The sequence below is a fragment of the Pelophylax lessonae genome (assembly GCF_965119305.1).
Source record: "Pelophylax lessonae genome assembly, chromosome: 12".
Lineage (NCBI taxonomy): Eukaryota > Metazoa > Chordata > Amphibia > Anura > Ranidae > Pelophylax > Pelophylax lessonae.
In genome coordinates this window covers 181,229,499-181,373,677 of record NC_138779.1, presented here as the reverse complement: position 1 = coordinate 181,373,677, position 144,179 = coordinate 181,229,499, and the positions used below count along the sequence as shown (strand labels likewise).

At 43.1% G+C, this 144,179-nt stretch overlaps 1 protein-coding gene across 1 annotated transcript; it reads right to left on the bottom strand.

Annotated features, from left to right (window-relative positions):
* Positions 1-32,507: 32,507 nt before the first annotated feature.
* LOC309567763 (paired box protein Pax-6-like) lies at positions 32,508-121,232 on the bottom strand (the record flags this gene model as incomplete). The annotated part of the gene is made up of 7 exons (XM_082273210.1): positions 32,508-32,593; positions 34,657-34,804; positions 36,575-36,672; positions 62,848-62,998; positions 79,262-79,344; positions 99,183-99,341; positions 121,118-121,232. The coding sequence occupies 7 exons, from the start codon at positions 121,230-121,232 to the stop codon at positions 32,508-32,510; spliced, it is 840 nt and encodes a 279-aa protein (XP_082129336.1).
* Between the last annotated feature and the right edge of the window lie 22,947 nt (positions 121,233-144,179).

Genomic DNA, 144,179 nt, shown 5'->3' with positions numbered 1-144,179 from the left:
AGTTCTCTTTCTTTATTACTAGAAATAATTTTGTTGCTTAGAACAGCCCTGGTTGTCCAATACGCTAAAAACACCTTGTCTTATTGTTTTATTTATTCTTATATCTCAGCTTACTGTTTAGGCTAATGTGCTGTGAGCTGTATTTTTATCAGCAAGCGCTCTCTGAGACCTGAAAGTTACAGTATATCAAGGGTTCCTCCATGTTAAAATGGTTGAAGGCTGCTTTAAACCAATGGAGGGTCATAATAGAACATAATGTTTTATACCCAATGCAGGGATCATAGTTGTTCAATTGAAACAGATATTGTGTTTTTTTTTTTATAATGCAAGAAAGCACTTTTGTAGGAAGAATGAAAGTATCCCTCTTTCAGTGTTGGGGTAGTTACTCAAAAAATGTAATTAGTTACTAGTTACTTCTGTAAATTGTAATGAGATTACTTTACTAGTTACTACATTTGAAAAGTAACTTCACTACTTATTACTTTACCCTCCTCTTTCTTAATTGGCCGTGTAGAAGAAGATACATGACACTCTTTCTGCATAGAGTTTATTGTATAAACCCAGGCTTTGGGAAACATGAGAATAAAACCTGAAAAAACAGAATAAAACATAAAGTGCAACAAAAAGTCATAAACTTCATCCCTCTGTATTCTTCGAAATAACGATTGTATCGCACGGCTTGGGTAACGCAGGAAAGCGCGTTCCTATAGCCTAGTAAAGTAGTGTAGTTACTTCCTATAGCCTAGTAAAGTAGTGTAGTTACCAATATTAGTATTGTAACTAGTTATATTACTTAGTTACCAAAAAAAGTAATGTAGTTACTGTAATCAGTTACTTTGTAACTAGTTACCCCCAACACTGCCCTCTTTCTAGATAACTGGGGCAGCCATCCTTTACATCTGTGTCCCCAGAGTGCCACCTTACATTAGAACCCCCAGAGTCCAACCTTACATCAGAGCCCCCTTACATACTCCAGAAAATCCCCTTACATCATGCCCCTAGAGTGCCCCCTTACATCAGTGCCTCCAAAGTGCCCCCTTGCATTCTCCAAAATGCCCTCTTAGTGTCTCCTGAGTGCCCCCTTACATCCTCCAAAGTGCCCCCTTATTACTACACTTTCACATTGGGCACTTATACCCCCCCCCACCTCTTAACCAGACCGATTTTGAGCTTTCAGTGCTCTCACACTTTGAATGACAACTACTCAGTCATGCAACACTGTACCCATATGAAATTGTTTTTAACACCTGACCTGTATGCTTTGGTCAATCAAAGCACAATGTAGTGTGAGATGCATGATTGGCCAAAGGCAGAAAGCTTTTGGCCAATCATGGCTCAGGGGCTAAGTCCACGCCCCACACTATATAAGGCTGCTGCTTACATGGCAGTCATATATAATGTGTGACAATGGAGATTAGGCAGGTAGTTAGTGGATAATGTGTTCAGTCAGTTTAGTGCAGTCAGTGTAGTGTAGTGTACAGGCATACCCCACTTTTAACCACTTTAAGACCGGAAGGATTTATCCCCTTAATGACCAGGCCCTATTTTGCAATTCGGCACTGCATTACTTTAACGGACATTTGTGTGGTCGTGCGACGCTGTACCCAAACAAAATTGATGTCCCTTTTTCCCCCACAAATAGAGCTTTCTTTTGGTGCTATTTGATCACCTGTGCGAACAAAAAAATAGCGACAATTTTGAAAAAAAAACAATATTTTTTACATTCTGCTATATGACATTCTCAAAAAAAAATTCAAAATCAATATTTTTTAAGATTTTAGGCTAATTTTTTCCTGCTACATATTTTTGGTAAAAATAATCGCAATAAACATATTTTGATTGGTTTGCGCAAACTTTATCGTGTCTACTAACAATGGGAAAGATTTATGTCATTTTTATTTATTTAGTTATTTTTTTTTTACTAGTAATGGCCGCAATCTTCGCTTTTTTGCGGGACTGCGACATTTCGGCAGACAGATCAGCCCCTAACTGACATTTTTGACACTTTTGGGGGGACCAGTGACATTAAATATAGTAATCAGTGCTACAAATATGCATTGTTACTGTAATAATGATACTGGCAGGGAAGGGATTAACACTATGGGTGATCAAGGGGTTAAATGTGAGCCTAGGGGAGTGATTCTAACTGTGGGGGGGCATGGCTTCTAAAATGACCATAGAGACATGTGATCCTATATAGAAGGATCACATGATCTCTTTGATCATTTCAGGGAGGAGGACGGTCAGCTGTGTTTACAACAGCCGACTGTCCTTCTCTCTCTCAGCGGGGAACGATCGCGGGTGTCAGGCGGCAATCGGATCCGCCTGACACATGCATTGGCTTCCCCGCTGATGAGCGGGGGCAGGAGTGCGCCGCCACCGGCACGCTCACCCCCTAGCCTCCTGAGAGCAAGCGACTTAGACCTACGTCGCTTTGCCCAGGAGCGGCTGCCTGCCACAGTAAATTTGCGGTAGGTGGTCATTAAGTGGTTAAAAGCATATATGTATAGCTATGTTGTAGTCTCCAGGGTCCCCTCTCAGTGCTCCCCAAGTTTGATGTCCCTGTCACTTAAGCTTCGGGAGCAGTGGCATGTCAAGCTGACCAAGATTACGCATATATGCCAATGTTAAAGACCCGGAGCAGTGCGTCTAGCTCAGTGCTCCCCAACCTTTTTATCGCGCGGACCGGTCAATGTTTGATCATTTTTCCGTGGCCCACTGAGGGGGGGGACGTCACTGCAGAGTGACCACAGCGTGCCCCAAATGAATGCAGAGTGCCACAGCGTGCCCCCAATCAATGCAGAGTGCCACAGCGTGCCCCCTATCAATGCAGAGTGCCACAGCATGCCCCCAATCAATGCAGAGTGCCACAGCATGCCCCCAATCAATGCACAGTGACCACAGCATGCCCCCAATCAATGCAGAGTGCCACAGCATGCCCGCAATCAATGCAGAGTGCCACAGCATGCCCCCAATCAATGCAGAGTGCCACAGCATGCCCCCAATCAATGCACAGTGACCAGTGCACTTACCTGATTTGCAGCGGTGGCTTCTCCTCAGTCTCCCCGCGTCTCCTCGAGAATTTCCTCCTCCTCCTTGGCCAATAGCATGGGTTCGCCTTTCGGCCAATCAGGAAACGTGTCTCGGACCCGCTTCCTGATTGGCCAGGAGGATCATCCGATGTGACAATAGCGAATATTCATTCGCTATTGTCACACAAATGGGTGGGCTCAGGGCGCACTACTCTGCGCCCCGGGTCCACCCTTTTCTAAAATGGAAATAATGTAATGTTCTCTGGGCGGACCGGTACCATTTGATCCACGGACCGGTAACGGTCCGCGGCCCGGAGATTGGGGAACACTGGTCTAGCTGACCAAGATTTCCCATAGACACCCATGAGTACTGAAAGCTGAAGATTGGTCTTGGCAGGAAGGGGGTGAAAGTGCCTTGTATTTAAGTGGTTAATGGGAACCCTTTGACAGAATAAAAAAAAAAACGTTGTGGGGTCCCCCCCAAAATCTATACCAGGCCCTTTGGGACTGGTATAGATTTTAAGGGGAACTCCACACCAGAATAAAAAAAAATGGTGGTTTGGTCCCCCCAAAATTTATACCAGGCCCTTAGGGTCTGGTATAGATTTTAAGGAGAACTCCACGCCAAAATTTAAAAATAAACGGCATGGGGTCCCCCTTAAAATCCATACCAGACCTTTATCCAAGCATGTAGCCTGGTAGGCCAGGAAAGAGGGGGGAGGAGCGAGCACCCCCCCTCCTTAACCATGCCAGGCTGATTGCCCCCTCAACATGGGGAGGGCGCTTTGGGGTGCCCCCCAAAGCACCTTGTCCCTATGTTGATGGGTGGCCTCTTCCCGACAACCCTGGGCTGTGGTTGTGGGGGTCTGCAGGTGGGGGACTTATCAGAATTTGGAAGCCCCTTTTAACAAGGGGGCCCCCAGGTCCCAGTCCCCCCTATCTAAATGGGTATCAGGTACATAGCACCCCTACCCATTCACCAAAAAAGTGTCAAAAAGTAAGAACCACAGGAAACAGTTTTTGGCAAGTCCTTTATTTAAAAAATAAAAATAAATTTTCCCTCTATGTAAATTGCCCTCCGGACCCCAAAAAAATAAAAAACACTTCCCCCTCTTGGGAGGTATCCCACCTTCTGCCCGATCTGCTCTTTGACAGTTCTTATATAGGCAAGGGGTGCAGTGGCACCGCCCCTTTTGACGTTGTGTGATGTCACATGGTGTAAGAAGGGGGTGTTGCCACTGGGTGATGTGGCCGTGTGGCCCCGCCCCTCGCCTATATAAGAGCTGTCAAAGCGGAGAGAAGGCAGATGGTGGGAAGCCTCCCAGTAGGCGGAAGTGTTTTTTATTTTTTCTATTTTCCAGTTCGGCGGGCATCATGATTGATGATGGAAGTACATAGAGGGACACTTTTTTAAATTTTTATATTTTAATAAAGGACTTGTCAAAAACTTTCCTGTGTTTCTCACTTTTTGATACTTTTTTTGGTGAATGGGTAGGGGTACGATGCCCATTCACATGGGGGGGGATCTGGGGACCCCCTTTGGCTTCCAGATTCCGATAAGCCCCCCCCCCCACCTGCAGACCCCGACAACCACGGCCCAGGGTTGTCGGGAAGAGGCTCTTGTCCCCATCAACATGGGGACAAGGTGCTTTGGGGCGGGGGGGGCAGAGCCCCCCATCCAAATCACCCACCCCCCCCATGTTGAGAGCATGTGGCCTGGTATGGTTCAGGAAGGGGGTGCTTGCTCGTCCCCCCCCCCTTTCCTGACCTGCCAGGCTGCATGCTCGGATAAAGGTCTGGTATGGATATTGGGAGGACCCTAAAATCTGTTTTTTTTTTTACATTTTGGCATTGACTAGCATTGACTGGGTGAGGGGGACCCTACGCCATTTTTTTTTTTTTCATTTTTTTATCTGTATTGCCGGTAGCAATACATTACAGCCACAAACAAGTTTAAAGGACATTTGTTTCTTTAGAAATGTCAGTATTGTTGCAGCAGGCTCCATACATCGTACAGATGTGCTACTTTACAGGCAGACTAAGGGGACCCGCCCAGGCATTATATTTAAAGGAACTTTTAATTGGGTCACTTTTAGCATCATTAAAATCACTGCTCCTTTAAGAACAAATGTTTTAAAACATTTTTTGCATTGATACATGTCCCCCAGGTCAGTACCCAGGCCCCCATACACTTTTTATGGAATTAACCTGCATATAAGCCTTTAAAATGAGAACATTTGATTTTTTATGTTCGTGTCCCATAGACTTTAATAGGGTTCGCATGTTCACTAAAACTTTTTCCCTGTTTGAGATGTTCTAGTGCGAACCAAACAGGCCCATCCCTAGTGCCAATCACTGAAAATCAATTACACCTGATGTACTGATGGCCTATCTCATTTCTTGAGACACTAACAAGCCAGGACAGGATGGAGTGATCACGTGGTAAAGGGCCGCTGTCATTGGCGCTTTACCCAGATCTGTAAAGAGGACCCGGCCATCATGGATACTTCCGTGTGCGCGCCCCAGCGGGCACACGGGAAGCGCTAGTTCGGGAGGATGTCATAGTATGCTGTAGCCATCTTTCGGCTATGGTCCGGTCGGCAAGTGGTTAAGCAAGGTAACTTGTAAGGTGACAGGTCCTCTGGTAGCGAGGGGGATCAATGTTCTGGTTCCCTCCCTAGCAGTCCGTATCCAACAGACCAGATCTAAGCACCACGTTATGGAGATCTATGGCCTTGTCATGATGTACGGTAAAGAAGGAGTTAAGTGACAATACCCATTTTGTTACTGGGAGTGAGGTAACAGAGGTAGGCTGGACTGGTGGAGTGGGAGCAGGCTCAGCACGTCCCTCGTAATTAAAATGTACAAGTACAGTGTGTAGTGAGATGGGATAAGTCATTTTTCAGAGAACTCTGCACTTTATTACTGCACACAGTGAGGCTTATTTCTCAGGTAATGTTAGATTTGTCACCGCAGTCTCTGCCTGGTCCCAGGCATTTGTGAGCATGCACAAAGGTAGGTACCCCCACGTGCACGGGCGAAGATGACCCTTCCCACAACATAGAGTGGTTGGAAAAGGACCTCCCCCCCTCAACAATCAGGAAGTATAACCCTTACATTTACGAGCAATGAGAAGAATACTCTTTACACTGGGAAGATTGCCCCCCCCCCCCCTTTACACACAACTAAAAAGCTCATAGGTGTCAGTAGTTAGTTATCTAAAAGTCGGAAATAGCTCATTGCTCAAAGAAACCCTAGGAACAAGGGGAAGAACCTTAAGCCTAGTACACACTATTAGATTTTTGGGGTTGAACCCAGAGGGCTGAAGGAAAACAACCGAAGAGTTCGGAAGTAGCCGCTCTACTAACTGCGCAATGTTAGTACAGTGATCTCCATAGTTACATAGTAGGTGAGGTTGAATAAAGACAATAGTCCATCCAGTTCAACCTGTGTAGGTGTGTGTGGCTGTAATCATCTCACATACCCCTGAATGTTCTGATCCTTGAGATGTACGTCTAATAGTCTTTTGAAAGCCACCATACTACCCGCAGAAACCACTTCTTGTAGTAGAGAATTCCACAGTCTTGTAGCCCTAACAGTAAAGAACCCCCCACGTTGCCTGAGGTTAAAACGCTTCTCCTCTAATCGCATTGTGTGCCCCCGAGTCCTCATGCAATCCCTTCGACTGAACAGCTTTTTTTCTAAGCTGAGATCCCCATTGAGATATTTAAAAATTGCTATCATGTCCCCCCCTCAGGCGTCTCTTCTCCAGGGAGAATAAATCAAGCGATTGGAGACGCTCTTCATAATCAAGGTCCTCCAATCCCCTAATTTGTTTAGTTGCCCTTCTCTGTACTCTGTCCAGCTCCAACACATCTCTTCTGAGGACTGGCGACCAGAACTGGACAGAATACTCCAGATGAGGTCGGACCAGAGTTTTATAAAGTGGAAGGATTATAGTCTTATCTCTGGAATACATCCCTTTCTTTATGCATGCTAATATTCTGCTAGCCTTGGTAGCCGCCGCTTGACATTGCATGCTGTTGCCTAGTCTATCATCAACCAAGACTCCCAGATCCTTCTCCATTTTTGATTCCCCCAAGGGTTCCCCCCCTAACGTGTATTGTGCTTTTATGTTTCTAGTCCCCAAGTGCAAAACCTTACACTTCTCCACGTTAAACCTCATTTACCAAGTCGTTGCCCACTCCGTTATTTTGTCCAGGTCATTCTGTAGGATATCTGCTTCTTGCTGTGCAGTTATTGCCCTGCCTAATTTTGTGTCATCAGCAAAAACTGATATCGAACTACTGATCCCGTCCTCAATGCTGTTTATGAATAAATTGAACAAGGTTGGTCCTAGGACTGAGCCTTGGGGGACCCCGCTTACTACCTCAGACCAGTCTGAGTAAGCGCTGTTTATTACCACCCTTTGGACACTCCCTTTTAGCCAATTCCGTATCCAAGAGCAAACCCTGCTGTCGATACCTGCAGACCTTATTTTATAAATTAAGCGCTTGTGGGGAACTGTATCAAACGCCTTAGCGAAATCTAGGTACACCACATCCACTGGTTTGCCCCTATCTAGCTCACAGCTCACCTCCTCATAGAATGTTAAGAGATTGGTTTGACAAGAACGCCCATTTGTAAACCCGTGCTGGTTACTACTGATGATGCTGTTGTCCTTAGCAAACTCTACAATATAGTCCCTTATCATCCCCTCCAGAAGTTTACATACTACTTCCATTGCTGAGCTATTGTGTTCTGACAGGGGGAACCCCCCAGGCGGAACACACCGATAAGCGCTCTCAGCTGTTGTCTGAGAGCGCTGATTGGATGCCAATCGATGGACCTTTTTGGTCAAAACCCTTAGTCAGAAGCCGGGCGAATGCCGTACACACGGGCCGAATGTCAGCCGGTTTGTATTGCACCGGTCAGAGCCGCCCGATATTCAGCCCGTGTGTATTGCCCTTAAGGCTGGTTTAGAAGACATTATATTTCTGTGACCTGAGGGCCACATGTAGACCTTTGTTACACATTGTGCAGCCCTCGGGCCATCTGCAATCAGAACGGAGAGTGGGAGTATTGTTTGGTACAGGAGATGTAATGACAGTGATCTCTTGCAGTCTCTTCTAATATGTCCCATTCTCTCCTACTGCCTCCCCTGCGGTAAGTCTTCAATCTCTATCTACACCTGTGTTATATCCGCAGTCTCTGAGCTTCTCCTGTAGTATGTACTCAGTCTTTGTTTTCTATAGTATGTCCTCAGTCTCTTAAAATTTCATTACATACAGTACACTAAATATTACGTGTGCCCCCCTGGATGTGTGAAGCACTGTGAGGCCACCTATAAGTTGTCCACCACTGGCCTAGTGAAGAAATTGGCAGCCAAAATGATATAAAACAGAATTTGTACTTGCAATAGTTTTTTTTTTACAATGTTCCTAGCCGCGAACATGCTATTTAAAGCAATATAACGGAAACCACTGTCCACCCTCCCATAACACATGAAGAATCCTATATCTCCAGCAAGGGCACTGGAGTTTGTGTCTTTAAAACCAGCGTGAGGGCAGGCTGGGATGGTGAGCCTGGGATGTCGAGGTGATGGTTATTGTCTGTGACATCCTTCCTCTCTGTGCCTCGCTCCAGCCTCCCCCCACTGTACGCCCTAGGGCCAGGATTCTGCTCCTGTCGCCTAACACCCATTCCGCTGCGCCAGCTCCCTCCGCTGCGGTGTCAGAGGCAGAGAACAGGATGGGTGAAGGGAAGGAAGAGAAACAGAGAGAGGTTATTTTTATAAAGAGAACATGACCTTTCAGCAAGGCCCTGGAAGGGAGCTTGAAAGAGCAGTGAGGAATGTAAATACATGGATACTCTTTAACCCATGTTTACTGGAGGGGGAGATACAGCTTCTTTTACAATGTGTGTGCTAACTAGCTTTATATATCAAACCATTACTGTAATACGGAATATAATCATGTGTCCGAATGAGCTGATGACTGCAGTCTGGTATGACTACCATAAAGTGACATTAAAGCAGTTGTAAACCGCTTAAAAATATAAAAATAAAATAAAAAAAGAAATCGGGCCCTGAGCAGTTTAAGTTATACAGAAATGTGCTAGTATACATTGCATACTTGCACATTATGGCAGACTTACCTGAAAACGGAGCCCTACAGAGGCGCACTGTCACCACTGAAGGCCCTCCCATCTTCACCCATCTTTCTTTCGGGTTCCCAGGCTTCGGCGATATGAATGGCTGAGCCGGCAATGGCGTTACTCATTGGCACGGCTCTGAAGAAATTACACGGGTATGCCGTTCCTTCAGAGCGCATGCACCGGTGACATCACCGACTTCATCTAAAGTAAATATCTCCTTAAGAGTCGGTTCACACTGACCCGACTCGAAGTCGCCCCGACTTCGGGCGACTAATGAAGTCGCCCGTGCAGTGCGACTTCGGCACGGCTTGCAACGACTTCCCATAATGGAAGTCAATGCAAGTCGCTCCGACTTCGCCAAAAAATAGTGCAGTTACCTTTTTCTAAGTCGGAGCGACTTAAATCGCTCTGATTAGAACGGTTCCATTGCACAGCATTGGAAGCTACTTGTCAGGCGACCAAGTCGCCTGACAAGTCGGATCAGTGTGAACGGGCAGTAAAGGTGCATATTTAGGAGATATTTACTGTACCTGAGGGAGGGAGTTTACTCAAATTCCACGGAGTTTCGCCCACCCCCCCCCCCAAAAAAAAAAAAAAATTAAAAGTCAGCAGCTACACATACTGTAGCTGCTGACTTTTAATATTAGGACACTTACCTGTCCTGGAGCCAGCGATGTTGGCACCGCAGCCCATGTTTCCATTGGCTGTCGGGTGCTGCCGCCACCATTGCGGGTCAGGGAACCCGGCAGTAAAGCCTTGCGGCTTCACAGGCGGGTCTCTACTACGCATGCGCGAGGTGTGCATTTGGATTGACTCGGCGGCGGGGAAGGAGGAGGGGGCCAAACTTCCAAGGGATGGCACCGTCTCCCAGAAGTGGGAAAGGGTACTTGTCAAAAACAGGTACCCGTTCCCCCCTGAAAGGTGCCAAATGTGGCACCGGAGGGGGGGAGGAAGCAAATGCTTTAAGTTTATATTCTTAAAACAGTCCCTTCTTTTGCCCTCAGCCTCTTTCAAATCTACAAATTCCTTTCTTTGTTGCTGCTGTGATGTGACTTCCTGTTAAAGGGGGCACAGTGAAAACTGTACCCTGGACCGCTCCATTGCCCTGTAAAAAGGCCACCCTGCTGCCCTCAACATGCTTATTAGCCGGTCGCGAGGTTGCTTGCCAGGGCCACTGATGAGGCAGTACAAACCAGTCCTGTAGTACTTAGCCCAGGCCCCATCAGCTAAACAGGGGGGCCTAGAGCAGCTTTATTGTGCATTTTTGCCTAAATAAATAAATTGATTTTACTTAACCACACCCTCACTCCTAATTGCCTACCAGGGCTTAATGGACATTTCCCTGGGCCCCATCAGGTTGACAGAGGGGTCCAGGAGGTAGGAGCAGAGGAGGGACTTTTTTCCATTTGCGAAGTGTAGGCAGATAAAGTCAGTGCTTTTTTTTTCCACTGCACCCAGAAGGGTGTAGGGGGGGTTGGGGGGGGGGGGGCCGTCAAGAGGGCTATATGGGGCCCCATGATTTCTAACAGCGGCCCTGGTGCTCGCACATAGTCCAACACCGGCTGTTAAACCTGAGCACACATAAAGAGTTTAGGTGTGTGTGCTGCCGGGGGCAGGGTACCCACAGGAGATAGAGCAATAAAAGATCCTTTCCCCACCAGCTCCGCAGGGCTTGCATTTCTATTGAGTGGAACTGGAGGAGGAGGTGTAGCCGGCCTCGTACCTGGCCCACCTTCTTCTATTCTGGTACATGCTAGGTACTGAAGACTGTGAGGGCACTGGGAGAAAGCAACAGAGAGGTAATCTAACCTGTCATGCTCAAAAATCACTATACAGCCCTAACTTGCCATTATATTACCCTAGCTTGCCCCTATACTACCGTAGCCTGCCCCTATACTGCCCTACAAAAAATGCTAGGTACTGAAGACTGTGAGGGCACTGGGAGAGAGCAACAGAGAGGTAATCTAACCTGTCATGCTCAAAAATCACTATACAGCCCTAACTTGCCATTATATTACCCTAGCTTGCCCCTATACTACCGTAGCCTGCCCCTATACTGCCCTAGCCTGCCCCTATACTGCCCTACAAAAAAAGGCTCCTTTCATTCACCTGTCCCCCACCTATAACTGGTCTTTATCAGATATCTGATATCAGGGTGCCTTGCCGGGGCCTGCAGCTTACACATGTATTTGCAAATGTGTGCAACTAGACCCCTTTTATTAATGCATACTGTTAGTTGTGACTGGAAACTCCTTGGGTTTTTTGACATGCGTTTGCCCTTCCAGTGCTCCTTGCTGTTAAGACCAGTTATAGGTGGGGGAAGTGACCATTTTTTGTATTGTTATATTGGTCAGGCAACGCACTGACACCTTTGCTGCCATTGTGCAATGTGCTGGACGTTAATTGTGACCCTGCGCGTTTAAGGAGGGGTGGGCTCCCTCCATTCACCTATCCATCAGAATCCATGTGCTCTCACTATGGAGACTCTTTAAAGGTAGAGTTAGAGTCTGCAGATATCAGGGTGCCTTGCTGGGGCCTGCAGCTTACGCATGTATTTGAAAATGTGTGCAACTAAACCCCTGTTTTTATGCATACTTGTCAGACAAGTTTATGCGGTTGGTCGCAGGCTGGTTGGTAAGTTGTGATTGGAAACTCCTTGGCTTTTTTGACCCTATACTGCCCTAGCCTGCCCCTATACTGCCCCCATACTGCCTGTATACTACCCTAGCCTGTCCATATACTACCCCAGCCTGTCCATATACTACCCTAGCCTGTCCTTATCCTACCCTAACCTGTCCATATACTACCCTAGTCTGTCCATTTACTACCCTAGCCTGTCTCTATCCTACCCTAGCCTGTCAATATGCTAGCCTGTCTAAATACTACCCTAGCCTGTCCTTATCCCACCCCAGCCTGTCTATATACAAGCCTAGCCTGTCCTTATGCTCCCCTAGCCTGTCCATATACTACCCTAGCCTATCTATATACTACCCTAGCCTGTCCATATACTACCCCAGCCTGTCCATATACTACCCTAGCCTGTCCTTATCCTACCCTAACCTGTCCATATACTACCCTAGTCTGTCCATTTACTACCCTAGCCTGTCTCTATCCTACCCTAGCCTGTCAATATGCTAGCCTGTCTAAATACTACCCTAGCCTGTCCTTATCCCACCCCAGCCTGTCTATATACAAGCCTAGCCTGTCCTTATGCTCCCCTAGCCTGTCCATATACTACCCTAGCCTATCTATATACTACCCTAGCCTGTCCATATACTACCCTAGCTTATCCATATACTACCCTAGCCTGTCCATATACTATCCTAGCCGGTCCATATACTACCCTAGCCTATCCATATACTATCCTAGCCTGTCCATATACTACCCTAGCCTGTCCATATACTACCCTAGCCTGTCCTTATACTACCCTAGCCTGCCCATATACTACCCTAGCCTGTCCATATACTACCCTAGCCTGTCCATATACTACCCTAGCCTATCCATATACTACCCTACCCTAGCCTGTAAGCTAGCCATGTAAATAAGTATGGGGTACATTGTACGAGGAAGAGAAAAGCAAAGTGCCTTCTAAGTGCAGCAGTATACAAATTTAATTTAGGTGTAATAAAAACTTACTCACAAGGGTAAGCTTGGTAAAAGCATTTAAAATAAATGAGGACATATGAGCATCACAGTCCTGGGGGTTCTGGGTGGGGGTATCCTCGCTGGCTCGCACGGTAGAGGAATTCCTGGGTGGTGTCTGAAGTTTCTCTGGTCCGTGGAACGCAGGACCAATTATCAGGTCCTATTTAGTTACATTTGCACCCCCCTTACAGCTTCTCGATTCATCCCTGTTTTTGTTCCAGCTAGTCCATCTGTTTTCTATGTACACCTCACTCATTACTGCGGCCGCTATGCTTTTTATGACTATTTGGGCCCACTGAGTTCCTGTAGTGCACACTCCTGTCTGTGGGCATAAAAGCCCTACACCAATATGGCGCCCATACGGTCTGAAGAAGGAGCGCATGCTCCACAACGTGTCGCCAATTAGGTCTGTGCCTCGTGACCAGGAAGTGACGTCACAGCCTGTTGGAGCTGTTCCCCTGCATTCCACTGACCAGGGAAACCTTGAACAACACCCAGGAATCCCTCTACCGTGCAAGCCAGCGAGGATACCACCACCCAGGACCCCCAGGACTGCGATGCTCAGATGTCCTCATTCATTTTAAATGCTTTTACCAAGCTTACCCTTGTGAGCTAGTTTTTTATACACCTATATTGACTTTGTCTACTACTGCACTTAGAAGGCACTGTGCTTTTCTCTTCCTTGTTTCTCCAGAGTTACTTCTATTTTATTTTTTATTTTAAACCTTTATTAAAAATAAAAAAACAATGTCCCCTGATGTAGATCCATCGTCAATCACGACGCCAACTGCAAAGTCCCCACTGAACCCAAAGCACCCTCCCCATGTGGAGGGCATGTAGCTTGGTAAAGTTCAGAAGGGGGGGGGGGTCGCTCACTCGCTCGCCCGCCCCTTTCCTGACCTGCATGCTCGGATAAGGGTCTGGAATTTTGGGGGGGGGGGGGGACACGTCGTTTTTCTTTTTAATTTGGTCATGGGATTCCCCTTAAAATCCATACAAGATCCAAAGGGCGTTTTTTTGTTAACATTTTTGTATTGCTGGCAATTTAAGTGTCTTTTTTTTTTTCTTTATAAATCTCAGTTTTGCTGCAGCAGGTTCTTTACACAGTACAGATGTGTGACTCTACAGGGGACCCACCAGGCACTATATTTAAAGGAATTTTTCATTTTTATTGTTTCACTTTAAGCATCATTAAAATCACTGCTGCTGTAAAAACGATCTTTTTAAAAAAAATGTTTTGCATTGATACATGTCCCCCAGGGCAGTACCTGAGCCCCCATACCCTTTTTATGGCCAATAACTTATATATAAACCTTCAAAATGGTCACTTTTGATTTTTTGGGCTCGGGTGCCATAAACTTTAATAGGGTTCGCGGTTTGGGTCCAAACTTTTGCGATGATCGAGAGTTTTGGCACGAACTGAACAGGGGGGTGTTTTGTGCAACTCCTGCAGACGCAGTACCGGCAGCATACTATTAATGAAAACCTGTATAGTTATGGTACAGAGACAGGCTCTGCGGAGATGGGCCCATTTACTGCTTTAAATTGTAACCATTTAGGATGCGTACAACATTTTGCCATCAAATATAACTGTGCTAGCAAATAAAAATGCTTACAAACAACGTAAATAAATATCAATATTGAAAAAATACATACATTAACAAATATACTGTATATGATCAATTGTGCTAAAAACATCAAAAATGGTCCTAAATTCATCAAATCAAAAATTGCATTATGCAAGATCAACTGTGTAGTATACAAATATTCACAAAACTCTAATTGAAAATTTGAAAGTCTGCACTGTGATCCTTTAGTTAGTTTTGTGATGCTGAATCCTGAAGATTCCATTGTAACCACCAACACTCTCCAGTGGACACATTCTCATTTAAATACATTTCTAAAAGGTCTAATCATAAGCTGGGGACAGCTCCCGTTGGATGTTAATCACCTCCAATACTCCCTTTTTTAGTAGTGCAGGGCACAGAGTAGGTCCACAGATTCAAAAACAAGATCCTAAAGACCAAAGCCAGGCAAGTATTGAATGAGTCACCTTTCACACGTATGATTATATGAACATGAAACAAATTTCTAGATTGATATACTCCGTACTAGTTGCGGAGATAACACACATTCCGAAACTGGTATGGAGTATACCAATCTAGCAATTTTTTAATGTTCATGTAATCATACGTGTGAAAGGTGACTCATTTAATATTTGCCTAGCTGGGATCTCCCTCAAAGTTTGTTTACACCAAAGTGTGCGCGCTAACTGAGACCTGATCGAAATAGAAAGCATTAACCCGGATCCTAGCATTTAGAGTAATAGATGTGTCAACTGGCAGCACAAAATACGCTTATGGTAATTGATTCATAAACGGAGGTCCTATCACTTTTCTACAGAAAATATTATAAAACCCTTCACAAACTGGAAACTAGGGATGCACCGATCCGACTTTTTTGGACCCGATACCGATATCTGGCATTGTGAAATCACCGATACCGGAACCGATCTGGAGCTACACACAAAGCAAGCAGCTGCAGTACAGAGCAAAGCCGATGCTTCATGTGTACGGCTTCTCCATTCACAGGCGGAGTGCATCTGATATCACTCCGCCTGTGAGCTGGACCTATACAGGAAGTAGCGGCTCCCATCCCATACTACTACTGCACCTAGTAAGGGATGGCTGAGCCGTTACCAAGCAAAAACCGGATCGGCCAGTGGATCGGTCAATGTTACCGATCCCCCGATCCATCTAAAATGGCCATATCGGCGCCGATATCCGATCCGAATATCGGATCGGTGCATCCCTACTGGAAAACCAGCACAAGTTGTGGACTGAATGAAAGGACTTCATGACTCTTTGCAGAGAGAGTAATATTTAATGGTGATCAGCTCCTATAAATGACAAACTGGGATCTGGTGGAGCTTGGAGTTATAAGAATTGTCATCATGATCTTGTTCTTGAAGCTGTGGCTCTTCTCAGTGCCTTGAACTGCACACAATCATATTCTCAAGTGGATAGCAGCACTGTTTTTTTTTTTTTTTTTTTAATTTTACAATTTTATTCTGTCCTTCAGCAGAGCATACAGAACAATACACAATAGGTCATTAATCCTGACAAAGAATCATACAGCATTAAAAACATTGAGGTTATTATATGTACTTAGAAAAAGCTCAGCAAAGGTTCATTGTGGCTTCAGTTACTTAGTGAACTGACACAACAGAGAGAAGGATCCCTAGGCCATAAAAACCCAGGAAGTTGACTGGGGTCCAAGGACGTATGGCTAAACTAAAGGGCTAATTATCAGGGTTTATAATAAAACTCCAGACTCCAGACCAGAAGAGAAAAAGGAAAGAGGAGAGAAAGCAAAAAAAAAATGAGGATGGGGAAGGGGAAATAGGAAGGGGCTGAAGTAGAAAGGACAGGGTAGCTATGCTCAGCTGTATCCCAACAAGTGACAAGTTGAGCAAGAAAAGGTTTCGATGGAAGCAAAGTCTAAGATACAAAGGTTGATATGTGTGAACTATCTTCCTGCGTAAATTGGAAATTGTGTCAATAATACCAAATTTTTCAAAAAACTGTTCACCTTTTCTCTTTAGAGCAACATTCAAGCATTGCATGTCATTTATGTCATTTACCACTGATATCCATTGTTCAGTTGTCAGTAGTTCTACACTTTTGTGTAATGCACACCTTGGCGGCATTGAGTTGGTGGACCAGGCGGCATTTTTTATAACTGCATTTTAAGAATGGAGTAAGATGTAATAGAAATGCTTCCGGGCAGTGATCCGAAGAAACGTTGGTAGCAGCATTGCTTTTTCTCAATGCAAGTCTGCTTGTTGGATCCATGCGATTGAAAACTTTTAAGTTCAAATGATATCTCACTGTTTTTGGTCAAGAAAGTTAAGAAATAGTATTGAAAAATTAATAGAACTAAAGAGAGAATCTATGGGGTGGATTTACTAAAGTGTAAAAATCCTCACCCAGTAAAGATAAAGACCAGACGACGTCAGTTGTAACAAAACGCATCGAGTGGAGCCTGTGTTCGTGAGGTCATTGAGGTCATGAGGTGCGTTTTTAGAACTAGGAAGTGATCCATGGGACTCCTGGGATCTATATCATTGATAAGCGCGGTCATTTTTTTTACTCTGTAAGTATTTAGTGCTCTTTTTAATAAACTACATTTGGCGGTTTTACACTATGTGGGCATTCTTATTGTTTCCGTATATATGACATCTGAATGAATTGCAGAATGGGGACCTGTATGTGTACTTGCTTGGAAACTGACATGGAGTATCTGTCTATATGAACGGAGATTTTATACATTGGATGGTGGTTTGCAACCAAACAAGCCTGCTTTGGCTCAGAACCTTGTATATGTGAGTCCATATGCTCTGATAAGCGTGCATGGTTTACATACGGTGGTGGATCACAGAGTGACTTCATTGATCAGCAATTTTGTATACATAAGCTTATTCCATAGTGACCTTTTGGGATGGACTATTTGGACCCTTTTTATGACATTTATGCGCTTTGGATTTAATTTGTTTATTTTCACCATTATTTTATTTCACCAATATTTGGTGATTTATAGTATTTTATTTTATTTTTTTTTTATTTTCGCTTCACTCTTCATTACAAGTGATTTTATTTATCATTATATAGCACCCTGGTCCTAAACTGGGGCTACTATGAAAATTTAGTTTTGGCTGGGATGTAGGCAGCTCAGATTGATTGCACAGTTTATCTAGTCTTTCCCTAATCTCAATTAGGTTGTGCTTTTTTCACGGTTGCCAGTAGGTGTCACTGGTACCACAGGTCAGTATGAGATAGTACAACTAGACTGAGTTATGAATATTCATTTTTCTTCCAGCCAGTCCAGTAGGAGGTTCTTGGTCACTGGTGCATTCTGGGAGAGGATATATATATATGACCTGGGCCCTGTGCTCACTCTCTTGCCTCAGGCTCTTCTGGCCTGAGAAGCTTCTGCTAAGGCGAGCTTTGTGTGTAGGCCCAGAAGCCTGTCTGGGGCCTATTAATCCTGAGGTGGTCCTTAGGCTGTCTTGCCTCGTGTGGAAGAAGCCAAGCCAAATACAGAAGACCCAGGGGAGGACCCTTGCTGGAGAGAGCCAGGATGAAGGCTGGTCTCTCAGGAGGGCCTGCTGACTCGTTTGGAGGACACACCTACATCTAGGTCCGTCGGTCCGTTGGACGGATGGAAAATAGGGTTTTCATCCGTCCAGATTTGACGGATCGGATCGGGTCGGATGTCAGCGGACATGTCTCCGCTGACATCCGATGCCCCATAGGAATGCATGGGGGGACCGTTCAGATCTGCCAAAAAACGAACAGGCGTATCTGAACGGTCCGCCTGTGTGAAAGGGGCCTAAAGGTTCTGACACTGTGAAGATGGACCTTTTTCTACAATCTAAAAACCTGTTTGCAGTATTTCCGGGTCAGCTTAAAGGTTCTGGTACTGTGAAGCTGTACTTTTTCTGGATCCAAGGAATCTGTAAGTGATCTGCTACTGGTATCTGAGACCTCTAACCCTCCCTCCTACTACCTTCTTCCAAGTTCTGCATTAAAGCTTTGCAAAGATCAAAAGTGACTGGTGCCCAATTCCTTTTCAAAACTCCCCAATATAGCCATTGACTCAGCCCTGGGGTAAATACTAGCTAGCTCCCTGCCCCCTGGAGATGACACCCTGCCTTCAGAATACCCAGTGGGACACTACAATTATTTAAAGGATATTGGCTATATTATACCACTTACTGTTGTTGATTTGTCACATTTTGTAGTGCTGCACTGTGGTTTGTAAGTAAAGATACTGGGAGTAGTAATCCTGCAAGTGCCAGACCCAATTATGGGGAGGTACATCCAAAAAGATACATTCCTAACAAAAAAACACTGCAAGGATAAAGCACCTCTAAGGCTACAAAAAGCAGTTTATTAAAGTATATTTATGTAAAAAATCAATTCACAATGGTGTATACCAGCAACTGACTAAGGGGAGTCCCCCCTACCACCATCCCACAACTCACTCCTACACATCAACAACCCCCAGCCAAAACCCCACCCCACTGTAAGGACACTGAACCCCACTCCACCCTATCTATCCCTCCTGGAGCCCTATTTCCCCTCAAAAGGAAGATAAAGACCCATATGACCCCACTAAATGAGAGAGCAACGCTGACGTCTGTGTTGATATTATGAAGACGTCAAAGAACACTCTTGCTGGTATTCAGGTATTATAGGCCGGCCTGGGGTTCCCCTTTAGTAGGAATATTCCTCATAGCAATCGATAGCTTTCCTGAGAGATTTATTTATCCGCTGTCTGTTGATGTGTACATTGGGGTTATGTGCTTATCACTACTAATGGTCATTTAACTGTTTTTTTTTTTTTTAACTGAGTTTTGGCTGTTTATCCGGGGCTTAGTTGACCAATATCCTTTTCTACATCTTTCTTTTGAGCAAGTAAACCTGAAAGAGTTAAAGCAAGTCGCATTGTGTAAGTGTGTCATTTAAAGATATACACAATATGTCTGAACCTAGAGTGTCAGAAGAGTTGACATTTCACAGGGTCAAGTTGGCACAGAAAAAGGAGCAACTACAAGCAGTCCTCAAAGTGGGCAGTGCTACAAATTATTTTACGTGACTTTATTGCTATCACATAGGGGACCAATATCCCACTATGTAATAGCATATAGGTGACAGGTTCTCTTTATGAGACATCCTGGGTCTGTTAGACCCTGGATGTCTGCTCTGTACACTACTTCAGCTGATTGAACACTAATCCTGGTCATTGACAGCTCTGGATCAGGAAGTGTCATCTTTCACATCACTTCCTGGTCTGTGCACAAAAAGGATGCTCAGTGGATGGAGGATCGTTGAGCTCCTACCTCCCTTCCAAGTGACACTCGCCATGACCGCACCAGACCCGCAGGTGGGACAGCGAAGCCCAATGAACATGGCGGGGGGAGGGGATGGCACGGCACATTGCAGCAGTTGTGGAAGTAATTAGCTGCTCCATAGCTGCTTGTATCACTTACGCAATGAAAGCTGACAGTCAGTTATAGAAGAGTGCACACACTACCAGCTGCTATAGTGGCCAGACGTGTGTTAAAAGCACATGTCTGCAACAGTTAAAAATCTGAATCCCCAGCAAGGGGCTGGGGATTCAGATTTTACCACCCCCATTATCATCATGCCATTTTATGGTGCGCCGGGCCTGCGCCTGATCGTTGAGGAGAACATGAGAGTTGCTGGCTGATGCTGCCATCTGAACATTGGGGAAAACGTTTCTGTCGCTGACCAGTGGTGCCACCTGATTGTTGGGGAGAACCCTGCTGCCATCACTGAGTTGCCAGAACAGAGGGAGCTCAGCTGTCACTCCAGGAGTTGGCGAGAGGCCGCTGACCAAACACTACTGCATCCCATTAACCACTTAAGGACTGAAGGTTTTACCCCCTTAATGACCAGGCAATATTTGCAATACGGAACTGCGTTACTCTAAATGACAATTGCAACACTGTACCCAAATAAAATTGATGTCCTTTTTTTCCCCACAAATAGAGCTTTCTTTTGGTGGTATTTTATCACCTCTGCAGTTTTTATTTTTTGCGCTATAAACAAAAACGAGAAAAAATTCTGAAAAAAAATATATATATTTCTGCTATAAAACGTTATGAATAAAAAAAAATAAAAAATAAAATTTTTTCATCAATTTAGGCCGATATGTATTCTGCTACATATTTTTGGTAAAAAAAATCCCAATAAGTGTATATTAATTGGTTTTTACTAGTAATGGCAGCGATCAGTGATTTTTAGAGGGATTGCGACATCGCAGTGGACAGATCAGACACCTAACTGACATTTTTGACTGTTTTAAAGGGACCAGTGACATTACTACAGTAATCAGTGCTAAAAATATGCACTGTTGCTGTACTAATGATACTGGCAGGGAAGGGGTTAACACTAGGGGCAATGAAAGGGTTAAATGTGTGCCTATGGGGTGCTTTCTAACTGTGTGGGGGATTTACTCACTGGATGAATACAGAGACCTGTGTTCCTAAATAGGAGGAACACAGGATCCCTGTGTTCATCACTGACAGAACAGCGGCTGCCGTGTTTACATCAGCAGACCGCCGTTCTGTCTCCATTGGGAGCGTCCACCGGACCCGCTGATTAGCTCCCCCTCTAGCCAATCGGCAGATTCACATCCCCACTATCTGCTACATGAAACGACGTACAGGTATGCCGTTTCATGTAACAGAGCCGACCTGCCTACAAACGCTAATAGGTTTGTGCAGAACTGAGACATTGACAAAAATGTCAGCTCCCTCTATTGGCTGATCTACAATTCTCAATATATAATATTGGAAAAATATGGAGGAGAAGGCATATAAAAATGTGAAATATCAAAGATTACTTAAAGGCTTATTGTGACGGTGCTCACCGTCACTGGGAGTGAAGGCCAGATACTTGATGATTTGGGTTCCTTCAAGTGGGTTAGTAATATTTGTCAGCAATATCTCTCAAGGAGTATGAAGATTTAATCCCACTTTACACTGTGAGACCTATAGCTTGTTGCCATGAAGTCTGACTCTTAAATTATCATAGCCATACGTCGATGTGTATTCCATGTACTTCAATGAAGGAGACGGACAGACTGTCATTGGCAGTCTTGTCCTATTGTCTATCTATTGAGATGGAATGTGGTTTGTGTTAAGTCTGCCTGTCCCATTGTTAAATGTTAATGACCTCACATTGTTCTGTCCAGATGTAATCAGGCAACCCCTGACCTGTGTGTAGTAATTTGATCAAGAGGGGGATGTGCTCATGTGTGTATAAATTGAGTGTGAAACTGTTCAATAAAGGAGAGAAGGTTCCAAAACTTGTACGAGCTAAGTTGTTGGCTAGCTTTGTATGAGGATGGCTGGGAAAATCTGGGATATATGTTCATGACTGCGAGGAAGCCGTATATTGATGGAAGACCACTGTGGGTCGACATTCTGTTACACTTATAAGTACTGAAAATTTGCTATTCTTCTTTGAAGGGCAAAAAGAACAGAACACATTTTAATGCAAAATGTTTGGGTCTGCATATTAAATCATGTTCAACACCCTATAAAATGTGGTTAAGCTACAGAAAATAAACAATACAGATAGAGAGAAAAAAGTTTAATAAGAATCTCAGCACAGTACAGAGCGGGCAGGTCATGCTATACAGTAATGCACAGCAAAGAGGAACATGCCAACCAGGACAAAGAACAGGGAGTGTGCAGCAACAAGTAAAACATCATATAAAACAAAGCAGCAAGTTCTGAATATATCAGATGAATCCACAGAAACATATTCATAAGATTTTGGTTTCCACACAGGTCTTTAATTGCCAAGCTTGGTCCCCAATACATAACTGAGCACAAAACTTCCTATAACACAATAATATACAAATGTATATACAATTATACGAGCAGATACAATGGAATGCAATACTGCAATGGAACAATAGCTAGCAATGCTGCCAATTTCAAGGGTGTCCTATAACAATCGGGGAAGTGATGAAGGTAGAATTGTAGCCTATAGCAACAACTGTTATCTGATTGGTTGCTATCCACTTTTTGTTTTATTTTTAGTTACTTTTTTATAATTTTATATATACATCTCCTGGGTGCTGGACTAAATTATCACAATGGAAAAATACAAATTTGGCCTTTAAGGGTTTTAAGTTGAGATCGTTTGTCATTGTTGTTTACTCTTGTATCTGTTTTCTGATGTTACATGATATTTTTGAAAAATTAAGCTTAAAGTGGAGCTTCACGCAAACGGGGAAGCTCTGCTTGTCTGCCTCCCCCTCCGCTGCCACATTTGGCACCTTTTGGGGGGGGGAGGGGGAGCGGGTACCTGGATTTGACAGTTTGGCCCTCCTTCCCCTGCCGCTGGCCCATTCACAGAGCACAGCATGCTTCGCGCATGTGCAGTAGGGAGCCAGCTGGGAAGCCACAAGGCTTCACTGCCAGTTTACCTTAGTGTGAATGGTGATGGCAGCACCCGATAGGCAATTTAAAAATCGGTTCGATGAGGACACCGCTGGATTCCTGGACAGGTAAGTGTAATAATATTAAAATTCAGAAGCTGCAGTATTAAAATGCACATGGAGCCATTGTTTCTCATTTTAGCATATAATGCATTAGGATAATCCCCTGCTAAAAATTGTCTTGCTGCTGGTAATCCACTGTTCTAGGGCCACCAATTGCCCTGCTGTGAGAGTAAGTGGGTCAGGCCATCAATCACACTGGGGGAGATTTACTAAAGCAGGTACACACAGAACCTGGTGCAGTTGTGCATTGCAACCAATCAGCTTCTAGGTTTTATTGTCAAAGCCTAATTGAACATTAACAACACAATTAAGCTGAAGTTAGAAGCCGATTGGTTACTATGCACAGCTCCACCAGATTCTGTGTAGACCAGTTTTAGTAAATCCCCCCCACAGAGATATAGAGGACATTACGCAGTGTAGAATCATGTCATCTGAAGCTGCAGATCTGCCCAGAAGCTCATGTAACAGCTTCCTAAAATCTGTCTACAATACATCAAAAAACATTAAGAATGTTTCCACTACTAAAGACAGAACCTCTAAATTGGTCCCACTTCAAGCTCCTAGAAAATATTAGCAGTCCATTGACTGGCTTCTCTTATTTGCGCTTTATGGGCCCATTTACACTTTTGCATTTAAAACATGCATTATATTGCACTAAAGTTCCCTATAATAAAAATAGTAACTGCCCCATCTCTGTGATGCTGCTCAGCATGCTTTGAAAAATTTGATGTTAATTTTTTCAGCATTTTAATGTGCATACAGCTTATACCGCATGCATTTTGATGCATTGACAACAGGTATTCGCAAGCCTTGGTCAATGGTTGTTAATTCTATCCACTCCAAATCCTAAATATCCAACTCCCGTCAATATCACATGTGAACACACAAATGTAACGTGCTTTGACGCATGATAATATACCTGCATTCTGGTCCATAAAATGCACCTCTACAGACACACACAGATCTAAATAGTCTCAAAAGGTTTCTCTACAGCGTACCTTATTTATTGGTGCATTTGGGAGAAGCATTTCCGTCTACATTGACTCTTAGTAACCAATCAGATCTTTGCCTTTACTCACCCAGTGCAATGAGAAGGTGAAAGATTAATTTTCTTTTGTTATAAGCAATAGAGAAAGGAGACAAATCTTAAAAGGTAGTCTAAGGCCCCTTGTACATGGGAGTAAAAAAATGCTGTTTTTTTTTTTTAACCTCCCTGGCGGTATGATTATGTCAGGAATTACATACCAAAAGCGGAAAAATTGTTTTCATGGAAATTTGGCGTTATGTATTATAGACCTACAATTCTGAGTAATTACTGACTTAAACCTGACCAAAACAAGACTCTAGTAGACATCCCAGATGTGATAAATTTGAAACACAAACACGTGAATTATAATCGAATCAATAATATTATTTTATTATTTAATATATAATATATATAATAAAATTATATTATTGATTAGATTATAATTCATGCATTATATATAGATATATGTGTGTGTGCATATATATATATATATATATATATATATATATGCATACATATATATATGCATATATATATATATACCGGTGTATATATATATATATATATATATGCGTATATACATATATATATATATATATATATATATATATATATATATATATATATATATATGCATATATATATATATATATATATATATATATATATATATATATATATGCATATGCATATATATATATATATATATATATATATGCATATATATATATATATAATATATAATATAAAATGTGTTTTGTGCAACGTTTTTTTTTTTTTTTTTTGAATTTTCCTCCCTAGTTCCGCTCCCATGCAGCATTGCTGCTGCAGGGAACGGAACTAGGAAGTGATCAGACCGACGGAGGGACGGAGGAGCGGCGGGACTCTCGGCTGGCAGTCACAGCAATGAGAGCTCATCGCTGGATCGCCAGGAGAAGGTAAGAGAACACCGCTGCGCTCTCTGCAATCCACCCCGAGCGTGACTCGGGGTTACCGCTCCTGATATGAAAAATCAACCCCGAGTCACGCTCGGGATTACCGCTAAGGGGGTTAAATCTCTAACAAGATGCCATGTTGTCTATGGCCTCTTGCACACTGCTGAGCAAAGTTCAGCACAGCAGCACTGAGTACAGAGGTGTAAAAAAAATGTTTTCATGTTTTAATTACAACAATTTACGTCCTTATGACTATGTACTCATGAACATTCACATGAGGGTACGGGTATATGGACATAAATAAGCTCATAGCCTAAACATGAAGCTGATTAATTTCTATGCAAAACTGCACCAGATTTTGCAGTCTCCAGTTTTAATAAATCAATCCCGGTGTCTCAAACTCTAAAGAATCAAAAAGTGCTTCATGCAGCCAAATGTGCTAAAGCCATGTGCTCTTTAGAGTGGTTGATACGATTTTTCTGTGTCTTTCAACCTCTAGTGAAGCCTTGCTCAGCAAGGCTTACTTCTGAGGTTTCCAGGGTATCCTTGAGCAATAAGCAGAATAATATCAGATAAGTAACATCTAAAAAGAGACATTATTCCCAGTGACCATTACGCTAATGTACCATGAGCTGTAGACATGTGACTTATTAGATTTCAATGGCTCCCTTGTGTTAAAAAGTTGAGAATGGCTGCTCTAGTGGATTCTCCATAGAGTATATGGAGAACATTCTTCTGTTGGTGATAGTGGAGTAGTAACTCAGCTGAAAAACCAAATTATTATGCAACATCCAACTAGACTTGGGTGAGATCCCCCTCAATGTCCCAGACCAACATACAAACATGACATTGATGATAATTTGCCCCTAGTGAACTCAAAATTGAGATATACAGTATGTTGTGTGTAGCTTTTCTGTTCACATTTTCATTAATATATGGATGAAAAATGTTGCTCAGTTATTGTTCCATTATATGCCCCTTTGCCAACATTTTTTTACAGCATGCAGATCAGTGTACAATAAACTGGTTGAAAAAAGAAAATTATTTACATATTTGTGATGTTAACCCAGGATATAAATTATATGACGTGAAAATATCCATAAAGTGCAGATGTTTGAGATGTCCTTAGAAAATCATGCCATCCATTGACAAGTTCAGTGTTTGATTTTGGACAGTGATGCTTGTAAGTGTCAAGAAGCAGTCTTCACATGGTTTTGTAGAGTTGAGTTGGTGCCTGTACAGTAGTCCTTATCTACAGTTGGACCAAGACTGGATTGCGATAACCTAATTTTTGTAACACTTGTATCCTTAGTATTTCCATAATTGTTTAGTTATTTAAATATTTTTAGTCCCAATCCCAAAGGGGTATTTGCTGACAACTTAAAGAATGAAACCAAGATTTTCAGCAGTGCAATGTTTGAAGACATGAACGAAGGAACTATAATGCTGGGACATACTGCTGGAGATGGCAACTTGACAGGTTGCTTTTTTTGGCGCATGTTCCAAGCATAGGTTTCTATAAAACCAGTATGACTGAGTAATGAAATCTGTATACAAAGCAGCATTAAAAAATTGTACGTTCATATACCTCCACACAGATGGTGGGCATTTAGCAAAAGTGTCGTAGTTTAAGCCAGTAATACCCAAAGTGCAAAACATGCACCATTGGATGCATACAAGCTCTCTTCAGGTAGTACCTGGCAAAGCATAACTACATTTGTCCATTTCATTTACAGATTCTGCTACCTGCTTGGTAGTGCTGACCAGTAGTGTTGCTTTACTGCTCTTTCTCAAAATTCAAGACTCTATGGGTCAAGATTGACCATTCCAATAAAACAACTCTCTGTAGGATTAACTAAGCTGCACGTTGCAGTCATTAAAGCTAAATTCCAGGTAAACTGCAAAAGTCACAGCTGTAAGCACCACCCAGGGGGGCAGGTAAATATGAATGAATGGGGATACACAGCCCTGTGGGGAGTCCTTTCCTCTAGGAAATATATTGTGTATTCCCAGGCATCAGGCACTGGCAGCAATTTAAGTGGCAGCACTAGAACCTGGAACATTTAGCCGCCACACTTTGAGTTAGAGGTAAAGGAAGCATGTGGAAATTCTGCTCCAAATCATAAATGGCATGATTATTGAAAGAAAATGACACACCAAAGCTCAACTGCTTAATCAAACTTCAAAGGCTGGGACCAGTGCTCAGGCTGGGAAGTTCCATCACCCAATATAGCAGATTCACAGTCAAAAAGACGGCAACTAGGTGGAATAATCATTGCAAAATCTTGCATCAATGCTATGAGGAAGGCCACTGTGGCCAAAACACGTTATCAAGACACTGTACATGTAGACCAGTAGGCAATAAAGGTTTTGCAACGAGAAGTTCACTGAGTCTCCTGCTTTTTGACTGTGAATCTGCTATAAATGGCATGATTACCCCTAGTAAATAGTGTGGCAAAGGTTGGCAAGGAATAACATAGTTTGTTTTAACACAACTATAACTAGGTAAAGAATATTGCTATTGCCAATGTATTTTGAATTTTTAGACTGTTAGTAGCAGGAAGGTCTACATAATAAACACTTATAACTGTCAATTCTTCAAGATAGTAACTTCAGGAACAACTGGTGGCTCTGTATTTTTGTCTAAGTGTTCTTTAACACTATTATCTACCTGGAAAATATCTGCTATGCAATTATCATCATTTCTACTTAAAGTAAACCAGTACAAGACCTGGTCTATTGAAAATTGGCCTATGATAAAAAATGCATAAGAAGAACTTACCTATTGTGACAAATTTTCTGACAAAAAGATAATTTTTTTTCTTTTTTTGTAAAAGCTGTTATTTTTGGAGTCTTAATTTTGGATATTTACTGTGATGGGTGGCTTCACTGACCAAAACATTTGCAGGAAAAGTTGGGTTCTCAAGATCCAGGAGACCTCAAGCCCGGGGTGCTTGCAAATGTTGACTTATATGAGAGTGCTGTGGACTATTAAAAGGAAGGTGCCGCTTAGTAGGTCACTGAGGTCCCTGCACTGCATGCGGGGGGAGATGCCCTGACTTTCATAAGGGCAAAATTAGCATACTGCAGACTTCCCTAAGCTATTAGGGTCCAGATGTTCTCTACATTGAAATTTGAGGAATGTGTAAGTCCCAAATGCCAACAAGTGTTGTCTACCCTTGTCTTGAAATTTGCCTAACAAGGACACAGACAGCAATAGATTTTGATAAAGTAAACAAAAGTTAGAACCTCTTTCCGTTTTTTATTGCTTAACACCAGCTGCTGAAGCATTTCCACTAACAGATACATTACTGAAGAAAGTTTATTTCCAACTGAGTCTTTTTTTCCCTCCACCTCATATGGCCTTGTAAGCCCCGATGAAGGGGTATGGTTTTAGGCTCCAAAATGCATTGGCTTGTCATTGTGAATTTATGATTAAATATATGCTTCCATATACTTGAATTGTGGGTATAACACTCTTATACACTCATTGCCCTTAGCTTTGTTTTAAGTGCTGTATGTGTTCTGTCATATGATCACTGTCACTGGGGCAAGATGTACAAGGATCATCTTCAAAAGACAACAAGTCACCTGGAAGAGGTTCTAACTCTTTCCTATTTAACAAAAAATATTTTTTTATTGCTGTCTGTTTCTTGCTTCCTGCCACGTTGACCACTATCACTGGAACAGGAAGTGAACAGAAATCCTCTCCAGTGGGCATGAAGACAGAAATTGAAACCTTACAGAGACCTTTCCTCACACTGTCCAAACTACAAAAAGAATCAGGAATTACTCTTGGGAGACATGGAAAGTGGCACCAACCAAGAAACCCAATGGTTATTTCCAGTACAAAGTACAATACATTGTGGCCCTGATATGTCATACAGCAGATCTGTGGCGGCTAACTGGCCTTCAGGTTTGCTGTATGACATCCAATAGCAGCAAGAACAATGAATAGTACAGTAAGTTAAACTATTAAACTGTAGAACAAAAGAAAATTAAATCCACCGACTCCATGGACTAAATACCAGAGTGACGGGGAGACCACAAAACAGTTGTGCAGAAATAGGAGAACTACACACTTCATGCACACTATGCGAATGAAGTAAAGTGTTACTTGCTGTGGGTTTTAAAAAAAAGTTTAGTTGCTATTCCATAGTCTACATTTTGATATGAAGAACAAATCTATCTATGGTTACTGTAAAGAATAGGTTGAAAGTATTATTATTCAAGGAGCAAATAAATTAATGTACAATGTCCTCAGGGCCTGTCCAAAAAATAAATATATGTTGTCGATGTATCTCCTTTATAAATTCACATGGCAGAGAAATAACAAAGCCTTCTCACAGGAAAAAAGCCAACGCTCCCATGTTTTCATGTATGGGCATGGATCCAGAGGAAGCAAATTATGCAAAACTCGTCAATCCTTTACACTTTTCCAAAGTGTTGGTTATATGCTTTTTGAAAAGATCTTGGATATGGCTGATGGCATAGTCAAATGTAGATTATTTTTAATTGTGGTGTTTTGAAAACTGTAATAAAGATTATAGATGTGAGGTCTATTTCGACATAGCTAAAAGTCCCATGTTTTGTGGTCTCCCTTTCACCCTGGGATTTAGTCCCTGGGGTTGGTGGATTTTATTTTCTTTTGTTCTATAGTACTCTGATGGGGATGGTGCCTGAAAAAGAATTAATGGGTGCAGCTTAATCCACGTTCTCTATTAATCTACTAAACTGTCTTTCACTGACCAGCCACCATTAATTATTTTATTCTGTAGTCTGCAAACTAATATAATTTTCCATGTCAAAACATACTGTTAATATGTAGTGAATCTCACATGTAACAATTCTTTTCCTGTTTCATTCATTATTATATCAAAGAAAAACTCTGGTACTATTTGCATCTAAACTGGCCACAGTAAGCAACTACACTGTAATTTAAGAAACACAACCCTTTCGTTGACTCCTGTAGGGGTTGCTCATGGCTAAAATATACATTTACTTATGGAATTATTTAAAAGGAAAGAATTGTGTTTGACCATTCCTCTTCTCTTCTGAAATTAAAGCTCTGCTGGCACTAACCTACAGAAGCCTTCCAGTGCTTTATATATAAATGATAATAATTCAATAGGGGCAGGCACAAACAAAACATGGCTCTCATTGATTACCACTGATCTTGAAACATGGTGACAGCAAGTTAAGTGGGGTACAAAATAGAAGAAAATCTGCCGAAAATTCCCGATGCCGACATTTTCAACTTTTTCAACAAAAAAACGGAGGGACAAACACCAAAATTGTTATCATCCGTCCCCAGACGACCAATTTTCGTTTAATGTGTATGCAGTATGTCCATGAAAAATCGGAAACGAAAGACCGCGCATGATCTGAAGTTGCTGACAACCCGGAAGTCTAGGAACAAAAATCGGATGAGAAATTTCGTGAACATTTATGCACTGTCAACTAAAAACGGTTATGAATGCTGAGCAAGAGAGAGAAAAATCGGAGGATATTTCGTCCGATTTCCATCAAGTGTGTACGGGCCTTTATTCTAGATGTCCAGTTCAGGAGATCGGGTGATTTACATAATAGCAGCTGTCTTCAGAAACTAAGATAAAAATGTAATAGGATATATTTAGAGATTTATAAAATGCTCTGTCACTAGAAACCATAGAAAATGGTTAACTTTATACCAGAGATGTTTTTTAACCACATCTGGCCTTTGAGTAAAGAGGTGTGTAAAATATATCCTGACACAGCAATTCTATGATACTATATAGCACAGTTTCTAAAATGTCTAAAAAGGGGAAAGAAGGAGGAACTGAAAGAACATAAGCATATTGCAAAACTACTTCTCCTGCCCACTGTTGCTGACAGACCTAATGCAAAATAAATGGTAAAACACCTTCAGAGATGTTAATAGCAAAAGAAGCATGGGGAAGAGGTTGTCACAGAAACTTTAACATACTGGAATTGTGGGGCTTCAGAGGTAAATATAGTTTTGTATATACATAAATAAATTTCTAAAAATTCAGAGTAACGTTGTATATATTATTTTAACCTTTTAAAAGTTTTAAATGTTCAAAAAAAACCCCACAAAATAACATCTGGGGTCACTTTAAATGTATCTAAAGACATTTTTTTTTTTTTGGAAATGGTGAGGAACCATTGTGAGAAATGGTGAGGAACCATTGTCACTGGGGTTATATGTGATGGAATATACCAAATTTGGTCACCAGAACAGGAACAATTGTTCCAATGACCATTGTCTAAGAAAGCATATTTTTTTTCATTTTAGATATATTTCCTTGAACCTCCTGTTGTGTCTCCCAAACAAGAGTGACGTAAAATCTTGTAAATAGGACATAGACAGCAAAAAGCTTTAGATGTACTTTAATGAAGAGTAATAGAAGGTTTTAAATACCTCCCGTTCCTGGAGAAAATGCTGCACCATGTGTCCTTCAGTGTCTGAAAATCTAGGAACTTGCCTATATGATCATTACTGAAAGTTGGGAACAGAGTTTGGAATGGCTGACTCTTTTTTTCAACTGAGATCCAAGTGCCTAGGGCTATGTGCCTGGCCAACACTGGTAGAAACCTGGGGCGGCATTTTTTTCCAGGAAAAATAAGCATTTAAGTCTTTCTATTACTGTTTATTTAAACAAATCAAGACTGTTATTGTAAATTTATGTTGATATGGAAATTTAGGACAGATGATCTTGCAGTGAGTGAGAGATGGGGAAGGTGTAGAAGCATAGTTGCCCATTGTCCTTGATTCTACAACACAGTCCTACAATACTGAAGATTCTCCCACACCTCCCATGTCTTGAGAATGTCCCACCAGGCAGCACACAAGTTGCTACAGCAGGTGTCAAGTGACTTTCACCCCTATCTATTCCTGTTGCATCACAGTGTTCTCTCGACTCTTCTGGAAATGATGACAACTATGCAGAAGGGATTCTCCATACATTCCTATGGACAATCAACTAGGAAACAGATGACTTGGAAATGTGATATATATTCTGGAGCATTTCCATATTACCTTCATTGTGAAGGATTCCCAATAGCAATATATGTAGCATTCACTTGAGATGGTGCAGTGGGAAGCTCAGATGAAAAGCTGAGTGGCTGCTGTTATGTCAGGAAGGTGATCTCCCCATCAATGTCACCGTAAAGATCTGGTTTTGAATTGGACCCTGTTCCCACTCCATTCAAAGCTGGAAAATTGAGTGAAGTTCTTATTCTTTTGATTTGTTGATAAGCAACAGTATTAATAATTGTTTTAACGATAGTACAGTTGATTTTCAAGCCTGATGGACTTAAGTAACCTTAAAGAAACTAACACACATGGAAAGTCTGTTCCCTTTTATATAAGGAAAGTCCTTGCTGAGGTCGGGTGACCTGAGGTTGTATTGTTAGTATTTTGTGTTGGTATTGAACTGAGAAGAAAGTTTTAGGTTTGAAGTATAAGTTTGTTGATTGAGAGTTGGTGGGATTCTGCTGTTGATCAATCACCAAGATCCATTGAGTCAAATAAATTATATTTCCAGCGTACAGTACATGGTAATATTGTGGCTTTCTCCAGTCTCATCAACAAAAGTCCCATGTTCTTCACTGGAGTCTGGACCAATACTGGCTGAGATCTGGGTCTCCTCCTGGTACTTGTACAGGAACAGAAACTCCAGGAGAGATCAGACCTGAAGGAAAAAAGAGGAATATCTGAACATATGTTGTCACATGCTCAATATAAATAACAGTTATGCTCTTACCTTATGTAGGTACCCACTAAACCCTACCATTTCCAGATCCTGTTTGAATCAGTGGCTTAAAGAGACAATCAGACAGGGCAAACTGGCAGTGTCAGGGGCTGCTGGCATTATGACCGATTTTCTATTATTAACAAAAGTAACAATTCTCATGTTTCCTGGCTGGTCAGGACAGGAGACAACACTGTTAGTACTGCAAAATGGCTACTATTATTTTCATCAAAAGGAACCCTTGGACATTATACCAGCACGCTGTAAGCTATACCTCCCATATTTTGTGTGAGGTTTATTTATGTATTATTTATACTACTACTTATCATGTGTATTATCTTTCTATAGATGCTTGTACCTTGACTTTCTCCTGATGAAGTGACCAAGTCACGAAACGCGTTGAGCTTTACACAGGCTATTTTATCCACCACAAGTTATTAAATTATGTATCCAAGACCTCTGTTCACATTTTTTTAACATTCTGTATGTACTAGGAGAATAACGCATTACCATGTATTTCGGTCTTGTACCAATAAGCCCCCCTTTTTGTCTTACTCGTGTATACTCCATTACCATGGGTTATGTGGCTATAGTGAGCAATTTGGTTACCCTAATTTTGGTCCATAGACAGTTCAATAAAGAGACGTTTTATTATTTTCTTCCGGTCCTTGTTATTACCTATCAATGCTATATATTCATGCTTGACCACACCTCATTTAAAGTCCCAATTGGCTTTTTTGCCCCTCTTTTTTTACTATTATTTTCAGTCCAAGCCTACCAGTCAACTTTGACCGACTAAAAACGATGTACTTTTTGTAGCTCATTTCAGGGGTTAATGGTCAGGAAAGTTCTGTGGAAGGGCTGGTGCTCTTCTGTAAATCTAATTGCCTGTCTTTGTTATCACTGCTTATCGGTCACTCAGAATAAGTATTCACATAGTGAAATCATAAGTTCATATCCTTGTTCATAGCCTAAGCTCATATCTTTACCCAATCAGGGCAAAGTGGCAGTGTCTGTATAAAGAGGCTCTCCTCAACCCACTTATACTTACCTTGGCATCACTCCCCCACTGCTCCTGCTTCCTCCGCTAGCCAAAATACCCATTTCTTCCAGGTATGGTGGAGCTTGTGACCTCCTCTAATGTGACAATGCCTTTCATGTGACAGTGTCCAGCAGCCAGTTGCTATGTAAAGCACTGTCAAACATCCAAGCTCCAGGTCACACCTACTCTAGCGTCTAGCATTGGGGATTCTTGTACTGGCTATCGCAGAGGAAGGAGCTGTGGGGACGTTCCAGAAAAGTGAGTATCAGCAGTTTGGGTGGCCCCTTTGTACATTGCCCTTCATTGACAAGGTGATAACATTTTTCTAAAGTGTGAACTCACTATAGCGTTAAAGAGACCCTGTCACAGACCATTCATTCAAAAATCTTCTAACGTAATATGCATTTAACCTCATTTTTTGCATGTCATTTGCCTGTAAATGTCACCCTTGTGTAGACATCCAAAAGCCCTGACGCTGCTGCTGGGTGCCACCATCTTGGATGTGAAGTCATCAGCCCCAGCAGACTCAGAGCTGTCACTCTACAGTATCTGGAGTACTGGAGTAGTCATAGTTTCTAGTAAGCTCAGTGGCACATTACAAGCAAATAAAAAATAATAAATAGAGACAAAGAACACTACACATAAGCATTTAAAATTCTTGCGTGTTCTGTGCTTTTAACTGCAATTTTTTTTAAAGTTGGTTAAGCCCCATCCAAAATTGCACCATCTTTGGGCCTGCCTAACCAAATCCATTCATTTTTCAGTGAACCACACTACCATACAGGTTCAAAAATTGGGTTGTTGTCCAATTTCACAAACTACATGCAGAACTTTACCCTACCTACTGTATAGAATACTGACCTTTTGTTGATAATAAATTCAATGTTATAAGTAAGGTTTTTGACAACAAATACGGTAGTTCTAAAAATGTGAATATAAGAGGTATTTCTAAGAATTTTACCTGTAGAACCTCCAGCACTAGATCCAAGGTTCTGGTTATTCATGTGCGTCTGAAGCTGAGGAGATGTATAGGCATCATAACTGCGGACACTCACTGAGGGGCTTGGTGGTATCATGCAGGAATAGGAGGAGGTCTGGCTTGCCACTGGCTGGGGAAATATAGAAATAAATAGTAGTGTGAATAATTTTTAGGTAGGCACAGTAAAACAAAACATAAAACAGTGTAGAAAAGTTATACAAGCTGGAGGGAGCAATGCAACCAGATCCTAGTTGCCATTTTCTTACATCTGAGCGGCTGGACAAGTTACAACTTTTGCCTAAATGTTTGCTGGTATTTTTTGCACATTCTAAGAATACTAGTTCTTTATGGTGTGGATACAAAGGCCAGATGCTGACAAATATGGATTACAAGGCTGAAATCCTCATTACCCATGCCCAAATAGTGAATATAAAGCTTTAACCTTGTAAATTAGGGAGCCCAGGGCCTTATAAATTACCAAACCTTCCATGTCACAACATGACCGTGATTGAAGGGTAGATCCCAATCAACCTGTGGCTGACCATTATTCCAAACTTTCCCTATTCTATCCATAACAAAAAAAAATGGCCTAAAGATATGCTAATAACCTATAGGGCAGATCCATTAAAATAAAACTTAGAAGAAGAAAAATATCACATGATTGCAGTTGTATCCTACAGCAGCGTACCAAATTCTTGTTTAATGTTTCCCCAAAAATAAATGGTGAAATCCAAATTATTCCTATTAGTTACAATTCCAGTTCTCTACACATTTTCAATTCGCATTTTTACTGTAAAGATTGTTCTCTGGAGCAGACATTTTTGCACAGTGACTCGTTACATAAATGCACACACCAATCAGAATGGATACAAACATTCAACAAGCAATTTCAAACTGGATATCAATGAAAGAAGATCCCTGGGTGCTGGGGGATAACTGAGCTTTGCAGACAGCAGAGATACGCTTTCAGGATGAAGGCAGTGTGCAGGTCAATACCATAAGCTTACCACCCCAAAGAGCCGCACAAACACAACATCCCGGCAGAAGATTGCCTACTTTACTGCCACCCAGTTATGTGTATTGTAGTTCAGGTAAAACATGGTGGCCCACAAAAGGCTTTTGTGTATTTTTGCTGATGCTGATCAACAACCTCCTCGTCCCCCTCCAGCCCTGGACGGGACTTCAGCCTACAAATGGGGCACCACTGCTGTGTCCTAAGCTGGATACACACTATCCAACTTTTGTGGTTAGATTTCCTTCAGATTTACCTTTTCTATGTAGTGCAAGGGCCTGCCAGATTGCATACAAACTGAAAGTGTTTAGGTTTGACCTCATATTATACGGTTTTGGTAAGTCTAAAATAAAAAGTCTTCAGAAAATCTTATAGTGTGTATGGCACATTAGGTTTAGATTTTCACATGCAGGCATTAGCAGCATATAGACCAATATCTTCTATGACAGGACCTGTGCTGTTCTGTAGTCCTCTAGCCAGCTCAGGCTGCTGCTCTGTATTAGTAGACATGTTAGAGGCTGGTGTGCATCCCTTTACTGGGACTGTATGGTGCCTAGGGCAGCCATAGTAGGCCAGAAAAAAAAACACTATTGGATTGTCAAATTGTGGCCCTCATCTACTTCTACAACTAAAGTCTAGCTATCAGAGTAGAGAGGAAACCAGGGCAAGTAGGAGGAAGGCTGTGGCCCTGTACTGGACCCTAGTCTAGTGTTTGAGAACCACTGTTCTAAATTACAGCTATAGTTTGGTACTTTACAGTAGTTTCAGCCCTGACATTTTTAAAGGTTTCCCCTCTTTATAAGTCCTAAACATGTAATCGGAAATTATGTGTGTTTAAATGCCCCACTGGAAAATTAAGGCTTTAAAATAAGAGCATCTTACACTCACCTGTATGGGTAGGTTGTTTGGCATGGTAAAGCTTGGTAGAGGTGGCAAAGAACCATAGCTGTTGGTTAAAGCTGCTTCACTTCGGCTTAGCATAGATCCTATGATAAAAAAATGGGAGATTTTTTTTTAGCCTTTAATGCTTTAAACTTTAAACAGAGAAGAAATGGGGACATTTATTAAGAAGTGAAGACATTTCGCTCCCGCTTGCAGCCAAGCAATTAAAAAGTTAAAGAGAAGGTTACAAAAACTGTAACAACGTTTAACAATTATATATTATGAAAGACTAGCCGGTTCACACTACTCCGACTTGGGACACGACTTGTGTGCCCTCAAGTCGCCCCAAGTCTCTTGTCATCACAAATTCAATGTAAATGAATGAGAGTCGTCTTAATATGCACTACTGAAGTCGCTCCGACTTTACCTAAAGTATGACCAAAGGCATTCTTTTTAGTATTGAATAAAGTGAAGAGGAATTCGTTTACTTGTCAGATTTTTTTGTTGCCATCTGTGCCCCTTGTTAGAAGATTTACCCTTTCTATTTGTCCTATTTACTATTATAACCAACAGTAAAAGAAAATCCCATATTTATGGGTCATCACCAGAACAGGAATGGCAGCTTCCAGTGGGGGCACCACAGTAGTTCTGGTGACCCTTAGGACAACAAAAAATTCCCTGACTTTGGAGGGCTTCCTATTATTTCCTGTTTTGGGGACATGAAGTGAAATTTTCCCAATGGGATGCTGGTATGGCAAGAAAAAAAAACTGATTAAGTTTACAAATATAAGGAGATGGTTTAGCTTTTAGTTTTATTTTAAAGTATATGTGATATAAATACAGGCATTCCAACTTTCTCTTGGACACTTCCAGATCTCTAGCCAAGAGTAGCAATTCAGTGTAGGTTTACCCCTGTGTCCTATGTATAGTGCCGGGCTCCTCAAATCTAGCCCAGCAGTTCTGACAATGTTTTTCTCTTCTACCTGCTTTAGTGGCATCTGCAGCTAGGAAAAGGCTCAACTAAGCCTGTGCATGTGATTGGCTTCCAGTGCAACCAAGAGACAGGACCCATCCAGGCCAGAATGATTCTGAATGGGGGGTGAAGTTTCCCTGGCTCCATGTGGGAGCAGGTGGGCCTAGAGGGGCACCCAATGACCCACATGGCAGGAAGGGGTCCCAAGGGGCTGCAGGAACTTACTTTGCAAGTGTTCCATCAAGCCCCCCCCACACCCATTCTTTTCTTCTGAGAAGGCCTGCTGGGTTAATTCTGTGTGCTGGAGAACCAAGGGCACCTGCTGCTGGAGGAGGAAAAACTAACTAGATTATGATCACAGAGACCCAGTGGGAGAATTCTGCAGTGCTGGCCAGACCTGAAAGCCTGTGTGCAATTAGACACTGAAACATCATCTAGTCTGCATCACATGCAGCATGAAGTTATGAGTACTGAGTGTGTGATCTGTGCTAAGATGGCTGCTGGCTCTGCTGTGTTGTGACCCTTAGCAACAACAGTTGGGAACCGAGACCTGCAAACAGAGACTAAAGTCTGGTAAGAGACTTTCCCTGTTTGTGTGCCCGGGCCATGATCAGAGAGCCCAGGGTCAGGCCTGGAGTGGGGCATGTGCATGGAGTTAAGATGACAATTGTACTTTTTGAGCTAGAATGGTGGTTGTGCATTTGAGGCAGTGAGATCTGAAAGGGGGCTCAGGACTCAAAGGGACTCTGTTAGTATTGGACTGTATGCTGCAGGTGGGAGATGCTGAGCCATGTGTGGTTATCAGGAGGACCAGGGCTACAGAGAATGGTTGCTGTGGTGTTCTGCCACGACTCTTTAAGCTGCTCAGACCCCGACGACTCACTTGTGTGACTTAAATGTTAGAATGCTACTAACAATGCACAGAAAAAAGGCCACAAGCAACTGGATAGTAGATGGAAAGGATGTATTAAGGCAATGCAGTTAAACAATGCATGAATCAATAAACAGGCAGTTAAACAGGTTTAAAGATGCTGTACAAGATAAAATTAGCAGACTCTTAAGCTGGCAATCAATTGAACTGTAGTAATGCTAACCCAAAATATAACTGGTGCACACAAGGTTAAAATTATCAGCATCAACTAACCCAGAAATAAAGGTCCTTTTGTGCACAATATGCATAAAGCCCCAATAGTGGGTGGGTGTATACTTTCCTGACAAAGGGGTACCCCTGGAGGTGTCTACAAGTACCTGGCGCCTAATTGTCAATGTTAGCTGACTGCAAACATTGGGTCCTTTTTTGGTTGGACCCAATGTTAGCTGGCTGCAAACATTGGGTCCTTTTTTGGTTTGGTCCTTTTTGTAAGGTGGTGTATGTGGAGCCATCTTTAGGAGTATGCAACGGATGGCTGATAAGCTACTAAACAAGGAGCAATCTCTATTGCATTACCTATGTCAGTATTGAGATAAGCACAGATGCTTCAGCTCACCCATCCTGGAACACAGGAATCTGGTCCAGATTACTTGGCAGTCTGCTTTCCCTCATGTCTCAGTCCTCACAATCAGGTCCTCCAAATCAATTTTTTACCTATCAGGTCATCGCTGAGGTAGGCACACTTTGCAATGGGTCTCTCCAGCTCTAGTCCCAAGATATAGCAACTCTCTGTGACTTTAGTCTCTTACTCTGGTCCTCACGGGATCGGTCCTCTGGCTCTGAGGACACAGCAAGTATGCCCAGTTCCAGTCCCCACACACCAGGCCCTATTCTCTGTGTAGGCACGCAGAGCAACAGGTCCATACACACTGGTTTCCCCACACTATCTGCCCTGATCTCCCTTCATTTGCCTGGGAAAAGTTCTCTGCCCTCCTCTTCCTTGTGGCAGGAAATTGTGGGCATTTGAGTCTGTAGCTCCATTATTTTCTATTGTACAGTGGCCCCTCTGAACTACATTTCTCCTAATCCATTGCAGAAGGCACATTCAGGTGTGTGTGTGTGTGTGTGTGTGTGCAGTGCTGGTGGGGGGGGGGGGGGTCAGAACCCTTACACACAGCTACCTGCACATGGCCAGTAGTGTGGGGGGGGGGGGGTTTGGAAGTCACTTCGGCAGTACTGCAGAGAAGTGAGAGGAGAGGGGCCAGTTAGAAGACACCCAGCCTAATGCTCCCCTCTGGAGCTCTGAAACGAACTGCCACCCCTGCGTGAGATCTTTATCCACTTGCTTCTGCTGAATGCCCCAATGCAACAAAACATGGGGCATGGGGCACATCAACTGCAGGACATTGTCACTAAGTTCACTGGCCAGTGATTGGTGTGGATAAAAGCATTAGTTAGCCTGGTTGACTGTCAGGGATATAGGATAATTCGTTATCTTGGAAAGGTCAACTGCACTAAGTTAAGCAATCTATTATACTTAATCTCGAACCCTTTTTTTTTTTCTTACAGGGCTTGCAGTCCGGTAAAGCCCATTGAAACATTCTCAAGTGTGCTGTGGTGCCATTCAGGTACTGGCAAGGGGAGTCATCACTAATGCAAGGCAATAAGGACCCAAAACATTCAGTAACCCCTTCGGGGGTGAGTGCTACATGTGTCAATTAATGAATGTGTGATACCCATTGGATCCTGCCCATCTCCTGAATCTAACCGCCTAACAGTTACCCGTAGAAACCTTCGCCACCTCAACCCTTCTATGCTCTACACTGCTACTGACCATCTATATGACAAAATATCACCCCTGTCATGCCCCAACCTAGCCACTTCTATCTACAACAGCCCACTGTCATCCTCCCCAGACAAGCTCGCTCCCCCCACTACACGCAGAATTCGGCCCCGACCGCTACAACCCTGGCAAACAAACGACACCAGAAGTCTCAGAAAATGTAGCCGCCCTGTTGAGTGCCAGTGGCATAAGACTAAGTCCCTGAAAGACTTCAACCAATATAAATCTACCCTTCTAAATTACTATACCCTGCCTCCTCACTGCCAAGCAAACCTATTTTATCATGCTCATCAAAACATTCTCTTCTAGTCCCCGTCATCTCTTCTCTACCTTTAACTCTCTACTCTGTTCTCCACCAACGCCACCCTCTAACTCGCTCACAGCCCAGAAGATCGCCAATCACTTCAAAAATAAGATCGATACAATTCGCAAGGAGATCTCCAATGTGCAGAAACCTCCCCCACTTAACAACCCACAGGTACAATCATTACTTCCCTCGTTCCACCCTACTAGTATTAACGAGGTTGCTGTACTTTTATCTAACACCCATCTGACCACCTGCCCCCTGGATCCTGCTCCCTCGTACATGCTATGCTCACCCTTTGACTCTATTCTGCGCTCTCTAACTCACATCTTCAACCTCTCCCTCTCTTCTGGCATCTTCAGTATATCTCTAAAACACACGCTAGTCACTCCCATCCTTGAAGAGCCCTCACTGGACCCCACCAACCTTCACAATCTACGTCCCATCTCCTCCAAACTCCTTGAACTGAGTGACCACCTGACTAAGAACAATCTTCTTGATCCCCTTGAGTCCGGATTTCGCCCTCAACATTCCACTGAAACTGTTCTCCTTAAACTCACAAATGACCTACTAACAGCAAACACCAATGCACGCTATTCTGTATTACTCCTCCTGGACCTCTCTGCTGCCTTTGAAATAGTAGACCACCCTGTAGTATGGTAAGCAACGGGTTAAGTTGCTGTCTGCAAAATGTTACAATTATGTATATGTCTGGGAGCTGGGTGTGGCTGAAGTTAGTGGCATGCGTGATGTTCAGTGAATAAAGAAGCGACCTGTACAGCCTGGTCTGTGTTAATACACTACATTTTGGCGACGAGGATGGCTAGTTTTCTGGATTTACCGGCTATCGGACCGTTTGATGTGTCTGGAGACCACACTAGTCTCTCACAGCGCTGGGACAAGTGGAAGAAGGGATTTCAGCTCTATGTTATAGCCACAGGAGTGACTGCACCTGCTCAGAAGAGAGCCATGCTGCTGCATCTAGCTGGACCTCAAGTTCAGTACATTTTTGAAACCCTGGGAGCAACAGGGGATGATTCAGACTACGAGACAGCTATGAATAGACTGAGTGAGTACTTCGAGCCAAAGAAAAATATTCCCTATGAAAGATATAAGTTTAGACAGGCTGTGCAAGAACCGGGAGAAACCACAGACAGTTATGTGACTAGGCTGAAATATCTGGCAAAGTCTTGTGATTTTGGGACTGTAACTGAGGAGATAATCAGAGATCAGGTCATAGAGAAATGCACATCTGTGCACCTCAGGAGGAGATTATTGAGAGAACCTAGTCTCACACTTACTAGTCTGCAGGAGATTGCAAGAGCCATTGACCTGTCTGAGCTCCAGGCTCTGCATATTGAAACCAAGGACACTGCATCTGTCAATACAGTCTCCAAACCTACCTATAATAATAGGAATATCTGGAGTAGGAAAGAGAGTTTTCCAAAGAGGACTTTACATATAACCTGCAGTAAATGTGGCAGAGAGGGACACACAAGTCAGGACTGCACTGTGGTACAGAATAAAATGTATTATGCTTGTGGAAAGACAGGTCATTTTGCAGCTATTTGTAGAAGTACAACCAGAGATAACAAAACCAAAGGACCATCAGCACAAGTAAATGTTATAGCTGAGGATAAAGAGAGTGCTCCTGACTGTGAATTTATATTCTCCCTGTGTTCTCTGCAAGCTGGGACATTAACCATTAAGATTGGAAATACAGAAGTGTCAGTGTTGATTGACTCTGGAGCTACATGCAATGTTATGGACTTAGCTTCTTGGCACAGTCTTAATAGCAGAGAAAACCACCTTAAATTGTGTAACACGACTAAACAGATTTATACTTATGGCTCCAGTACACCACTACAACTTCAAGGCAAATTTTATACTTCTGTTCAAACACATGAGACTGGTCCTCCATTGCAGACCGAATTCTATGTTGTAGATGGCACAGGGTCGCCTCTGCTTGGTCGTCAAACCGCAATGGCACTAGGGGTGTTAAAGATTGGCCGTGATGTAGGCAGCGCAAGAGTGAATATGCTGTCTCCTGCTATTTCTGCATTGAAAGAGGAATTTAAAGATTGCTTCTCTGGGTTTGGAAAATTAAAGGATTTTCAGTTGGAGATTCACATCGATCCACATGTAAAGCCTATTGCACAGCCAGTACGCAGACTTCCTTATAGCCTGAGATCACCCATTGAGCACAAACTGGCAGAGCTGCTAGACCTTGACATTATTGAACCTGTGGAAGGACCCACTCCGTGGGTATCGCCGTTAGTTGTTGTACCAAAGGGCACAGATATTCGGATTTGTGTGGACATGAGATGTGCTAACCAAGCTGTGCAGAGAGAGAGACATCCAATTCCCACTATTGAAGATGTTTTACATGCAATGAATGGGGCAAGTGTCTTCAGTAAACTGGATTTGAAATGGGGTTATCATCAGATTGAATTGACCCCAGCATCTAGAGTCATCACTACATTTGCAAGCCATAAAGGTCTTTTTAGATAAAAGAGGTTGATGTTTGGCGTATCGTCAGCATATCAGGCCTATCAACATGTGATTCAGCAAGTGCTACATGGTTGTGAAGGCACGCATAACATTTCTGATGATATAATTGTGTGGGGAACAAACACACAGGAGCAGGATGAACGTCTCCGTGCAGTGCTAAATCGCTTGAAGGAGAAAGGGTTAACATTAAATGAGAAGAAGTGCACATTTCAAATGAATAAAATGACTTTTATGGGCCATGTGCTGTCTGACAGGGGCATTGGTCCGGAGGACTGTAAAATTAAAGCTGTGTCTGATGCCAGAAATCCTGAAAACCCTGCAGAAGTACGCAGTTTTCTTGGGCTAGTGAATTACTGTGCCAAGTTTATTCCAGATATGGCGACTGTCAGTGAACCTCTGAGATTGTTAACTCGCAAAGCAGTCCCTTGGAAGTGGGGCCTTTCGGGAACAGGTGCATTTGATGAACTTAAGAGACGGCTGACTTGCGCCACAACTTTGGCTTATTTCAATCCTACTGCACACACCCAAGTTATTGTCGATGCTAGCCCTGTGGGGTTAGGCGCCATCTTGGTTCAGAGACAATGCACAGGCGATTACAGGCCTATTCAGTATGCAAGCAGATCCCTTACTGATGTAGAGAGACGTTATTCTCAGACCGAGAAAGAAGCTTTGGCTGTTGTTTGGGGATGTGAAAGGTTTCACACCTATCTCTACGACCTTGATTTTGAAATCATCACAGACCACAAGCCTCTGGAAGTGATATATTTGCCACGCTCAAAACCATCCGCCAGAATTGAAAGATGGGTTCTCAGATTGTTACCGTACCGATTTACAGTGCGGTACAGACCTGGACCGACTAATGCGGCAGATGCACTTTCCAGATTGCCTCAGTCTTCAGCACCTGTTCATAACCTAGCAGAAGAGTACATTCGTTTTGTGGCTACTAACGCCATGCCTCAGGCATTGACACAGCGGGAGGTTGAAGAATTGTCATCTGTGGATCCGGACATTGCTCGATTGAGAAAATGCGTAAAACAAGGGATTTGGGTGGATTGTGACCCAAGCTATCACAGAATCAAACAAGAGCTGAGTATTGCTGGACAACTAGTTTTACGTGGCAATCGTATTGTTATGCCTAGAGACTTACGGAAACGTACATTACATTTCGCCCATGAGGGCCATCAAGGCATTGTGCGCACCAAACAAAGATTACGTGAGAAAGTCTGGTGGCCAGGAATTGACAAGGATGTGGAACGTTTGGTTTCTTCATGTCGAGCATGTCAGTTGGTGGGCAGCAAACCTAAACCAGAACCAGTAGCTCACACTGTTCTACCTGAGGGACCATGGGAAGATTTAGCCATTGATCTGTGTGACATTCCATCTGGACACCATCTTTTAGTTGTTGTGGACTATTATTCAAGGTGGCAAGAGGTGGTAGTTCTCACTAAAGCTACATCATCAACTGTAATTGAGGGGTTGGAGAGCATTTTTGCGTCTCATGGGTTGCCTAAACGGATTGTGAGTGATAATGGTGCCCAATTTACTTCTCAGGAATTTCAGGACTATCTGAAATCAAATGCTATTGAACATCATCGTACAACTCCATACTGGCCACAGGCTAATGGGGAAGTGGAACGCCAGAATCGAACCTTGCTGAAAGCTTTGCGGATTGCTCATTTAGAGAGAAGAGACTGGAAAAAGGAACTGTGGCGTTTTCTTTTGGCTTATCGCACAACTCCGCATACTGTCACTGGAGTTAGTCCTGCGGAACTTCTTTGTGGTCGCAAATTCAGGACAAAATTGCCAGACATTGGGGGTCCTCCTACGAGTCAGAAACCTTTTCGGCATATTGATGAGGAAAGGAAGATCCGGGCTGAACAGTATGCAAACCACCGCCGCCATTGTCAACCTAGTGGCCTTCAACAGGGTGATAAGGTGTTGCTTCAAAATGATCGGTTTAACAAACTGGCTCCGTCCTTTGAACCTGAGCCTTATGTTGTAAAGGAGAAAAGAGGTACTCAAGTGGTTTTAGAGGATTTAGATGGACACACAAAAGTGCGTAATTCCTCATTTGTGAAGAAATTTATTGAGTCAGAAGGTCAAGTATCGGACGACAGCGAACAGGCAAAGAGTAGTGATGATACTGCCAGTGATCCAGACTTCAATCCACAACCATCCACATCAGAATGGCCAAGAGAAAAACGAGCAACTAATCCACCGGCCTACCTTAAAGACTATGTGTATAGTCAGGAGTTTATAGTTTAAATTTCTAGTTGTTCATCCATGCATTTTGTTAATCTTATTAATACTTTGTGCATGTTATGTTTTATTCAAAGAGAGGAGGGAATGTAGTATGGTAAGCAACGGGTTAAGTTGCTGTCTGCAAAATGTTACAATTATGTATATGTCTGGGAGCTGGGTGTGGCTGAAGTTAGTGGCATGCGTGATGTTCAGTGAATAAAGAAGCAACCTGTACAGCCTGGTCTGTGTTAATACACTACACACCCCCTCCTCAAAAAAAAAACTCCATTCCTTTGGCCTCCGTGACCGTACTCTTCACTGGTTCTCATCCTACATATCCCAATGCACCTTCAGTGCTACCTACAACTCTACTACCTCCTCTCCTCTTCCTTTCTCTGTGGGGGTCCCCCAAGGTTCTGTCCTTGGACCACTCCTTTTCTCAATCTACACCTCCTCCCTGGGTCAGCTGATTGCCTCCCATGGCTTTCAATATCATCTCTACGCTGATGACACCCAAATCTATCTCTCCACCCCTTAGCTCATTCCATCAGTCTCCTCCCGCATCACCAGCTTACTAACAGACATATCAGCCTGGATGTAACATCACTTCCTCAAACTCAACCTATCCAAAACGGAGCTCATGATATTTCCTCCCCCATGGTCCTCTTCCCTTGATTTCTCTCTCAACATAAACGGCATAACTATCAACCCGTCCACCCATGCCAAGGTCCTAGGTATAATCCTGGACTCTGAACTATCCTTTCAGCCACACATCCAGTCACTGTCCAAAGCTTGCCGCCTCAACCTCCGCAACATCTCCAAGATACGCCCCCTCCTAACCAATGATACTACAAAGCTTCTAATCCACTCCCTGGTCGTCTCTCGTCTCGATTACTGCAACTCCCTTCTCATTGGCTTACCTTTATAAAAACTATCCCCCCTTCAGTCCATTATGAATGCTGCTGCCAGGCTCATCCACCTTGCAAACTGCTCTGTGTCTGCTACTCCTCTTTGTCAATCTCTCCATTGGCTGCCACTCAACCAACAAATTAAATTCAAGTTATTAACCATAACTTACAAAGCCATCCATAACTTGGCTCCCAGCTACATCACTAATATGGTCTCAAAATACCAACCAACTCATTCTATTCGTTCCTCCCAGGACCTCCTGCTCTCTATCTCCCTTGTAACCACTTCCCATGCTCGCCTCCAGGACTTCTCCCGAGCTTCTCCCATCCTCACTTTTATTCTCTCCATCAGCCCATCCCCCACAGTTATTACCTCTTTTATCTCTTGACCCTCCCTCTTAGATTATAAGCTCTAACAAACAGGGCCCTCTGATTCCTACTATATTAAAGTGTATTGTATTTGTACTGTCTACCCTCAAGTTGTAAAGCGCTGCGTAAACTGTCGGCGCTATATAAATCCTAAATAATAATACACTGATTAGCCTTAACATTATTTTTATTATTATGTTTTTGATACAATGGCACTTGAACACTTGAAAGTGGGTTAGACATATTAGGCAGTAAGTGACATTAATCTGTTGAAAGCAGAAAAAAATAGGCAAAAGTAAGGATTTGAGTGGTATTGACAAGGGGCAACAATTGTAATGGCTAGACAACTGGGTCAGAGCAACTCCAAAACTGAAACTCTTCTGGGATGTTCCCAGTCTGCAGTAGTCAGGACTTACCAAAAGTTGTCCAAAGTAGTAAAACCAGCAAAACGGCGACAGGGTCATGAACGGCCAAGGCTCATTGATTTACATGAGGAGCAAAGGCTGGTCCATGTAGTCCAATCTAAAAGAAGAGCTACTGTAGCTCAAATTGGCAAAAAAGTTAAGGCTGGTTCCGATAGAAAAAGGTATCAGAACACACAGTGCATCCCAGCTTGTTGCATATAGAGCTGCATAGCTGCAGACCAGTTAGGTTGCCCGTGCTGACTCTGGTCAGCCAAAATAACCTACAATGGACATGGAAGCATCAAAACTGGACCAGAGAGCATTGGAAGAAGGTGGCCTGGTTTGAGGAATCATGATTTCTTTTACATTTTGTTGATAGCTGGGTGCATGTGCGTCGCTTTCTTCAGGAAGTGATGGGACCAGGGTGCACTATGTGAAGAAGGTAAGACAGCGAAGGCACTGTGATGCTATGGGCAAGTTTCTGCAGAGAAAGCTTGGGTCCTGCAATTCATGTGGATGACCTATCCATGCATCAATGGGTCAGGGCTGTTTCGGCGGCAAAAGGGGGACACTGATGGTAAAACATAGCATGCACTTATTAGCTATAATATTATACTACCATATGTGATGGGGATCCTATTAAAATGTCCTCCTATGTCTAACCACCATCTTAAAAGGACTTCCTCTAGTGATACACAATACTATTTTTTTTCCTAAAATAAAGGATCCAACAATATTATCTTAATTTTAGCCTCTGGCATTTGCCAAATGCTATCGCTAGCTGCTTGCTGTAGTATACCCTTGGGCTTAAAGTGTAAAAAAATCATTTTTTTAAAAAACTTAGAACAGAATAAGGGTTAGAACTCTTGGCAAAGTGTATTGTCTTCTGTATGCCCACAAGGGAGAATCATCATCTCTGTTTGTCTAAGTGACCATTATTACTGAGACTAAAAGTGAGAAAAATAGAACAGAAATAGAGGGGAAATCTTTCAATGCAGACACTTTTGCCTATGACAACTGTCAAAGAAAGGATTTTCCTTACTTTCTGTTGTGTCTACAGGATAGGAAGTGAAGGGAATTGTCCTTAATGCAACAAAAATGACATACAAATAATGGGGTTTTAACCATTACCTACTCTATTTAAAACTAAAAAAAAAAAAAATTGAGCAGTTTATAAACTTCATGAATTCATGAAGAAACTAAAGAAATCAAAGATTTGTTCTATACAACGCCACAAAAGAAATAATTAAAATGTCTCATAAAAACAAAATTTAAAACCATCTCTAGTTGGTATTTAATTCCTTCTAAAGTAAAAAAATTGATTAGAATTCTTCTTCAAAATGTTTTGGGCAATTTGGCTACCGAGGAACAATGTACCATATTTGGTGGCAGTTTCTCATTTTTAGATGCTTCTGAAAAAAAAAGATACAGTATATGCTCTTATTTACTCTGTGACCCACCCTAATATTGCCAATAATCTACATAAAGCCATTCTCAAAGAACCACTAACAATAATACCAAAACACTTTAAATCTCTAATATTCTAAATATTTTTAGCAGGCAAAAATAGCAATAACTAGATCTTGAAAATCAATAACAATTAATTACAATAACAATTAACAATTAACAATTAACGCTAACTAAAAGCCAAGTATCAAGGATTATGATTAATTTAAAAATTGTGAGTATTTCACATGACAGATTACCAGAGTTTGAGAAAATTTGGGAACCCTTAGATTTGATATCCTTGTCAGGGAAATTTTGCTTTGGTTCCCACTTCCTAGACCCCCCCCCCCCTCCTGTTTTATTTTCTCCTTAAAGAGTAAGCTAACTCCAAAAATCCTGACCACCATTCTGGACCCTAATGCACAAAAGAGCTGTGATGCCCAGTGTAGCATTCTGTACACCACATACTGTAATACACAGCCCTGGGTGAGTATCCATATTATTGCTTGCAATGGCAAGTGCTCATTGGTCAACACAGCCACGTGACCGATCTGACCAATGAGAAACACATCCGAGGCTTCTTCTTCCAGTAAGGTGCTTCAGAATAAAGAAGTGCTTCCCATTGTCAGCATGGTCATGTTTATCAATGAGAGCTTCCCCTTGCGAGCATTACCACAAATACTTACTCCAGAGCTGTGTATTGGGCTGTATGCTAAATGGACCCATGGGGGGGGGGGTTGGGGGTAACGAGTTACAATGTAACGGATTACAGTAACTACATTACTTTTTTTGGTAACGTAGTACCGTAACGCGTTACATTCGTAACATCGGTAACTACATTACTTTACAGGGCTTGAGGAACACACTTTCCTGTGTTACCCAAGCCGTGCAATACAATCAGGGCAGCTTTATTCATTCTTCTTGCCTTGCCTTCTTGCAATCTTTTTTGTTTCCCTGGGCCCCATCTGCTCAAAAGAGGGTCCCAGGAGGCTGTAACAGAGCAGGAACTTTTTTTCCATTTTCGGGCGTAGGTATATGATGTGCACTGCTGTTAGTTCCGGCCGCCTGCCCACTGCCTATGCTCTGCCCTCCTCGGCAGAGCGATTCTTTGTAACTCCGCTCCCTCCGCAGGTGCTGTGGAGTGAGGGAGAAGTTTCTGAGAGGGCGCAGATCAGCAATCCCAGTGGCGGGTGGCGGACGGTGCACAGGCAAGCGGCACAGTGACAGTTTCAGACAACTCAGAGGACTCGAGGAGGAGACGCGGGGGATCGTGTGGCCGAGGAGGAGGCGGGAGGACTGATGAGAAGACGCCCGTCACTGCAGGTAAGTGCACTGGTCTCTCTGGCGTGGTCACTCTGGCATTGAAAGGGGGCACACTGTGGTCAATCTGGGGGCACGCTGTGGTCACTCTGGGGGCACGCTGTGGTCAATCTGGGGCACGCTGTGGTCACTCTGGGGGCACGCTGTGGTCAATCTAGGGGGCATGCTGTGGTCACTCTGGGGGCATGCTGTGGTCAATCTGGGGGCACGCTGTGGTCACTCTGGGGGCACGCTGTGGTCACTCTGGGGGCACGCTGTGGTCAATCTGGGGGCATGCTGTGGTCACTCTGGGGGCACGCTGTGGTCACTCTGGCATTGAAAGGGGGCACACTGTGGTCACTCTGGCATTGAAAGGGGGCAAACTGTGGTCACTCTGGCATTGAAAGGGGGCACACTGTGGTCACTCTGGCATTGAAAGGGGGCACGCTGTGGTCACTCTGGCATTGAAAGGGGGCACGATGTGGTCACTCTGGCATTGAAAGGGGGCACACTGAGGTCAGTCTGGCATTGAAAGGGGGCACACTGAGGTCAGTCTGGCATTGAAAGGGGGCACGCTGTGGTCACTCTGCATTGAAAGGGTGCACGCTGTGGTCACTCTGGCATTGAAAGGGGGCAAGCTGTGGTCACTCTGCATTGAAAGGGGGCACGCTGTGGTCACTCTGGCATTGAAAGGGTGCACGCTGTGGTCACTCTGGCATTGAAAGGGGGCACGCTGTGGTCACTCTGGCATTGAAAGGGTGCACGCTGTGGTCACTCTGGCATTGAAAGGGGGCACGCTGTGGTCTCTCTGGCATTGAAAGGGTGCACACTGTGGTCACTCTGGCATTGAAAGGGGGCACGCTGTGGTCACTCTGGCATTGAAAGGGGGCATGCTGTGGTCACTCTGGCATTGAAAGGGGGCACGCTGTGGTCACTCTGGCATTGAAAGGGTGCACGCTGTGGTCACTCTGGCATTGAAAGGGGGCACGCTGTGGTCACTCTGGCATTGAAAGGGGGCACGCTGTTGTTATATATGTAGCACCACCCCCGCAGGAGCTGCTGATTATATTATTGGGTCTACACCCTGCCTAACAACCCAATCAAATTGGCTCGATCCCTCCTCAGGCACAACTGACCCAGAATAGAACTGGACTATCAAATGGATACACAGATTGGAATACAATACTTCACTATGCAACCTATGTTACCTACTTAAATGGTAGTCCTTCTGGGTGACACAATGGAACAACGCACAGGATTGTAATTAACCAAACTTAGTTTACTATATATCAAATTGAATAGGGGAGATACAATACAATACAATACAAATCCATAAAAGGTTATTTAAAACAGCTTTAAAAAAAGGTAAAAGAATACCCCCACACTCCTCCTGCATTAAAGCTAGACACAGTACCAGGTAGGTAGGCCTATCTGAGTCCCTCCCCCAGAGTTCTCTTCTTTCTTGTTGATCTTCGCTAGCAAGGTTATTGAATAGAGCTCATTTGTAATCCAGATTAGGAATAAAGATCAAGAGAGAGAAAACAACGAGCTGTTAGTTGTCACCGCAGGGTGTCTGCGTAACTGAGCAATAACTTCTGCGAGAGAGATAAGCCTCTGGCGACTCCTTTACAGACCTTATTGTTTGTCTATGAGTCTCCTGAAAGAGTATGGTGATAAAACCTGGGGTTTTATCACCTCCTGCTGCGCTACCGCTATCTGTAGATAAAACTGTCTCTTCAGCAGATAAAGTCAGTTATTGGGCATGTGCCCTCTCACCAACAGAAGTCTCTCCTTCGCACGCTTCCACTGCGGTCTCAGTCCTTTGGCTATGAGCCAGCCGCGCGAGGTCCTTCTGGCCGATGACTTCCGGTCTCGGCAAACAGCAGTATGACCTCCAGGAATGTGCCTCGTGCCTGAGATGGGACGGTTCCACGTCGTCCCTCCAGGCTAAGAGGCTCTGGCCCAATATCCAGTGTCAGTCCTTCACTCTCGCTCGCTGGTTCCTCAGAGTCCAGCACAGAAAGGCCCCCCTTCGCGCGCTTCTCTCTCCTTTAAATAACCTCCCCCATAGTGCCGTGCGGTGCAGCCGTGCACCCTGGATCTTGCAAAGCAGCCTGGGAGATGTAGTTTCTTCATCTTGTGAAAAGGAAGTCACAGCCCGGGAAATTCCATGCAGCTACCACTAGAGGGAGCCTAGTTCCTGGATCTTGCAAAGCAGCCTGGGAGATGTAGTTTCTTCATCTTGTGAAAAGGAAGTCACAGCCCGGGAAATTCCATGCAGCTACCACTAGAGGGAGCCTAGTTCCTTCCCACATATCAAACAGTGTCTTTAGGCATGTTTAACCCCGCTACACACTCCCCCCACTTGAGAAACTTTGGTCCCCAAAGAGGTCAACAGTATGTACCCTAGTGCATAGGTTGGCATTATACAACAAAAACATTAACATTTTGCTGAAATAAGTCAATCTGAATACATCCAATTTTGTATTCTAATAGCAGTGCAACAGTAAAACGATAAAGTGCAATTAATAAGCAAATAAGTGATTTCTACAGTGTTAATATAGTGCTGATTTCTAGTGCTTTTATATAGTGCTCCTTTAAAAAGCACATGTGCCTTTGCAATTTCTTAAACACTTACATCTTAAAGTTTGTGTTGAAAAAAAACATCAAAAGGTGAGAAAGAGAAAAAAACATATAGTGAGGTCAGAGCAACAAAATGTGCGCAAACATTAACTCACAAAGTAAACCAAATTGTGAACATCAAAAACTGTGCTTATTATAATGGCCAAACCCAATATCCTTATGTACAAACTTAAATGCAAACGTTTTCTACTTCAATACTTTGTTCTCATGATCTCTCACAGACCCCCCAAAACTTGGGTGGCTTGTACAGTTGTGCCTGGGGGTGAGCTAGGGTTGTCCCCCACCAAATCTACAGTGGAGGAACTAAGCTGGTCAGGAGACCTTTTGGAGATAAAAACAGCTTCTTCCGAACATTCACCCAATTGATCATAGGTCAGTCTCTTAGGTGGGTGAATGACTCTCCTTTCCCTCTGTTCCCGTGGAGGCATGCTCTCAGAGGTACTAGGATCAGGCACTTCTGAGGATTCTTCCATGTCCCCCTCCTCATGTTCCAACACAGAGGCACCTGATGGTTCAAGAGAGGTCAGTTCTTCTTCAGAGAAGGGTGCAACCTCCTCCTCAGGATCTTCATCCTCAGCTGCTTCTTCTGGAAGCATATGAAAGGGTATGAATTCAGGGGCTTCTGCCCGAAGGGCTCCTCTATCAGCCAAGTCAGACGAAGACAGGGAGGCAGGTGTGGGTTCTGGCAACTGAGATGACCACAACCAGTCGGGTACCTCCTCTTCATCTTCCAAATCTTCAGATGGAGAACTTCCCTCTCCCTCATCTGGGAGCATCGTCTGAGATCTGGTAACTGGTCTGGACCGGCGAGAAGTCGAAGGGGCCGCTGACAAGTCTTCCACAGGGGGCATACGAACCGCTTCAGAGAGAGGCAGCAAATGGTTCCGATGCCAAGCCTTCAATGGACCCACACTTCCCTCAGGCCGAATTTGGTACACAGGAAGGTTTGGCAGTTGCTTACAGATAACATAAGGTTGGGACTTCCAGCGGTCTGCCAACTTGTGTTTTCCCGGGACACCCAAGTTTCTCAACAAAACCCTGTCCCCTGGTTGCAGGTCATGGATCCGAACTTTTAGGTCGAAATTTTTTTTATTCCGCAGTCCACGTTGATCAGATGTGGCCTGAGCCTTGTCATAGGCCGCTTTCAGACTCTTCCGCAGTCGGTCCACATATCCTCTATGCGATGCTGAAGAGGTATGATCAGGCGAAATGCCAAAGGCCAAATCCACTGGCAACCGAGCCTCCCTTTCCAAACATCAGCCGATAAGGGGAATATCCAGTAGCATCACTGACAGTGCTGTTGTAGGCATGCACAATGGCAGCTACGTGCCTGCCCCAATGCTGTTTCTTCTCTGAGCTCAAAGTCCCCAACATATCCAAAAGAGTCCTGTTAAATCGTTCAGGCTGGGCATCCCCCTGTGGATGGTAGGGAGTGGTTCTAGTCTTTTGAATGCCTAACATATCTAACAGTCTCTTGATCAGTCTGCTTTCAAAGTCCCTTCCCTGATCAGAATGGAGGCGCTGTGGTAACCCATAATGTACAAAGAACTTCTCTACAAGAACTTTGGCTACCGTTGAGGCCTTCTGATCCCTTGTTGGGAATGCTTGAGCATATCTGGTAAAATGGTCTGTTACCACAAGGACATTCCCCTGGCCACTCAGATCAGGCTCTAAGCAAAGGAAATCAATGCACACCAGCTCCATGGGTCCCTGACTTTGTAGATGGCCCATTGGGGCTGCTTGACGTGGCAGAGTCTTCCTCTGTATACACCGGACACAAGAATGACAGTATCCTTCAACTTCGGCCCTCATACAAGGCCAGTAGAACCTGTCCCTGACAAGCTGAAAGGTTCTTTCGGGCCCCAGATGGCCATGATTATCATGAAGAGCGGCCAGAACTCCCTCTCTGTATTTAGCTGGTAAGAACAGTTGCCACTTCTCCTCCAGATCTTCAGATGGACCTCTCCGGTAGGCCACTCCTTCTCTGATCTGTAACCGGGTCCACTCTCTATGCAACAGACGGGCCCCCTGAGGGGAGTCAGTTAGAAGCAACTCAGGGCTCTGGATCTCCAGGGCTTCCAAGAGAAGTTTTCCCAAAGGGTCTTCCAACTGCTCCTTCCGCAAGTCCCTTTTGGACAGCCGGGGCAAACCCTCCCCTTCAACTTGGGTCACCTGGCAGTAGCATTTGGGTACTCCGATAGCCGAAACCCCAATCTCTTCTGCTCTTGACCCTCCTCGGGATCGAAATTCAGTTCCCTGATATAGGGCACGCACCCCTTCTGGAGCCAAATGAGTCCATTCTTCCGCAGGTTCCTGTGGAACATGCAACCTTCTGGATAGGGCATCTGCATCCCTATTTCCGATTCCTGGCCGATACTTCAGGCTAAAATTGAAGCTAGAGAGGGCAGCCAACCATCGATGTCCTGTTGCATCCAGCTTGGCCGTAGTCAACAGATAGGTGAGGGGATTATTATCTGTCTTGACAATGAATTCAGCTCCGTACAGGTAGTCTTTCAATTTGTCAACCACTGCCCACTTCAAGGCCAAGAATTCAAGTTTGTGAGTAGGATAATTCCTTTCAGCAGGCAGTAGGCTTCTGCTCACATAGGCAACAGGTCGCAGATGACCCTCATGCTCCTGATAAAGTACCCCCCCCAGCCCATCTCGGCTGGCATCAACATGCAGTTCATATGGTTTTGTGGGGTCCGCATAGGCCAACACAGGGGCAGTGGTTAGGGTTTCCTTCAGCTGGACAAAGGCCCCTTCGCATTCCGGGGTCCACTGATCCTGGATGGATTCCTTAGCCTTCCGGGGGCCTATGGTGGACTTCGCCGGCTTTACCAACTCAGGGACATCATCTTCTTCATTCTTCAGGAGCTCATTTAGGGGTCGGGCAATCTGGGCGAACCCCTCCACAAACCTCCTGTAATAGGAGCAAAAGCCCAAGAATGACCGGAGTTCGGTCACATTTGTGGGTCTCGGCCAGGAAGCAACAGCATCCAGCTTGTCCGGGTCAGTGGCCACCCCTTCTTCAGACACGATATGGCCCAGGTAATGGACCGAGGACTGATAGAATTGGCACTTCTCAGGAGAAAGTTTCAGACCTTCTTCATGTAGCCTCTTCAAGACCTTTTCCAACCTCTCCTCATGTTCTTCTAAAGTTCTGCCAAACACGATAACATCATCCAAGTATACCAGTACCTCTATCAAATTCATATCTCCAACGGTCCTCTCCATCAGCCTTTGGAAGGTAGCAGGGGCCCCGGACAACCCCTGAGGCATGCGATTGAACTCAAAGAACCCCACAGGGGTGATGAAGGCTGTTTTCTCCCGATCTTCAGGGTGCATGGGGATCTGATAATACCCACTCTTTAAGTCCATCACACTGAACCACTTCGCCCCTGACAGACTCTGTAGGGCATCTTCGATTCGAGGAGTGGTATACTGGTCTGGGATGGTTCTTCTGTTCAGCGTTCGGTAGTCGATACAAAGCCTCAAAGATCCATTTTTCTTCCGGACTACCACTATCGGGGAAGCATACGGGCTCCTGGATTCTCGGATAATCCCGATCTTTTTGAGCTCTGCCAGCTGTTGACGTAGATCTTCTAAGTCACCTAAGGGGACTCGCCGGACTCTCTCCCTGAAAGGCTTGTCCTCACTCAGGCGGATCTTATGAGTGGCGCTCCTGGCACATCCCACGTCAAACTCGTCCTTAGAGAATATTTCCCTCCATCGAGCAAGTTGTGCCTTGGCCCTCTTCACCCATTCCGGCGGGAGGGCAGCGTTTCCAGAGCAAAGCTCCTCTATAACCGCTTCACCCTGTTCCTTTTCTTTGAAATCAATGGGGGCAACTGGGGTAGCCGGGTTGACTTGGCCCAGGAGCACTCTGGCCGGTACCTTCACTGGTGTAATAGAGGTGTTTCTGACACTCACTAAAACCCTTCCACGGTTTTCCTGTAACACCTTCAAAGGGATCACCTCAGGGATCACTTCTATCCCTCTCTGTCTCTCCTTTTGACCTGATTCAAAGATAATGAAGGGACCCGGCTGTTGCCATGTGAGTTTAACAGAAGCCTTAAAACAGGCCACCTCTCCTGGCTGTAAGACCTTTTCTGCTCTATCCAGCTTCCAGAGTCGTCCAACTCCTTCTGCGGGGGTCTCTTGCTCCAACACTAATCGTTGGTAGGCCTGCCGTAGCATGGGATGGATCCTTGGCGCCTGAGCATCTTGTCCCTGGACCAGTTGTATCAGAAGGCGCCTTACCAGGTCAGTGTTTGTTCCTACGATGAGAGAGCTTTTGTTGGCCCCTGGTGGACGAGGACAGACCACCGCTAAGGTGTCGAAGGTTTCCGCTTCACCAGCCACTGATGGATCAAAGGTCAACTTGATTGGCAGATACCCGTCATAGGGAAAACTTTGGGTCCCAATACCCCATATCTCCAGATCTTCCAACTTCTGCAAAGGTAGATGGGTAAGATATTTATCATAGAAGTCTCTATACAAAAGAGTCACCTGGGCCCCTGTGTCAAGGAGGGCTCTTGTGTAAATTCCTTCCACCTGAACCGAGACCACTGGGGAGGGCCCGACCAAGTTAGTTGGGAATTCTCTTGATGTAGCCTGGTTGTCTGATTCAGTTCTCTGTACCCTGGCTCTCTTCTCCTTTCTCTTCCTTGATCTGGGCCCCCGCTGAACCCGGTGTGCATTGACTCTCCTTCCCTCAGTAACCCGGAGTCTAGAACTGGGGGTGTTATATTGGGGTCTAACCCCCTGACTCGGTTTCCCTGATCCTGCACCACTCCTGGAGTCCCTTAAAACTGGCGGACACCCGGTTGACTCCTTCACCGGTGTCCTCTGAAGTTTCCCGCTGGCTCGCGAGCTTTCGTGGCAACCTTTCCTGAGCTGGGACATACCCTTCTAACATGCCCAACTCCCCCGCAGTTGAAACAAGTTAACAATCTTGCAGGCCGTGGCTCTGGATCTGTGCTAAGACTAACAGGTTCATCTGGCCTCTCCGATATACTCCCCTTGGGTAGAGTGGATACCTGACCAGTCAGGATGGACACCATTTCTATCAACTGAGACACTTGGGTCTTTAGGAGTTCAACTTGAGAGTCACCCTCTTCCACACTTATCACTCCAACCCGGGCAGTTGAGTCAAACTGCCGACTTTTCTTCTTGTTGTCCAACATGACCTCTTCCTCTCTAACCATTCGAATCAGGTCGGGGTATTCTAGAATGCCGCCATCTCGACGAGTTCGTAACAGTATGGCAATGGGATCTAAAGGTTGAGCCCCTTTCAGAACCTGTCGTGCACGAGTCTCATCTATTTTCCGGGGGTCTATTCCTTTCTTTAACAGAATCTGGTGGATAATCCTATCCAGACGTTTAATGAATTCGGACAACTTCTCCCCCTCTTCTTGATAACAGTGGTCCAACTGGTAGAGAAGTTCAGCTGCGTTCTCCGTCCGACCAAACACATCTTGCAGAATGTCCAAATAATCCTGTGCAGTGCAGTTCTTCTTGCTAAGCTTTAGATTACGTACAGCCTCTAATGCAGGTCCCCTTAAACTCTCTGTGATCCTCTGCTTCTTGTGCTGTTCTGGTACCTCCCATTCCTCCAAAGCCTGAGTGGCGGTATCTAGCCACTCTTCGAACCCATCTTCTGCTGAAGGCACAGGCTGTTTCCCAGAGAATGTCCGGAGCTTCCTATATCCAGTCATCAGATAGCTCGAGGAGTCCTTACTACATTTTGCTACAATCTCCCCAAGAACAGCACACAGTTCTGAGCTAAAAGTCGACAAAGGTGATGACTCAGGATGCCCTTCTTGGACACCTTTTTCTTGGCTGGATACCCCAGGAGTAGTAGATGAGGGACCCGCAGTAGGAACTCCTGGATGTATCAGGAAAAGTTCTGTTTGGTCAATAGTCTTTACACTGTTTCCATTGAAATAATCAGGGACCCCTTTCCTCCACTCACACAGTGCATACGTGTGTGGGGCAGTGGTGTCAGTTTTTATGTCAATCACCCAGAATTTCCTGTCTGTGGATAGTGCCCTTAAAACAGGGAGGAGCTTTTCTTCAGTCCAGGCTTCTCCCTTGATTTCAACCACCAGGCCATTTTCCACTATGACATTCTCTTCCTTGCACCACTCAGCAGCAGCGGCAGGATCCATTTCTGCGTGGGAGGGGATTCTGGGGCTGAGAGGGTTGTGTTGCAGGACTGTAGAAATCCCGGACGAGCCCCCACGTGTAGCACCACCCCCGCAGGAGCTGCTGATTATATTATTGGGTCTACACCCTGCCTAACAACCCAATCAAATTGGCTCGATCCCTCCTCAGGCACAACTGACCCAGAATAGAACTGGACTATCAAATGGATACACAGATTGGAATACAATACTTCACTATGCAACCTATGTTACCTTCTTAAATGGTAGTCCTTCTGGGTGACACAATGGAACAACGCACAGGATTGTAATTAACCAAACTTAGTTTACTATATATCAAATTGAATAGGGGAGATACAATACAATACAATACAAATCCATAAAAGGTTATTTAAAACAGCTTTAAAAAAAGGTAAAAGAATACCCCCACACTCCTCCTGCATTAAAGCTAGACACAGTACCAGGTAGGTAGGCCTATCTGAGTCCCTCCCCCAGAGTTCTCTTCTTTCTTGTTGATCTTCGCTAGCAAGGTTATTGAATAGAGCTCATTTGTAATCCAGATTAGGAATAAAGATCAAGAGAGAGAAAACAACGAGCTGTTAGTTGTCACCGCAGGGTGTCTGCGTAACTGAGCAATAACTTCTGCGAGAGAGATAAGCCTCTGGCGACTCCTTTACAGACCTTATTGTTTGTCTATGAGTCTCCTGAAAGAGTATGGTGATAAACCCCGGGGTTTTATCACCTCCTGCTGCGCTACCGCTATCTGTAGATAAAACTGTCTCTTCAGCAGATAAAGTCAGTTATTGGGCATGTGCCCTCTCACCAACAGAAGTCTCTCCTTCGCACGCTTCCACTGCGGTCTCAGTCCTTTGGCTATGAGCCAGCCGCGCGAGGTCCTTCTGGCGGATGACTTCCGGTCTCGGCAAACAGCAGTATGACCTCCAGGAATGTGCCTCGTGCCTGAGATGGGACGGTTCCACGTCGTCCCTCCAGGCTAAGAGGCTCTGGCCCAATATCCAGTGTCAGTCCTTCACTCTCGCTCGCTGGTTCCTCAGAGTCCAGCACAGAAAGGCCCCCCTTCGCGCGCTTCTCTCTCCTTTAAATAACCTCCCCCATAGTGCCGTGCGGTGCAGCCGTGCACCCTGGATCTTGCAAAGCAGCCTGGGAGATGTAGTTTCTTCATCTTGTGAAAAGGAAGTCACAGCCCGGGAAATTCCATGCAGCTACCACTAGAGGGAGCCTAGTTCCTGGATCTTGCAAAGCAGCCTGGGAGATGTAGTTTCTTCATCTTGTGAAAAGGAAGTCACAGCCCGGGAAATTCCATGCAGCTACCACTAGAGGGAGCCTAGTTCCTTCCCACATATCAAACAGTGTCTTTAGGCATGTTTAACCCCGCTACATATATATATATATATATATATATATATATAAATAAAACAATAAATATTGTATTGTTTTTTGTGCACTACAAATAAATATGCGCATTGGAATCTGTTCATATTTTTTTTCAAAAGTAAAGTAATAAGTAGTGAAGTTACTTTTCGAATGCAGTAACTAGTAAAGTAATCTCATTACAATTTACAGAAGTAACTAGTAACTAGTTAAATTTTTTGAGTAACTACCCCAACACTGAATGGACCAATACACCAGCAGCACAGGGCATCATAGCCGCTATGAGCAGCATGTTCCAGAAGGTTGGCTAGGATATATGGTATTAGGTCACCGTTGCATTTTTTTGTGAAAAGGTGAGCTTACCCTTTAAACCTTTCTATTTGTATATTACTTTTATACCAATTCTTACTGTTTGTAAAAGTAAACTCTATAACCTTTTTTTTATTGGGCTATATTATAAAAACACAGGTGAGTAAAATTAAAAAAGGTAGTAAGGACAGTCAACATGCATGCTCTGTAACACAAAATAGCACAGAACGTTAACCATGAATACATGTAGCCAAAGATGGACCTCTAACAGGTTAAAGCCCAGCTCCGGAAAGTGTAAAAAGTATCCTATGACCTAAATGAGCAATTAACCATTGCACTGGGCTGCTTTTACCCAGAGTTGAGCTTTAACGGGGTACTTTTGTTTACGTCTGCTTAACTTACCATTACAGTTTAGAATTTCAGAAAAATAAAGTATCATTAAAATATATACATAATTGGGGGTACTAATAACATTGCTGATATACATCTGGTTCTATACAAAATTGGGGGGTAATAATACACTGATGATATACATCTGGTTCTTTGCAAATACAGGTTTTATATACAGTATAGGAGTACATCATTTACCAAAACTAAAACATTTTGTTATAATGCATTTTTGATTCCATAAAAAAAAATAAAAAATTAAAAAAGATTTTACATCATTATTTTATGAAATACATACACTGCTTGAAAAAATTAAAGGAACACTTTGAAAACACATCAGATCTTAATGGTGGAAAATATCATGCTGGATATCTACTGATATGGACAGGGTAATGTGTTAGGAACGAAAGGATGCCATATCATTTGATGGAAATGAAAATAATTAACCTAAAGAGGACTGAATTCAAAATTACCCCGAAAATAAAAGTGAAAAAATGATGCAGCAACTCAAAATGGTACTCAGTAGTTTGTATGGCCTCCAGGTGCTTGTATGCATACCTGACAACGTCAGGGCATGCTCCTTACGAGATGACGAATGGTGTCCTGGGTTATTTCTTCCCAGATCTGGACCAGGGCATCACTGCGCTCCTGAACAGACTGAGGTGCAACCTGGCAGCGTCGGATGGATCAAAACATAATATCCCAAAAGTGTTCTATTGGATTTAGGTCAGGCGAGTGTGGGGGCCATTCAATAGTATCAATTCCTTCATCCTCCAGGAACTGGCTGCATACTCCTGACATGAGGCTGGGCATTGTCGTGCACCAGGAGGAACTCAGGACCCACTGCACCACTGTAGGACCTGACAATAGGACCAAGGATTTAAACCAGATATCTAATGGCAGTCAGGGTACCATTGTCTAGCCTGTAGATGTCTATGTGTCCCTCCAAGGATATGCCTCCCCAGACCATCACTGACCCACCACCAAACCGATCATGCTGGACGATGGTACAGGCAGCATAATGTTCTCCACAACTTTTTCTGACCCTTTCACATCTGTCACTCAGGATGAACCTGCTCTCATCTGTGAAAAGCATAGGGTGCCTGTGGTGGGCCTGCCGATTCTGGTGTTTAATGGCAAATGCCAATCGAGCTCCACGGTTCCGGGCAGTGAGCACAGGGCCCTCTAGAGGACATTGGGTCCTCAGTTCACCCTCATGAAATCTGTTTCTGATTGGTCAGAGACATTCACACCAGTGGCTTGCTGGAAGTCATTTTGTAGGGCTCTAGCAGTGCTCATCCTGTTCCTTCTTGCACAAAGGTGCAGATACCATCCTTCTGATGGGTTAAGGACTTTCTATGGCCCTGTCCAGCTCTCCTAGAGTAACTGCCTGTCTCCTGGAATCTCCTGTGTGCTCTTGAGACTGTGCTGGTAGACACAGCAAAACGTTCTGGCAATGGCATGTATTGATGTGCCATCCTGGAGAAGTTGGACTGCCTGTGCAACCTCTATAGGGTCCAGGTATCGCCTCATGCTACCAGTAGTGACACTGTCCCTAGCCAAATGCAAAATCAGTGAAAAACAGTCAGAAAAGATGAGTAGGGAAAAAAAATGCCAGTGGCCTCCACCTGTAAAACTGTTTATGTTTTGGAGGTTGTCTCATTGTTGCCCATCTAGTGCACCTGTTGTTAATTTATTAACACCAAAGCAGCTGAAACTGATTAGGAACCCCTCTGCTACTTAACTGACCAGATCAAAATCCCAGGGGTTTAATTGACTTGATGCTATACCCTGATTAAAAAAGTGTTCCTTTAATTTTTTTGAGCAGTGTATAAATATCTAGTGAACTCAGAATTAGCTACTGCGTGTAGATACAAATTTTATATAAAACTAGTCACTTTTGTAAAGAAACACTCACTCTTGTAAAGAAACACACAGCATGTCAAAAGCAAAGCAGGAATGAAATTTCAAAAGAGACTAACGTTGCAATGTTTGAGTCAACTCAGCTAGGCTGTGCCTACAATAACCAATCATACTGCAGCAGCAAACAGGAGGGGAGAATTTGATTGGTTGCTAGTAGCTACCATTAATAAAATCTGAGACAACCTGCTGGCATGTTAGAAAAGACCTCAGAGTGCTTACAGTACAGGTTCTATTCAGATCTTATAATTAGTGACTGTTCATAATGTTCTCTCCTTCTCTTGGTGCTTACCTGAGCTGCTGGGTTGTGGTATCGACTGGTATACACTGTTGGAGAAAGAGCTGTTGATAGAAAGATGGCTGGATGAGCTGCCTGCCTGGCGCCTCTGGTTACGTAGTTTTTCTTCCCTTCTCCATTTAGCTCGCCGGTTAGAAAACCAAACCTAGAAAAGAAAGTGATCCTTTGACACGGTATAAGCACTCTACTGAAATCATAAAAATAATGTTGTGAAGGACTAGGTTAAAAGTGATAAGCAATGTTATAGGCTGAGGATGTGCTAGGTGTGGCAGGCTCATCTGAAATTTAGCACCTTAAAACAAGAAGCCAACATAGACACTAGGCACAAACATGTGCACAGATGTTCACAAATTCATAGCAAAGTTTGAAAAAGTCCCACTTTCAATATTATTAATAGGTTCTGTTCTCCAGTGAACAAAGGACATATAGTATTTTGTCCCGTCTTCCCATGTGCTGTCTTAAGCCCGTACACACGCACAGATTGTTGGCCGTAAATTGTCGGCCAACGTCCGATCGGCCGATTGTAGGCTTGTTAGTATGATGCTTCCGACAACCAACTGCGACTTTTCGGCCGAAAAAAAAATCTGGTGTGCATGCTATAAAATTTTTGTTGGCCAACAACAGAACGGCCGATTGTTCCTCAGTCAGTACAGATTTCGGCAGACAAAAATCAGATAAGCAAGACTGGGCATGCTCGGAGAAGAAAAAACACACGGAAAGTCAACCATCACAAGACATCACTTCTGAAGTTGGTTTTTGCTGGCCAACAAAAGTCCAGTGCAAGTCTAGAGCACATTTCAACCAACAAACAACACTGGACAAAAGACGGCCGATCGGTTGGCCAACAATCTGTGCGTGTGTACGGGGCTTTAGACAGCCTATACATTGATCCCTTTTTTTTATTTAACTAGGGGGTTGAACAAAAAAGATCTGATTTCCCCATCCACACATTTGAGGTAGATGGGTAAATCCTTCCCACTGTGGTATTGGATTCTGACAGCTGGGAGATTTGCCGGCTATAGCCAGTGACACTGATCGTTCAGGAGAAACCCAACAGAATGGTTGTACACAAGTCAATCGATAGTTTGACCACCTGCCTACCCATACATGGATCCAAGTTTGGATGGTTACTGCTGAACTGGCAAAATTTGGATCCTTGTATGGCTATCTTAAGGCTAGCCGTGAAGTTGGACAACATGCTCCTCCTCTCTTCACAGTAATCCAACAACGCAGCTAAGAAGGAGATGGCTGCTTTAGCAGACAGCACTCTTTTCCATCTCCAAACACCTGCCTGCTTGCAAGGAAAATTTTAGCTTGACACCCCCTTCCCTTCCCCTACATTCCTTGTCAGGAGCTTGTCTCAGGCAAGTGCTTGGTTCCAAAGGCTATCATATATACATGGACAATTATTGCACCAATTTGCCCCTTCTCCATTACCTGTACTGTGAAAAAACCTTTGCCTGTGGTACCACCAGAAAAGAAGTATGAGGAATGAGGAAGTATTAGCCTTGAAGTGGAGGAACAAGAGAGATGTCTATGTCCTGTCCACCATCCCCAATGACACCTTGGTGGAGATTCCCAGAACACGCGGTCCCATGGTAAAGCCTAAATGCGTCCACGATTATAATCTGATTATGGGGAGATGGATATAAAAGACCAGATGCTATAGTCCTATTTACCAACTAGAAAGTTCCTATACTGGTAAAAAAAAATTACCTTTTTCATATAATGCGTACGTCACATATCAAAAATCAAGAGAAAGACTCAGCACCATCCTCAAATTTATTGAAGAAATTGTCACTGCCCTGATCTACCAGCAAGGATCCCCACACAGGAAGCATTCACTCTGATTGTGTGAGTGGACTTCATAAGCAACATTTTCCCAAAAACATTGCCCCCAGAGAATCAGGAAGAAGAAGCCAAAAGAAAAATCGTGTATGCAGCAGAGGAGGAGTTAGAAGAGACACCAGTTATCATTGTCCCCAATGTCCCTCCCAACCTGACCTATACATTGAAGAATGCTTCAGATGTTATCGCACATCCCTAAGATATTAGTTCCCTTTATTTTTACCAGACTACTAATTTCCCCTTTCAAATACCCATGTGGATCCTTTGCCTGCTACCAAGTTTTTACCTTCCACGTTAACTGACCCTGGCCTGTTTACAATGATGCCTCTGCCTACCGTTTTGATTGTTTCTAAACCACGTTTCTACCTTCCACATTAACTGACCTTGATCTGTTTACCGAATAGAGAAAAAACGTTTTTGGTTTTCTCTGGGTCTTGTAATTCCTAGAACAGGGTCTGGAGACCGCAGGCTTCAAAGAGATTTGGGTGGAAGAAGCCTCTATCCCATCCCCATTTTTTTCTGACTGAGGCCCTAAGCTTGATGTTCCCACCTGCTCCATGGACCAATACTTTGGCTGTGCTAACCTAATCTCTGCCTGTAATGACCCAGGACATTATGGACCATGTTCCTCCCTGCTGTCTAGACTGCTGCTGCTTTTGCTGCTGCTGACCACGTCCCTGCCTGCAACCTAGACCAATGCTTTGGCTGTGCTGACATTATCTCTGCCTGCTCCCTGTACTGAATATAGACAGTATTCCTGCCTGCTGCCTGGATGATTCCTGACCACCTCCCTGCCTGCTGCCTGGACCGATACTCTCCTTTGTGGACCAGTGCCCTACCAAAACCACAAGTAATCTTTTGTTTACCCTTTGCTTAACAGAATGTATTTTGGGGTGTAATTGGCATGTACCTGCTATGTGTTAGAAATATAACGGGTCTTCAAAAATGCATTAAGTTGTCAGGAAACTATATTTTTGATTTATGTCCTTAGAAAACCTGATGGTGCTCCTTGGATTTTGGGCCTCTCTATGTGGCTAAAAAGTCTCACACATGTGGTATCACCATACTCAGGATGAGTAGCAGAATGTATTTTGGGGTGTCATTTTTGCTATGTCCATGCTGTCTTATAAATTTACATCTTTGTGTAAAAAAAAATAAAGTTTTTATTTTCTTTCCACATTTTCCAAAAACTTGTGGAAGAAAATGACATGTTCAAAAGACTCATAATGTCATAATGCTTCATAGAATATACTTTGGGGTGTTTGAAAAAGTGTTTTTTTCCAAATGTTCACTCTTTTTTCCACTTATATCGCGAAAAAAAAAAAAAAAAACAAGTGCTGAATAAATATCACCAAAAAAAAAAAAAGCTCTATTTGTGTGAAAAAAGGGTACAAATTTTGTTTGGGTGCAGTGTAGATTGTCATTCAAAGTGTGAGAGCACTGAAAGCTGAAAATAGGTCTGGGCACGAAGGGGGTAAAAGTACCCTGTATTGAAGTGGTTGAGTGTGACAATATGAAAAAAATCAGGAAGGGGCAAATACTTTTTCACAGCACTATATATATATATATATATATATATATATATATATATATACAGTGACTTGCGAAGGTATTCGGCCCCCTTGAACTTTGCGACCTTTTGCCACATTTCAGGCTTCAAACATAGATATAAAACTGTAATTTTTGTGAAGAATCAACAACAAGTGGAACACAATCATGAAGTGGAACGAAATTTATTGGATATTTCAGACTTTGTTAACAAATAAAAAACTGAAAAATTGGGCGTGCAAAATTATTCAGCCCCTTTACTTTCAGTGCAGCAAACTCTCTCCAGAAGTTCAGTGAGGATCTCTGAATGATCCAATGTTGACCTAAATGACTAATGATGATAAATAGAATCCACCTGTGTGTAATCAAGTCTCCGTATAAATGCACCTGCACTGTGATAGTCTCAGAGGTCTGTTTAAAGCGCAGAGAGTATCATGAAAACAAGGAACACACCAGGCAGGTCCGAGATACTGTTGTGGAGAAGTTTAAAGCCAGATTTGGATACAAAAAGATTTCCCAAGCTTTAAACATCCCAAGGAGCACTGTGCAAGTGATAATATTGAAAAGGAAGGAGTATCAGACCACTGCAAATCTACGAAGACCTGGCCGTCCCTCTAAACTTTCAGCTCATACAAGGAGAAGACTGATCAGAGATGCAGTCAAGAGGCCCATGATCACTCTGGATGAACTGCAGAGATCTAGAGCTGAGGTGGGAGACTCTGTCCATAGGACAACAATCAGTCCTATACTGCACAAATCTGGCCTTTATGGAAGAGTGGCAAGAAGAAAGCCATTTCTTAAAGATATCCATAAAAAGTGTCATTTAAAGTTTGCCACAAGCCACCTGGGAGACACACCAAACATGTGGAAGAAGGTGCTCTGGTCAGATGAAACCAAAATCAAACTTTTTGGCAACAATGCAAAACGTTATGTTTGGCGTAAAAGCAACACAGCTCATCACCCTGAACACACCATCCCCACTGTCAAACATGGTGGTGGCAGCATCATGGTTTGGGCCTGCTTTATTTCAGCTGGGACAGGGAAGATGGTTAAAATTGATGGGAAGATGGATGGAGCCAAATACAGGACCATTCTGGAAGAAAACCTGATGGAGTCTGCAAAAGACCTGAGACTGGGACGGAGATTTGTCTTCCAACAAGACAATGATCCAAAACATAAAGCAAAATCTACAATGGAATGGTTCACAAATAAACATATCCAGGTGTTAGAATGGCCAAGTCAAAGTCCAAACCTGAATCCAATCGAGAATCTGTGGAAAGAACTGAAAACTGCTGTTCACAAACGCTCTCAATGCAACCTCACTGAGCTTGAGCTGTTTTGCAAGGAGGAATGGGCAAAAACTTCAGTCTCTCGATGTGCAAAACTGATAGAGACATACCCCAAGCGACTTACAGCTGTAATCGCAGCAAAAGATGGCGCTACAAAGTATTAACTTAAGGGGCACACCCAATTTTTCAGTTTTTTATTTGTTAAAAAAGTTTGAAATATCCAATAAATTTCGTTCCACTTCATGATTGTATCCCACTTGTTGTTGATTCTTCAGAAAAAATTGCAGTTTTATATCTTTATGTTTGAAGCCTGAAATGTGGCAAAAGGTCGAAAAGTTCAAGGGGGGCGAATACTTTCGCAAGGCACTGTATACAGTATATATATATATAATATATATATATATATATACACAGTATCTTACAAAAGTGAGTACACCCCTCACATTTTTGCAAATATTTTATTATATCTTTTAATGTGACAACACTGAAGAAATTACATTTTGCTACAATGTAAAGTAGTGAGTGTACAGCTTGTATAACAGTGTAAATTTGCTGTCCCCTCAAAAAAACTCAACACACAGCCATTAATGTCTAAACTGCTGGCAACAAAAGTGAGTACACCCGTAAGTGAAAATATCCAAATTGGGCCCAAAGTGTCAATATTTTGTGTGGCCACCATTCATTTCCAGCACTGACCCTCTTGGGCATGGAGTTCACCTGAGCTTTACAGGTTGCCATTGGAGTCCTCTTCCACTCCTCCATGACAACATCACGGAGCTGGTGGATGTTAGAGACCTTGCGCTCCTCCCCCTTCCATTTGAGGATGCCCCACAGATGCTCAATAGAGATTAGTTCTGGAGACATGCTTGGTCAGTCCATCACCTTTACCCTCAGCTTCTTTATCAAGGCAGTGGTCATCATGGAGGTGTGTTTGGGGTCGTTATCTTGGAATACTGACAATCAAGCGCTCACAGCAAATCTACACTGTTATACAAGCTGTACACTCTCTACTTTACATTGTAGCAAAGTGTCATTTCTTCAGTGTTGTCACATGAAAAGATATAATAAAATATTTACAAATATGTGAGGGGTGTACTCATGTTTGTGAGATACTGTATATATATATATATATATATATATATACTGTATATGTATATATTATAACATATAACATATTATAAGAAGAGCCCACTGGGTTCAAATAGATGCTACAGCAGGTGGGAATGTAAAAATGTAATTAACTCCTATCTGACAACCATCTTTCTTTGTATTGACCACTATAAAAGAATGAAATATAGAATATGATTGGATACCATGGTTACTTAGTGAGCCAGAATTATTTACCAAATTTTCATGTAGACCATAGAAATTGGGCCTTAAAGGATTTGTAAAGTCAGAAGGTTTTTTTTTTTATCTTAATGCATTAAGATAAAAAACCTTCTGTGTGTGGCAGCCCCCCCAACACTTACCTGATGTCCCTCTCTGTCCAGCAATGTCCACGAGCCCCTCGGTCGTCCAGGACTCTCTCTCCTTATTGGCTAAGACACATTGGCGGCGCCATTGGCTCCAGTGGCTTTCAACCAAAGTCAGTTAGCCAATCAGGAGAGAGGGGGCGGTGCCGAATAGCAGCTCCAAGTCTGAATGGATACACGGAGCTGCAGCTTGGTTCGGGTGCCCCCATGGTAAGCTGCTAGCTGTGGGGGCACTCGATAGGAGGGAGGGGCCAAGAGCAGCAAAAAGGGACCCGAGAAGAAGAAGATCGGGGCTGCTCTGTGCAAAACCACTTCACAGAGGAGCAGTAAGTATAACATAAGTATAACATGTTTCTCATTTTAAAAAAAAGGAGACTTTACAATCACTTAAACTTGAGAACTGCTTTGAAAAGGAACTAGTAGTTCCTGTTGTGTAACAAATATCCTTCCTCTTTTTTTTTTTTTTTTGGCAAATGAGAAGTATATATAGATCAAATTATTAGTATACACTACAGTATTTAAATAGTGCCAACAGTTTGTGCATCACTTTACAATATAAAGAAGGACAGTACAGCTACAATGCAAGACAAGCTCTGTTCATCAGAGCTTACAGTCTAAAGCACACATGGATCAGATCCAGATCTTTTAATTCATGCTGCTATTTCTGAGAAATCAGGAGTGTCAATTTTGTCGTTTTGGTTCCTTCTCTTTTCTCTTCCAAGAAGCCAACAGCATGGACTCTAAGTTTTTTTTTTTTAATATAAGGAAAAACATACAACTGTTCATTGTAAAATAATAGTGGATGCTGACACAATGAAATGATCTAAAATAAACTTGTCCTAATAGAAATACATAGACTGCCACCGCTGCCTTCCTTTTCTGGTACTGCTAGTTGCCTTGCTGCCATAATGATCATATGATATCATAACTTTCTGAGCCACTGACCTAAAACAAGTATCCAGATCAGAGCTTCTGACTTTACTGGCTATATACATGTTCCTGGTAAGTAGCTCATTTCTGCCAATGAATGCGTTTATGTTGCAGGTCAGTGACTGATATCACAGATTCATCATGACAGCCAGGCAACTAGCATTTTTATAGGAAGATTGGAGCTATGCAAAAAAAGCTATTGAGAGTTATGACATTTTTATTTAGTCAAAAAGAAACAAGGGTGCCAGGTCAGAAATAGGAAGTGTTAAAAACAAATTTTATTGCTGAGCACTTACATAAAAGCAGGCCAGGATCAATGTGAGGGCAGGCAAAGGCATAGAATCTACAAGAAAACAACAAGAGAAGGGCACACCGACCTTGTGCATTACCACTTAAAAGTTTATTAAAATCAAAGAAGGGTAGCGTACAATATACTCACAAACATAGCATATGAACAAGCATACAGGAAATGGGCACCGCTCGCTTCCAGGACACTTCTCTACTGCTGAATAGCGTGATGGCATCCTCAAAACCTGATGTGGCTTACGCAATTCGAGGAAGGACCCTCTTCCTCAGAGCCAAAATCGGTGGCGATTTTGGCTCTGAGGAAGAGTTTCCTCCCTCGAAACACGTAAGCCACATAAGGATTTGAGGATGCTTTCCAGCAGTAGAGAAGTGTCCTGGAAGCGAGCGGTGCCCATTTCCTATATGCTTGTTCATATGCTACGTTTGTGAGTATATTGTACGCTACCCTTCTTTGATTTTAATAAACTTTTAAGTGCTAATGCACAAGGTCGGTGTGCCCTTCTCTTGTTGTTATCTTGTAGTGCCTTTTGGATACCTTTGGTCCTGAGGGGGGCAGCAAGACCACTTCATTTGTGTCATAAAACCGCCTAGAACATTCACCTTCCCGCATACCACTCGAGCGCAGGAGAGATATTGTTGTTTTTTGGCAAGGCATAGAATTCCCAAACGTTGGTGGACTGGAGGGTGACGCAGGACCCAGGATAACAGCACCGGATGTGCTGCTGAGGAACAGAAACAGAGAGCGTTGTGACAGGGTCCGTCCGCACCTCCTCCAGGGCATCAGTGACGCGGCACGGGAAGCCGGTGATGGCGTCACCTACCACTGCCGGTTCCACCGCGGATGCCGGCGAGGGACAAGAGACAAGCAGTGGAGAGGGTGGGCCGCAATGTTGCTTCCGAGGATCAACCTCCTTGGTCAGGCTGCTCTTTTATTTATTGGTAGTTCATCACATTCTACTGGACTTGCTCTGTTATGTTGAAGACATTTCATATCTTGTCCAAGACATTTCTTCATTTCCAATGAATATCAGAAAAATACATTTTGGACAGAGGGATAACTGGTTTGCAAGAGGTGCGTAAGAGGCAATCTACAGTATGTCAAGCTGGAACAACCATCATTTAATTGGGGTGGAGACCTTTGATACCATCTGTCTTCTAGATGATGCAATTTTAGCATCTCTAACCTGGAATTTTGACAACAATTCACACCTTCTGCCATGTAAATCTATGGAATACCATTTATGAAGCCTTTCTGAAAGGTTGGGTTTATGTAACTAAAAAAGAGTGGTTCCACAATTTTCACACCTCCCATTCTGTCCTTAGACCTTTAAACAATATATATATATATATATATATATATATATATATATATATATACAGTATATATATATATATATATATATATATATATATTCCCTTACCGGCTCAGGACCCGCTTCCTGATTGGCCAGGAGGAGGATCCATGTGACAATAGCGAATATTCATTCGCTATGGTCACGCAACTGGGTGGGCTCAGGGCGCAGTGCTCTGCTCCCCGAGCCCACCCATTTTTGAAGCCTATTAGAGCCTCTGGCTCTAATCACGTGCTTCAAAAAAAAAAAAAAAAAACACTGGAATCCATGCGTCCGATTAGGGGGCCGGACACATGGATAGGGCCGCCACTGATGAAGCATCTACAACATTACAGAACAAGTCCAGTTCAATGTGACTAACTTCTATTACCATGACCTGAGTAAACAAGAACCTTCACAAACATATGATTGTTCATATTACTGTTTCATGCAATTTCATGGTATTTTAGAGGCCCTTTTCCTAGAAAATCTTCTTCTGACTAGAAACAAATTAAAAGGATTGCTTAGTTAGGCTTTTGCATTACATATTTTTGGTAAATATAAAGGAGACTGTAAGCTTAAGATGTAAGACTACAGTTATGTGAAGAAGGCCTATCTATTTGCACTCCTAGGCCCACCTAGGGTAATGGGTTACAGTAGAGAATTGGCGACAATTGCAGCCAAAACAGGAACTTCTACATGCTGACGTGTCTTGAAAACATTAAACATAGTGTATTCAGCAAGCTGTGTTTTGGGATGTTACTTTGGTCTGACTATGAATTGCTAAAAAGAAGCGCGAACCCCCCAAGGGACAGGAATCGGATGTAAGTGCAAGCCTTTGTTTAGGTATCCTAATCTTTTTTGTCTTTCTCGGGCTTCAAGTTTTTTTAGCCCTCACATATATATAAAGTGAACAATAGCATTACAAAGTTAAAATGACTTAATCTTTACATCAAATCATATTATCTTTTTAAACAGTAGTGTCAATAAGTCCCAACCTCTTCACCATACATCCTACTCCATGCCCATACAATCTTTGTACAATTGACTTTAGATTCACCAAAACTATGTAATATGAGAAACTGCGTAATCTATCTAATCAATTTGCATCCAGGTAGGCCCTTGAAATACATAGTTGCTGGTAGATCTAAAAGAGGTTGCATGTTCAAATTGTAATGCTTGTGGGGAGCTTTAAACCGGCAGCTGTCCCTCTCCACCACTAAACTTTGCATCTCTGCAAATGATGGTCCCTTTAACCACTTGCCGACCGCCGCACGACTATATACTGCGGCGGTCAGCCCCTCCTGGGCAAAGTGACGTAGGGGTACGTCACTCGCCTACGAGCCTGCTCGTTCCCTGACATCCCCGCGCGTGTGACCGGCGGCCCCGATGTCCGCCGGCCACTTGCAATCTCCCGCGCGGGAGAGGGAGAAAGGCAGACGGCTTATGTAAACACAGCCGTCTGTCATTATCCCTTAGATCATGACAGAGGCTATGCGATCCTGCTATGTAGGATCGTATGTCTCTGTTATGATCTAACAAGCCACGCCCCTTGACAGTTAGAATCACGCCCCTAGGGACACACTTAACCCCTTGATCACCAATAAAGTTAACCTCTTCCCTGCCAGTTCTTTTTTTTACCAAAATATGTAGAAGAAAACAAATTGGCCTAAAATGTTAAAAAATTTTGATTTTTGCATTTTTTTTTTGAGAATTTCATATAACAAAATGTGAAAAATATTGTTATTTTTTCAAAATTGACGCTATTTTTTTGTTTATAGCGCAAAAAGTAAAAATCGCACAGGTGATCAAATACTACCAAAAGAAAGCTCTGTTTGTGGGAAAAAAAGGACGTCAATTTCATTTGGGTACAGTGTCGCATGACCACGCAATTGTCCGTTAAAGTCACGCAGTGCCGAATCGCAAAATAGGGCCTGGTCTTTGAGCAGCCAAATCCTCCGGGGCTTAAGTGGTTAAAACCAAATCCACATACATCACATGTACAAATGTTAAATAAAGCTGGCCCATGAGCAACTTTAAAGGGATTGTAAAGGCAGAAGGCTTTTTTTATCTTATTGCATTCTAAGATAAAAAAAAAAAACAGCCCCCTAATATTTACCTGAGCCCATCTCTAGGCATCAATGTTGGCATGATTGGCTCCCACTGCTGTCAATCAAAGTCAGTCAACCAATCAGAAGAGAGAGGGGGTGGGGGGGGGGTCGTGTCTGAATGGACGCAGGGAGCTGTGACTCGGCTTGTGTGCCCCCATAGAAAGCTGCTTGCTGTGGGGGCACTTAACAGAAGGGAGGGGCCAGGACCACAGAAGAGGCACCTGAGAAGGGGAGGATCTAGAGTGGTTTTCCACTCTGTGCAAAACCAACTGCACAGAGGATGTAAGTATAACATGTTTACATTTACTTTACAATAATAAAACCTCTAACCACAGATGAAAACTATTAAATTCCTTCTAGAATCTGCATTTGCAATATTATCCTGTCATCTGATTGGGTAACTCCTGCTGTCAGTCGAGGGTGGGAACATAAAATGACACAAGAGGGAACATGCAGCCAACATGAAAGAGAGACTGAAAACCCTGCCATCCACATCATATTATTATTATACTGCATACAGTATAAATCTGAGCTTAAGGTATTGAGGTCTGTAAACAAAAAAAAAAATTTCAGCAAAGCAATAAAAGCTTAGCTCCAGACAGTTATTTTTACTTTTTCATTAACTTTTTTTTTTTTTTTTAATCACGTTAAATCTATTTTTTCCTTACTTCAGAAGCTCTCTGGAAGCTCCCTTGAGACCTGCCGAAATGTACAGTGGGAGCCGCACTCCTGGTTCCTCACTGCTTTGGAATAGGGTCTATCATAGATGCCAGTTCCAGTGTTTTGCTCCCACCCCTGTCCTCTGCAGAAATCAGCTGGCAGAACTAGGTGGGGCCAGGTGACAATGCTTATAGTGACACCTTCTGCAACATTTTTCTGACCCCACTATAGAGCAGGCAGGCACAGCTTACATGAGGGTGGTAACTCTGCTCTGAACTCAGGAGCAGTGATGCATTGTTGCCACACCATCAAAGGAAGCTGCTTCAGATAGATGTCACTGGCAGGATCAACAGGTATTTGTGAGACTTTGCAGGAGGACTTAGAGAAAACGTGTAAATCAGATGCACTTATAAATAACTGCTGGTTGGTTCGTAGCTCCGTAGTAGATATGAATACAGCGGAAATGAACTACAAATGTATTTCTAGGTGGTACAACACTCCAGATAAAGTATATAAATATCAGATGGGGAGCACACAATTCTGTTGGAGGAGATGCAAGGAAATAGGTACAATGGCACACATTTGGTGGGAATGTCCAAAAATAAAGAGATACTGGAGGGAAGTAATAGTACTGATCAAAAAAATATATTTACATAGTTACATAGTAGGTGAGGTTGAATAAAGACAATAGTCCATCCAGTTCAACCTGTGTAGGTGTGTGTGGCTGTAATCATCTCACATAGCCCTGAATGTTCTGATCCTTGAGATGTGCGTCTAAGAGTCTTTTGAAAGCCACCATACTTCCCGCAGAAACCACCTCTTGTGGTAGAGAATTCAACAACCTTGTAGCCCTAACAGTAAAGAACCCCCCACGTTGCCTGAGGTTAAAACGCTTCTCCTCTAATCACATTGTATGCCCTCGAGTCCTCATGCAATCCCTTCGACTGAATAGCTTTTTTTCTAATCTGAGATCCCCATTGAGATATTTATAAATTGCTATCATGTCCCCCCTCAGGCGATTGCAGACGCTCTTCATAATTAAGGTCCTCCAATCCCCTAATCAGTTTAGTTGCCCTTCTCTGGACTCTCTCCAGCTCCAACACATCCCTCCTGAGGACTGGCGACCAGAACTGGACAGAATACTCCAGATGCGGAGTATTCTATGGAAATCCCAGAGAACCCGTGGTTCTGCCTATTCCATGGCACAAAAAACTCAGTAAAACAGTATAAGAAAATGTTAACCCCACATTTATTAAATGCAGCGAAAGGGCTAATCCCCCTAAATTGGCAAAAGGAAGAGGAAGAAGCCCAGACGGTAGGAGAATGGATTAAGAGGGTAGAACAAACGAGAACATTGGAATATTTAAGGAGTAATGGGGAGGAGGAGACCGGTGGGCGGCTGGATATTTGGGAAGAATGGAAGAATGGAGAGAGTTCAAAAGAACGAGAGAATATACTACCTGGGGGGGGGAGGGGGGGAGTGATGGGAGAGAGGGGGGGGAGGAGAGAGGGGGGGGAGGAGAGAGGGGGGTGAGGGAGGAGAGAGGGGGTGGGGGAGGAGGGATGGGGGGAGGATGAGGGGGTAGAAGGAGACAATTTAGGAGAGAAGAGGGGTTAGAAATAGGGGAGTATAAAATTTAGGCTAGCCTTTGTTTTTATGAATGATGACATTTATGAATGTAAAAATTTAAGAAAGGAATGTTCAATTTATTAAAATTTTGGAAAACAATAAAGAAATATAAAAATAAATAAATAAATAACTGCTGCAGCACATTTTAAGTGAGAGGCCATAGTTCTACTGTAGAAGTTCAGGCTTTATAACATCCACCTTTACATGCTGCCTCCCCTGCTGCCCTCCCATTGTGCTGCATACAATTCAGTACAAAACACCATGTAAATACTTTTTCCAACTTGTTTTCCTATGTGATCATGTAACTGGAAATCCCTGACACCTTTGTGTGATTTGCAGCTGGAAGGAGAAGACTCTCCCACTCCAACAACACCGACAGCAGTGGAAGCCAGTGGATGCTGTCACTGCTCTAGGAAATCCCATCCCGCTGTCAGCCCTGCACATCAAACAGAGGGGCTACAGCATTGTGGTCATGTAATCCTTTAGAAAAATAAGGAAAAAAGTAATTTTATTCATAAGTCTATGCGGCGCGATGGAGAGGGCCGCAACATTAGATTAGCCTGTTAAACACATGAAAAGGAGCCAAGCGCTCCACCTGGTGGCTGGAAATTGAAATATGAAATATAAATGCAATAGTAGTCACATGACTTAAAAACATTTTTTTTTTTTAAATTCTAAAATAAAATTCTAAAATAAAAAGACAATATACACAGAATTGTATACAGTCCCTACAAACATTAGCATGAATAAAATGTGACTTTTCAAAGTTGACAAAGATACTCTATCGCAGCCTGCATTTTACTCCCCAAATGTTGTACTATGTCTTGAACTTAACAAAAAGCCTAGGATACACTGGCAATAGAGCTTCTATGAAATGTAAATATTTCTTGCCCATCATCTCATTAGCAGAGCATTGGTGTCAATGTGCTGCAGGTGGGGATACAGCGTGCAAGCAGTAGCAAAGAGATTGAAACGCTCAGGTACCTCTGGGTATGTGTTGTATTTTGGTAATATAATCATACAGCGCTTGCACTATGTACACATATAAACCAGAAATTCAAAAGTCCAAAAATGTCCAAAAAAATTAATAATCAAAAGTGCTCTTGTGCTTCAATCTTCTTAAAAGTGCTGAAGTGCCCCCCCAAAATTCACTCTGTGATGTGACACACACACCTCTGTTTCCCTTCTTGCCAGAACCAATAGACCCCAAAATTTTCAGTCTGGGACTCAAACAGGCTTGGCTTTAATAAACTGATGAGTCACAAGCAGTGCCGAGACAAGGTCACCTAGAGCCCAGGGCGAACATGCCATACTGTACCCCCCCCCCCCCCCAAGATGCATGAGCTGCATTATGTTCCAGCCAAAATCCTCCCACAAAAACACTGAGCACTAATCTGCATGCTTAACCCCTGAACATAATCCCCCCTAACAGTACAAATCTACCCCCCTGATGAAATCCCCTATATCACCCCAAATCCTCCCCCAATTAAAATTTTACCCCTCCTAGCACAAATTCTCTACCCCTAAAATTTAACCTTCCCAGTACACATCTTTCCGCACCCCCACTCAACACCATTTGCCCCCAAACTGCCCCACCTAGCACAAATCTTCTCCTCTCCATCCACCTACCAACACAAATCCCCCTAAATCACACTCTAAGCACCTTCTTCACCTTCACATCTCCTTGTGGTGCCCCCCCCCCCACCCCACCTCACATGATACCACAGTGCCCAGGGCAGCCTACCCTCCTGCCCACCCCTTGGCCTAGCCCGGGTCACAAGGATCGAGTCAAGAACTCCCCAGTAAACCTCTCAGATAATCCAGATATTCCTTAAGTTCAAGAGAGAAGGAGCCAATAGTGAAGTCCCGTAGGCTGAAGCTTTATTGCGCAGTAAAAAACATACTTAGAAAACAGAGGATAAAAACAAGCGTCTAAAATGCAAGGATACTTCCGCGAGCGCTGTAACCAGCATGCGTTCCACGGCTGCCGGAAGTGACATAGTTAACCACTTAAGGACAGATTTACTGTGGCAGGCAGCCCCTCCTGCGCGAACCGACGTAGCTGTACGTCGGTCACGTGCCTGCAGCTAGGGGGCGAGCGCGTGCCGGCGCGCTCCCGCCCTCACTTGACAGCGAGGACTCTGATGCATGGGGCCGGCGGCTTCGATTGCCTGACACCCCCGATCGCTCCCCGCTGAGAGAGAAGAATGGTCAGCTGTTGTAAACACAGCTGACAGTTCTTCTCCCTGGAATGATCGCAGAGCTCCTGTGATCCTTCTATATAGGATCACAGATCTCTGTGATCATTTCAAAAGCCCAACCCCCATACAGTTAGAAACACTCCCCTAGGCTTACATTTAACCCCTTGATCACCCACTGTGTTAACCCCTTCCCTGCCAGTGTCATTATTACAGTAACAGTGCATATTTTTAGCGCTGATTACTGTAGTAATGTCAATGGTCCCCCCAAAAGTGTCAAAAATGTAATTTAGGGGTCCGATCTGTCTGCCACAATGTTGCAGTCCGGCTATAAATCGCAGATCGCCGTCATTCATTACTAGTAAAAAAGAAAAAAAAAAGTAAAAATGACATAAATCTTTCCCGTAGTTAGTAGACGCGATAACTTTTGCGCAAACCAATCAAAATACGCTTATTGCGATTTGTTTTTACCAAAAATATGTAGCAGAAAAAAAAACTCTTTTTTGTTTATAGCGCAAAGAAATTATAATCGCACAGGTGATCAAATACCATGAAAAGAAAGCTCTGTTTGTGGGAAAAAAAGGACGTAAATTTCGTTTGGGTACGGCATCGCATGACCGCGCAATTGTCAGTTAAAGTCGCACAGTGCCGAATCGCAAAAAGTGGCCTGGACGTAAGACAGCAAAATCCTCCGGTGGTAAAGTGGTTAAGGAGGCAAATCCTTCCGGGCCAGAACTGGTTAAAACTCTGAACCTATTTGACCCCCAGACTGAAAATCTGGGGGGGTCTATTTGTTCAAGTAAGGAGGGACAGAAGGAAGGAAGATTGGAGCACAAGAGCACTTTTGATTATTGATTGTATTGGACATTTTTGGACTTTTGAATTTCTGGTTTATATGTGTACATGATGCAAGCGCTTTGTATTTCCATGTTTACAAGTCATTAACACTTTGTGCCCAGCTGCTGCAGATATCTTTCACTGTTCTCACTTTAATTTATATATCCACCATAGCATAAATATTTATTTTATTTTATGTGTTATATTTTGCTTGTATTTCCACTCACAAGAATTATTATTAGCCTCACCTGGATGCGAGCTTCAGGCAGATCAATCTTTGCTGCTAATCTTTCCCTGGCAAAGACATCCGGGTAGTGCGTCCGTTCAAATTCTTAAAAACAAAATATATAAAGTTTAGGTATATTTCCCATTCCATAGCAACTTTCTTCTCATCTGACTTCATAGTTCTCAAAATTCCCTATTAGGGGGCTCATTCTCGCATGTGGCAGCCCCTCTGAAAAGAGATCCATGGTGCATTAAGTGCTCTATACACTTTAATAGGTCATGTTTGCCAGCTGTACCACCTGCCAAATGCGACATGAGGTTTAACTTCTGCCACAGTCTTGAAGCAAAGCATTGTGTCCGTGGCATGTATACATCCCTGATCAGCTACAAGCCCATCTTTACACGGATCAGCTTTTTTGGGGGGGGGGGGGGGGTATTAAAACTGCATCTCAACTGCCTGCCTAGTGAGATGTGAGCACAGGTGGAATTGCCTCCATTCCGCCTGCAATTCCAAATTGCACTGCAATGCTGTCATAACGTAGCATGCATGTTTGGGTGCCATTCATTTTCAATGGCACCTAAACATGGTGTAATTGCAGCAAACCACATTGTACTAAGCTTGTCATCCAAAAGAAGCTCCTGCTCCTTTTTGAGTGACAAGCTTCAAGCAATGCGGTTTTGCCGCAATTGCAGCGCAATTTATTGTGCGGCAAAACTGCACCATGTTTAGGTGCCATTGAAAATGAATTGCACCCGAACACACACATGTTTTGCGTTTTTGCGTTTTACCAGCATTGCAGTGCAATTTATAATCAGGGGCAGAATCGCAACTATTCCACTCGCAATCCCAAACTGCTAGCTTTGAACAGGGCCTTAGGCCCCTTTCACACAGGCGGACCGTTCAGATCCGCCTGTCCATTTTTTTGGCGGATCTGAACGGTCCCCCCCATGCATCCCTATGGGGCATCGGATGTCAGCGGAGACATGTCCACTGACATCCGATCATCAAATCTGGACGGATGGAAACCCTATTTTCCATCCGTCCAGCGGATCGGATCGGATGAGAACGGACCGACGGTCCATTCCCATCCGATTTCCCCCATAGAGATGCATGGGGAACTGACAGCTGTGTCTCCGCACACAGCACAGAGAACAGCTGTCATCCTCATGCTAAGCGGGGGATCGGCGGATCAATCCCCCGCTGAGAAAAATGGAGTCCGTCCGATGGTCTCAGTGTGTGAAAGAGCCCTTAGTGATGCTTCTGCCCACCTGTCTGAAGCAGCCTTTTACTCCAAATCCCTCCTCTCCTTCTTCCTATAACCGTTTAAAGCACACCTGCCCTGTCACTTGCTTTAACTTGACAAGAGAATCTAAAAACAGGCATCCTGTGGTGACAGCACATACCTAAAGGCAACCAGTCATTGGCTGGGCTTTTGCAAAAAAGCTTTTGCACATCTTTTCCATTCCTTTACAGTCTTTTTATTATGTTTTGCCTTCTATTTAGGTATGCTTGGCATGTTAAAATGCAGTAAAATGCACAAAAATGCAGCAAAACCTGTAACACAGTGCAATACAGTGTAGAAAACTGCAGTAAAATGCATTTCAAGGTTAAAAACACATTTCAAATGTACAACATTATAACACTAATGTATGATTTCAGCCTTGTCTTACATTACTATAGTTTTTAGCCTACCTACGTGTAGCACCCTCCTAGTCAGGTGCTAGGTAAGATCATTGGATTGCTCTCCTGCTTATCAGGGATCGGGATTTCTAGTTATGCCTGTTACATGTGTCCAGTTTTGATTCACTTGGTCTGAGGGAGTGTCCCCACTGTATCCAATAGGGGAGCTTGTTGAACAGAGGAGGAAACCCAGCCAGTGACACACAGGCTTTTGTGGCAGTCCCAGTGGGAGGGGACAACAGTGGTGCATCCTGGGATTTACCATAAAAGCCAAGGGCACATGTGACAGGGCATCTTTGGCAGGAAGCAGAGTCCCAGCAGGAGGGTGAGGGCTGTCTCTCCTCCTGTCAGCAAGGAAAGCGGTCACAGGCAGTTGGCATCGGCGAGTCAGCAGTCGGCGAGTCTGGTGCTGAGCTAAGAGGTCCAGGATTCTCACGGCGGAGGTGAAGGCAGAGCTCACTGAGGAAAAACAGTGTCCGTGAGTACCAGGGAGCCTGCCGGGGGTCTGCCCAGGTAGGGACCACTCCAGTGAGGTCAGAGGACAAGAGCTAGCACACACGGTTAGTGAGAAAGAGGGTGCCAAGTTAGACCTTGAAGAGTGATTCACAGAATAGTCCACCATTCAGATCTTCACTTCAGTGGCAAGGTGAAGCAGCGGCCTTGCCGCATTCAATTCAGTTAGGAGTCCTCAGCAGTTGTGCATAGTTGTCAAGTTGGAGTATCCTACTCATCCCTTCTCCTATCCAAGTTCCTAAATAAATACAAAAAACCAAATCCCCTGGACTATTTATTGACTGAGTCAAGTGTTAAAGCGTCAAGAGTTAACAGACTGTTGCTATGGGTCACCCAGGGGAATCCAATCCAAGCAGCTCCCATGGGGGCAGTGCTACATACGAAACATTTTTTAGTTTTGCTAAGATCTTCTAAGAATACTCCGCCACGCCTACCGCGCGGAGTTCGCCACTCCTGTGACTAGCCTGGAGCGCAGCAATTTTGAATCCCAACTTTGGGATCCTGGCCTGCGCAAGCCACTCTCCACAGGGACTGACAGGACTGCGGGTGGCGTGGGGTGCGGAGGAGGAGGGCTTGGATGATGAGGACTGGGAGGACATCTGGGATGATTCATTCCGGCCGCTCATTGCGACCAGGGATGTGTTGATTCAATTTAAAATTCTGCACAGAATATATTATACTCCTCACAGGCTGCATCGTATTTATCCTAGTGTCTCGGCTTCTTGCTGAAGATGTTCTTGTGCCTCTGCGGGCTTTTCTCACATTTTTTGGGAATGTCCGCAGATGGAACTACAGCTTCCTATTGGTTGGAGGTGACTCAATTCATATCCTGTCTGACTTCTATATCGATTCCTTTAACGGTGGGGGTCTGTCTCCTTGGCCTGGTAGACCAGTTGGCGACGGCCAGGGCGACACGTACCCTTATCGGTATCCTACTGTTCTATGCCAGAAAGGCAATAGTTTTTAAATGGAAATCTCATTACCCTCCAACCTTGGGCTTCTGGAAGGGGCTGGTTAACACTGTAGTTCCATTGTATAAGGCGACATATATCTCCAGGAACTGCCCTAAGAAATATAAAAACGTTTGGCAGGTCTGGGTTTCTTCCAGATCTACAATAGATGAGCGGACCTCGGAGTCCGACGCAGCCTGAGCTCCCAGTGGTGGACCATGGGGAGAGAGAACGGAAATCAGTGTTTTTTGACTTGGACTTGTATTACATTTTCCATGATATCAGTTTCTGAAAGGTACTGAGCAGTTCTGTTGGGGTAGGTTTAGGGCGGGTGTTTTTTCTGTTTTCTTTTTTTATGTTTCTTGTCTGTTGGCCAGGGTATGCCCCCTAAGGCCTTGTCTTACTTGTTCTAAACTTAATAAACAGAATTTAAAAAAAAAAGTTTTTCCAAAAATGCTTTTTGGTGGCAAAGCTGTCCAAGTCCCATAACAACCTGGCTGTACAATATCTGGCCCTTGCAGTACTTCTTTTTTTTTTTTTAGATCTAATGAAAATGTATCAATCTGACTGTAGAGGGGTGGATTTACTAAAGGCAAATTGACTGTACACTATGCAAGTGCAGTTCCTCCGAAGCTTAGTAAATGAGGGAAAGCTCCCCTGACTTCCATCGTCCAATCCTGTGCAAGCAAAAATGCATGTGATTGGGTATACTTTGCAAAGTGAAACTTTACCTCATTTACTAAGCTGTGGAGCAAATGCCCTTGCAAAGTGCACAGTCTATTGACTTTTAGTAAATCAACCCTATAGTGGATGATCAGCTTAACAATCATTAGTGAGAGGCCCTCTATTGAACTAGTAAACTATCATGGGTTTAAATAAAAATTCAAAAGAACACTCAAGGAACGAGATGGAAATTATACTTACCTTACTCCTGGGCCTCTGACAGCTTCCTGTAGGCACCAGTGACATCACTGTGCCTAACAATGGGATCCTGAAAAAACCAAGGATTCCAAATCTCACAAGAAGACACTCTATAATGCTGAAAGGACTCCTCTGCTGTCAGAAAACACTGATCAGCGGCTATAGCTGATTGGCTGAAGCTGCTTGTAAGCAGGGGTTAGTATACCTTTTATTTTTTATTTATTACAGGTACTTATATAGGACCACCAATTTATGTAACGTTTTACATATATATTGTATATTCACATCAGTCCCTGCCCTCCAAAGCTTGCTATCTAAGGTCCCTAACTCACATTCATACATACATATACTAGGGCAAATTTGGACAGGAGCTAATTAACCTATCAACATGTCTTTGGAGTGTGGGAGGAAACCGGAGTACCTGGAGAAAACCCACGCAGGCACAGGGAGAACATGCAAACTCCAGGCAAGGAGTGCTGTGGTTGGGATTCTAACCAACGACTCTAGTGCTGCTTGTCGGAAGTGCAAACCATCTAACCGCTGTGCTGCCTTTTTGGTATCTATCCCTTAGGTGGACCTAGTGGATGGGGTGGTCTATCAGAATACCGCTACCTTTCAGATTCTGCAACCGGACGTGACGCTCGGATGAGAACAACTTACTGAGCATGCGCCATGCGTTCCACCATGGCTGCTATGCATTCCAATAGGTTTCCTAATGTGACAGAATACGAAGCAGCGGCGGACATCTTCTTACACCCATGCAAGTCTTGAATTTTACATTTATTTTAGCAGTAAACTCACCTTATATACTGAATACCAGTATTATATTTCTATTATGATTTTAATATAGTAAATATAGCGAGAAACCTGCAGGTAGAAGGTGGCGACGGCCATCTTGGTACACCCCGCACTGCTCAGCGACAAAATTATTATATAGTGAAATAGAGTATTTCATTCGGTGGCCGGGAAGCTTCCGCGTTCCACGGCCCAGGCTCCGAAACCGGAAGTGACGTAATGACGTTACGACTCCGCCCGGAGTCGTAACGTCATTACGTCACTTCCGGTTTCGGAGCCTGGGCCGTGGAACGCGGAAGCTTCCCGGCCATCACCGCTGATCCTAGACAGCCTCAAACGTGAGTCTTTATGCTCTCTCTTCCACGCTACAGATATACTTTACATCATGGGGTTTCTTTCTTCTAACCTGAGGTACTAAAAAGCCTGGTTCGACCCACTGGAGAACCCCGGAAGAAACCGACCATCTTTTTCCTTAAGTACAGGTCGTATATCTAGGGGCGACATCTAGTGGATGTACAACAAAATTGCAACCCCAATTTTATTTATCACTTTCTCTTATTCAATTTAGCACTTTTTTCACTTTAGTGGTATTACAAATTCCACGCACAGCACAGATGAATTTATGTTCACTGTTTTATGCGATTTTTCACTTATGAATTTAACTTATTTTCTGCCAATTGTTATTATAAAATAAATGCACATTGGGAACCCATTATTTCTTACTCGTCTAGTATATGCAGCACAGCACTTGCACTTTACTGAGTTGCACCTTATGGGCCCAGTTTATTAACCAACTAACTTGGTCACACCAAAAATCACTAGTGCACTTTATTTAATTTTAAATTAAATGGTTTTTTATGACACAATTTTTATTGGCACTTTGTCTTAAGTTGGCACATACAATAAGCACTTATTCACTTTAAGGTAGCGCCGTTACAACCTCCTTTCATATATATTTCACACTTTAACCCCTTGTGGGTTTGGTTGTTGGCAGCTTACACCTTCACTATTGTCTAAGGTCTACACTCCATAGCGCTGGTCACCCCTACCTTTCTAGAGTATTTCATTCGGTCGCAGTGAAATAGTCTATTTCAGTATATAAGGTGAGTTTACTGCTAAAATAAATGTAAAATTCAAGACTTGCGGGGTTGTAAGATGTCACCGCTGCTTCGTGTTCTGTCATATTAGGAAACCTATTGGAACACATAGCGGCAATGTTGGAACGCATGGCGCATGCGCAATAAGTGGTTCTCGGCCGAACGTCACTTCCAGTTGCAGAATCTGATAGGTAGCGGTATTCTGATAGAACAGGGGCTAGTCTGTCCCTTATAATTTTGAGTTGAAAAGAGCTTGGTGTAGAACAGGGGTGGGGAACCTACGGTTCGGGGGCCGTATGCGGCCCCCGAAGTCATCTGGTCCGGCCCCCCATGCAGCTGAGTCTGTATCTCTCAGCTGTTCTGTCAGAATGGAGCCGATGTTTCCTGTATAGTTCCGGCTCCGTTATGACAGTCTGAGTGAGTCACAGGCAGAGTGATAGCAAATGCACTCCGCCTGTGACCAATACAGGAAACATCACCTCTTCCTCCAGCGTAGGGCTGCTACATTTCTCCTAGCCAGCATTTCCCGCCAGCAGCACACACAGCAGTACCGGCCAGAGCCAGCAGTACCAGCCAGAACCAGCAGTACCAGCAGTACTCACAGCAGTACCAGCCAGAACCAGCAGTACCGACAGCAGAACCACCAGTACTAGCCAGAGCCAGCAGTACCAGCCAGAGCCAGCAGTACCTACAACAGTACCAGCCAGCAGTACCTACACAGCACAGTACCAGCCAGCAGTACCCACAGCAATAAATGCCAGCAGTACCAGCCTGAGCAGTACCCACAGCACAGTACCAGCCATCAGTGCCAGCCTGAGCCAGCAGCACCCACAGCAGTACCAGCCAGCAGTACCTACAGCACAGTAACAGCCTGAGTCAGCAGTACCCACAGCAGTAACAGCCAGCAGTACCTACAGCAGTATCAGCCTGAGCCAGCAGTACCATCCAGAAGTATTTACAGCACAGTACAAGCCAGCAGTGCCAGCCTGAGCCAGCACTACCCACAGCAGTACCAGCCAGCTGTACCCACCAGCAGTACCAGCCAGCTATACCCACCAGCAGTTCTTTTCAAAACTTACCACCACAAAAAAGTTGACTGCGCTCCAGACTGACCGACGCAAACCTGGAAAACCTGTTGCGAGTAGCAACATCATCAATACCAGCTAACATCACACATCTCACCAAAGAGAAGCAGTTGCAGCCATCACATGGGGGTGAGTTAATTAAATGTTTGACCAAATATAACAGGCTAATTTTTAAGGTGATAATTTTGTACGGCCCCCGAATGGTTTTATAAATACCCAAATGGCCCTTGGCAGAAAAAAGGTTCCCCACCCCTGGTGTAGAAGGTGATGGGAAAAGGCTAGCCCTAGTATACGGAAAAGTAAGGTTGTAGACTTCGGCCTGGTTCACAGCAGTGCGATTTCTGATTGACTCTATTGATCATCTTCTGTCGAATTGGGATGGTCATACATGTGTAGCACTACTCCCTTGGGAGCTGCTTGAAGCGGGTTCCCCTGGGTTACCCATAGCAACAGCATGCAAATCCTTAGTACTTTAGGTTCTTGGCTCAGTCAGAAAACAGTCTAGGGGATTTGTTTTTTTGTTGTTTATTGTAGAACTTGGGATGGGAGAAGGGATGAGTGGGCTACTCCAACTAGATGAACTATGCACAGCTTGAGGACCTCTAGCTATGTTGAATGCGGCAAGGCCGCTGCTTCACCTTGCCACTGTAGTGAAGTATAAGATAAGCAAACTACACAGTGAATCACTCTCCAGGGTCCCGCTTGGTACCCCTTTTGCCCTTACTCTTCAGGGTCACGTTTGACCCCCCCCCCCCCCCCCCCAGTGTGAGCTGACCTTTTATCCTCTGACTTCCCTGGAGTGGTCCCCTTTCCTAGGCGGACCCCTTGGAAAGCCCCCTGGTACTCACAGACACTGTTTTTCCCAGAGGACTCTGCCCGCAACTCCACCGTCAGCTTTCCAGGATCCTTTAGGTTCAGCTTCACACCTGGTTCACTTGGCTGACTGCCGACCACCAGTGACCACCTTCCTCAGACAGCAGGAGGAGAGACAGTCGTCACCCTCCTCCTGGGACTCTGCTTCCCGCTAAAGACACCCTGTCACATGTGCCCTTGGTTTTTATGGTCAATCCCAGTATGCACTGCAGTGGTGCCTTCCCACTGGGACTGCCACAAAAGCCCGTTTGCCACTGGCCAGGTTTCCTCCACTGTCCAAACAGGCTCCCCTATTGGATACAGACCTCACACCTGGACACATGTAACAGGCAGAACTAACCAGAGTTGTATAAAGTACTCGAAACTCATACTTGAGTAAAAGTACAAGTGCTCGATCAAAGAGTGACTTGAGTAGAAGTGGAAGTGCTCGATCAAAAAGTGACTTGAGTAGAAGTACTAAAGTATTCAACATTTTTTGTACATAAGTATTGCAAGTAGTTTTTTAAAACATTTTGCTACTCAAGTACTGAAAGTAAAAGTACCAGTAGTTTTGAAAAAAAATTGCTACTCAAGTACTGAAAGTAAAAGTACAAGTACTGTGTTATGTAGTTATTAAAGAAAGAAGTCAAAAGTTTGAACATCATATTGTTTTTATTATTTCAAATGCAGCTTTTATTTATACATACAGTAGCATTTATTTTCGTATGCGCTGATAATACACATGTTTTGAGCTTCATGAAACCTGCCATCTACTGTTCTGGCAGTGTTAATTTTTATGATTGTAACGAGTAACTATGCAGCACAAAAAAAAAAAATCGGAGTAGAAGTATTGAAATCATTGAAAAAATGTAGTGAAGTAAAAGTGGAAGTAGGAGAAAAAAATTCTACTCTAGGAAAGTACAGATACCGCTTTTCGGTACTTAAGTACAGTAGTGAAGTATTTCTACTTAGTTACTCTACATCTCTGGAACTAACAGATCAGGCTCCCCTATTGGATACAGTGGGGACACTCCCTCAGACCAAATGACTCACACCTGGACACATGTAACAGGCATAACTAACAGATCAAGCTCCCTGATAAGCAGAATAGAGCAACAATGCTTTTAACCTAGCACCTATCTAGGAGGGTGCTACACACAGGGCTGTCTTTAACACAGGGCAAAAGGGGCAGCTGCCCAGGGCCCAAACATTGTTGTGGGGCCCAAAGCAGCTGTCCCTTAAGCCTGCGCTTCCCGCAAAAAGTTGACAAGTGGATTCGGGAGGGCCCAAGAAAATGTTTGCCCGGGGTCCAATCAATATTAAAGATGGCTCTTGCTACCCATGGATCGCAATATGGCTGGTCCCTGTTGAATCGGCCATATTTAGATCCATCTATGGCCAGTTTAAGTCTGCATCTATAATATATGATAATAAGGACTACATATTCAGCCCAGTTATGACTGTATTCTTGCACACCTCTGCAAACCACTCCTGAAAACCCATAGATAAGGGCACTCTGGAAGCAAATAGTTACTTTCCAGGCAGAAAGTTGAAGCAGTGCCATAATGCATGCCTTTCTATTAGAAATATGATGGTGCAGTGTTTCTAAGCTGGAGGTTGCTATAGTATACTTGCATTAATCTTTGAACCAAAATTATTGTTAACTATTTATATAATTTACAAATCTGCCCTGCAATCTGGATGCTGAGGGTAAAACAGACCTTTGTACATAAGGACTATATAGACAGGTTATCATCTATTTCTCTCTGATTGTCCTTGGGTACCTTTGCTATATCTAGTTACAAATAACTTTTTTTTTTATAAAAGGTTAGAAATAACTTTATTGGGACGAAAGGTTATTTAAAGAGATATAAGATAGATAATGTAACAGGTGTCCTAGTCACACTTCCTCTTTTTCAAGCCGGTTCTTCCTCTTTCTTTAAGGGTTTGGTCGTTCACTATTCTGGGGGAATAATACCCAGCATCGCTGCAGCTCTATTTTTCTAGTATATCTTCAATTACTGTACATGCACAAGTGGAGTTCCAAACTTTGGGTTAGTTTGTTTTTTTAGGGATGCTAACCACTTTTTTTCAGTGGATTATTGCCACATATCTAAATTGAAACTTATCTATCCTTTACAGGCAAGGAAGCTGCCATTTTAGCCTCTGTTTGATCTGCAGTTGCCATGGTGCTGCACATGTGATCAGTTACCATGGTGCTGCACATGTGATCAGTTACCATGGTGCTGCACATGTGATCAGTCATGACACTAGCCATTTGATGGCTTGACAGTTTGGTTGAGAGCCCAAGCAGCTGTGACAGTTATTCATGGCATTCCTTGAATGCACCTGTTTTTGGAAACAGTTAAATCAATGGATTTAGTTCTGCTTTTACAGAATCAGTCAGAAAAGATTGCTAAGCCCCCCCCCCCCACACCCCTTTTTTAAAATGCACATTGCTTGGCTGACATGCTCATTCACCTGCTTCAAAACTTTGAGTCACTGGCACTATATAACCACTTTAAGACCGGAAGGATTTGCCCCCTTAATGACCAGGCCACTTTTTTCAACTTGGCACTGGGTGACTTTAACTGACAATTGCAATGCTGTACCCACTAAATTTACGTCCTTTTTTTTCCCACAAATAGAGCTTTTTTTTGGTGGTATTTGATCACCTGTGCAATTTTTTATTTATTTTTTTGCGCTATAAACAAAAAAATAGTGACAATTTAGAAAAAAAAAAAAAAAAAATTCAGATTCTGCTATATGACATTCTCAAAAAAAAAATCAAAATTATTTAACATTTTAGGCTAATTTGTCACTTGGTTAAGCAAGTAGAAAAACGTTTTTTTTACTTTTGTCCAACGTTGCATGCTTGTTTCTGCTCAATGACTCATGATTAAATTACCATAGCATTTTCAAAAGCATGTCAACAATAGCAGGCCCCATATTTCTCTTATGACAGGTTCACTTTAAGATAAGTGCAATAAAAGTGTCTTCCATTTTGTAAGATGGCATCCTTCATTCCTTTGTCAGAACCATGCTGCGTTTGGATTTGAGGTCCATTTATCAGGAAAAAACATCTCAACTGGGAGTGAGATCATGTGTTTCTATGAAAAGGGGTAGCTTTTAAAATAAATATATTTTGGCAAGTAACATGTTTTTAAAAAATTGAGTAGTTTTCATCATAAAGATAAAAGAGGACCTATCATCTGCCTGTGCTGCCACACAGGGGCTTGTTAGCACTCTTGTGGTGGGAATAAAGTAAAAAAGAATTATAATGTTTTTTTTTCATGGGATTTTTCCACCATCCAGCTATCTGAACATTCAGTATATACCAAGCAAAATAAATATTTGGTCCGAAGGTACATAAAATTCAATTTCATAAAATCAGTAATGTATTATGACTTTTAACAAAATCAAATAATAATTTACTGATTTCATTAAATTGACGTTTGTGTACCTTTAACTTTCCTGAATTTTTCCTTGGTATATCTGTAAATTCCTCCCCCTACTTGCTAGCAGTTTATTCACAAATTGTGCATGCGCAGCTTAGTGTACAACCTTGGCAGCAGAGCAGTTAAATCATTCCAGACAACCAAAGACTCTAGACCCAGAAGACAGAGATAAAATGGACTTGGAGTGGCAAGGGAGATCAATAAGTATGCCATAACGTGCAAATATGTTGCGCATACTTGCACATTATAGCAATAGCTTTTGTTAGGCTGAAAAACCTTTGCTTCTGCGTTATTGGCCAATAGTAAAGTGAATTTACGAGGCTTATATACCAATGCCAGAAGCCTGGCCAACAAGATGGGAGAGCTGGAGCTGCTGATGTTTGAGGAGGACTTAGATTTTGTGGGGATAACTGAGACTTGGTTTGACAGGTCCCATGACTGGATGGCGACCATTCAGGGGTATTCCCTTTATCGCAGAGATAGAGAAGGTAAAAAAGGGGGAGGGGTATGTCTGTATATTAAGAACAGCATACAGGTAAATATGAGGGATGATATTAATAATAGAGCTATGGATGAGGCAGAATCCCTATGGGTAGAGCTTCAAAGGGATGGCACGGCGGGGAAGTTAATATTGGGCGTATGCTATAGACCCCCCAACCAGAGGGAGGAGGGTGAGGCGGCCCTCCTTTTACAGATAGGATTGGCAGCAAGGATGGGAAATGTCCTTATAATGGGGGACTTTAATTATCCAGATATAGACTGGGCAGAAGGAACCGCGCACTCAGCCAAGGCTAGGCAGTTCCTAAATGTTTTGCAGGACAATTTTATGGGTCAGATGGTGAATGCACCGACAAGAAACAATGCGGTACTTGACCTACTGATTACCAACGATACAGACCTGATCACGGATATAGAAATACGGGACAACTTAGGAAACAGTGACCATAGGTCAATACGTTTCAGTATTAATTACAGTAATAGGAAGCTGAGGGGTAATATAAGGACACTGAATTTCAAAAGAGCCAATTTCCCAAAGCTGCGCTCGCTGCTAGAAAATATCAATTGGGATAGAACCCTGGAAACAAAGAACACGGAGGAAAAATGGGAGTGCTTCAAGAGCATACTAAACAGGGGGATTGGCCAGTGCATTCCAAAGGGAAATAAATTTAAAAGAGCAAAAATAAACCCTGGATGGCTAAACTCCAACATAAAAATGTATATTAGTGCTAAAGAAAAGGCCTTCAAAAAATACAAGAATGAGGGGTCATTGGCAGCATTTAAGCATTACAAAGAGTGTAATAAGAAATTTAAAGACGAAATCAGGGCGGCTAAAATAGAACACGAGAGACATATAGCGGAGGAGAGTAAAAAGAACCCTAAGAAGTTCTTTAAGTATATAAACAGTAAGAAAGCGAGGCCAGAACACATTGGCCCCGTAAAAGATGATAAGGGAAATATGGCCACTGAGGACAGAGAAAAGGCGGAAGTGTTAAATAATTTCTTCTCTTCAGTCTTCACAAAAGAATCGGGGGGCTACACGAACCCAGCTTGTAAGGCCAATAATACACCTCAGAAAGTGCCGCCATGGTTAACAGAAGATAGACTTAGAGCTAAACTAGAGAAACTTAACATAAATAAATCCCCGGGACCGGATGGCTTGCACCCGAGGGTTCTTAAAGAGCTCAGCCAGGTGATTGCCAGACCATTATTCTTGATCTTTAAGGATAGTTTACAGACGGGTATGGTGCCAGCTGATTGGAAAAAAGCCAATGTGGTACCAATATTTAAGAAGGGGCCGAGATATATCCCGGGTAACTATAGGCCGGTCAGCCTAACATCAGTAGTCTGCAAAATTTTGGAGGGGATGTTAAGGGACCACATACAAGACTTTAGTAATGAAACTGGTATTATAAGTAGTAATCAGCATGGATTCATGAAAAATCGTTCTTGCCAAACCAATCTATTAACCTTCTACGATGAAGTGAGCAGCCACCTAGATAAAGGTAAGTCTGTGGATGTGGTGTATCTGGACTTTGCAAAGGCCTTTGACACCGTTCCCCACAAACGATTACTGTACAAACTAAGGAAGGTAGGTATGGACCATAAGGTGAGTACCTGGATAGAGAACTGGCTCCAGGGGAGAGTACAGAGGGTGGTGATTAATGGGGAGTACTCGGATTGGGCGGGTGTGGAAAGTGGGGTCCCCCAGGGTTCTGTCCTGGGACCAATCCTGTTTAATTTATTCATAAATGATCTAGAGGAGGGGATATCTAGTACAATCTCAGTATTTGCAGATGATACTAAATTAGGCATGCCAATATCTTCTATGCAGGATGTGGAAATCTTGCAAGCAGACCTGAACAAAATAACGGGGTGGGCAACTACATGGCAGATGAGGTTTAATGTTGATAAATGTAAAGTAATGCACCTGGGTGCCAGAAACCAGAAAGCAAGCTACTCACTAGGGGGGGAACCTCTGGGTGAGTCTAGGATGGAAAAGGACTTGGGGGTACTGGTAGACAACAGGCTTGGCAGTGGCATGCAATGCCAAGCCGCCACAAGCAAAGCCAACAGAATACTGGGATGTATAAAAAAGGGGATTCACTCCAGAAATAAAGAGATTATTCTCCCACTCTACAAGACTCTGGTCCGGCCACATCTGGAGTATGCTGTCCAGTTCTGGGCACCGGTCCTCAGGAAGGATGTGCTGGAACTGGAGAAAGTCCAGAGAAGGGCAACAAAAATAATTAGGGGAATGGAGGACATCAGCTATGAGGAAAGACTACAAGCACTGAACCTTTTCTCTCTGGAGAAAAGACGATTGAGGGGGGATATGATATCAATGTACAAATAATGTACTGGTGACCTGAGCATAAGGAACAAACTATTCAGAGAAAGGAGGTACAATAAGACACGTGGCCACTCACTAAAACTAGAGGAAAGGCGGTTTAACCTTAAAGTGCGTAAGGGGTTCTTCACTGTAAGAGCAGTAAGGATGTGGAATTCTCTTCCACAGGCAGTCGTATCAGCGGGGAGCATCGATAGTTTCAAGAAACTAGTAGATGGACACCTTAAAGACCACAACATACAGGGGTATACAATGTACGATTAAAAGCAAACACACACAAGCATTCATAGGTTGAACTGGATGCATAGGTTGAACTGGATGGACTGATGTCTTTTTTCAACCTTACTAACTATGTAACTATGTAATCTGGAAAGTAACAGCATAGCCATGCAAAAGTCTGTCTGCAGTTTGCTTCATAGAGCAGGGTTCAGGGCCTCCAAGGGCTCTAAATTAAAAATCCATGCCATCAGCTAGAGGTACAACCGTACATTCTGCATAATCCCATGGCCAGTTTACAAAGTTTGACCTTTCAGGAAAGAGTATTCTGCAGCTGCTCCTGTCCCACATTGTGCTGCTGGGAGGCTGCTGAGTAATAGCACAGCTCCTCTCTGTTCGGCGGAAGCAGAGTTGGTTTCACACTTTCAGGTCTCCCATGTGTACAATGTGGCCTCATTCGCTCAATGCATCACTGATTCCTTCCTGTGCCAACATGTGTACGGAAGCTATACAAAGACAGACACTAGAAAGACACTTGCTTTTATCTTTGCAAAATCCTCTTTCTGGGAGTTGGCTGTATTCATCACAGAATTTCACCAAAGGCATAGCTCCCAACTGGCCCTGATTTCGAGGGACTGTCCCTGATTTGGAACAAAGTCCCTCTGTCCTCCTCATTTGCCCCTCATTTTGGTCTGATCTAGTTGTATATAAAATGCACTTTTTATCTTTCAAAAAGTGTTTCCCAGTGCTAAACCTTCCATCCACTTTATAAATTGCTGCATTTGCACATTTAAAAAGCAAGTATAAAGGAATAGTAGTGATAAACAAAAAAAAGCACTTGTGGGTTTAACTAATCTTTTTGTGTTTAAAGCGGAGTTCCGGGCACAGAAACCATTTTTCAACAAACATACCCCCGGGAAAGTCAGGGCTAGTACATTCCACAATGGCTAGCCTCTGATCTGTCCCAGTTCGCACTTACCTTTTAGAAGAAATACTCACTTTTAAAATTTCTTCCACAGCGTTGCCATCTCTGTTGTGGGCAGCTGAAGCCAGCGCGATCCTCTTCGGCGTCCTCTTCCGCATCTTCTTCTCCCAGAATGCGCCTGCACCGGCCCCTCTCGTCACTTCCGGTGCAGCGCCGCATTCCTCCACAGCTTCTGGGCATGCCCAGAAGCTGTTTAGCGGGGAATTCGGCGTCGCCCTGGAAGTGACGAGCGGGGCCGGCGCCGTCGCATTGATTCCTGGGAGCGATGACGTTCAGCTCCCAGGAATCATCGCAAGAAAGGAAGTGACATCGGAGCCGCGGCACAGAGGGAGGAAGTAGAGAATAGGTGAGTATATTCAATCTCCATTTACAAGGTAAGTGAAAAAAAAAATGCCTAACTATCCAATTCCTTTTCAGGTGAGGGAGACTAAGCGGATGGGCACAAAAAAAAAAGTTTGTTTTTGTGCCCGGAACTCCGCTTTAACTCTCATTTAAAGAGGAAGTAAAGTCAGTGTTTTTTTTTCTTTCTTTTTTGTTACCTGAAAAGTAAAGGCATAATGTGCTAGTATTTATCGCATATTAGCACATTAAGTGACATTTACCTCATCATCCCCGCTGGAGGCCACATCCATCTTCACCCATCATCTTTCCGGGTCCACGGACTCTGGATGGGTTACAGGCTGGAGCCACGTGACTTCGCTCCCGCTGGTCATGGCACTTCCTTCCGAGTGCATGTGCCATTGATGTCATTGGAGCACTATACAGTAAATATCTCCTAAACAGTGCAAGTTTAAGAGGTATTAAATAACAGAAGATTTTTGCTAGCAAAAATTGAAATGATACGAACCTGTCAAAACAGGTGCAGAAAAAATTGTCTTTGGGTGTTAATTGTGCCCATGAAACCTACACCAAAAAAATTCTTCCAGATGAAATCAACACTCACAACACTAGGCAGCCTAGAAGTCTTGCAGAGATTCCACAAAAACACCTAATCAGTGACATTGGCATCAGGAGCTTCATAGCTGCTGGTAATCCAGGACTGATTTGTTTTGATAAATGTCAGGCGGCCCATGGAGTCTGTCCACCATATGATGCAGATGCTGCTGATGGGATGTGGAAGGTGAGAGCCCTGGGCAGTGAGGACTAAAAAAGCTGTGAAATGCATCACTTAGGCTGCCCCCTTCCTCATGGCTCCTTTCTTGACCAACAGAAGCCTCAAAATTACTTTTTCCACAACACTGTAGCCTACCAGAGTTGGGAAAAGCATTAGATAAATTCCTCTTTAAAGTGTCCTCAAGAGATTTTATCTTTTGAACCCTCTGTGGGGACGGAATGAGTTTTGAGACTTTCCCCTTTTAACAATGGTCAAGGAGTGTTGCTCACCAATAGTAATTCCTTCTCCTTGATGCTCTGTATTCTTGGGTCCTTTTGCAGGCTTTGAAGCATGAGGGAGCCCATGCACCGCAAGTTTGTGAAGGCATGAGAAGCAGACTCCTCGGGGGTCACTGAGGATTACAGTATCTAGAACTGCTTTCTCCCAGCCACGTACTACTCCCAAGGGTTCTGGGGATGAAAAACCATCTGTTGAGGCTTGACGTATGTCTTCCTCTGCTTCAATGCCTCCAAACTGCCAGAATCCTCCTCCTCCCTCTCCTCTCGTGTGTTCTGTGGCTTAGGAAGAATGGTGTCTGCATAAGGGGGCCTTGAGAGGAAAGGAAGTCCTCCTCTTCCTCCTGTTGCTCTGCCTCAAGTGCCCTGTTGTCAGAGAAATGGCCATGCTACAACTGGCAACTCCACCAGTACTTCCAATGGCTGCAATGGACTCAGGCCATAGACTCATTCACTGGCCTATAAAAGGACTCTGCTCAGCCCATCAAATTGCTGGATTGTCTTCAGCTCCTCCTGTGTCCTGAGTGTTTGCTACTTCCTGGATTCCAGTTTGACCCGGCTTGTTCCTGACCGGTCTGCTCTCTCTTCACTGGCTTTGACCCTTGGCTTCATCTGACCATCCTTGCTCCAGTTTGGCTCTCCTGTTATCTGACTTTGGCTTGGCCCACGGACTTGCTTCTCCAAACTCTGTAGGCTCATGTTCCTACCTTCCTCAACCTCAGAACCAACATCTGAATCAAGTATTGGCTGTGACTGCATCGGTACTGGACCTCTGTGACTTCCACTATAAACAGAGTTCTGGGCTTGGCGATCCCTGTGGATCCCAAGCACTGCCTCTTGGGTATATTGGATCACATTATAGATGATAGATACTTGCGAGAGGCGGCTGCGCGAGCTCTGTTTCAGGCTCGGCTGCTTATTCTTCGACATTGGGTTGATCGGGATCCTCCTACATATCGGCTATGGCTGGAGCAGCTGGGCACCACCCTTCGCATAGAAAAGTATATTTACCTGCATAGAGGTGCCCTGGCTAAGTTCCAGAAAGTTTGGGGAGTCTGGCTGAGTTCTCCGGGGATGGCTCCTACGGACCTGGTCCTCGACCGTCTGCTGCTTTAGGTGATGGAGGGGGGAAAGGGTGGGCCTCTGGTGGTCTGTTTTGGGGGAGCTGCTTTGATCTTTGATGCATGACTGTTCTCCTTTGCTACGATTTTTTGGTTCAGGCTGCTCTCTGATTTATGCTGTAAACTGGTTCTGTGGCTGAGATCTGTAACACATTATGTGCCTTACCTTGTGGCTGTTTTTATTTGTTTTTTGTTTTTTTGCACTGTTTGTTTATGCATGCGGTTTCTCAATACATTTTTCTCTGTCTTGATTTTAAAAAAAAAGTATTGGCTGTGCATCATCAAGAAGCAAGTGTCTGACGCTGTGTTCAAATAACTCAGCTGATTCCTCCATGCAAGATGCTGGGGTTATGGCAGGAATATCTGTGGACAAGGAGGCAGATTTAGCCACTCTGGCAGCTGCAGTGGACTGCGCACTAGTCTCTGCTTGGGTGATGGAGGATGGGGATTGTTTAGTAAGCGAGTCCACTACCTCCTCTGCATGCTGTGGCAGGCAACATCACTAAACAGAGGAAATGATGCCCTGCCTGAGGACTGAACACGTCAACCTTTGCCTGTGGACACATATGCTGCTGGCCCCCTTACAGTGCCATGGGAATGTCTGCCTTTCCTTGTTGGCCTCCCAGACATGATGGGAAGGTGCTTATTAACAAAATGCAATAAAAATTTGGAAATTTGTATGTGAATGCACTTTAATCAATGGAAAGTGGTGTTTGGTGCACTTTAACCTGAGTAATCACTACTCAGACGTTAAACGTGCAGTAACGCACAGAAATATACCACACTAAACAGCACATTAGTGCAATAAGCATGCACTAATGCACAGAAATATACTGCGTTAAAACGGCACATAAAGCACTAAAATATACTGCGTTAACTGTGCAGTAACGCACTAAAATATATTGCATTAAATGTTCACTAACGCACAAAAATATACTGCGTTATACGTGCAGTAACGCACTGAAAAATACTGCATTAAACGTGCACTAACACACAGAAATGTACTTCGTTAAACGTGCAGTAACGCACTGAACTATAATGCAGTAAACCTGCCCTGACAAAACAAACTGACACTAAAGTAAAAATGAATGGTCACTCAGTACACTCACTGAACTATCACTAGATTCGCACTAAAGTAAAAATGAACGTTTACTACACTCACACTGACTGAACTATCACTAGATTCACACTAAAGTGACACTAAAGTAAAAATGAATGGTCGCACTACACTCACACTGACTGAAATATCACTAGATTCACACTAAACTAATATTCTACACTGACAATAGAATCAGAATAGCACACTATAGCACTCTATTCTCTAGTAGCACTGAACAGAGCTCAGTTCTATCTCTCTCCACGCCCATATCACACTACAAATGGCCGCTATTGAAAGAATACTTTTATAGTGTGGGGTGGGACTAAGAACAAAGAGCCATGTTAGAGTCATCATTACTTTCCCCAATCTTGGCTCTAACAGTGCTTTGTCACCTGATTGGGCAAAGCTTTCATTTCTTCAGCCAATCAGGGCTTTCAATGCACTGTGCGGCGGCGCAGTGCATTGTGGTCATTCGGCAGGCCGAACAACGCCGGGTGTTCTTCGAACGGGCGAACAGCCAATGTTCAGCCCAAACTCATGCTAGGTGCCGAACCGCTCGCCCATCCCTACTGTTTATCAGGCTTTTTCAACCAGGGTGCCTTCAGGTTTCTTCGGGAGTGCCTTAGAAAAATGCCTAAAATTTTCCCAAAAATTGTATACTGTACATGTATAGTATGACTATATTTTGATTCAGGAAGCTAATCTGTTTTGGAGGTCAGGAAGCAATTTTTTCTTTGTGATTCAAAATTGACTTTCTATTTTGCTATTCTTTAAACTGAACGTAGTCAAGTGTAAAATAAATAATACACTGTTAAATGTATATTTTACCTCAACATAGTTAACTATGCATATGTCCCCTTAGGTGACCACATTTAAATTAGGCTAGTAAGCTCAGAAACAGTTTATGGAGGCCTGCAGAGATCCATTTACTGACCTTTTTCTAGTGCCTCAATCTGTTCCTGAGTGAAGGATGTGCGGTTGCGTTGGAGTTTACGCTTCAACTGTAGTCGAATTTGTGAGTCATCCAGGTCATCGTTCACTGCCCCAGTCTGCTGTTCTGAGTCTAGACTGCTATCCAGCTGCTGACAGCTATCTGAAACAGAATACAATCAGGATTAAAATACTTCATGTTTTAAAGCAGCATTTCACTTTTGATCTAAAGGAAAACCATACTTTCTTATTAACAAAAATGTGGAGGTAGGCGAGGGCAGTCATGCGTAAAATGAAAGTCTTGGGAGTGGTGTTTCAGAGTATCTGTTTTGCCACTGTAGGCATAACAGACACTCTTAAACAGTGTGATCATATTAGGACACTGACTGCGGTGCCCACGACCAAAAGATTTAAAGCTACCCAAGCCTTTAACCTCCCTGGCGGTGATCCCGAGCGTGACTCGGGGTTCATTTTTTCAGTCAGGAGTGGTAACCCCGAGTCACGGTCGGGGTAGTATTGCAGCGTGCCAGCGGAGCCCCCTTAGCTCCCCGGGTAATGCACTTAACTTGTCCCGGCGATCCAGCGATGTCCGGCGTCTGACTTCCTGGTTCCGTTCCCTGCGAGAAGAGGCGGCGCACGGGAGCGGAACTGGGCGGGAATTTCAAACAGTGTAAAAATAAATAAAAGAGGTGATACAATGTAATCTGAGAGGATTACACTGTATCACCTCAGTTTACCTCAGATCTGACATTTGTCACAGTACAGTGCCCCTTGCCTGACATTATATTGTCATTTGTGCCCAAAATAAATATATATTATGGCATCAAAAAAGCGCCAGTTTACTAAAGCGCTTTTGGACCAGCTGAGTGACAGCGGCAGCCACAGCGACCCGGAGGTTCTCGCGGAAGTGAGCGATAGCGAGTAGTGGGGTGATTTGCCGTCTGACACGGATCTGGCAAGTGACAACGGCGATGATCCTGCACCTGACCTCACCTGACCACAAGCCACTTGGTGGGCTATTGATTACGATGTGGACCAGGTAGCGCGCCCAAGATTCCGGTTTACTGGATCACCTGGGATGAAGGTAGATGTCAAGCGTGACAACCCTCTGGCATACCTGCAATTATTCCTCACTGAGGAGGTAATTGAAAAAATTGTCACGGAGACAAATCGCTACCAAGAGCAGCAATCCGCTACGCTGCATGCCCGGTTTTCCAGAAGCAGAAAGTGGGAACCGGTGACGAAAAAGGACATGTGGCAGTTTCTGGGACTCATCTTTCTTCAGGGGTTGGTGGGGAAACCGTTCCAGAAATGGTACTGGACCACCAACAAGTTACTGGCCACTCCGTTTTTTGGCACTGTGATGTCTGAATACCGCTTTTCCCTGATTATGAAGTATTTCCAGTTCACAAACAATGACGAGTTTGATGAGGCCACGCATCCTGTGCCCAAGCTAAAAAAAATCTGGGAGGTATGGCAAATTATTGTGGCCAATTTCCAGCTGACCTACGTGCCAGAAAGGGACGTCAGCGTGGATGAGAGTTTGATGGCCTACAAGGGACACCTAAGCTGGATACAGTACATTGCATCCAAAAGAGCGCGGTTTGGCATCAAATCCTATATGCTTTGCGAGCCATCCACGGGGTACATCTGGAATTTGGTAATTTACACCGGTAAAGGCACTAAGTTCAACCCCAGGTACAGCGGCTATGAGATGGCCACATCACCCGTCCTTACACTGCTGGAGCCATTGCTGAACCAGTGATATTGTGTGACCACGGACAATTTCTATACGTTCCCAGGACTATATGAGGTTTTGCTACAAAATAAAACCGACGCATATGGTACCGTTAGGCCTAACCGACGAGACATGCCATCTTTGTTTGCCAAAAAAAACGGAGAAATGTTTGTCTGGCAGAAGGGTAAGATGATGGCAATGCGATGGCGAGACAAGAAGGATGTGTGTCTCATGAGCACTGTGCACAACACCTCCACTGCCATGGTCCACACAAAATGTGGGAAAGATGTGCTGAAGCCGCAAGTCGTGATAGACTATAACAAAACAATGGGAGGTGTCGACAGAGCCGATCAGGCCATGACCTTCTATCCGACTATGTGCAAACAGCAAAAAAAATATTATAAAAAAATATTCAGACATCTTCTGGAACAATGTCTTTGGAATGCTTATATCCTGCACAGAGCAAAGAGTGACAAGCCTCTTGCTCATTCTGAGTTTGTCTGGAAGGTGGCTGAGCAGATTTTTGTCAAGCACCAGACACCATCAGGAGTTGTAAATAGACCTGGACGTCACGCTGTTGACGTTGTCAACCCAGAACGCCTGACCGGTCGTCACTTTGCAGAATATATCCCGCCAACCGCAAAAAAGGCAGCACCTACCAGGATGTGCGTAGTTTGCTGCTCAAAGAGAGATGGCAATGGAAAGAAAGTCTGAAAGGAAACCAGGTTCCATTGTCCTGATTGTGACGTCGGACTTTGTGTAGTTCCTTGTTTCAAAATTTATCACACGCAGGATGTTTATTGAATTCTCTTTGTTTGACAAATTTCCTTATTTACTACATTATTGAATAAAATTATATTATTTATTAGATTATAATTCGTGATTATGTGTTTCAAAGTTTATCACATCTGGGATGTCTACTAGAGTCTTGTTTGGTCAGGTTTAAGTCAGTAATTACTAAGAATTGTAGGCCTATAATACATAACACCAAATCTCCATGCAAAAAATTGTACCGCTTTTGGTACAAAATTCCAGACATAATCATACCGCCAGGGAAGTTAAGAAAGGGGAACCTCAATCCGCCAAAATGCGATGGCTATGTTTTATGTCATACACTTATGAGGAGATCATTGTCCTCTAACCAGCTGGGGTTTCCAAGACTTTTTTATTAACGAACAGTAATCTTCAATTACCTCTGCATTTCTCACACTCCTAAAGGGCTCCACTCTGAGGACTCTCTACAGGTAAATGTAACAAGAATGGAAATTGAAGCAACAAACTACTGCTAAGAGGCCCAGATACGACTTTATACCAAAAAAAAAAGTCAGGGGGAAATCCAAAAAGATGTCAACACATTTTGGGAGATCCAAAAATATCTCTTTATCAGGCATTGATTGAAAACAATTTGAATAGACTATAAATTAACTGGACCTTTAATAGTATTTCCTCCACAGTGATTACAAGCACAGGCCTTGTCAGCAGCTGGTTTGGCAGCAACGAGTCAAGAAACCTACCCACCACTGACAAGGTCTACTAGCACCTCACACATACACTACAGAACTTTAGGTAAATGAAAATCAATGTGACATAGATAACTGCTGCACAAATGATGCTGTTTTTTTTACTAAATTACTATGATGGTGCCAGCTGATTGGAAAAAAGCCAACGTGGTACCAATATTTAAAAAAGGGCTGAGATATATCCCGGGTAAGTATAGGCCGGTCAGCCTAACATTAGTAGTCTGCAAGATTTTGGAGGGGATGTTAAGGGACCACATACAAGACTAGTAATGAAAATGGTATTATTAGTAATAATCAGCATGGATTCATGAAAAATCGTTCTTGCCAAACCAATCTATTAACCTTCTACGATGAAGTAAGCTGCCACCTAGATAAAGGTAAGCCTGAGTTATTGTTACTTTTTGTGCAGACAACTCTGCTTTCTTCGGTTAACCATTTCAAGATAGTGTCCTCATTCAAGTTGTTAAGTTCTGGGCATCCGAAAGCTTTTCCCAATCCCCAACCCAGTTCCTCAAAACAAAGACCCAAAAAAAGGGACACTATCTGTCTGATTACTTTCTGAGGACTGAGTGAGACTTGATGCACCTGGCCAAAAATACCCCATGCTTGGCTGCTTGCTCAGAACCTGGGTAACAGCGGGACCCCAATAGGAGGTGTGCGCTACACGTAATATACCAAATAGAGTGTTAGAGCCTGTAAACTCATGGGGACCTGTAGAAATATGCCCTATAAAGCCCTTTTCTGACTTGGATCCTACTCAGTGATATTTGTTTCTCTTTAAGAGGTGTATAAAATTGCACAAAAACGCACTTTACGTGACTTTTCAGGTGTTTTTAAGGTGCTCCCATCAATGTCAATAGGAAAGAAAAATGTGTAACTTTGCCTCAAAGAAACTCATGAACTTTTTGAACTTTAAGCAACAAGTTTCAAGGAATACAATGCTCAGGTGTGAAAATGTGATCCACAGAAGTACAGCCAAATGAGCTTTGGCTGTACTTCTCCTTTAATTAGGGCTATATGTGTCTAGGGCTGCCCAATTTCTAGAGGCACTGTTTGTGATGAGGAGCATCTTGAGTGGAAAGCAGCACACATAAAATATTTTGCTTCTATTCCACTCTATTTGCAATTGGTAAATAGATACAAGCCCTGAAGAAGGGAGATTCAATCCCCTAAAATGTGTTGGCTGTAAGAATACATTGGATGTCACAGCCTTTAGAGCATTCCAATGTTTCTTAAAAAAAAATTATACATCTGTGTGCACCACCTTCTTCTATTTTAGGCTGACAGCCAAGGACAACTGGGGTTCAGCCAGCATCTCAGGGTGGATTGAACATGAATTCCTAGGCAACCAGGGCTTTTTTTCAGCGGGAACGCAGGGGAACGCAGTTCCGGCACCTCCAATGGGTGCTGGAGGGTCTACTGATGCTGGCTGCTGGGAGATCCATTGTTGCTGGAGGGGATCTATTTTTGCATGGCAATCTATTGTTGCTGGTGGAGGATCTTTTGATACTGAGGGTTAATTGTTGCTAGAAGGGATCTACTGCTTAGGGAGGGGTCCACTGTTGCTGGCTGCTAGAGAGTCTCTTGATGTTGGCTGCTGGGAGATCTTTTGCTGCTGCTGGGGTTCTATTGCTGCTGGCTGTGGGGGATCTATTTTATTGCTTTTCTTGTTATCATAACCTAATCCTATACATTCCAATACAAAATTATACTTGGTTCTATATTCTCTAAAAGGGGTGGAACCAAGGGTTAGTGCTCGGAGGTTGGAAGGGGTGGAACCAAGGGTTAGTGCTCGGAGGTTGGAAGGGGTGGAACCAAGGGTTAGTGCTCAGAGGTTGGAAGGGGTGGAACCAAGGGTTAGTGCTCGGAGGTTGGAAGGGGTGGAACCAAGGGTTAGTGCTCAGAGGTTGGAAGGGGTGGAACCAAGGGTTTGTGCTCCGAGGTTGGAAGGGGTGGAACCAAGGGTTAGTGCTCAGAGGTTGGAAGGGGTGGAACCAAGGGTTAGTGCTCCGAGGTTGGAAGGGGTGGAACCAAGGGTTAGTGCTCCGAGGTTGGAAGGGGTGGAACCAAGGGTTAGTGCTCAGAGGTTGGAAGGGGTGGAACCAAGGGTTAGTGCTCAGAGGTTGGAAGGGGTGGAACCAAGGGTTAGTGCTAGGAGGTTGGAAGGGGTGGAACCAAGGATCCGTGCTCCGAGGTTGGAAGGGGTGGAACCAAGGGTTAGTGCTCAGAGGTTGGAAGGGGTGGAACCAAGGTTCAGTGCTCAGAGGTTGGAAGGGGTGGAACCAAGGGTTAGTGCTCAGAGGTTGGAAGGGGTGGAACCAAGGGTTAGTGCTCAGAGGTTGGAAGGGGTGGAACCAAGGGTTAGTGCTAGGAGGTTGGAAGGGGTGGAACCAAGGATCCGTGCTCCGAGGTTGGAAGGGGTGGAACCAAGGGTTAGTGCTCAGAGGTTGGAAGGGGTGGAACCAAGGTTCAGTGCTCAGAGGTTGGAAGGGGTGGAACCAAGGGTTAGTGCTCGGAGGTTGGAAGGGGTGGAACCAAGGATCCGTGCTCCGAGGTTGGAAGGGGTGGAACCAAGGGTTAGTGCTCAGAGGTTGGAAGGGGTGGAACCAAGGTTCAGTGCTCAGAGGTTGGAAGGGGTGGAACCAAGGGTTAGTGCTCGGAGGTGGGTAGGGGGCGGAGACACAAAGTAACTTAGAAGGGGGAGTTCCTGCACCTATTCTCTGAGAAAAAAGCCCTGTAGGCAACAATATACATACTTTGCAAATGTAAACTAATTCTCAGCGTTTTGAGGCTTACATATTTGTCTGATAGCTGCTGTGTTTCTCTATAAAAACCAATACCAGAATGTATATATAGGAGCCTCACCTCTTTCTTGAGCACAGGCTAAATAGGAAAGCTTGGCTAACCCAAAGTCTAGTTTTTAAGGACATTGCTGCCTGAAAGTATTTGGATCATGCCTGAAATGATTTGGATCATGGCTTTAAGTCCATCTGCTCTCTAGTGTTTACTGGCAGCTTTATGCTTCTCCTATATATCATGTGCTACAGATCTGGTGGTAATAGACTTGTTCATTAACAGATCACCCAGTGTCAGCTAACTGCAAATAGCTGAGTACAATGAACTGTAGACACTGGCGAACAGTGAAGACTTTTAGAACATTCAACAAAAATTTGACAAACCAAGGAAAAATCATATCTTTGTCGGGTATTGGTAAAAACAACTGTTTATTGTACAAAGCAATTGCAGTTAACTAGAGACGCAAGAGAACAGGCATCTAATCTTGCTTTCTGATTAGAGAACATTATACGTGTATAGGCCCTTTTCCTCCACACATACCAATGATATTCCTTGTGGCTACCCATAGAAAATAGATGAAGGTCTAAATAAACAACCATTATAGAAATCAGTGGAGACAAAAATAATCTGAAAGATCTTTCATAGATGTTTCCAGGAAGTTCGATCTATAGAGCTGCAGATGTTTGTTTTCCTTTAGAAAACCTACATTTGGCTCATGTCAGACTTACAATCTTTTTACACGTCCAGTTTTTCTCCTAAAGATAATTAAATAACTGTACACAAAATGAACATCCTTTCCTGTGTCTGGAAGCATCATTTCAATGTAACCTGGCACTACTGCATGTGTATTTTGTGAAAAAATTAACCTTAACAGAATGTAAGATCCTTATGTCTGTGGCCAAATATCTGCTACTAATAAACTAAAATGGTTTGGTTCCATTTTATTAAGTCTTTTGTATTTTTACGTTTTTAAACTATCATTTTTTTATTTATTTTTTATTCAGTATGTGAATGAAATTTGTAAACATTATTTAATACATAACAAAGGATTTCAAGAGCACTGTGGGTTATCTAAAGAAACAGCATGTCTAATGGAAACTTTGGACAAAGCTTCCTAATAAGGGATAAAAAATTATGAGTCATTCCATAGTGTGTGAATGTCAGCTTAAGCTGCTGTTCTCTGTAGACAATAGTTTTTTTTTTTTTTTTTAACAGGAGATGGTAATGGGAAATCCACATAAAAGCAACCTAAAGATTCACTTGCTGGCTGGATAGAAGACTATTATCTTGCTAGGGTGAACAGTCTTCTTAACAGAACACAGCATTTCCTGATTAAAAATGGAGATAGGAGCTGTTTGAATAAAATGAATTTTCTTCACTGTGTACTGCAATATGTCCACTGGAACACTGTCTGCAGTGTCTAGGCTCTATATGCTGCTGAAGGGCTTTTAATATAAGGGCATTAGATGCGTCTAGCTATGCGTCCAGCATAATAAAACATCTCTGGTATTAGAGACTGGATGAAGCGGGATAACTTGGATTCTAGCGATCACAGGTCGATCATATTTAGCGTAAATCACAACATAGCAAGGCATGAGAGCAACATAAGAACCCTAAACTTCAGAAGGGCAAACTTTCCCAAACTGTGCTCGATGATAGATGAAATGAACTGGGGCAAAACTCTAGGATCACTGACCACGGAGGAAAAATGGGATTGCTTTAGGAATATATTAAACAAATGCATCTCGCAATGCATGCCTAATAAATAAATTTAAAAGAGCCAAAGCCAAACCTGGCTGGCTTAGCCGTAATGTAAAGAAACTTATTAGAGAAAAAATAATGGCTTTCAAGAAATCGGAGAGGACATTATTGGCTTTCAAGCAATACAAGGAATTTAATAAGAAATGTAAATACAAAATCAAAATGGCTAAAATCAACTTCGAGAGACAAATAGCGGAGGATAGCAAAAAGAACCCTAAGAAATTCTTTAAATATATCAACAGCAAAAAAACGAGGTCAGAGCATGTTGCACACGTAATTAACGATGATGGGAGGATGGTTACAGAGGACACGGAAAAGGCAACTGTGCTTAATGCTTTCTTCTCCTCAGTCTTTACACAGGAAAAGGAGGGGTACACTGACCATGACTGTATGGTTAGCAGTACTTCACAGGACTTGCCGCTATGGCTAACAGAGGGTGAAATCAGGGAAAGGCTGGATAAAATTAACACAAATCACCAGGCCCGGATGGTGTACATCTGAGAGTACCTAAAGAACTCAGTAAGGTTATATCTAGACCACTGTTCCTGATCTTTGCTGACAGTATTATGACAGGAACTGTACCAGGTGACTGGAGGAAAGCTAACGTGATACCAATATTCAAAAAGGGCAGAGGCATGTCCCGGGAAATTATAGGCCAGTCAGCCTGACGTCAATAGTATGTAAACTTCTGGAGGGGATGATAAGGGACTATATCCAAGAGTTTGATAAAATCAATAATATCATCAGCAGTAATCAGCACAGGTTTACAAAGGGGCATTCGTGTCAAACAAATCTGTTTACATTCTACGAGGAGGTTAGCTGTGAGGTAGACAGTGGGAGACCTTTGGATGTGGTGTATCTGGATTTCGCTAAGGCGTTTGATACAGTTCCCCACAAACGGTTGGTTTATAAGTTAAGGTCCACAGGCATTGACCACAAGGTTTGCTCTTGGATATGGAACTGGTTAAAGGGGCATGTCCAAAGGGTGGTAGTAAATAATGCATACTCGGACTGGTCTGGAGTGGTAAGTGGGGTCCCCCAAGGCTTAGTTCTGGGTCCAATTTTGTTCAATTTATTCATAAATAGTATTGAGGACAAATTCAGTAGCTCGATCTCAGTTTTTGCAGATGACACAAAATTGAGCAGGGCAATAACTTCACATCGGGAGGCAGAAATCTTGCAGAATGACCTGAACAAAATAACAGAGTGGGCAACTACATGGAAAATGAGGTTTAATGTGGATAAGTGCAAGGTATTGCACTTAGGGACTAATAACGTAAAAGCAAAATACACGCTAGCTAGGAACCTCTGGGGGTATCAAAAATGGAGAAAGATCTGGGGGTCTTAGTAGAAGATAGACTTAGCAATAGTATGCAATGTCAAGCTGTAGCTGCCAAAGCTGGCAGACTTTTAGCATGCATAAGGAAGGGGATGTATTCCAGAGACAAAACTATAATCCTTCCACTTTATAAATCACTGGTCCGACCACATCTGGAGTATTCTGTCCAGTTCTGGTCACCAGTCCTCAGAAGGGATGTGTTGGAGCTAGAGAGAGTACAGAGAAGGGCAACAAAACTTATTAGGGGATTAGAGGACCTTAATTATGAAGAGCGTTTAGAAGGGCTTGATTTATTCTCCCTGGAGAAGAGACGCCTGAGAGGGGACATGATAGCAATTTACAAATACCTCAATGGTGATCTGAGCATAGAAAAAACTATTCAGTTGCACGGAATGCATGAGGACACGAGGCCATACAATGCGATTAGAGGAGAAGCGTTTTAACCTCTGGGTACGCAGGGGGTTCTTTACAGTAAGGGCTACAAGACTGTGGAATTCTCTGCCACAAATGGTAGTAACTGCTGGGAGTATGGCTACTTTAAAAGGCTCTTTGACATACATCTTAAGGATGAAAACATTCAGGGGTATGGCAAATGCTTTACACTGACACAGGTTGAACAGGATGGACTATTGTCTTTATTCAACCTCAACTAATATGTAACTATGTAAGAACAGGGAGAACGCCCAGTAAGCAGGTTGGAGATGGACCAGTAACACATGAAGCTGGAGGGCCGAGTAGTAACGTAACCCTTGTTTTACTATATAGCCATTTACTGCTATGCAGAAACCTACTTTTTTAACGGAAATGTCCAAAAATTTACACAAATTGCAGACCTGGGTCAAGTGTCCTTTATTTACTAAAACAATCCTGTCAGTTGAATGCATCAGGTTATTATAATTAGTCCACGGGTACCATTAAATCTTCAGAAACTGTCTTCAGAGACCATCAAAAGGTCAAATAATGTGAATGTTTTGTAAAACAGACATATTCTAAAGAACAGGGGGACAGAGTTTAGCCGATAACCATAGTATCTGTATTCATAATCACCTCTCTGTGGGATGAAGTGCACGCTTCAAGCCCTTGGGCTCAGCAACAGACACCAACAGGATGCTACAAGCTGTGCTACATGCACAGAACAGGTTGTCATAACCCCAAGCGACGAGCCCCTATGGCTAAAGCGTGCTGGGAGCAGACGTGTTTTTTTTTTAACACAAACCCAGTGGCAGTGATAGCTGCTGGAAGCTGTACATGTTGCTATAGTTATCAGAGGCTGCGGGGCATTCAGTGCCTCCAACGCTTGTGTCATGATGAATACAAAGTTCTTTGGGCGTAAGTCACTCGCCAACATGGAACGCTACAAGCTGCAGTCACGTCTGGTGTTAAAACCAGTCAATCAACAGTCATCCCTGCTGACCACACAGCACTGCGTGACCCTCTTACTGACCTGGATGAGATTTTAACTATTCACGCATGGGTGGAGCTGCTTCACTTACAAAGTCAATATAGCATTTCATACGCCGGGCCTCGTTTTTTTAAAGCAACCAATCAAATCCTGTTTTCTCTTTTAGTGTAGGAAAGTGAATGAAACAAACTGGCTGGTTGCTATGGACAGCAGAAGGCCTAAGACACATTCGATGGAATTCCCTTGCCAGGTTAATCCCCTCTTCCACCACAACTCGCACATTAGCAGGTGCTGGTCCTGTCTGAAATAGTCTTCATGGAACAAACGAAAATCTGGTTGGCCGAACATCCGATAAAATCACCTTTAATTATTTTTTATGTACTGTAAAAGCACTTCCACAAACATAATATGGACTACAACAACTAGTTGCTGTATTCCCAGCATTTAAGTTTTTGGTGCTTGCACCAGATTCATGTATTGTCTGAAACTGGCAGGTACTGGTACTTAGCTTGGATTGTGCATACTGGACTCCCTCAATGCACCTCTGCCGGCCACTGCACCCGCTACACAGACAGGCCAAGGAGTTTTGTAAATTGGTGGGCGGATCCTGATAAGGAACTGGGAGACTGGAATCCCATCAGGGTCGCCTTCCTTTTGATTTACAGCACATGGCAGTGGGTGAATCCATAGCTGTTATTTAGTCCAATTTGAATCCTCCCACTGCTGTCCACTGTAAGTCAAAAGCAAGGTGGACCTAATGGAGAGTTAGACTTCCAATTCTTTATCAGGTGCATGACTGAGGACTTGTTCCCCATTGGGTCCACCTCCCCTGTGAGCTTGTCGTTTCCCAATATATGGGCACTGCCATATTTGGGTAATGCCATCACCAGTATCCCTAGCCCCTCTGTTTATATTTAGCTTGTAGCCAGTGAGTCTAATGGCCAACAGCTGCATGGGGCCGAGGATACAGCCCTGTATGGGGAGCTGTCTCAATCATAAAAGCTTCCCAGCAAAGACATCCTCATTCTATATACCCAGTCTTACTTACCACGAGTGTCCTAATCTGCAAACTGGGGGTAATTCTTTAGGATTCTGTCGCAACCATTGCAACAGGTTCTTAAAGTGGCGGCAGTAAGAACTACCTGAATTTCTCACAGTGACAGTAATGTTACCAAAATTGGTGCAAATGCTTCCCCGAATTAGGTGCATGTACTTATAAAAAGAACTTCTACCAGAAAATTGTTATTGATGGTTAATGGAATTCCCCGGATTGATACATAAGGGTTATTATACTGTACATTATTGAGCTGAAAGAAGGGCTTACTTTTCTGAGAGTAGATTATGTTTTTCCTTTTCCATTCTGTCATTTCCCAATACTGGTCTGAATTTTATTAATTGCGTTCTATCACTGATAGTTCATCATTCAAATCCTTTTGATAACTAAGGTATTAGTTATCAGAGAAAGTTATCTTTTTTTGCATTGTACATATACAATAAAGGATGGTTGGACATCCAGACATGATCAGACCATCGTGATGCACCACTCTCTACCACTGCTAAAATATAAACATTAGGCAGGTCTAGTGTTTTAGAAACAGTTACAAGAGCACTCGTCTATATCAGTGGTTGATAACTTTCGAAATAAATGGAACTCAACTGCAGCCCCTCACATCACCAAAAGACTGCAAATGATGTTCGTATACGTAATGCTACAGAAGACTGACTGTGAACATAATAAATGAAGATGGTTGGAGATTGGAAACATGGTGCAGGAAACAGAGATAGGAACATGAGACTGCTACAGATCACTGCCATTGCAGTCCTTTTATAAATAAGTGCTCCTATAGATGACTTCTAGGATTCAAGGGTCATATAACAAGTAGCAAGGGATCATATGTGGCCCTCAAACCAAAGGTTGGGCCCCAGGGATGTATATCATGCAGTTTTTCATACATACATGTCTGATAATTTGTGTGAAACATTTGTGTGTGTATGGTAGTTGTCAATAAGGATAAGATATTGTTTATGTTTGCCACTATAACCGATTTCCTAATTGGATTGGTCAGTTGTTTCCACTCAGGAAGAAGATGCATTTCATGTACAACCTGTGCTTCTGCACACAAAATCCAAGATAGAGGACAGCCCAGAGTGCTTTAGCGAAGCTCAGGGACTGCCTGGTGCAATCCCCAAATTTGCTCCTCCATTAACCACTTAAGCCCTGGAAGATTTTACCCCCTTCCTGACCAGGGCCTATTTTGCGATTCGGCACTGCGTGACTTTAATGGACAATTGCGCGGTCGTGCAACGCTGTACTTAAATGAATTTGACATCCTTTTTTTTCCCCCACAAACAGAGCTTTCTTTTGGTGGTATTTGATCACCTGTGCGATTTTTTGATCATGCGCTATAAACAAAAATAGAGCGTCAATTTTGCAAAAATAACAATATTTTTCACATTTTTTTATATGAAATTCCCCCCCAAAAAAATGTAAAAATCTAAATTTTTTAACATTTTAGGCCAATTTGTTTTCTGCTACATATTTTTGGTAAAAAAAATGGGACCCTTGACTGACATTTTTGACACTTTTGGGGTTACCAGTGACATTACTACAGTAATCAGTGCTATACATATGCACTGTTACTGTAAAATGACACTGGCAGTGAAGGGGTTAACTTTTTTGGAGAGGGAGGGGTTAAGTGTGTCCCTAGGGGCGTGATTCTTACTGTGATTGGCTGTGGCTTGAGGTGTAGGAACAGTGATCAACGATCCTACATAGTAGAACGGTATGATCACTATTCTTACACAGGGGAGAATGACAGGCAGCTTGTTTACATTAGCCGCCTGCCTTTCTCCCGCTCTAACGGACGATCACGAGTGACCGGTGGACATCGGGTCCGCCAGGCACACGCGCGGGGGGGGGGTCTGTGACCGAGCGGGAGCGTGCATCCGGCGGTGCCCGCTCGCTCGCTCCCCAGAGCCTCACAGGCTACTGACGTACCCCTACGTCACTTTGCCTGTGAGGGGCTGACCGCCGCAGTATAAGTACTTGCGGCGGTCGGCAAGTGGTTAAGATCTATAGATTACAGACTTCCTTAACAGCAAAACAGCTTATTCTTACTCCAGGATCTTGCCAGCTGTTCAACACAAAAAGAGGTTCCCATTGCAGGACAAGTTTAGTTTATGACAAAACAGATATGGGGACATAGTTTAGGGATAGATTAGTGTTACTCTCAGTGGTTAACTGTTCTAGAGGTTAAGTGTTGTGAAGGGAGGATAATTGTATGAGTAGCTCTACTCCCTTGGGAGCTACTAAATGTGGGTTCCCCTGGGTTACCATTAGCAACAATAAGACAGTTCAACATTTTCGGAGTGATTTTCGGTCAGGAAACAGCCCAGTATCTTTGGTTTTTTTGTTTTTATTTAGAACTTGGATAGGAGAAGGGAATGAGTGGGATACTCCAACTTAATAGAACTATGCACAATTGGCTGGGACGACATGAGTAACGCTGAATAATGCTAGTCACAGCTAGGCCGCTGCTTCACTTTTCCCTTGGCTGTGAAGTAGAACTAAATGAGCTCTCTGAGGTAAACTGTATCCTGAGGTAAACTGTACTGCAGAACAACTTCAGGGTCCTTCCTGGCACCCCCTTTGTTCCTGATCTTCAGGGTCAATTACAGGGCACTCCCTTTACTGTTAAGCTTCCTGTGTGAGCTGGCTCCTTGATCCCCTGACTTCTCTGGAGTGGTCTCCTCTCCTAGGCAGACCCTTAGGCAGACCCCTTGGTACTCACAAAACCTGGTTGAATAAGCAGACCGCCTGAACCACCTTCCTCACACTTGCATGAGGAGAGACAGCCGTCCACCTCCTCCTGGGACTTTGTTCTCGCCAAAAGACGCCCTGTCACATGCTCCCTCAGAATTTATGGCCAATCCCAGGATGCATTGTGAGAATGCCCACCCACTGAGACAGCCATAAACCCCGGTGTGCTACTGCTTATGTTTCCTCCACTGTCCCAACAAGCTCCCTCATTGGATACAGTGGGGATACTCCCTTAGACCCAATAAGTCACACCTGGAAACACGTGACAGGCAAAACTAACAGACCAGGCTCTCCTGATAAGCAGAAAGAGCCACTTAATGCGTTTTCCTAGCACCTACCTAGGAGGGTGCTACATATGCGAGGGCAAAAAGTTGAACAAAAATTACATCTTCAAAAACATGCACATTTCACAATATTTCTCTCAAGGCACAGAAAAACGTCTTTTGATCTGCCAGAAATTCAGTGGGCTCCGTACTTTCTTTTTCGGTTGACAGCACAATGCCACAGCCTTGTTGAAAAACTAACAAGCATTCTCAGCCCTGTCTGCTGGACTACAGAACTCCAACTATCCCCCACCACCCCTCTTTTTGCCGCTCCACATGCATACATTGCTGGCTTTCTAAGAAAAACAATACCGCTGCATTGAATCCCAAAAGCCTGCCCACAAACTTTGTGTAGGAAAAGGGCTCTTGGATAATGACCTGGGGTTCATGGCTGTATTAAACCCAATGTGACAAGAAGTAATAAAACCTGTTGCTCACTACAGGAGGTATAGATAAAAATAAAAAAATATTGATGGAACATGTTCTGGAGAGAGAGAAAGGTTTGTGGGTAAATTTGAGAAAAGACTTAGCCATTCAGTTTTAGAGCTACATTTAGGAAGCAATGACTCTGAAAGCCACCAAACCTTCACTGTAAGGGAATCTTCCTCATGCATATGTTTTTAAAGCGGAGTTCTGGTCTCGGAAAAGTTTTTTAGATAAAAATACCCCTGGGACAGTCAGGGCTAGTGCATTTCATAATGGATAGCCTCTGAACTGTCCCAGTTGCACTTACCTTTTAGAAGAAATACTTACCTTGAAAATGTCTTGTCCAGCGCTGACATCTCAGGTGTGGGCAGCTGAAGGCGGAGCGTCCTCTTCCGTGTCCTCTTCAGTCCCAGAATGCCCTGCACCGGCCCCGCTCGTCACTTCCGGGGCAGGCACGGCGTCCCTGCACAGCTTCTGGGCATGCCCAGAAGCTGTTCAGCAGGGAATAACGCCCCTGTATCGGAAGTGACAAGTGGGACCGATGCAGGCGCATTGATTCCTGGGAGCAATGACGTTCAGCTCCCAGGAGTCAATGCAAGCAGGAAGAGATGGCGCGGGTCGCGGCCGCAGAGGGAGGAATTGGAAGAAAGGTGAGTATATTTTCTTCAATAACAAGGTAAGTAAACAAAAAAAAATTGTGACTATCCATTTCTTTTTCAGGTGACCTAGAGCAAGCGGATGGCCCAAAGTGGTTTTTGAGGCCGGAACTCCGCTGTAATTACATGGATTCACCAACAGCAGATTTTTGGTGAAAGTCACTTTCACTGCTTTACAAACAGAGATGTAACTATAATCTTTAGGGCCCCGGTGCAAGAAACCATGAAGGGACCCCCAGGCCCTTCTTACTAATCTCAGTGCCATTTAATCCTGTCGCAGGGCCCTTTATTACAGTCCCCCAGTGGGACCCTTTAATATGTTCTGCAGCGGGCCCCAAGATGGTACTGGAATGCAAGACCCGGTAGCAAGTGCGACCTTTGCGACCCTGGTAGTTCCCACATTAGTGTCAGTAGTTTTTTTAGATTTTTGTCATTTTATTTTTTACTCTTTTTTTTTACAATTTTATACATTTTTTTACAGTTATATTTTTTATTATTTTTTACAGTTTTTTGGAGCCCCGTTGGGGGGCTTTGGTGAAGTATGAGGGGTCTACACAGACCTCTGATGTTTAACCTTTGAGACAGAGAAAAGAGAAATAGGATGCAAAAATTATAGAAATGTTTCTCCTCTAGGTGGGATTTTGTAGGCAAAATGAAAATGAAAGATAGTATAAAATCCATCAAAATGTTTTATTAAACAAATTCACAAAAAAACAAATGTTAAAAGATGATGGAGCAAAAGAGCTCCTAACATTAGCAGTAATTACAACACATATCATAGTGCAATGAACCCCAAGTAGAGGGAAGATCCAACGCATTTCAAAATGTGATCTGAACTTGTAGTTCTATTCTTCGTCAGGGACTGTTCCCAACTTGCAGGGGGAGAAAATCCAAATAAACTCCTTCCTCCAAGAAAGCCATGTAGATATGCTTAGCCAGAAAGCAAGTGTCTCCAGAAGGACTCTAGGTCATCATCAACCGGATTTATTCCATATCTTCCTGTAGGACCGCAATGAGCAGAGCCCAGGGTAGCAAACGTTAGTAATACATAAAAGGGTTCAAAAACCAATAGGCAAAACACAGGCTCACTCAGAAAGAGGCCACTTACTTGGAGCCTCCACGGAGAGAGGACATCTCCTCTCCACCTGACAATTGGAGCCTGTGTTTTTCCTATTGGTTTTTGAACCCCTTTTTTGTATTACTAACGCTTGCTACCCTGGGCTCTGCTCATCATCCTGGACATCCTCTATTTGGAAGGGGGGATTTGGTCATCACCCTTCTTTTTGGGATTTTATCTCTTATATCTCGCGGTCCTACAGGAAAATATGGGATAAATCCGGTTGATGACCTAGAGTCTCCCCCACACTGCATCTGGTTGGCAGGTGACGGTGACAAGTGACACACTGCATCTGGATGGCGAGTGACAGCAGCAAGTGACACGCTGCATCTAGTGGCAGGTGATAGTAGCAAGTGAAATGCTGCATCTGGGTGACAGGTGATGGTGGCAAGTGACAAGCTGCATCTGGGTGACAAGTGACACACTGCATCTGGGTGGCAGGTGACTGTGGCAAGTGACACGCTGCATCTGGGTGGCAGGTGACGGTGGCAAGTGATACATTGCATCTGGTGACAGGTGATAGTAGCAAGTAACACGCTACATTGGAGTGGCAAGTGACGCACTGCATCTGGGTGGCAGGTGACGGTGACAAGTGACAAGCTGCATCTGGGTGACAGGTGACAGTGGCAAGTGGCATGCTGCATCTGGTGACAGGTGATAGTAGCAAGTGACACGCTGCATCTGAGTGACAGGTGATAGTAGCAAGTGACACGCTATATCTGGTCGGCAGATGACAGTGGCAAGTGACACGCTGCATCTGGGTGGCAAGTGACACGCTGCATCTGAGTGGCAAGTGACGGTGACAAGTGACACACTGCATCTGGATGGCGAGTGACAGCGGCAAGTGACACACAGCATCTGGGTGACAGGTGATGCTGGCAAGTGACATGCTGCATCTAGTGACAGGTGATAGTAGCAAGTGACACGCTGCATCTGGGTGACAGGTGATGGTGGCAAGTGACATGCTGCATCTGGGTGGCAGGTGACTGTGGCAAGTGATACGCTGCATCTGTGTGGCAGGTGACAGTGGCAAGTGATACACTGCATATGGTGACAGGTGATAGGTGGCAGGTGACGGTGGCAGTGACACGCTGCATTTGGGTGGCAGGTGAAAGTGGAAAGTGACACGCTGCATCTGGGTGACAGGTGATGGTGGCAAGGGACATGCTGCATCTGGGTGACAGGTGACCATGGCAAGTGGCACACTGTATCTGGGTTAGCAGTTGACAGCGGCAAGTGATACACTGCATCTGGTGACAGGTGATAGTTGGCAGGTGACGGTGGCAGTGACACGCTGCATTTGGGTGGCAGGTGACAGTGGCAAGTGACACGCTGCATCTGGGTGGCAGGTGATAGTAGCAAATGATATGCTGCATCTGGGTTACAGGTGACAGGGGCAAGTGACGCACTGAATCTGGGTGACAGGTGACGGTGGTAAGTGACATGCTGCATCTAGGTGGCAGGTGACCATGGCAAGTGGCACACTGTATCTGGTGACAGGTGATAGTAGCAAATGACACGCTGCATTTGGGTGACAGGTGATAGTTGCAAGTGACAAGTTGCATCTAGGTGACAGGTGATAGTAGCAAGTGACAAGCTGCATCTGGGTGACAGCTGATAGTAGCAAGGGAAATTCTGCATCTGGGTGCAGGGGATGGTGGCAAGTGACATGCTGCGTCTGGATGACAGTGGCAAATAACATTCTGCATCTGGTGAAAGGTGATAGCAGCAAGTGACACACTGCATCTGGGTGACAGGTGATAGTAGCAAGTGAAATGCTGCATCTGGTTGCAGGGGATGGTGGCAAGTGACATGCTGCATCCGGATGACAGTGGCAAATAACACTCTGCATATGGTGAAAGGTGATAGTAGCAAGTGACACCCTGCATCTGGATGACAGGTGACGGTGGCAAGTGACTCGCTGCATCTGGGTGACAGGTGATAGTAGCAAGTGAAATGCTGCATCTAAGTGCAGGGGATGGTGGCATGTGACACGCTGCATCTGGGTGGCAGGTGACGGTGGCAAGTGACACGCTGCATCTGGATGGCAGTGGCAAGCAAAACGCTGCACCTGGTGACAGGTAATAGTAGCAAGTAACACGCTGCATCTGGGTGGTAGGTGACGGTGGCAAGTAACACCCTGCATCTGGGTGGCAGTGGCAAGTAAAAAGCTGCATCTGGTGACAGATAATAGTGGCAAGAGACACGCTGCATCTGGGAGGCAGGTGACAGGGGCAAGTGACAAGGTGCATCTGGGTGGCAGGTGACGGTGGCAAGTGACACGCTGCATCTGGTGACAGGTGATAGTAGCAAATGACACGCTGCATCTGAGTAGCAGGTAAAGGTAGCAAGTGACACGCTGCATCTGGGTAGCAGGTGATGGTAGCAAATGACAAGTTGCATCTGAGTGGGTGGCATTAGTATGCAACATGAAGCACAGTTTGAACACTGCATGCCAACTTCATTTTGACTTTTTGCTATGAAAAGCAAAGCGAAAGCTAAAAGTAGCTGCCTATGGTTCATAGCTCAGCATCCGGTTTCCAGCTGGGTGCTGCAGGGGGCACACACCAAGTGTGAGGAACATTATGAAGCCCATGTACATGAGACTACAAGTACTACAGGTATCCCTAGTGACACAAACCAATATATACAGTACTGTATTACATGTCAAAATAGAAAATAAAAAAAATAAAATATAGAAGAATACAGAATAAAAAAAGTTGTGACTATATTCTGAAATGTGTTATGTGATACCACAAGTTTCGTCTGACCTGTTTTTGCAGATCGTGTAAACAAATGTGCAAGTGTTTTACCTAGCTGAAACTCTATATTTGAAGGTGAAAAAAAAACTAAAGCAAAAAAAAAATGTTTTTCATTGCATAGATACAATGTTCTTAGATAGAAAGAAGGGTTCAGGCAATGTGCAAAAGCAAGGCATGTGCAGGTCTGCAGACAGCTGAGCACACAGGCTGCTTCCTGCCCCAACCACAGATCAGCGTAGCAGTGGTAAGAACCGAGACACAGATCTCAATAACAGAGTATGGCCACAGACTGAAAACCTCGACTGACTCAGCACAGATAGAAATACACAGTGTGATTGGTCACAAGACTGAAACGTATCCTTTGGTATAATTGATACAGTGTTTTTTATTAAACTTGAAGGCTTTCCATTTGCATAGGTTAATGTGGCCATCTTTTGGATGTGGCCATTAGGTGAACACACGGGATAGGTCAGACTTAATATCTGTAGCACCTATTTGGCTATTTTTCCAATGGTTAATAGTAGCAGTGGTCTCCAAACCGTGGCTCTTTACTTGCCTTTATAAAGGCCCTTGGGGCACTATTTAACCCACTGATACAAGATTTAATTCCCCCCACTGACACCAACAGTGGGGAGAAATTCCTCCCATTGACACCAACAATGGAGCACTATTCCTCTCACTGACACCAACAATGAAGCACCAGCTTCCCACTGACACCAAAAATGAGACACTTCTCCTCCCACATACACCAACAACGAGACACTATGACTATTCATTCCACTGACACATACAATTGGGCACAAGCTTCCCACTGACACCAACAATGAGACACTATTCCTTCCACTGACACATACAATGGGGCACAAGCTTCCCATTGACACCAACAATGAGACACTATTCCTCCCAATGACACCAACAATGGTGCATTATTTCTCCCAATGATACCAATGTTGTGGCACTATTCCTTCCCCTGATACCAACAATGGGGCACTATTCCTTCCACTAATACCATTGATGGGTCATTGTTTACTCTAATTGATGCCAGGGCATTATTTACTCACACTGGCCACAGTCCAGTCCACTCATAGTCTGAAGAACAGTTAGCCCTTTGTTTAGAAAGTTTGGAGACCCCTGGTATGGAGTATAAAGTGGCTATCCACTAAGAATGAGTATATATAAGGAGAATTTATGGTCTTTTTCATGATAGTCAGGGGCATAAAGTACCCATTCCCAGATAGTAATATAATTTTTAGGTTCATTCCCTGGTAAAAAGAGCAAATTGCCTTAGAGATTGGGTATAGTAGACCCATTCTCTGGTAGTAGTAGGTGCATAGAAAGTCAGGCTCTGTTGCGTCTGCATGTTGAGTATAGCACTGATTACTGTAGTAATGTCACTGGTAAACCCCAAAAGTGTAAAAAATGTCAGTCAAGGGTCCGATCTGTCCGCCGCAATGTCGCAGTCCCGCAAAAAAATCGCAGATCGCCGCCATTACGCGTTAAAAAAAACAACAAAAATGACAAAAATCTCTCCCTTTGTTAGTAAACCCAATAACTTTTGCACAAACCAATCAAAATACGCTTTTTGCAATTTTTTTTACCAAACATATGGTAAAAAAAAAATTGGCCCAAAATGTTAAAAAATGTTGATTTTTACATTTTTTGGGGGGGGGGGGGGATTTCATATAAAAAAATGTGAAAAGTATTGTTATATTTGCAAAATTGCCGCTCTTTTTTTGTTTATAGCGCATGATCAAAAAATCACACAGGTGATCAAATACCACCAAAAGAAAGCTCTGTTTGTGGGAAAAAAAGGACGTCAAATTCGTTTAGGTACAGTGTCACACGACTGCTCAATTGTCCGTTAAAGTCACGCAGTGCCGAATCGCAAAATAGGCCCTGGTCAGGAAGGGGGTAAAATCTTCCGGGGCTTAAGTGGTTAAAAAAGACTGGAGCAACAAAAATTGGAGCTGCTGCCACCAACAACAAAAGTTCCTTACTGCCTGCATATGCAATAAAAATATGGCTTCCCCAATGTAAAGTATTTTTATAACTGCACACTATGCACAGAATTAAGATGTATAAAACAATAAAAGACATCAAGCTGATCACTCTAACGGTTATGTAAAAAAACATTAAATGACTTTACAGCACATTACATTTAATTATAAGATAATATGTAATAGCTGCACCTTCTTTAAAAAAATGTTTTAATAATGTACAAAAATATCTCAATTAATTAAAACATATTAACAAGCATCGACCTGTTTACATAGAAGTACCTGTACTGGGCTGTCCATTCACTAGACTGTCTTGGTACCAATCCTGTCGGCTGCCCCAAGCTGCGTTCTGTATGTTCAACATCCTTATCTTCTGGTCAGTGCCATCAGCCCCCATGGAACAACTACCTAATCTTGTAAGAGGTAGGGCATGTGCAGCAGGTCAGGAGGACATCCTACTTTAGAACTTCCAGATTATCCTGGAACAGAAAAAAATGAAAGATTGTGTTTAGTCTTTGCAAATACATCATTTTCCAAGAATCACGTTCTCTGTAGACCAGTGTTTGTTATAGCCTTGGTGCTAGCTCTCATATTGGCTAATAACCAAAATGTTAGTATACAGTAATCCCCCGCTCCATCGCGGTTCAGTTTTTGCGGTCCCGGTAATTCGCATTTTTTTTTGTAATGTTATTTTACTATATAAATCATTAAAAATGAAATATTTTTGTGTTTTCCATAGCTCTTGCTCTGTCTCTTAGTATCTTTTATGTGTTTAAATGAGTTTCTATTGTTTTAAAAGTGTGTTTAAAGACCGCTCTCATCAGATCCAATCCGATTACTGAACGGATGGAAAAATAGGGTTTCCATCCGTCCAGATTTCACGCACAGGATCGGATGCGGATGGCAGCGGGTGTCAGCGGAGGTGTCTCCGCTGACACCCGCTGCCCCATAGAGCTGCATGGAGGATCCGATCAGATCCGCCTAAATAACTGACAGGCGGATCTGATCGGATCGCCCGTGTGAAAGAGCCCTAACACAACACAATGCCACACAGGGCAAACACAGAAAAACAAGTGACAACGGGTCACCCCCCCCCCCATCCACCCACCACCCCAGGCTCCACCCATTATCCAGAAACAAATCCCCTCAAGGGGGCTGGAAAACCCCTCAAGGTCGTTTCAACACAACAGTAACAGGGCTATAATATGAAGATACAACCCAAGCAAGCGAACATCAACCAGCAGCCTCAGTTCCTTATTATAAAAAATGAGAGTCAATTGAAAAAGTGGAGAAAGATAATTTGACAATAGCCGGGTACAAGGCAGGTGACACCAGCATTCAGCAACACACACCCCTAGCCACCCCGATCCAAAAGAACAGTAGGACCCCTAAGACTGATCAGCGGAGGTCGAGGCTGGAGAATCTATCCACAGCTTCCATACTTTATCAAACTTAAGAGGACACCCCCTGCTGAGATACGTAGCCTTATAGAGCGGAGTCACCTTATTTACCAGACCCTTCCAAAAGAAGATGGTGGGGGCCAACGGGCTCTTCCAGTGTAGGAGCAGGGCCTTACGAGCATAAAAAAGAAGCAAGCTGACCAGCGTGCGGAGGGCCCTTGCAGGGGCCAATCCATCAACCAATCCCAGGAGACAGGCCTCAACAGAATTGGGAATCGGAATTTTCACCACCTCCACAATGCAGGCCAGCACTATCCAACATTATTTTAAAGGTCTTGGCACCCTTTAAAAGTATGAAAAATCTTGAGGCATCTCAGTCTAAAATGTAAACAAACTTAAATGTTACTTCTAAGTGGTCAACCGAAGCCTGGGATGATGCACACAGCCACCTTGATGAAATTAACTTTACATCAGAAGCCATCCCTTACACCAGAAGTTTTCCCAGCACATCAAATGTCCCCCCATTACATTATAACCCCCCTTCACGTAAGAGTCCCCCCCCTCTTCACATCAAAGGCCCCCTTTCATGCCAGCCCCCCCCCCCAATCACTTCAAAAGTCCCTCCATTACATCAGAGCCCCCCTTTCACATCAGAGGTCCTCCATCATGTCAGGGTCTCTCCAGTTTGAGGTGGGTCCTATGCCCACGGCTCCCCTTGGAGAACCCAAACAGCACCCTAGTTAAAAAACAGGGATCAAAAACCAATCCCAAATTCACTTACTATGTGATGCACAAGCCCCATAAAGTAAATAAAAAAAACTCCTCTCCTTTAATACCTCTTCATTTGTGTCTCACACAATCCCCCTCCCAGACAATCCAGCTCACGATGGCAGGGTTTCAGCAAAAGAGGCAGTGCTGTTAATCCAGAAAGCAGTGGCTAAGTCTAGGTGTGGCCAGGTGCTGATTGGCAAGCTGCAGGTTTTTGACAATGCTGGCAGCCACATCCCCTGTAACATCTTCTCACCCCATTGTAGTCCAAGCAAGCACAGTTACCTTCTGGATGCCCCCTTCCAGAAGGACTGGCCAGGATATGATAAATATTCAGCTGATCATTTGAATCTCCCTCCATGTGTTCTGGAAACTTCTTCTAAAGGCAGGAGAAGGCAATCAAACTCTCTGCTCAGGAACCCTGAGCAGACCAAAATAATCAACAGCCACTCCACTCACTACAGTGATGCCAAAAATGAAATATACCCCTAACTGGGAGGGTGCTACACCTGAATTTAGCTTGGTATCCGCCTTTTGCCGTACACTCTACACCAAAGCTCAAACTAGAAGAGGAAATATCAGCACAATGGACCAATCGGTTTACTGCATTGCTCATGTGCTAGCATGGAACATGCTAATGGTTGCAAAGAGCAGCTTGACATAAAGGAGAGCTGATCAGTCTGCTGCTTTTCCTTCACTATTCAGTCACAGGCTGGGGAAGGGACAAGATCTGTAAGTTTTATTTAACCACTTAAGCTCCAGCCCTATTTCAGACACTTTTTGTTTACAAGTTAAAACTAGTATTTTTTCGTACAAAACTACTTAGAACCCCCAAACATTATATATATTTTTTTAGCAGAGACTCTGGAGAATAAAATGTCGGCCATTGCAAAATTTTTTGTCACGCGGTATTTGCACAGCGGTCTTTAAAACGCCATTTTTTGGAAAAATTTTGAAAAATCACTTTTCACTGCATTTAAAAAATACTAAACAGTAAAGTTAGCACATTTTTTTTGTATATTGTGAAAGATGATGTCACGCCGAGTAAATAGATACCCAACATGTTACGGTTTAAAATTGCGCCCCCCCCCCCCGTGGGATGGCGACAAACTACGGTCAATAGAGATCTCAATCTGCGACGCTTTAAATTTATTTAACGGTTACCAGTTTAGAGTTAGAGTGTAGCTCTTTTTTTTAAATTATTGCCCACGCTCTGGCGATCGCAGCGATACCTCACATGTGGGGTTTGAACAGCGATCTCATTCGCGGCTCGACTTGCGCATACGTTTTTTTTTCGTGCGCGAGCTAACGGTGACGGGGGCGGCTAAATTTTTATTTTTTTTTCCTATTTATTTTTTATTTTTTTTAAACTTTATTACAGTTTTTTAAAAAAAAAAAAAATCTGATCACTTTTATTGCTGTCACAAGCAATGTAAACATCCCTTGTGACACCAATATGTAGACAGGTACACTTTATGGAGGGATCGAGGGTCTAAAAGACCCTAGACCCCTCCACCACACTTCCATGTATGCAAAACGCCGAAAACAGCATTTTTGCATACAGCCATTTTTCAAAACTGCCGCCTTTTGCAGCACAGTAACCTGGAAGTGACGTCATGGATGCCGCCTCCGGGTTACGTCATCGGAGACCCGATCGATGCCGTTTCCGGCATTCATCGGGACTCCATCCAGCCGGCGGACGTGTGGAGTGGGTGCTCGGGGCTCCCATCCCACGGGAGCCCCGAGCAAAGCCACGGAAGGCGGCGGGAGGGGACGTCCCCTCCCGCCGCCTTCCGTGGCTTTGCTCGGGGCTCCCGAGCTGCATCGGTCGTTACCAACGGAAAGCCAACCGTCGGCTTCAAACCACGGTACCGGGATGATGCCTCTAGCTAGAGGCATCATCCCAGTATAACCCCGCAAAGTCTGCTGACGTTAATTTACGTCAGTTTGCGGTAAGTGGTTAACTGCAGCAGAGACACAACAGGCCTCCTGTCCTGCTAGACAGGTATGTGCTGTGTAGTAGAGTTGTGTAAATATCAGGACTGGGTGGACAGCAAAATCAAATCTTTGGCAGTTAAAGCAACTCCCATATACTGTATATATGTTGTCTATGTTTTAACCCTTTGCCTGGAATTTAGCTTGAACGCTGCAATGGCAGCACTTATATTTCCATCCATACAAGTTGTGCGTTCTCTTACAGAGGGAACACTTTCTTTTTGCACCAGGATCTTAAATTCATTTGTCTACATTATGGGACTGCCTGCTATTGGTATAGAGGCTCCCAATCCAAGATGAGGTGAGAATGGAGCAGAATAGGGGTCACTGCCTAGTCAAAGAGTTATTTTGCCCCCAAAAATGTAATCATTAATTTTGATAAAAGAAATCAGTGATCATAGCAGCCTCACTACACAACCATTAAATTAGGAATTATCCACACTAATTGTGTTATTTTTTATTCAACCTACAAAAAAACCCGAAAACGAGCCAAAAAATACAACCTGAGATCAGACTTTAAAAACTGAATCGTAAGTTATCCTGTCGTGTTCACAGTGAAGGCTGTAGAACACAAAAATACTTGTTAGTGTAAAGAAGCAGTTTATGGTAAGTGTTCTTGTGATGTATTATGTAAAATGACTGTTTAATAATTCATAAGTCAATACTCTCATGATAATAAAAATACAAAACTGAGAGAGATGGAGAACTCAGATCTACTTTGCTAAGTAATCTTCCACCAATACCTTCTATTTACCCTTTGTGGGAATATTCATTGTCTAATATATCTATAGCTAATTGCTTTAGTGATATTAAGAGATAATGAAAAGATATAAGAACGTAAACCCAGGCACCTAGAAGGGCGTTTAAAGCGTTTGTTACCCCAACACTTCATATTCTTGATACGTGCCTGCTGTACCATGTACTTGCATGGAAAAGTATCCTGTTCTCTTTGTATTGCTTCCTTTATGTGAAATCTCTGGTGTTCCTGATAGTCGCCTTGCTTTCCTATTAAAAACTAACCACACTAAGCAAGAGAACACAGCGTGCTCAGTTCTCTAGCTATGCTGGGAACTCAGTATGTTCTCCAATGATCAGGCTTGTCCTGACATGCCCCCAATGCACAGCCATTCACTGGAAAGTTCAGTGTGCTGCGGCTTCTCCTCCCCCAGCTCTTATGCAGCTGAGAACAGAAGGAATGTGATCACTTATAAAAAAGGAAAAAAAAAGTTATTTATAAGGTTTTCTTTAGAATTATACAAAAATGTTTTGCATTTCATTTCTATTTTAAACTGAATGGGTTGTTTTACAAGGCGATCATTTACAATCATTTTCATTTGTAAAACAGTCTTTCTCAACTAAGGTCCTGTGGAACTCAAGGGTTTCTCAAGGGGTTGCTAGAGCAATAAACAGTGACTCATTGATCGCTCTCCTGAGAGTACATATATAATTCTGGTACAAAAGTCACTCATCAGAGCTATTAGCATTGGACCAATGTAGCGTTCCCCATTATCTCTCATAAATATAACCACCTACAACAAAGATATGTTTAGGTGTCTGTAATCAGAGCCTGACTATAACTGACCACCAATGTAACAGGGAAATCTTTCAATTGACTACCTTTTTCCTTTTACCACTGTTCTACAGGGTTCATTCTTCAACTGACCACCAATGTAAGGAAGCTCTTCTCTACTGATCACCAATGTCATGGGTCCCTTCTTCACTGGCCCCCAGGGTAATGGACCTCCCTTCACTGACTATGCATTTAATGGGCCTCTCTCCACTACTTACCAATGTCATGGGTCCCTTCTTCACTGGTCCCCAGGGTAATGGACCTCCCTTCACTGACTATTCATGTAATGGGCCTCTCTCCACTACTTACCAATGTCATGGGTCCCTTCTTCACTGGCCCCCAGGGTAATGGACCTCCCTTCACTGACTATGCATTTAATGGGCCTCTCTCCACTACTTACCAATGTCATGGGTCCCTTCTTCACTGGCCCCCAGGGTAATGGACCTCCCTTCACTGACTATCCATGTAATGGGCCTCTCTCCACTACTTACCAATGTCATGGGTCCCGTCTTCACTTGTCCCCAGGGTAATGGACCTGCCTTTTCTGACCATCCATGTAATGGGCCTCTCTCCACTACTTATTAATTTCATGGGTCCCTTGTTCACTGGTCCCCAGGGTAATGGACCTCCCTTCTCTGACCATCCATGTAATGGGCCCTTACTCACTACTCACCAATGTACCCGTCTTAGTACTTTTCCAACACTAAGCATAATTGTAAGGCAGAACAACACTGGCCACCAAAAGTGTATTTCCCCCCTTATTACCAATGTAGAAGGTTCCCTACAATTTTTACACTATGCATTTCTAACTTGGCACTTGGTTATTATTAAGTTCATTACATGCCTTTTATAGAAGGTAACTGTCATATAGACGAGATGGTGTTAAAATTGATCCACTCTGGGCACCAAGTCACTAATTACATATTAAGCTCTCTTGATGCAACCTTTTAAGCATAGTAAACTATAAGTTTTATTAAGTTTTATTGTATCAGTTAAATCGCTTACTATATATACCCAATTATTATTTCTATGTTTTTGTGTGACAATTGAACAGTTGACATGCAGTCCATAACACCAGGGCCTAGATATTCTAATGTGAACAATAGGCTTATTCCTATATGCAGCACATGCAAGAAAGTGTTTTTTCCTTGTAAAATCATTGACAACACTTTTTCTTTTTCAGTCATCTCGTATAAAGTTAGTTTCAATAGGGGTTAATTTAATAAAACTGGAAGGTGCAAAATTTGGTGCAGCTATTCAGGGTAGCCAATCAGCTTCTAACTTCAGCTTTCACAAAAAATCTGGAAGATGATTGGTTTCTATGCAGAGCTGCATCGTATTTTGCACTCTCCAGTTTTAATAAATCAAACCCACTGTGACAGTATTCTAAACTGGATAAAGGACGACTAAAACAAGAGAATATTTTGTGTGATAGATGTGATCCTGCCAGAGGGGGTTATGTGTCTGTTTGCCCTATGAAAAAAATCTGGTCCTGCCTGACATTCTCAAATATTTGTGTTTGTGGCAATTGCCTGAGCTGAGTTTTTTTCCTGGTTCAGGTCTGTTCAGCTTTTAGATGCAGGGGCCAAACACAAGAACCAAAATTCAAATCCTTGCCTGCATGACTGTTAGACCTCATGCACACTGGACGTTATCAAAATAATAGTAGAAATCTGTAGCTGTAGAAGGAGTTTTTCAGCTTTTTTGCAGTAGCAATTTTCAGCGTTTTTTAGCTTTTTGCAGCTGTAGCGTTTTTTTTAGCTTTTATTTTTTTTTTTAGGAAAACTATACTCCCACAAAAGCTTATGATTCAGAAACTTTGATAAATGCAGAATAGCCACGATTTTCTGCATTTTTCAGCATTTATAAGCTTTTATCAGAGCTTTTATCAAACGCCTCTTAAAACCCACTAGTTCTGGGTTTTTTCTAGCCAGAAAACGCCCCTGCCATAAACTGCTGATAACAGCCTATGTGTGCATCGACACATAGAATAACATGTTGGCAGGGCCGGACTTGCCTACGGGGATACCGGGTAATTTCCCAGTAGGCCGGCACGGCCGCCTGCCCTGGGGCTGCTTTGAGGGCAGCAGCGCCCGTAAAAAAATATGGCTGTGGCCAGGCCAGGGCCGACATGTCAACTGCAAATTCACCACTGTCGCCACCCGGGAAAGCCCGTACACGCTCCGCCATTCTCAGGCAGGTGGGCGCATGCGCATGTGCCTCATCACAGCCCGGTAAGACCCCTCTGCAGCCTCTAAAATCTCCTGTACCATGCCCGCAGCCTCTGCATCTCCTGTACCATATCTGCAGCCCCTGCATCTTCTCTACCATGCCCCCAGCCCCTGCTTATTCTGTACCATGCATGCAGCCCCTGCATCTCCTGTACCATGCCCGCAACCCCTGCATCTCTTGTATCATGCCCACAGCCTCTACATCTCCTGTACCATGTCTGCAGCCCCTGCATCTTCTGTACCATAATAATAGATAACAAATTCAGCGCAACTGTATAAAATAATATAATAGAAAGCTGCTATGCACTAAAGGATCAATAAACCAAAAGTCCCAATAACATATATATAACAAAAAGTGCAGCGCTATCAAATATGGATTATGAAGAAGATATCGAGGAGAGCAATCCACAGGTGAAAATTATGGTGAAGCATGCACAAGATATAAACATTCAGTGCTCTTCAATGTGCTGGTAATCCTCCACCCAGTCTCATTAGCCTCTCACCTCACACTTAGCCCCTGTGTCACCAGACGGGCTAGTAAGACAAACTTTCTCCAAGGATATCACCAATATAGATCAGATCAGTATTCCTCTTCATCGGAAGATAAGGCTCACAGGTAACAGATCACAGGTCCATAAAGCGGTTCACAGGTCCATAGGAAAACAAAGGTCCGGACATTACCGCGATAAATTACTTTATTGAACATAGCATAAAATCATAAAAATTACCCTTTAAAGCACTATACAAGTGCATGTGATGAGCAGATTGTATTACACACAGCGGTCTCGACCGCAATGGATGGCGGGTGACGTCACCGGCCCCTTCCCCTTCACACGCGTTACGTCCCACTGCACGGGACTTCCTCATCTCCTGTACCATGCCCAAAGCCTCTGACATCTCCTCCTGTACCATGTCTGCAGCCTCTGCATCTGCTGTACCAAGTCCGAAGCCCCTGCATCTCCTGTACCATGGCCGCAGCCCCTGCATCTTCTGTACCATGTCCACAGCCCCCTGCATCTCCTGTACCATGTCTGCAGCCTCTGCATCTCCTGTACCATGTCTGCAGCATCTGACATGTCCTCCTGTACCATGTCTGCAGCCTCTACATCTCCTGTACCATGTCCGCAGCCTCTGACATCTCCTGTACCATGTTCGCAGCCTCTAACCATCCCCTCCTGTACCGTGTCCGCAGCCTCTGGCCATCTCCTCCTGTACTCCTTTTGTACTATGTCCACAGAAGTCCGCAACTTCTGTACCATGTCCACAGCCCCTGCATCTCCTGTACTTATCTATATATTTACATCTATACATAATACACTCTGCAAATGTGCTTTCAAAATGCATGGTTTTCTCTTTGAACAAGAAAATAATGACATTATGCTGTTGGGCTGGTATAATAATACTATGGGGCTTGTATGAAATTATTTCCAGGGCTAGTTTTTATTCCCAGTCCGGCCCTGCGTGCTGGGGAGTTTACTGGCAGCAGAAAAAAATATATCTGACGCCAAAAACAGCAGCTTTAAAAACGTCCAGTGTGCACAAGGCCTTAAAGGCACAACAATACCACAGAACAGCCTTCTTCTTCACCAGACAAATTACAATTTTCTCATTCTCTGTAGCACTTTAGCCATTAATTGACTCTGATCTGCTTTCAATTTAGCTTATTCTACTCACGGAGTATTTCTTTCAACCTCTGTCTTCCAAATCTTAACACTCTTAAATCTTCTTCCACATGATTAACTTCTTTGATCCTCTAGAACTCTGCTAAAATATCTCTTGTGGACTCTCTTTTTCTTTGCTCATCATATGATCAAGCCAAATGCAGACTTCAATATAAAGAGGTAGTCAATCCAAAACACGAAAATGTAGTAATGGGCAAAAGCTGGTTGGTCAAAACCCTAGTAACATCTTATATTTTTTGGGTATTCCTCAGATCTTCTCAATGGGGTTCCTAGTTATAAGCCACACCACTATGGAGTCTTAAAACTCCTGTTGGAGTCCCAAAACTCTCCATAAAGACAAACAAGGAAAAATCCAAAAGAGGGCTTAAAGTGAATTTGTTCTTTTGTTCAAGGCAATAAACAGGTTTACTTTAAATTCCACTGCCCACAGCATATACGTTTCTCCTTTTTACTGCCCCTTCCCCCTGCTAGAAGCCACTGAAGTCAGAGGTTACATGGACTATGGACTCCCTATCTGACAGCACTGACTAGCCTAGCACTGTGAGTCACATGCTAACTTTTACTGTAAAATAATGGGTATACCCTTCAATTTCCAGTACTTAAAGAAGTGAATGAAGAGAACTAAGAAAGGTAAGTGTAAGCTCCTGGCAAACCTATTGTTTTTCCTTAAATGTGTTGAGCAAAGAGTCACTTTAAGACCCATTTTAACAGGCATCATTAGTGGGCAATGTGGGAACTGTAGAGATCTCACAAGAAAGTCCACTAAAGGTATAGGAACCCATTCAGTGATTTAATCCACGGGTACCCATTAATTATTGAAATACCTGTTTTTGGTCATTTGTCATGTAAATTTTCCATCCTAGATTTTTTTTTTTTTTCTGTTCAAGAGTTTAACCACCTATGACTTATAACTCAGTTGTTATTGCACAATAGCAATGTCAATCACATGGAAACTTTTATTTATTCTCAAGCAGATCAAAGTTCCTATCAATGAAAGTAATCACTCTGAAGTATAACTGTTGAACATGTCTCAAATACACAAAAGGGTGACAAGACAATGCATAAAAAGTAGCCCTGACATATAAAACACACATCCCACAGGGGCTTAGAGCAAAAAAAAATGTAGTACCATAGTAATCCCATTACCACTGAAGGGCCCAAGAGATTATTATGTATGTGTTGGTTCTCATATCCGCTCACAAACACACGTAAGTCTCACAGCCCCATATGGCACATCTCACAACCAGAACCAACCGTAGTCTTGATTGATAAGATTTTGCACTTTACAAGCAATTGGGATAGGAAAGCTTACTGTGCCTTGTAAAGCAAACATATGGCATCTTGAGAAATCAGGCCTCGGGTCTGTATAGTAGGGACCTCCAAGTGTCTTCTGCAATGTCCGCTTATTTCTGAAATGCATAGTGTCAAAACAAGGGATGGAAATTTGGGACTCTCAACATGTCATGTTTGACCTGGACATTGCTTATAGCAGACTTTGCAGTGAAAGTCCAAAGAAACAACCCAAGTATACTGCCGCAAGTATTGTGAAGCCTACCTGTCCTCTACAGAAAAGGGTATTATTAGTATCCAGTTGCACAGAGATTTTGGAAAAACTCTTCATGCGGGAATGCGATCTTTCATGCAGAAGTGCTCATTACTGCCCTCCAGTGTCCAATATTTATCCAACTGTAACAAGCAATGCTCAGATCTTCCTCTGACTGAGCACATGGCCTGGTAATTCATCTGACTGTTGCATGCAACACTAACTAAATCACATCTCTTGCTATTACCAAGGCATGTTTTATGCCCTTTGGCCAGCTACGAAAGATACAGTATCTGCCCATTCTCATGGCTATTTATCACTGCCAACTTGGCACATGCAGGAGGGCTGTTATGGTAGGCTGGAACTTGTTGTTTAGCAACAGCAAGAGTGCCCCAACTTGCCAAAGTGATGGAATTTAAATTCGTTTTTAAAAATGTAATTTTTGGCACTAGATAACCTGTCCAACAATACATTTTCATACCATATGTACAAATTCTATTTTTGAATTATACCACACACTATTGGGGGCATGATTGGCTAAGCTTATTTTCAATTTCTGGCCCTGCAGATGCTCTTACACATGACAGAAGATTCACCAAGTAAATATTGAAAATGACAGTACAGTTTTCTCAGTAAGAATGACAAAGGCAACTTTCAATAAGGAAGCTCAGTCATGCCTATACAGTCCCTAAAGTGGAACTGCACTGCATCTGAGCACCACGAACCAAAAATGCTATTTAATTCATTTACAAAATCAAAAATCTCCATGGTGTCTAAATTCAATTAAGGTGCTTACCTAAATTAAAGTGCTAGTGAAAAATACCCATAAGTGAAGGCTGCTGCTGAATATGCTTATACATATATATTTATATATATATATATATATATATATATATATATATATATGTTGGCCATTAAAGCAGCGCTGATAGCTTTACCATTATTTAATTAATTGTTCATATTCAAAGCAAAACTCACCCATCCATATTTGTCTCCATGCTTTATTTGCCGAGAATTCATTTTGAAAAACACCCTCTGGTGTTTCTGCCATCTTGAGTAAGGACAGATGGTTACTGTAGCATTTACTTCCTGGAATCCATCTGCCCTTAGTTCAGGCATTGGCTTAGCTGATAACCCTCCCTCCCCTCCTGAAGACTCCTGGGATATATGACATCATTTGTGTAGGGATGGAAACCAGGAAGCAACTGAAGAAATGTAAAAAAAAAAAAGGTTTAAAAAAAGTAAATATGATATCATCTCATATCTATTTACTAATGCTAGCATCATAAGGATAAAAAAATAGTCCATGTGGATTGAGATAGCGAAGTTCCACTTTAGGTCATGAACTCTTGAGCTACAATGGTTCATTCGTTAAAGGAAAATGTTTTGAAAAAGTCTTTTAAGGTATATAAAAAAAGGCAAAAAGTATAGTAAAAACAACTTTAGGTAGCCAACTAAAAAAAAAAAAACCCTTTTGATGCAAGCTTTCGGAGCACTGCCTTCTTTGTCAGGCATATTAAAAAAAGAAAGATGAAGAAGTCAGGCATAGAATAAAAATGCATATTGTGGCTAAAGATAATGCACACACACAAATAATTGCAAAAGGAAAGATAATAAAGATAATTGCACCATAGCTGTGTCCTCCACAAATCTGGAGCAAGAAAGGGCAATATATTACAAAATAGATTTGGGCTATTTTTAATTTTGTATTTATTCCTAGTCACAATTTTTGCTTTAAAGTAACATTGCCTTTCAATGTTAAATTGACCCTACAGTAAAGCAAAAAAGGCTCAATTAACTAACCTAACACACCAGGATAAGTATACCTATTTTTTTAAAAAAAGGGAAAGTTTTTTCTATGGGATTTGAAAATGACAATCACATGGCTAAATTACAGAGCCTTGGCTTTGTGTTTAGGCAAAGTGAATTGAGCAAAGGAAAAGTCCGACTTCAAGTGGCCATCTACTCCTAGGCTTGAAATTAAAATAGAAGCGCACCGAATTTCTACCTTTTCTATTGCTGATCATTTAGCATGAATGAAGACAGTAAGATACATTTTGTACATATATTCCAAATTATTTTACATTAGACAAGCGATTTAAAAGAAATGAATCATATTAACTAGATAAATAATACATTTAATAAATACAATAAATATATAAAGATAAAACCTTATCGTAGCTCAGAATATATGTTGTAGTTTTTAAGAGCTAAAAATATTGTGTAAGTGGTGTGTGAAGCTTATAAAAAACATATTTTTTTTTAAATTTGACTTTTCAGGGGGATTTTAATGTTATGGTTAAATTTTATATTTTTCAGCTGTAATAATTTATTTATAAGCTGAATTACCACTACAACAGTAATGGCAATATTCTATGAGACAAAAACATGAATATATATATATATATATATATATATATATATATATATATATATATATATATATATATATATATATATATATATATATATATATATATAATATATATTATATTATATATATTATATTATATTATATTATATTATTATATTATTTATTATATTATATATTATTTATATTATTAAATTATATGAAATTATATGAAATAATAAATTATGATGTATTACATCTAGCAAATGAACGAAGCTCATCACCGTTTCTAATTTCTATAATGAATAAGGCAAAAGCAATATAAAAAAGTGCATTAGTCGAGTATCCAACAGCATCTTTGAAGTTTTGACTATTCCAAATTTATACAAGGTAAATCTTGATTGGTTTCTATAGGTTACACTTATTAGGACATCACCACTACTCCTTGCACTACAACAATAATACTGAGTTTCAGCAACTTTATATATATATATATATATATATATATATATATATTTTTTTTTTTTTTTATATATATATTTAAAAAAAATTGGAGCTGCAATCTCAATAATTGCAAGTTTATTTCTTTACTTCAGATCTTCATGCATTTACAAGCAAGTGACTGCACAGTTTTGGACATACTCATGTCCTTCATCAAGATGCAGAAAGAAAAACTTACAATTATTGAGATTGCATCTCCAATATTTTGATGAATGTCTGGTGGAAACAGAGCGCCACTTCAGATGTAATCCCGTGAAAAGGATGAAAAGCAACTGGTTATACAGCAGAGGTATATAAATATATATATATATATATATATATATATATATATATATATATATATATATATAGTTCCTCCTGTTTTGAATTGTATTGTAACTGTATTGTCTTCCCTAACATTGTAAAGCGCTGCGCAAACTGTTGGCGCTATATAAATCCTGTATAATAATAATATTAAACAAATAAAATGCATCTAATAAAGTTCTTATTGATTGATACTCAAAAAATACTACTTTATTGTACTAAGGGTTAGCTGGCTGTACTACTTTTTAGTTCTAATTTATTATTATTATTATTATTAATATTATTATTATTATTAATAATAATAATAATAATAACAATAATAATAAATAATAACATTTTTTATATGTAAAGTCATATTTTTTTTTAATTTAAGGGCTGAGTACATGGCTATTAGATTAACTTTGTAAATAAACTCCTATGGACAAACAAAAAAATGCAAGCCATATCTAACAGCTTTTTGAATTTGTATATTATTGCTAAAGCGCTTGGAGAACTTTGCAGTTATCTACTTGGTCTCATCTCAAAAACTCTGCTGATTGTTATGGCACAGGGGGGTTTTAAACTTGCCTCCGGTCAATCAGACTCCAACCAGGCTCATCAAACAAAAGCGACATGACCGCTGGGCAGCCAACGATAATGACTTGTATTATTTTGATCCATCTCTGCAGAGCCCTGCAATTTAGAGCGGAGACCTCAAACCCCCAAACCCGCCAATTACTGTATCTGTAGAGAATGAAAAGACTTAATCTTCCTCAAGATCCATAACAACTTGTCTTGTTGTCTTTTATCCGAAGGTCAAAAGGTTTTTCTTGTAGGGTCACCAGAAGCACAAAACATTTAATCCAATATTGAAAAAGGGCACAATGTGGACAATTATCTAACAGCAACATGTAAAAACATTTGAATTATAGTGACAGATTTAAACAATATGAGAAAATCATCACCGGAGATGTAATATTAATAATAATGCTATTAATATAATTTCAGTTATATCTGTCTGATAATTTCTAATACATTAAAAAGGTCTAGGTAAAAAGTAATTATCGTTTTTAGATATTTCCAAAAAAAATCTGAAAACTTTACAAATCAGTTGTTTTGAAAAAATTTTGACATATATCTGTAAAATGTGACATTTTGTTATGAGATGAATATGAAAAATATTATTTTATGTTTTCATCAGTATATATATATATATATATATATATATATATATATATATATATATATATATATATATATATATATATATATATAGTATATATATATATATATATATATATATATATATATATATAAATATATATTAAAAAAAATATATATATATATATGTATATATATATATATATATATATACATACATACATACAAAATATTAGTTCCATAGGGTAAAAAAAGAATAACAAGTAAATATAATATGAAAAATACATGATCTGTAGTCTGTCCTGTGTCCAGTGAATGGATGTTTAACCTCCTCTGGCTGCAAATTCGTCAATAAAAAAATTGTCCCTAAGGGTGTGTATGATAGTTGTAGTACTGAGGTGTCTACAGCCCTCCAGGAAAACAAGTAAATAGCACAATACTTCTAGAACACTTCTCCTGACCCTAGAGGTCTCTCGAGAAATAGGTATGCTAGTGCTAACAACTTTTCTCTAGTCCTATAAGTCTACTGTTGGTTCCCCGCAAGAAGTAGGTACAATTGGAAGGGTTCTATCACCTTTCAGAGGCCGGAATTCTGACTTGGACCTGGCTGAATCTCCACACATATGGGTCTTCCTCACCCACAGCTGGCAGTCGCTCCAAATGACTGTGCCACTCTGCTGCAGTAATGAATAAATAAGTTCTGGGAGCTATGAAAAACCAACAGGATGGTTCATCTGGGTGACACTTGTACTAACCATTAATGTCATGTTTGAACTTAATTCTACAGAATGGTTGGGGGATGGGTGGGAGAGGGGACATAGCAGAGGGAGAGGAATAGAGGATGGGAGGGAGTAGGGGAATAGATATGGGGAGGGGAGAGAAGAAGGGTAGTAAACGATGTAAGATGAGTAGAGGAAGGAAAGCAGCAGTCCCTGAGTATCAGCCATGGTCTGTTGGCTGAAGAGGGAGCCACAAAGGTTTCTGGCAGAGCCTGTCAGCTCTTGTCAAGGTCCAAAGCAGGCTGCGAGTACATAATCACTAAATGAGGCTCTGCATTTGACACACAGCAGTATTGGGCAAAATGCCACTGCCAGCCAATGGTGTTAGGGGCGCAGAATTGAGACATACCTGCTCTGTGACAGCAGTTTACTGCGCTGGACAATCCACATCTCATCTGCAATACCTTTTTTTTTATTTTTATTTAACACTTTGTACAAAACATTTTATTGGGAATGTTTGCGTGCTTACTGGCAATGCTGTTGAGATTAGTCTCTTAAGTACAACTGCGGTTAGATATTATTGCCAGAATCACAAGATTCATAGAGTTGTTAACCTAAAAAAGTCTGTTATACAAATATTAATTCAGCTCACAAAGTCAAGGTCTGATCTGCCCCTTCTTAACTTCAACATTGGTCTACTGAGGCAACTACAACTACTGAGGCACGGGAGGACAAGGAGCAGGCCAGAGCTTAAGGTAGAAGTCCACCCTAACACCAAAATCCCTGCATCTACAGACATCTATGATCTAACACTAACCTATTTAGCCCTGTAAAAAATAAATCAGTACACATACCTTTTTTGAAGCCGATCCGACCCACGCTGAGCTGTCAGCCACGGCTTCGCTGTGGAGGTGGGTGCAGAGGACACAACCGACAACGGAAGCCCCATAGTAACTCTAGGGGTGACGTCACTTTCCATTCATTTCACAGCTGTTGTCGGCTGTGTTCTCTGCAGAGCTTCCGCCACTGGAGAACGGATCAGGTCCGCTTCAAAAAATGTAATGTATCTCACAAAAGTGAGTACACCCCTCACATTTTTGTACACATTTTATTATATCTTTTCATGTGACAACACTGGACAAATGACACTTTGCTACAATGTAAAGTAGTGAGTGCACAGCTTGTATAATAGTGTAAATTTGCTGTCCCCTCAAAATAACTCAACACACAGCCATTAATGTCTAAACCGCTGGCAACAAAGGTGAGTACACCCCTAAGTGACAATGTCCAAATTGGGCCCAAAGTGTCAATATTTTGTGTTGCCACCATTATTTTCCAGCACTGCCTTAACCCTCTTGGGAATGGAGTTCACCAGAGCCTCACAGGTTGCCACTGGATTCTTCTTCTACTCCTCCAGAACGACATCACAGAGCTGGTTGATGTTAGAGACCTTGCACTTCTCCACCTTCCGTTTGAGGATGCCCCACAGATGCTCAATAGGCTTTAGGTCTGGAGACATGCTTGGCCAGTGCATCACCTTTACCCTCAGCTTCTTTAGCAAGGCAGTGGTTGTCTTGGAGGTGTGTTTGGAATTGTTATCATGTTGGAATACTGCCCTGTGGTTCAATCTCCAAAGGGAGGGGGCGATGCTCTTCTTCAGTATGTCACAGTACATGTTTGCATTCATGGCTTCCTCAACAAACTGTAGCTCCCCAGTGCTGGCAGCACTCATGCAGCCCCAGACCATGACACTCTCACCACGATGCTTGACTATAGGCAAGACACACTTGTCTTTGTACTCCTCACCTGGTTGTTGCCACACACGCTTGACACCATCTGAACCAAATAAGTTTATCTTGGTCTCATCAGACCACAGGATATGGTTCCAGTAATCCATGTCCTTAGTCTGCTTGTCTTCAGCAAACTGTTTGCGGGCTTTCTTGTGCATCATATTTCGAAGAGAGGCTTCCTTCTGGGACGACAGCCATGCAGACCAATTTGATGCAGTGTGCAGCGTATGGTCTGAGCACTGACAGGCTGAACCCCCACCCCTTCAACCTCTGCAGCAATGCTGGCAGCCCTATATGTCTATTTCCCAAAGACAACCTCTGGATATGATGCTGTGCACTCAACTTCTTTGGTCGACCATGGCGAGGCCTGTTCTGAGTGGAATCTGTCTTGTTAAACTGCTGTACGGTTTTGGCTACCATGCTGAATCTCAGTTTTTAGGGTCTTGGCAATCCTCTTATAGCCTAGACCATCTTTATGTAGAGCAACAATCCTTTTTTTCAGATCCTCAGAGAATTCTTTGCCATGAGGTGCCATGTTGAACTTCTAGTGACCAGTATGAGAGAGTGAGAGTGATAACATCAAATTTAACACACCTGCTCCACATTCACACATGAGACCTTGTAACACTAACAAGTCAAATAACACGGGGAGGGAAAATGGCTAATTGGGCCCAATTTGGACATTTTCACTTAGGGGTGTATTCACTTTTGTTGCCAGCGGTTTAGACATTAATGGCTGTGTGTTGAGTTATTTTGAGGGGACAGCAAATTGACACTGTTATACAAGCTGTACACTCACTATTTTACATTGTAGCAAAGTGTCATTTCTTCAGTGTTGTCACCTGAAAAGATATAATAAAATATTTACATAAATGTGAGGGGTGTACTCACTTTTGTGAGATACTGTATACTAATTTCTTTTTCAAGGACTAAGCAGTTGATGTTAAAGTGATAGTAAAGTCTTGCTGATGATATTAAAAAATGTGCCCCCTGTAGGTTCAAGTCATTATGTACTAGTTTGCACAGCATACTAGTACATTATGACAGACTTGCCTAAAAACGGAGCTCTCCCAGCACAGTGCTGTAGTGGCTCCCCCGAGTATTCCTTCTAGGTTTTGTATCTTCTTACACTGCAGTGGTTGGGCTAGGGTCATGTCACTCCTGTGCATGCCGATCTACTCAGAGCAGAGCGCAAGTTACTATCAGTCTGGGTCTCACTGAAGCACAAGGCAAGGAGTGGGCACAGTTGGCTCTGGTTCTCAGATGTGTGCTAAGTAGTAGAGACATCTGTCAATCAGGCAGCCAGGAGGATCCCAACAATATTGTCGGGATCCTGCCAGACCCTGGAGCTGCTGTGCCATGTCAGCTGATAGTGGGCTATAACCCGCAGTCGGTCAACTCTGGGTCACAGTAGAGCAAAAGTAAGTGCACTTCTGTTACCCACAAGAGAAGTATGGCCAAAAAAGCTTTGGTTGTACTTCTATTTTAATAAAATCGTGACAGAATGCACTACCTGACCTGTGTCATACATTGATGAAGACTAGCCTGAAGCCATCCTTTAAATGAGATGAACTTTTGTAGCAGGTAATCCTCTGTACACACCTAAGAACTTATTATCTGGTGAGGACTCCCTTTGTCACTAACAGAGAGGTAGCAGCCTAGGATCAGAACAGGGCCAACCTACATTATATTCTAATCACAGATGTGTTTCTGTGAAGAAAAGAGCCCTTTAGAGTATATCCATGAGAACCAGTTTTCACTTCACATCAGCCCAACGCTATTACCCACATCAGGTATCTTCTCAGATGTCTTTGTTACCCCAAGAATGCTTGTTCAGGACTGTCATCTGTTACATCGGATCAACGACCAATCCAGCCGAAAACGGTAAGGTGGGGAAACTATGGGGTTGATTTACTAAAGGCAAACAGACTGTCAACTTTTGCAAAGTGCAGTTGCTCCAGAGCTTAGTAAATGAGGTAAAGCTTCACTTTGAAAAGAATATCCAATCACATGCAAGGAAAATAAAAAAAAATATTTTTTGTTTGCACATGATTGGATGATGGAAGTCAGCAAAGCTCTCACTCATTGGCTATGCTCTGGAGCAACTGCTCTTGCAGAGTGAACAGTCTATTTACCTTTAGTAAATCAACCCCAATGTCCACGGACCACTTTAGTAAACTGTAAGGATGAAATTCAACCTGGCAATAATTTTTATAAAGGATATTTTTTTACAGAAAGGAATATTGGTCCTAATTTATAAAATTGGTAGAAATAAAAATTCCCAAGGCAGGAATCGAACTGGTGGCCATGCACAAAAATAAAATGTGTTCCTTTGGACACCTTTAGAAACAAGGCTAAATAAATAACTGACTGCATTAACTGCAAATCACAAAACATAAAGGGTGTACCACATAAGTTGTAGTAACCAATCATAAGCTGGCTTTCAGAAGCTTAGAGAGGGTATTATGTTTACTGATCATCATACTATTTGTATTGACCTGATTCATTCTTAAAGGATCAGTCTACCCTAGATTGATATTTTGTTAGTGGTTTATATGATAGTAAATTGGTAATCCTCTGATTTCTCTTTGGGGTGTCATTATTCAGATATATCTCCACTGGAGTTCTAGGCTCTGTCACTTCCGCCATGCATTATTATTGCTGCCTAAGGATATCTCCTTGTAATCACTGAAGCAAATGGGTGGAGATGGGTATTTAGATGCAGAATTGCCGCTGAATTCACTAAGGAGAATAAGCAGTCTAGTTGATTCAGGCCAGTTGAAATCACCCAAAAAATGACAGTAGCTCCAGTATGTCTGTCCTGGCAGATTCGCTTTAAAGCTGAACCCTAGCCAAACAGCTAGGGATGAAATACATGTAAGGGGGCTGCTATAGCTGCCAAATGATTTGTTTTTCTGTCCATCGAGTCCTGAGATTTACACAGCTATGTCACACTGGCAGGACAGGAAGACCTGATTTTTCTCTTCTGTAGTACAGTAACACTCAAACGGACCCCATGCACATTGGGGGTTTAGCCTCAAGTGCATAGGACCCGGGAATGAGACTGCAGGCAGATAAAACAGGAGCACCATCCAACCCATAAATACATAAGGGGTCCATATAGTGAACTTGGTGTTAAGTTATTCACTTTGTGTCAAGGTCAACACAGAGGACAAGGGGGCACTCTTTACGTCTAGATGAAAACAGATTTAGTCTCCAAATATGGAAAGGTTTCTTCACCGTAAAAGCTGTGAAAATGTAGAATATACTCCCTCCAGAGGTGGTTCTGGCTAGCTCACTAGATTGCTTTAAAAAAGGCCTGGATTCTTTCCTAGGTGTACATATTATAAATGGGTACTAATATTTATAGGTACAGTTGATCCAGGAAATATCTGATTGCCTCTCGGGGGATCAGGAAGGAATTTTTTTCCCCTGCTGGAGCAAATTGGATCATGCTTTGGTGGGTTTTTTTTGCCTTCCTCTGTATCAACTGCGGGTATTGGATTGTGTATATGGGATTGTATGGTTGGGTTTTCTTAACTGTTTTTTGTTTTTTATTGGTTGAGCCAGATGGACTTGTGTCTTTTTTCAACCTGACTAACTATGTAACCCCACTGGGTCAGCTGGTAAAACTATTATAGGCTGAAAGCTGCAGTGGCTGTATGGTGCACCAAGTCATACTAACATTTAGGACAGTATATGCCCAAAGATGAATGCTCTGTGTTTAGAAGACAGACTGCTTGTGTTCTGAGCATTCATCCGTGAGTGTAAATTGCCTTAAATATTAGTGCACCATTCCATGCCCATCCAGCTACAGCAGCTTTCAGCCTATCAGAGTTTTACAAGCTGCAAGCAGCAGGGCTTGACAGTTTTCCTATGCCTAAATGAAAGAGCCTCATGCATGGGGCTAAACGCTCAGTGTGTACTTGTTGTCCCTCTCCCTCTCTGTGACCGAAAGCTGATAGGAGAAGCAGCAGACTGATGAAAACAATTAATTGGTTCCTGGTGCTGCTTCGCCCTCCCCAGTCTGAATTTTGTTGTACAAGGACCAGAAGAGGCTGATACTAAGTGATACAAAGTTAAATGCGCTAAAACACACATTTCCATGCCTTGCGCTGAAAAAAGTATTGCATATTCTTTTTTTTCAGTGCACATCAACACAGCGAAACAGTGAGAGTTTGGCACCAAAACATCAACACAGTGCACTGGTATGAGCTGCTCCTATTGAAATACATTGCTTTTACAATGTATAAATACTGGCATGTGTTGATCAATAAAATGATGCCAGCACCTTAGGAGTGAATGTACCCAAATGTCTTTCTTAAGTTTATAATTTAAGGTTAGTATTTTTTTTTTTTCTTTAAGAAAAACGGTTGTTTCTTTTATCTTCGAAAGTGTCACTCTGCAATAAAATATGTGGAAGTTCAAAAGAAGAACTGCAAAGATGATGAAAGCCATAGGGCTGATAAAGTCAACCCTGATTAAGAAATGGCTTTTGATTTCAAAACTATATCAACTAATTAATCAAAAAGTGGGAAGTGTTCTGTGGGTAGGGATTACGCATTTAATAAAAAAAATACAAAAAAAAAAATTGCTTCATTTTTATTCACTTGTAAGACATTGCATCGTTGTGTTCTAGTTCAAAAACATTACTATACAAGAAGTGGCGAAAAGCATGTGGTTCATACTATCCAATCAGATTTTAGCTTTACCTTTACCAGTTTGGAATTGTTGGTTTTTGTTGTCTGGAATTCTAGGTTCCATATCAGTATTTTCGCTTAACCGCTTGCCGACCACCACACGACTATTTACGTCGGCTGTCAGCCCCTCACAGGCAAAGCGACATAGGGGTACGTTGTTAGCCTGTGAGGCTCTAGAGAGCGAGCGTGCCGCCGGAGGCGCGTTCCCACTCCCGCGCGATCCCAGACCCCCCCCCTGCGCGTGTGCCCAGTGGACCCGATGTCTGCCGGGCACTCGCGATCTTCCGTTACACTGGAAGAAAGGCAGGCGGCTAATGTAAACAAAGCCGCCTGTCATTCTTCCCTATGTAAGAATGGAGATCACACGGTTCTACTATGTAGGACCATTGATCTCTGTTTTTACACTAGTAGCCACAGCCAATCACAGTTAGAAACATGCCCCTAGGGACACACTTAACTCCTCCCTCTCCAATAAAGTTAACTCCTTCACTGCCAGTGTCATTTTTACAGTAACAGTGCATATGTATAGCACTGATTACTGTAGTATTGTCACTGGTAACCCCAAAAGTGTCAAAAATGTCAGTCAAGGGTCCGATCTGTCCGCCGCAATGTCGCAGTCCCGCAAAAAAAATCGCAGATCACCGCCATTACA